This window comes from Asterias rubens, chromosome 7 (genome assembly GCF_902459465.1).
Source record: "Asterias rubens chromosome 7, eAstRub1.3, whole genome shotgun sequence".
Classification (NCBI taxonomy): Eukaryota; Metazoa; Echinodermata; class Asteroidea; order Forcipulatida; family Asteriidae; genus Asterias; species Asterias rubens.
Window position 1 is genome coordinate 17869203 of NC_047068.1, and position 135742 is coordinate 18004944.

The following is a 135742-nucleotide window of genomic DNA, read 5'->3' on the forward strand; positions in this document are numbered from 1 at the left end:
TTTAAAATAAAGCATTAGAAAATACACATTTTCTTACGAGAAAAGACGTCGTTGATCCATGGTTGATCAAGTACTAGTATTGCAACGACTGACGACGTCGTGTGTAGCGTGTGTTGGGAGGTCGCAAACATTGAAACAAGTGTTTGTATGAGAGAGATGGCTGTTGCCAGCTTGGTATTTATATCCCCTTGTGTAAGTTTGCCGAGTTCCCTCAACAACAAATCATCTAAACAAATAAAAACCTACCTTTGTTTTCCAGTGTGCTTTTCAAATTCAGCATCTGCTTCCCCATCCAGAGCCTTTGAGGGGCGATAGAAACCCACCCTGGGGTACTTTGACGAAAGGCGGCCCATTACACTTGGTATGGAGCCGAGGGAGAATGCATGCTCCGAGCCATGAACGAAGACGTTCTTCAATGACGGGTGATTGTCAAGTAGCGTGCTGGCATTCGCTACCAACTCTGACAAACTGAAAATGAACATTTTAAGTTGGTTTAAAACAACAACTTTTATAGGGTTTGGGTACTTTTTGTACGATACAAAACACAAACAAACACAGATTTACATAAAACTAACTCGGTTTAAAGATAATGATGAGGCCAGTAGAAAGCTTCCCTTAAAATATTACTTGCTGAGGTGTTGTAGTTTTAGAGAATTGAGTTAAACAGTTTCAAGAAAATAGTTTTCGTCTCAGTGAGACAAAAATTGTTTTAGCATGTACAACGGATTTACGCGACCCTCTCCTGAAAACTTGTAAACTAATGAGACTGAAACTGCTGCAGGTAAATTCACAAAATGATGAGCAACATTATTTAAAGTTAAGGGTGGGTACTTCAAACTTCAACATGTTCCACACGACACTTACCCTTCCTGAGAGATGACCCGGACAGTTGTCTTGCGGCCCACGTCTAGTTCGTACCCAACGGTTGGTGCTGAATTCAACCTGAACACGCATTCAGCTTCGTCAATTTCATCGCCTCTTCTGGAGTGGGTGATGTGACCTGGAAAGGAAACATAAGGACACATTTTTATTTGCGAGTTTTGACAGGGGTGCATTCCACTCTTGGAAATGCTCGCAACCATTTAAACAAATGAACAAAAAGGCACTGTATTAAAAGTTACTTCAGGCCTAGAATTGCTCGGAGGCAATGGTCATTTTTGATCTTGGTATTGGCCTTCAAAAGTTTCCATAGAGTTCCAATGGAAGTGCCTTCTCAAAGATGAAATTGCAGGCCTGCTATTCACATCAATTTGTTCCAGTTTCTTTAAAGGCAAAGTGCAGTTTTTTTTTTTTTAACCGTATGACTGTTTTAATCCTAGATGTAAATATGCAGATACACAAAAAAACTAAACTGTGGTAATTAATTTCAAAAGGTTGTAGTGTTTTTCTTGAGAGTTTATTTTGAGGCAGTTATCGGTTATTGGAATACACAATTCGAGAAACATTTCATGCACAAACATTTTTCAGATTGAAATGTTGTTCAATCCCTCAATCTAAAACCACATTCCTCCTTTCAAAGGAATATTTCCCATTTGAATACACAGTAAATTTGTACCTGAATTGGAAACAAGAGCGCAGGTCCCACAGCTTAGAAACTCCTCTCCGCTGGTCTGTCTTCCCAACGGGATATACCGCTTGGATCCAGCAGGCGACTCAGTCATTGTTGAAGATGGGTTCCGATACTCTTCGATAATCTCCCGACGAGATACCAGTCTCGGCCGGTTGCTCTCCACTAGGAGTCTTCGGCTCTCGTACGCCTCCCTCATGGACACTGACATTGGGTCGACCTTGTGGACGTGATACGTCGGGCCGCGGATATCTTTGGTTGTAGCATGGCGAGGTATGAGCTTGTGTTTTTGGTTTGGGGCTGTAGACTGGGCGAAAACATAGAAGAGGATCATGTACTGGAAGCAGAATGCGATGAAGAACATACCGCCCAACTTCTTAACTCTTGCGACTGACAACATCTTGGTCCCTGCAAAACACGCAGAAAAAATACAGTAAATACACAAGAAAATAAGGTTTAGTGAACCATTTCTATCCCTTTAAGTGTACACATGAACAGACCTGATATTTCATGGAGGCAACGCAGAGGATTGCCTTGATGCCCCTGGTCATTGCCTTGGTGCCCATGAAATGCTCCAGTAGAAATTTACAATTTCTTTATAGTCATATGGTGCCCTTTACCAAAGAGAAAAAGCCTTGCAGCCCTTGCCCTTTCAAAAACAAAGCATACAGGCATGTAGGAACATAGTTTTGGTGGTCAATTTCTACTTACCTGATGCACACAGGAATACAACTAAATTTCTCAGGAAGTTTAACTACATGACTTTGCGAATACCATTTTCTGTCTGTCAACTACGTGCAGCTTTGCAAGCACACAGTACAAGAGCACTTCAGTTTCACACAGATACAGAGTGCATGGTCTCTGCTAAAACACACACAATGTGCAATGACCAACAGTGACCCAGAAAGATCCTGAACACATGGATTGCACAACTACCTTCTTAACCAATCAATGAGGCAGACAGGATTACCCTTATTTGCATATAACTCTCAGTGTGTTAAACCATTGACTGAGAGCAAGGACCCCTATTCTCAATACATGCTCTTGCCAGCAATTAAAGGGCTCACAGACACAGCATTTATGATATTACATGACGGTGGGTTGCCTGCATGCTCTTTATGCTTAAAAAATGAATGGTGCCAGCACATTACGTAATGAAACTTCCTTGTGGTTGAAAAAAAAAATAGTAAAAAATACTTCTGCTCAGGCTTGCCTGTTCAAGTTGCCATGCAACAACCAAGCACGGTTTAAATTTGGATGTACATTATACCTAAAGATGACTTGGACTTGAAACAATTTTCTCAAGAATGTCGGTAATGTGACTGGTGGACCTATTTCTCATAAGTGACTGGCCAGTGGCCAGTGCACCAATCAGGCCTCCAAGTTTACATGTACACTGGACTGCAGGCCACTCGACTGGACTGCAGGCCACTGGACCGCAGGCCAAAGGCCAGTGACTTTATTTTTAGGGTTGGACCAGTAAACTTATGACCAGACAAGTCCAGCGGTCCCGTGTCTCTCTAATCAATGTGTCAGTGTGCAGGCCCCTACTAACACAGTTTAAACAATTGCTTGGAGCGTGAGATGTGAGGTCCTGTGGATTTACCCACCAAATTTGAGTCCTGCAATTAGGCTTTCACTCCAGATTTAAAAATTTATTTTAGTTTCATGATGTAAAAACCAAAATTAGAACAAAATTCCTTTGGCTTTTGAGAGAACCCTTTAAAATGGTGTATACTTTGTGAAAGTGGAGAAGAAAATGTGTACTAGACGGGCAGCAGTTTCTCTTTAGTCTGGTTTACCAATAAGCAAGGGAAAGTGTCACTGCTGACATTACAAAACAGTCTCAAACTCGGATCCAAGTTTTAGGCGATAAGGTTGAAATGATGGCATTTCCACCTATTGGTAATTGCCGGGGTTCCGATTTCACAGAGATATCCAGTGTCCTCAGCACTAGGGAAGTTGATCAAAGGGCAATTTGTTTTTATGTGGGAAAACCGCTGATTTTCTTTACCAGACTGTCTGAAAGTTTTAAGAAACATGCAAGTCAAAAATTACCATCCCTGAAATTTGTATACCGTTTTGAAAACTTGAGCAATTTAAAGCCTATTGGTAGACTTGTAAAACTACCTTTTGAGTTGTTTGCACATTGCAAGCACTTTAAAAGCATGTTTTTATTGATAACCAACCAAATTACCATGTCAGACTGTTTAAGAATGGTTACCAGCTTATCTGAAATTGATAAGCCATAATGTCTGCTTTTAAAGCTCTGTGAAATTGGGCCCATATTTTTTTTCCAGAAAGTTCTACAAGATAAATTACTGATAATAGATTATAAAGGTATCACACTAAACAAAATTGATGATCTAAACCAAAATTGACCTGCGTCTACTGTATAATTAATTTTCCTGGAAATGTAGCTGCGCCTTTGTATGTTAGTGGTGATAATAAGCCACACAATCCGTGTAAGAACAAGTTCATAACAAGTTCATAACAACTGTTTTTATACAATTGCGAGAACTTGTGACCTTGCCTAAATTCTATTGAATAGGTCAGGTTAATGCTAATTGATGCAGAGAAAGTTTCGCCTTTAATGTGTTTTACCTTCTGCATAATTCATACTTTGGCAAATATATGCTGCAAAGTTCAAGAAATAAATCATAAAGCTGACATTTCAAAGGTGATGGTTAAAAAAAAAACGATGGTCACTTTGTGAAATTCATACCAAATTTGAAGACTTACTTTTTTTTTATTTAAAAGTTTTACAATACTTATAAAACACAATGTGTAAAACCAACAGCTCTCCATTTAAGTTATTATGCTTAGAACCATTATTTTGAGTAATTACCAATAGTGTCCAGTACCTTTAACAATAAGAAAAATGCAATATGGCTTTACACAAACCAATCATAAAACCAAAGCATGAAGGTAGAATGTTTAGAGGCCTACAAAACCAGTCCACAAACCAGTTGGCCACAATTATGCACAAACCAAGGCCCTGTTCATACAATGCTAAAAACATCTGTTACCCAGACTGAAGTGTGATTTCATCATCCTGACTGAGCAAGGAAGGACTTATAATAATATAGACCCTGAATGAAAGTTCGTTCACCCGCTGATAATTCTACAATGTGCACACACCCAGCCAGGTGCAGGGAGGACAAGTCTTGCCGAAAAGACTTGTGTCTATGGTATAATATAGGCTGAAAAGAGGACAAAAAAAAGGCTTTCAGGAGTGCCCCTTTCACAGAAAAAGTCTGGCTGGTAGAGTTGTATATGATGCAATACCCAAACAATAAAAAGACTGGATGTGTGATAAACAGCAAGCAGTACAACTGGAGTTGGCTGGAGTCTATGGTATTATAAGTAATAGTTGTACAAGGCAATAAAAAAAAGGACAACACTTGCTGTTACTAACCATAGACCAAGGACTATTCAAGCAATTTCCATGGTGTGAAATTAAGGGAAAAGAGCACATGTACAGTCCTTGGAATAGGTTTTGAACACAACAACTACTGCCACTACTTAGTACCAGTAGCTTTCTCTAGTGCCAATGTACATTATTATAAATAGTATTAGAATCCGCTCATTATTCCTCAGCTTATTTTACTGTTATAAATATAACAGTACGCTTATTGAGAGCATGTATACAGTTATATGTGAGAAACTTGTTGAGCCTCCAGTAAACTTGGTTCAAATCAGGAAGTTGAAACATGAGAGTGATCCTCAGTTCATTATAGAAAATGTCCCCCAGAAAAAAAGGAAATCCTGCTTTACTTTTCCTTCTGCTGGAGTCCTGGTAGTAACTATTGCAAAGGTAATTGAAGCTGGACAAGGATGCAACCCTGGACATCCTAATTCAACTTCCTGCAGATTAATTTTTAATAGGACTTTATAGGAGGAGTTAAGTTCAGTGACCATAGATGTTAGGACGCCCTAAGTTAACTCAAGATAGGATCCTAGTGTTTCGTGAAATTGGCTGCTGGACTCCTAAGAAAAGAAGGCTGGCTTGCCAGGTAGTAAGTAGCCTAGCAGGTACGCCTAGTAGAATTATGATGTTCCACGATATTTCTACTAGGAAGGACTACCAAGAAGAAGGTACATGTAGCATCATATGCCAGTCTCCGTTTTACTTCTACTGGGATTTTGTAATAACATAAAATTACATGGGTTCATGAAGAATTTAATTTTAAGCCGAGAGCACAAAAACAAACCTACCCCATTTTTTCTTATTAATTACTAGGCCTAAGCCCAAAATAGAATTGAAAGACCCCCAAGCCGAGAGCACAAAAACAAACTACCCTATTTTTTCTTATTAATTACTAGGCCTAAGCCCAAAATAGAATTGAAAGACCCCCCCCCCCCCACCAAAAAAAAGTCATCATTTAACTTGTTTTATTATCAATTATAAATGATAATAAGTTACAAACAATAATATGACCAGCCGTCGATTTCACAAAGAGTTAGGACTCATCTTATCTCGAGTTTAATCTTAAGGTCTGCATGCTACAGTGTAGGGTTGTGACTCGTCCTTAATAGTCCTAAGATTAGTCTTAACCCTTTCAATACCATTGTCGAGTTTACTCGACTGCGCAATGCAAGCGCTTCCTTACCATTGTCGAGAAAACTCGACCGTGCGTTGTGTAGTCGCTCCGTCCCAATGTCGAGAAAACTCGACAGAAAAAAGCATTGCCTTTGAGAGATTGTATTTAATTTGTTTTGATTTAATTTGCTTGTTTACCAAGCATTGCAATGGTATGTATTGTATAGGGGGTCGCCATTAATATGATTTTCTGAGAAAAGTACACCTCAAGATTTCACGCTTCTGTTTTTTTTCGTCAAAAATCACAATCATGTCTGCTCATTGCACGGAGGTTTTGGCTTAAATGTTTGCCTATAGTGACTCTATAAAAAGACTTTGGGAAGTTCTATCAAAGTATCTAGTGAACATTTTGCATCAAATCGTGGTATTTCGTCACCAGACATGCAGTCAGATGATGACAAAACCGGACTATACCAACGGTAGCTAACTGGACCGAGCACGTAACCCGTTCAACGCCGTGGGCTTGGGCGTGCATGGCGGGCGGGCCTGGACCCACTCGTGCTGGTCGAAGTGACCGTGGTAGCTGAACACTTTCAAAACAGATAAGATTTTTCAGCAAAATAGGTTCCGATTATGGTACAAATGGAAATAGAAGCCTATAATGAAAACGTTTATATTTTCTGAGAAGTTTTTACAAACTTTTCTTGAGGAAAAATAGGTTGAAAATTTTGTTGTTTTTCTTGAGACAGAAATCCCGAATAAAATAGTTTTACAAACTTTTCTTGAGGAAAAATAGGTTGAAAATTTTGTTGTTTTTCTTGAGACAGAAATCCCGAATAAAATAGAAGTATTTTTTTTCAGCCAGAAATCTTGCAAACAAAGATAAGATAATATATACAAATTTGACATCGTAGGAAAGGTCATTTCATATGCTACAAATTGCATGCACAAAGTTTTTCAAAAAAATAATGTCTTTCCACAGAAAAACAAGATTGAAAACAGTACACACTGCAAATTGCGATATATTTTTTTAGTGTGAAAAAATACGGTACACAGCATTGTGACCTTTGTCAACAATGCGGTATCCGGTTGGGCGCTTGCAATAAACAATGTGGTATTGAAAGGGTTAAGTTAGGAAGAGTTTTGTGAAATCGGCGGCAGCAGTATAAAGCAGTAGCTGCCTGAAAGGGTAAAAATAGTAAGCACATAATTATTATATAAAAGCGTAATAAAGAAGGGTAATAATGTGTTCATTCAAGATTACACAGTTTTAACATAGTGGAGGTGTAATGAAACACTAAATTACAAAAATTAATGAAGGCTAATTTGCTATCCTATTCCTATACATTTATACAAGGAAAATGTTTCACTTTTAATCACTGACTACTCAATAAAATTTTAATTGAAAAGCTTTCCATATCCTGCGCCTCTTAAAAAAGGAATACACATCTCATTTGAGAGATTTAATTCATAGAAAGAATGAAAAACTGGTGTCAAGAGGATATACGGAAACTTTTCTGGAACTAGCGAAAAGGTCGCAACAAATTGAATTGTTAATTCACTCACACAAAGTGGCCAATTATTATAACAGGGAAGTGTTTACTTGAACCATATAAAAATGTATTGTTTATTTGTTCAATAAATAGTAATACAGTATTGTTACAACAAAAATGTATCGTTTTTTGGTTAACCAGAGAAAAATGGCGGACAAACCCCCCCCCTACTTTTTCATTCGTATGAACCAAGAGAAAAGACAGTATCTATTCTTAGGATGTTTTTATCATTAAATTTGGTGTTGAAGTCACTGAACCCAACACCGGGTCTCACATCACAGTCGGATTTGGCATCTTTTTGTGTAAAAAAATGCGAAATCCGTACACAAAAGTTGAAGTCCAAGTTAATTACAAAAAAAATTCTCAATCTCTGACTGAGTCGTTGCATAGAAAGAATGATGGAGGAAGGATCGTTGCAAATTCTTACCTCAAATTTCTAGTCGACTTTCTTGAAGAAAACAGTCAATATATCCCACAAAAACGTCTATAAATCACACAAGTTACTTGTCCGTGTTTACATCCAAAGCTCGTAGCAAAAACTCAGTGGTAAATGTAAGCGAATTCCGTTAAAAATAACCGCACAACAATGGAAATAAAAAGGACACAGCTACACAATTCAAGAAGAGAGCGCGCACATGGTATTTATCAGTATCACAACAAAATACACGGCGGGCACGAACTGCAAAGCAACCGGCACGCTGCCAAGTCATGCTCGCTAACCACGCACGCGCTTCATGCATTTTTTTGGCGCATGGGGGGGGACTAGACTGCGGGCAATTTCGTCATTTTTCTTCCCGCCGTCCGCACTATTCATTGTATTATGGGTGTTATTTAACACTCAATTAAACTCCTCCTCAAATAAAAGGCCAGCTAGACCAGTATCTTAATCAGATTAAACACTATCGTGCTTGTTCGTACTCATATCAATTACTTTATTGGTTTTGGATAGCTGTGTTGATGATAACAAAACCCTGAAAGACGGTTAAATTGGTGTTGTTTACACTTGCCCCTCTCATTCATTAAAAGGAACACCCCTAAATCAGTTAATAGATTAGTCTTAGTTCCTGACGCAATCACAGTGTACACGTGCGTACTTGAACTCAACTTGTTTATACTCGTGCTTTTATGATAATCATGGATGTGTGGGAATTTCGCGGGAAAAATGCGGGGAAACAATAATAATAACAATAGTATTTTTTGTTTCAGAGCTAGCGCTGTGTACATAGCCCAACCACAGAACAAGCTCCATTCGGCACCTTACACACGTCAATACACAGGCCAACCCCATCCATAACACAGTAAAATAAATACACCACCAAATAAATAGTAAATAAAAGAAATAATTAAATCAATCAATCAACCTTTCAATCAATTAGTAGAACAGTCAATCAGTCAATCAGTCACTCATTCAACTTAACTAAAAAGCAATAAGCAAGATAAAAAGGAGTTACTATGGGCCAGGCGTTTGCAAAATTGCATATGAAGGACAATGGCCTACAACTTGTCAAAATGAAAAATCATGGGAAATTCAATATGTCAATTTCATCATAATTATTCTCTTATTGAGATTTTTGTAGATATTTACATGTGGACGGCGGCCCCGGTATTTGTTTTCAACACATTGGATAGTCATACTAGCCTGCGAATGGTGGCATCATGATACAGAAAAATGTAACAAGATTTTACTTTTCATCTAAAATTAAATTATTATATTCTTGATTGGACAAATTGACCTAACTACAGAGAAATGAGTAAATATGGTTTGCTTTTATTTGTTAATTAAATTTTGTTGTACTATCCTTGAAAACTAGAAGAGGTCAAAAGCCAATTGTGAATGATGCGCTTTATCCGCACTTGACTTTGAGTGCATCGACGTTTTCAGTGCATTCCCTTATGGCCCCTCTGCCAAATGACCCAGCTGGCCCTTGCATGATGTCTCAAACCAAAGTTTGTATGAGAGAGAATGGAAGTTGCCAGCTTTGCGTTAATATTATATCTTTGTGAGAGTTTGTTGCGCTCCCTTGATGGGAAGATTATCTAAACAAATAATAACCAAACACCCCAACAAACAAACAACCCCACAAACAACCCCACAAACAGACAGCCAGCCAGACAGACAGACGGACGGACGGACGGACGGACGGACGGACGGACGGACGGACGGACGGACGGACGGACGGACGGACGGACGGACGGACGGACGGACGGACGGACGGACAGACAGACAGACAGACAGACAGACAGACAGACAGACAAAAACACACAAAGACAGACAGACACACAAACAAGCAAACAAACATTAAAACAATAAAACCCTGCAAATATAAATATATTCCACAACTGGAGTGGAAACTGTGGACAATTCAGATAAAGATGTCAACCAGTAAGTTTTTATTCAAAATGTAGTCCATTTCAGAAAGTTTACCTAAATTTTTCAAACAAGGTTCAATCAAAAAACATTTTGATTATGTTTAATTTTGTTCAAAAAGGTATTCAACTTTATAACGAACCTTTTTTTGTAAAATAACACTTCAAATATCTATGCATTAAGTAATAAATTAAATAAACCATGCATAAAGAATGAAACTTAGACGAAACACACTAAAAATCAAATTCAAAATTGGTTTAGATTTGATTCATGCACGATTTAAGAAGCTAAGAGACTTTGAAATATGTTTCGTCTTAGAGTTTTTAAAATTTATTGGTTGATACAAACTCAATGACTTTGCAAACAAAAATATCACACAAATAAAGCCTCAAACCTTTAAGGTGCATGAACAGGCTTTGATGATAAGAGCTTTATAAAAACACAAACATGAAAGATAATTGCAAATTCATGAAAGCAAACATTGAAAGACAAATATTGCAGCTAAATGAAGTGGCTTAAGGGAAATTGCAGTGCATACACATTGCATGAAATTTAAAACTTGTATCAATCTATAATTATGCTGAGATAAAGCCTCTACGGACCAATGGCTTAATCATACAGCTGACCAAAGAGCAAGGAACAGGGCTGAAATATGCTTGGCACAAAATGAATATGCAATGTGTATGCTCTATTCAGTGTGGGTGATTTTCAACTGCACACAATTTCTTGTTTTGAAGACCCTGGACACTATTGGTAAATTGTCAAAGACCAGTCTTTTCACTTGGTGTTCTCAACATTTGCATAAAATAACAAACCTGTGAAAATTTCAGCTCAATTGGTCGTCGAAGTTGCGAGATAATAATGAAAGAAAAAACACCCTTGTCACACGAAGTTGTGTGCTTTCAGATGCTTGATTTCGAGACCTCAAAATCTAAATTTGAGGTCTCGAAATCAAATTCGTCGAAAACTACTTCTTTCTCAAAAACTAGTTCACTTCAGAGGGAGCAGTTTCTCACCATGCTTTATACCATCAACCTCTCCCCATTACTTGTTACCAAGTAATGTTTTATGCTAATAATTATTTTGAGTAATTACCAATAGTGTCCACTGCCTTTAAAAGGATTGTAAGCACATGCAAACAACAATGCAAAACGACACACACATTAATTTTTTGATTCACAATCTTATCAAAATCTTTAAATTGCACATTAACTTTTTTATAGAATACAAAACGCTAACTACCGGTAATACAAAATTGCTCAGCAGAAAAATTGCTTGTACTTTCACACTTAATACAACACACATAATAAAATGAACTAGTAAATTTTGAAAATTTGTTGGGCAAGCATGTATTAAATGTTATAAAATGCCTGTGTGAGAAGTAAAATGATTCAAGTTATTTTTTCAACAATATAAGTTTGAGTGTTGTGTGATTCACACCACAACACAATGTCCAATCTACTTTCATGGATAGATTATGACGGTGAAAATAGGATAATCAAAATCTACATAGAAATTGCTATACAACAGTTACCCGTTGTATGGCTTCTGACTGGGATTGCGAACGGAGATATTGACAAAATAGGGAGACTGCCAACATTAGGGCTAAATAGCTCTGTTGGTAGAGTGCTGGCACGTTAATCTAGAGGTTGCAGGTTCAAGTCCTGCTCTAGGGAATTTTTCTTTGTTAAACCCCAAATCATTTCAACATTTATCCAGTCAGTTTCCCCTGTGGTTTATAACTTGAGGTGTTAGCAAAAAGTCAAATCTGACTAAAGTGATCTCTCTGCTGCAGCTTCAAATTTCAAGAATGTATCGTAAACTTTGATGTGATCGGCAGTTACAGGTTGTATGTCTTCTAAATGGCACCCCCTGAACAAAGGTTTTGAAAAAATGGGAAGACTGCCAACATTAGAGATAGATAGCTCTACTGGTGGAGCGCTGGCATGTTAATACAGAGGTCGCAGGTTCAAGTCCTGCTCTAGTCAATTTTTCGCTGTTAAACCTAAAATCATCTAAAATCTACCCAGTCAGTTTCGCTGGTGGTTCATTATGATACCAATATTGTTGGTAAACTACATAACAACGTGTCAGGGAGAATAAATTTAAAACCAAAGTGCTTGCAGTGTGATATTTAGAGCTTCCTAAACTCCAGTGTAGTGGACTATATTTGTGTTGCGTAAGGAGTGCCAAAAGGGGAACCAATTTTTTAATTTCAGGCTACTTTCTGAACTCAGGAGTCTTTCGCTGGGTTTTCTTTGTGGATGGGTTGGCAATGGGGTACAGTGATCTCCTCACTCCTTTTGTCTTGACCGTCACTGGTGATCGCGGTTTTGTTGATCTATAACCCTGTGTAGTGCTGCCTGGTACCCTCTGGGATGTGACCTTTGATCTGGTGGGTTCATGGGTTAATTTCTTGGGATCATTCAGTTTGGGCTGATGTTGTTCGTTGCTGATGACAATTCCATATTTGGATGGTCTATGAACAAAAAAAAGTAGGTTTTAAGATCATGAGTGATTTGAAGAACAAAATGCGTTGTGGCCAAGCAGTCCAGTACAACAGACTCAAATTCTGGTGGACAAGTCATCGGGTATGGAATCAAATCCCAGTCGTGACACTTGAGCAAGAAACTGTAATTGTTTCTCTTCACCCAGGAGCAACAGGATACATGTGATTAACAATAGGGCAAGATAGCTCATGTGGTACAGCGTCGGCACGTTAATCCAGAGGTGGCAGGTAAAATATAAATGTTTCTTCATTCAACCCTAAGTTAGAACTATACATGGTTTTAAAAGCCAATCCGACTTATGTGAACTACTTACCTGTAGGTGTTGGCACTTGCTGGTCTTGCAGGTGACACTTGGCTCAGGAGTGGTTTCAAAATTCTACGAGAAAACAAAAAAGGGGGTGCTGATATGAACATCAAGGCATGCTGTGGACCACAGCATAATAATGAGGGGAGCAATATAAGAAAAACTGTGAAATTTGATTGGTCAAGAACCAATCACTTGACGTGCAACAAAAACACATGTTACATGGCTCGGGGTCGGGTAACATAAAAAGTGATGTACACCGGTGTACATCACCTTGATCGTTCCCAAGGTTGGTACGAAACAACCATTGGTTAGAGGGAACAGTCAGGAATTGTTTCTTGTTCGTCGTGATAATGTTTGAAGATAACAACAGAACTTTGAGAAGAGGAATATTAATGTTACCAAGGTATAACAAAACAATTGTTGCACGCTGTGATTGGGGTCCATGGGTTTAGTACACCCTTGGGGGAAAATGGCACCCGAGGCGAGGGTGACAAGCGTGCAACAATTGTATAATGTACAGGTTTGTAGTTTTATTTCACAAGTAAATTTCAGTCAAAGCAACATCAGACAAATTCACAAATTTACACTCGCCTTCCTTCGGCAACGCTTCTAGGCCTACCCCTAGACATGTTAGAGAGTCCTCCAGCTGTAACTTTCTTGTCTCCAAACACCCTGGCTTCAGCTACTTTGGCTTTCTTCTTCCTCTCCAGGGCTTTGACTGTAGCGGCTGACAGCGGTCGCATGGGGGCAACATCCTGCTGATGCAGTACCTAAAATATGTTGTGTAGCAAGTGTTACACATAGACCTGAATAATAGTTCGTGGAGGCAACAAAGACAATTACCTGCATGGCCCCTGGTCATTGCCTTGGTGCCTTTGAGAAATAAGTAGAAATTTACAATTTCCTAAAAAGGTGCCCTTATCGAGGAGAAAATACAAAGTTGCCCTTGCCCTTTCAAAAACGAAGCATACAGGCCTGGTTATAATTTTTTAAAGAAAACTGTCTGTATATCTTCTACTCTAAATCACATTTTGGAAAACTAGTTTGGGATTTTTTAAACAAATGACTTTAAGAAGCAACTCTAACTAGTAAATTAAAGGGGGAACTATGTGTAAATCTTTACAGTCCAAAGTTTTAATGAAAACAAGTTTACCCTGCTCTTCCTTCCTTCTTTTTTATCCAGTTTTCTAGACTGTGTGATGATGTCCATCCTCTGGGATGCAGTCATGGTGAAGAAGATGTCATACAGATCATATTGAGCTGCACGTACCTACAAGCAAGATTTGCAAATCAATTTAGGAAGAGTACACCTATGCAACTAGCTTGAACAAAACAAAAAAGATTGACCCAAAACAATGCATGACAATGCAACACCTAAAAGTTAAAGACCAAGTACGAGAACACGACTCAAAGGTGCAAGACCTGGGCCCAATTTTATAGAGCTGCTTAAGCACAAAATTTTGCTGAAGCGAAAAAATCCTTCCTTATTAAAATCAGACTACGGCCAAGACTCCACTTAATTGTTATGCTAAGTAGACAACAACTAAATACCAGTCACAAGCATTGTATATGACATGAAATTTTGGCCAGTGACATGTGTAAAATAAGCGAGCTATTTTCGTGCTTAAGCACCCCAGGTCAAAATTCCAGTTGAACCTAGTTAACTGGTGTCAACTGGTTCAACTGGATAGTGACCAAACTCGTCCATTTTCCATATTAACCAACTGGTTTGGACTAGGTTTAACTGAGTTCAACTAGGTTGAAATTATAAACCATTAAGTTTCTGTCCATTTTCCGTATTAAACCAACTGGTATTAACTGTGTTTAACTAGTTTATCAACTGGTTTTCAACTAGTTCCAGTTAAACCCAGTTTAATTAGGTTCAACTGGAATTTTGACCTGGGACAAAAAGCAGCAAACACAGCAAAACTATGCTCAAAATAATAAGGTTACCAGCCAAACTACCATGTCGTATGAACAATTCGTGGCTGGTATCCTGCTCATTTCTGCTTAGCAGAAGTATATCAAGCAATAATTTCTGATTAAGCAGCAATTTCATGAAGCTTGTAAGCAGATATTTCCTGTGTTATGATTTATGAGTTGGCTCTTCATACATTTTGATGTAACTGATCAAAGCCATCCTGAATGTCTGTCAAGTCCTGCTGTAGTCAATATTTCTTTATTTAAGCGAAAATTATTAAAATGGTTAAAACATATTTATATGTCAAAAACAGATGTTGGATAATTACCTGAGCAAGCACTCTCTCAGCTAGTACCATATCCTGCATTGACATCACGCCCTGCTTGATAGGAGTCTCAGAGATAAACTTGTCTGCAAAAGCAACGCTGTCCTGAAATAATTTAAACAAATGCAGAAAGGTCAATATATAACAGGCATAGAACTTCATGGGCATCATAGAAACATTCTCAGCTCAGAAATGCTCACATTATTGATTTGATTTACTAAGGGATGTGTACTTTTAGGTGAGGGGAAAAAGGGGGCATTGCCTCAGTATGACTGATATTCTCAGTGATCAACATGTATGTGTTGAACATATTTAAAGCCATTGGACCCTTTCGGTACAGAAAAACAAAACAAAAGTTAACAGATTTACAAATAACTTACAGGGTTTACAGAAGGTAGTGGTGAAAGACTTCTCTTGAAATATTATTCAATGAAATGCTTTCCTTTTTGAGAAAACAGTAAAAAAAAACTCAATTCTCGATAGCGAGAATTACAGATTTATTTTAAACACATGTCATGACACGGCGAAACGCGCGGATACAAGGGTGGGTTTTCCCGATATTTTCTCCCGACTCCGATGACCATTGAGCCTAAATTTTCACAGGTTTGTTGTTTTATATATAAGTTGTGATACACGAAGTGTGGGCCATGGACAATACTGTTTACCGAAAATGTCCAATGGCTTTAACCCTCGATCAAGATATTCTCAAAATAGGGAGACCACCAACAAAGGGCTGGAAAGCTCAGTTGGTAGAGCGCAGGCACCTTAAACCAGAGGTAGTTGGTTCAATTCCCCCTCTCTTAAATTTGTTTTTGTTCAACCCCAAATCATTGAAAATATTCAGGTGCACATTTCCTACATTAGCCTATTAGTTAACCCCCAAAGGGCCATGTTTCAGCCAACCAGAATGCAGACAGAACCAGCAAAAGTTGTGCGAACAAAACAAACAATACTTTTATTAAATAAGAGCAAAGTTTTATCCAGGATACAATATATCTTAAGTGCCTTACTTTGATGGTTTTGATGGTGTCTTGAACTTTGTTGGTCTGGAAGATTCTCCTGGTAAGATAACCCTTTGAAACAGCTGAGACCCGGTCAAACTTTGCCTTCATTGTGGGTGAGTTTACAATCTACAAAAAAAAGCAGGAAGAGCAAAACAATTTTATATTCAGAATAGGCAAACCATACATTTAAATTTTAAAGTTGTTTTAAAACTTGTTTTTAAAAACTACATTTGTTATTGCTGTGTTGAACATTACTAATAACACAATGGTTTGCACATGGAACTTTGTCAGAAGACCAGTTGCTTAAAAAAACAAGACAAATACCTAAAAAGTCAAAGCAAAGAAAGTAAAGTGTCTTGCTCAATGACACAAGTGCCAAGACAGGGACTCTAACCCACAATCTGCTGATCAGAAACACGAGAGTCCGGTGTTCTTAACCGCTCGGCCACAACACCCAACGAAAGACTTTGATTTATGTGAGGTCGTTATGTCTTTTTACCTTGCTGTATGGACTTCTGATCATCACTGGTGAACTGACGCTCTCTTCAGCAGCAGGTGACCTAGCTGTAACAGGACTATTAGCCCCTCCGATAACGAGTCTACTGTGATCCCCTCCTAGGTAGAATGGTTCCACCGCTCCTCCACTACCCACTGTACTGGTTAATGTTACAATAGGGGAGGTCTTCGTGATGACAGAGGGGCTTGTGTGCTTGGATGGAATATTTGGTGATGAAGTACGATGTGAGGTGCTTTGGTCAGGGGAAGGCCTTGCTGATTTTACACTAGATGGTGATGACTGTTTCACAAGTTGAGCTGTGAACAAAAGTTTTGCAAGTTGAATTGTATTCAACAGTAAACCTCTTGATCTATCAAACAAATTTTCTCTGACATCAAAGTGATCAGATTTCATGGCTTTGCTAACTGTCAAATTATGCGCTTATATCACCATTCAACGCTAACTGTGTAAGTGCCAAATATCTGCACTAGCTGTGTAAGCTTAGAATGCCTACTTTCATGTGCACAAGCAAACAATTTATTGATAACCCAGTATGAAGGCAAGGAAAGATACCAATGCCCCAACTTGACCAATCTCTAATGAGTCTCTCGAGTCCTTCAATTAAATTAAATTCAATTCAATACAATTCAAATAAAAATAATTTCCATATTGGTGAACACAGGAGAAAAATTAACAATTTTAGGACAATAATTTAAGACAAAGACAGTCAAAAACTGGTTGAGAAAAGTAATGAATGAAAAAAAAAATTAATAATGAAATGAAGATAAGATAATGTAATTGATACGGAGCAAACCAATGGTGGGCATTTATAGAAGCCAAAAAGGCTTGTTTGAAATGCCCACTGACAAATACAAGACAAAATTTGTACAATAGAAGTTTCTCGGTTGCAGCCCCCACCTGTGGAATGGCTTGCCTCTCACCCTTAGTCACAACCTGACATATCTTCATTCAAATCCAATCTCAAAACTTACCTCTTCAGTCAAGCCTACCATTCATTTTTCTAGTGGTCTTATTTAAAGCGCAGTGAATAGTTTTTCTAGATGCCAGCGCTTTATAAGATTTATTATTATTTATTATTATTATTATTAATACTCACATTCGCTAACATCTTTCTCTCCTCGATCAACCGTTTCCCGCAAGACCTCTTTGCTCAACCCTTTCCCATCATCTTTGTTCCCCGCCATCAATCCCTGTTTCTGACGAAACTGTTTCTCCAGCTCTGCCATCTCTAGTTGCAGCGTCATCTGGGCCTGCTGCTGCTCGATCAGCAACTGCTGCAGTTGCTGTCGCTGCTGCTCTTCCATGTGCTTCCTCATCTCCTCAAAATAGCCCAGCTGCAGATGCAAGAGGTTCTCTTCTGTCAGCTCTAGACGTAAAAAAAATAGTGTTTTCAATGTACATTTTTTCTCATCTTTTGTAGAGACTGAAGTAGTGGATGTAATATTTTTGTACATATGTATGACTTTGAAACAAAATGGAAAAACGAACAAAGATACTAACAAAATATAGAGTCCACCAACATAGGGCTGAAATAGCTCATTTTGTAGAGCACTGGCACTTAAAACTAGAGGTCGCAGGTTCAAATCTTTCCGTTGTAATTTTTTATCTGATTACCCAAAGTTGGTTTATTAAATTATGTGCACCAAGTTTGTTTTCAATTTCCATTGTGGTATACAGCATTACTTTTTGGCAAAGGGTTATTTGCAAGAGTTGGCAATCAATATACACACAAAACATTATAAACGTTAGACATAAACTGTTGTAGTTCGTTTCAAGCATTTCCAAGCAAGATACGCCTAGAAAAAAACTGCATTACATAAACTCAATGTGTTTTAGGTGGTAATCATGCATTGGCCCTTATGCGACCGTATCTACACACAACTCTGTGCACTATGAAAGCCTATTTGAAAAGGGGGGTGGCTTGTATGTGTGGTTGTCAAAACATTGCTGGGTTTTTAATGTAAAATATACAAAATTTACATCGAAAAAAAGTAGGCCTAATTGATCAAGAATGCAGTTTAAAGATTTTGCACAAAATTGGAAAGAGTTGTACCTTTATTTTGATGTACATTTTCTGCTTCTGATTCAGTCGTCACATTTTCTTTTGGTTCTATGGATGAAGTGTCAGCATCTGCACCAAGTTCAAGACTCCTTCTAGCAGGGGGTTGTCCTTCACTTTGTCCAAGACTTGCATGAGGTGCTTCATTCCTTGCCTGGGCATCAAGCAAGGCCGGTGATGGGTGCTCTAGGGTGTACGAGTTTCTCCTGACGCGCTTCTCAGGAGATGAGAAGTCATTCTCACTGCTGCTCTTAGCAGATTCCTGTTTTGGAGACAACTTGGAGTGCTGGCTTGATTTAGTGGCAAAAGTGGGATTACGCTCACTATCTTCTTGACCTACAGGGGTCCCTCTAACTGTATCATTGAGAACATCCCCATTTGGTTGTGGGGTCTCAACAAGGGTGTTCCAAGGGTCTTCAATATCTTGCAGAGTGGATGCAGCACTAACGGTCCTTAGGGTGGAAGGCAACGTACACGACTGACCCAAGGTGTTTGTGTACAATGTTGATCCTGTTGAGATGAACATGGATAAGTCTCGATCTGTTTGGGATAAGTTGCTATTTGGGCTTCTCTCATCAGGACTTCTCTCATTATCACCCAACGTGTTTTCATTAACAGTGGGGCTTGGGTTCTCAAGAGGTGTTGATGAAGGAACTCCTGATACGTCTGAGAAGAAGTGGGATCCTGAAGGCGTTGGTAGCAAGGAGTACTCACCTAAAAGGCTCAGGTAAGAGTCTTTTTCACCAAATGATTCTATATCATCATCATTATCATTGTGGAAATCCTTAAGAGGAGGCATTAAGTGTACACCTGTCACAGGTGGAATCTGTTCTGAATCTGGTGTTTTAGCTTTGTCAGAGTCTTTGCTCCAAGAGCAAGCTAACTTGACACCAGCTGTAGAGCCTGACAGCATTGAACTTGATCCCGAAGCATTTACAGATCCAGATGTTATATCTTGGTCACTCTTGTGCAGAACTGTTGATGTAGAAGATGTTGCAGGCGATAAAGTCCAGGCATTTGATTCAGATGATTCAATTCTATGAAGTGAAGGACTTCCTGAAGCAGTCACGTCAAGGGCTTTAGCCTCTCCTTTGCTAGAAGATTCGGAACTGTGCCCAGAGACAGTTTTTTTTGCTTTGGACACTGTATCTAATGTAGCTTTAACTGCACTGTTAGAATCATCTAAGCTGGTGGGACTTTTACTAAAGTCGGACACGGCTATTACTGTCTGATTAAGCAGGCTTGCATCACTGCTGCTGCTTGTTGATCCCTGGGCACTCAGTACCTCCCCAATGGGGTTTGTGCGCGGAGGAACTACATTAGCATCCGGTTTAGATGTGGGTGATTCTGGCAATCCTACATGTAGGTCAACACTAGGAATGTGTGATTCTACTCCTGTTTGATTCTCATTTGCTTCTGTAGATGTGTTTGGGAGTCTTGTCAAACCCTTTGATTGGTCTAGATGACGGGCTTGACTTCTTGATGAAGTATCAATAACTTCTGACGAGTTGATGTAGTCTACATTACTATTTTGACTTGATGATCGTCTCTCCTGGAATATAAACCACAAATAAAGGGAAAGTTTCAAGAGTCATTGTGTTTCATAGTCTTTAGGAGACATAAACTCACAATAGTTTTTTTTAGCTCAGTGGATTATTTTGGAAATCTAAGACAAACACTGCTAGTATCTCTACATTTCTTGTTAGACACGTAAAAAGCACTGGATGTATTCTAATATATTTAAATTTAGCATTAACTTGTGACCGAACATGGCATTGTTCCAATCATTAATTAAATTTGTAACTCCCGAACATGCTTATTATTAGTAGGATTTGAAACTGCTTGGTGGAAATACTATATCTGGAAAGGTTTGCGAAAACACCATATGTACGTAATGACTATCTCTAATGAGTGAACCACCCCAACTCATTAGAGATAGTCATTACATGGTCTTACCGCAAACCTTTCTATGTGCGTATGCACGTTGAAATGGCAATATCAGTCTTCCTTGCCTCCTAGTTGACCAAAGCTATGATACTATGCTGTCTCTTTTACCTCCATATTATTGACGATTGCCTGCACTTTATCCAGCAGTCTCAGTCGTTTTTTACTTGTTAGCTCCTGCTCTTTTTTCATAGCTGCAATCCTGAACTGCCTCATCTCATGTCGTCGCTGCTCTGTCATCTAGTAAACAGAGAAAATCACACATTAAAAATATTACAGGGATAACTGTGCCACCAATCAGCTAGTGGAGGCTCAAACAGGCCTAGAATTAAGCAGGGGCCACGGAGGTCATGGCTTTCATTAACCGGGTTTCAGCCTTGATGCCTCAATTGTTTCCCAGAGAGTTTAAGATTCTGCAATGGGAGCGCCCCTTAGAAAATGAAAATGGCATTTCCCTCTCAAAGATGAAGTTCAAGGCCTGTGCAGAAAACTGACGCCAAAACCATGCAATATGGTAGAACAATTCTCTTAACGATGGATATGGGTTCTTTTACGTGCATTACACAACACATGGGATCAACAGCTTCATATCCAACCTGAAGGACGAAGCAATTTAATGGTTAGGTGTCTTCATGCTTTTGGACAAAAATGTCAAGACCAGAACCTGAACCCACACTCTGTTAAATGAGAAACACCAGATCCTGACTCAAGAGTGTTGACAGCTCAGACATGACACGCCACCTTTACAGAAATAACTTACAACTGGGGGAGGGATAGGCTTTCCATTCAATCTGATCAACGACACAAAAGAAGATGAGGCAGTAGCTGAGGAGTCATCTGGTTGTTCCTGTTTGTCATCATCCAGGAGTTTATAAGCAGAAATCTGACGCTCAATTGCAGCTAAAAGCTCTTCCATCTTGAACTATGTTATATGTAATTCCTGTAAACAAAAATATTATCAAGCAAATATTGAAATAGTTGCAATAATGTACCCCTCCCTCCGACAGCCGTGGGAGGAGGGCTATTTCGGGACAAAGTCTTTATCGCAAAGATTGAAATACACAACTTTTTATTCAATGAAGTAGATAATGTACAAAACAACATTTCTCCATCCTCCCAATGAAAGTCTACGCCCGTCGTGAGAGGTTTATGATTAAATCATGGCAACAAAAACAAACAACCCCAAAGTAAAAATTAATACTTATATAATACTAATAGGGGCCTACTAGTTACTACATGTACTACTAAACTACTAAGTACTTGTATTTTTTTTAAGTACTACAAATTATGGTTTGTTTTTGTGATTCATAGATAGCCTAGATGTAGTTGCGATAACGTAACCCTCCTGCCGACGGCGTAGCCAGCAGGAGGGTTACGTTATCGCAACTAGCCTAGATGCAATTTCATTTGAACACATACAACTGGTATGCCTAGCCCTATATTGTAAAAATAAACAAGATAAAATTAATTATTAAATATTGGTTGCTAATCAATCAAAATAATTTATTAAAAATAAACAAAATAAAAATTTGTATTAATATTTTGTTTTGAGATGAATATTTCAATAAACCAACAAAACGTGCTTATTTTATGCCATGCTGCTGTACAATATGACTGTAATGGATTTATGAGTAAAGATACATATTATAGATTAATTTTGAGTTGAGTTGTCCAGAAATTGACAACATTCCTAAACAATCTGATTCTGTATTCAACCACGTTCACAACAACACAAACTAACAAAATCATTGTGTATATTATTGTACATGTATTACAAAAATTATATTATTTGTTTTTAATTTAAAATAAAAAGGGAACCTTTGTTAACTTGCTTGTCATCTTGTTGAGACACAAACTAACAAAACACGTTCCACAGCCAAATCCTTGTTCACTTATAATCAGCAGAAAGAAACAAATACAATTTTACCGATCTTTTTATGACAGAATGAATTAACCTACTTTACCTTTTTTAGAAGTTTGAAATATTTTCGTCGGTCGCGCTGTTTTGGAATTCGGCAACTAATATTATCTTGGTAGGACAAATCTGATTGATCTATGTGTTAAATTCTTTCATGTATCAACCAATCAAAAAGCGCTTGATATAACGTCACGGACATTTTCCTAAACTTGACAAAAGTCGCTCATGCTGGGATTGATTTACTTCCGGATGTCACTCTCACGTGCTCAAAGTCACATGACACATTGTAAATTGTGATCATCACAAACAGAATTTTCTGCACACAGAGATCTGCAAATTAACCTTGAAATGCACGATAAAACGATCGTTATATTTACCAACACAATCCATGCAATAGATGGGTAAGTATTTTCATTTTTCCCTCAGACTAATTTAGTGTGTGATCGTATTTGAACAATCGTTCATGGCAAAAAACCCACTATTTTGACTGTTGGTGTTGCATTCAGTTCAGTTCAGTTCTCAGTAATCAGAGTGTTTCGAAAAAAATATACTTATTGTGTATGGTGACTGGTCTGTTTACTTGTCAATGAATGATATCCTGTCAGTCAACCCCCTTTGATAAATAAACTTCACTTCAATCAGCTTCTGTATGATGTAATAAAAGGCGAATTCGGGTGGTTTAATGAGTGGTCTTCAACATCAACTTCAAGTTCAGCAGTAATACTCAAAAAGAGTTTTTGAGAATTGTTTGTACTTCTTAAAAAAAGGTCAAGCTTTTGTCTTTGCCTAGTATTGCTACATGAACTCATTTGATCTGTCGAATGAATGTGTTGTTTAGGTCACTGTTTTTTTTAAACAGATTGTTAATCTGTTTTTATTGTTAAATGTTTTGTTGTGAAAGATTTGCTTATAATAATCTGATGAAGAATTATGACATACATTCTCTTTGTTTTACACAACAAACAGGAGGTCAAATGTGATATGAGAAAAACAGAATTCCTGTTCCTTGCTTGAATGTGTGGATGAATAGTGAATAGTGTGGATGAATGTTGATACGGGGATTCAAGTATTACAGTTTGTGGAGAAGAATTATGACCACCCCTTCTCTTCCTTCTCTGAGGACTGCATATAAAGTGATGACACTGGATCCTGCATACCACCATATTCAAAGTTCAACAGTTTGAGTGTTGAGTTACTTTATGTGTTGGATTTGAGTGAGGAAGGATCCCACTCCAGTGAGTCACCCAAGAGTGTTACAGTTTCAAAGAATTCTTTGTGAAAGTTTTTGCATCACTAGAACTCGCTGCCCGGGATCGGTAACAATTTTGTTGAAAGTCACGACAAGAAGTTCTCCAGAGAATTTCTTTGTTCTTTGACATCATTCAACCATGAATGCAGTAATATCTTTGTGTCATTTCTGCGAGCTTCACGGACCAAGCATTCTCTTCTGCACCCAATCCTTTCATACTGGGGACCATCATCAGCAGACGTTAGATGGGAAGACAGAGCAAGGGGCCTCTGGTCATCCATTGTTCCGTCGGTCACGGTCATCTGAGTCAGGTTCATCAGCGGCAGGCGGTGATCAAAAGGCGGGCAGTGCCTCGCATGCATCCAAAACAGAACTGTGTGAGGTGAATACAAAAAAAATTAATCTTTCTTTCCAGCATCAGCACTTTAACTTTTGGGGCATAAAATCTAGTTTTATTTTTTACCTATAACCACTTTACTTTCCAGTGAAATGTTTCTCAAAATGTTTTATATTTTCAAACTCCGCTGTAAGTTTCTCACCAAAGGTTTTTTATTGCCATATTTTAAGAGCAATTACCAAACCTATACCTTCCCTTTACGACATTTTAATCATCTGTTGTTATAGTTGTCTTACAGTTGGGTTGAGTACTAGTAGAGTCTCATATTTATAATAGTTTATGTTCAGGTTTTAGTAAATGCAGGTATTTTACATTAAGTAAACCTCGTTACTAGTTTCACTATTTAGTCACAATTCTTGTTTTGAAATTACTACTGTTTTAGGCATGCAGGTCCTTCCAGCCCGGCCAGCCAAACTTCATCAGCCATGACCATGAAGTGGATATCAGTTACATCAGCACCCAGCATCCACACAACCCACAGATCTTCGCTATGGTCAGACAAGCCTGTATTAGGAGTCTTAGCTGTGAGGTGAGGCAAACACTGTGCCCGTCTGACTCTGTGCCCCTTTCTATAGTCCCATTAGAGCACAAACCCTGTGTAATCCATTGCCTGGTTCTGCCTAAATTTGATGGATTTGAAGTTGCCAAGCTTGTCGTTGAGTCAGCAAAAACATTAATCATTGTTTTGTTATATAAGTAGTGTATGCATTGAGTACAAGAATCACAAAGTGAAATCTTGACTGTTTCGCGTTTCATGAGACGAAGCATGTTTTTTTTTAATTGAAGTTGCCAAGCAAAACCAACCACTTTTGCATGGAGTGAGGAAAATCAAGTAAACAAAGATCATTGTTGACAAGACAAATTGTCATTGACTGTTTACAGATGAAGGTTATCAATTTTGTTTTTAATTCCTCATTTAGGTCTGCCAGGGTCGCGAGGGACCTATTTTCTTCGGTGATGAACACCATGGTTATGTTCTGAGCTACACCTTCTTCATTAAAGACAGCCACGCCCGAGGCTTCCAGCGATGGTACAGCATTATCGTAGTCATGATGGACCGCATCTTTCTCCTCAACTCCTGGCCCTTCCTCGTCTCCAACCTTCGCTCCCTGATCGACGAGCTTCAAGCGAAAGCGGTTGTCGTTTACGAGCAGGAGCAGTCGGACAGACCCCAACGTGCCGAGCGAATCAACAATCAAGTCTTTCTCGCCCCGGGGGATATCCGGCGGCGATGTGGGGGAAGCAAGACTTTTAGGTCTCTGCTGGAATTAACAAGTGATAAGAACCTTTTTAGATATCTGCACATGGTGCTTGCATGGATTCTTAAAGCTGGCGGGAGGAGGTTGACGGAGAAAGTTCTAGAAGGACCTCCAAAGGAAGAGGCTCTCATAGATCTGGATAATGAAGAAGGTTGGTTGTATTTTGAAAAAGCTTAAAATCCAGTTTTAAACTCGGTATCAAGAGCTTCAAGTTGTTTATGCATGAGGTACCCGGTGCTTACACATAGTACTCAAACTGCCTCTAGCCACTGGGCTAGCTTGGTGGTCAAGTGATAAGACATCTGAGTATTGAATGTACAGTGCTTAGTGTAAGTGTAAAAACAAATAATTATGCATGAGGTGTCCAATAAATAGAACTACTAAATAACCACACTTGTATGGTAAGTTGACCACTTTCAAATTGCTTGTTAGGCTCTGTGCACAAAATCCCATTTGGGCATCTTTCTTTATAATTTCCACACAGAGAAACTCTGAGGTTTTTTCAGGTTTCCATAAGGTGCTGATTAGCTATGGGGGCACACGCTCCTTGTACATTTATCCTCAGTATCACTATGTTTTAACACATTCAATCTATTCTATTCTACAACAGAAACTGAGGAAGGCTTCATCAAGGTATCGACCATGACAATGGATCCTGATCCAGCAGGAGGGGTAATGGATGGTCCAACAGCCGAGCAGGACAGCCGAGAGGAGTGGCAAGATGGCGGTCCCGTTTTTACTTCACTTCACCATCTGCGAAATGTGAGCTTACGTATTCTACAGTATAATATGAGGATCAGGTGGGCTCAGTGGTTTCTTTCCCTGCCTTTCACATCTGTGGACCCCGGTCCTATTCACACCTCAGACTGGAGCCTTGCAATGCATGTACATTGGGTTTTCAGTCCCTATCTGATTGCATGGGTTTTTCCTGTTGGGGTTACTACTCCTACATCTCAAACTGAACATTTCTTCTTGAAATTCCTAGTCATCCTTTTGATTGGCTCCAATTGTGCTAGTGGAAAACAAAATAAATAAAAAATGTAGGCTCATATTGAAATAGGGCTCATTACCACAAATATAAACTGTCCAGTCAACTCTTGGTAGCCGCTGTATTTAACATACATGTACTTGACAACAAAATCAGGAACACATTTCATAGAGCACAACAAAATCTTGCTCAGCAAAAATAGTTTACCAGCCGGAAAACCATATTGCTGCCACTAGTACCCTACTAATGAAAGTAGGCCCTGTTCATAGTGTTAGGAGAGAGCCATTGTGACATGTACATTTCTTTCTATATCAGGTACTCGGCAGTCTGAACTTCCATGATTTGGCACACCATGCTCTTATAGGCAACCAGATTATTGTCCGATGTCACTTCAAGAGCACACTACGCTCATTCTTTGAAGTCCTCAAGGTAATCAAGAAAGGGAAGTTGGGAAAAAGAGTGACCAGCATTCCCAACAGAAAGATAAATTTAACAGGAAACGAGAGAGATAGAGAAAGGGGGCAGGGAAGGGCAAAATATTTGACGCCAACTTGGGAGTATATGGCCTGTGCTGCCAAATATGTAGTGCACTTAGCTGAATCAAGAACAATCGTTGTATACCCATTTACTCCTTGTTAAAGGCAGTGGACACTATTGGTAATTGCCAAAGACTAGCCTTCACAGTTGGTGTATCTTAACATATGCATAAAATAACAAAGCTGTGAAAATTGGAGCTCAATCGGTCATCGAACTTGCAAGATAGTAATGAAAGAAAAAACACCCTTGTCACACGAAGTTGTGTGCGTTTAGATGGTTGATTTCGAGACCTCAAGTTCTAAATCTGAGGTCTCAAAATCAAATTCATAGAAAATTACTTCTTTCTCGAATACTATGGCACTTCAGAGGGTGCCGTTTCTCACAATGTTTTTTTACCATCAACCTCTCCCCATTTCTCGTCGCCAATAATTATTTTGAGTAATTACCAATAGTGTCCACTGCCTTTAAAAAGAAGCAGTTACAGTTGAAACGCTTGTAAACATTCTTTTCTTGTGAACCCGAGCATTATAGTGTTGTGAGGAAATTTTCTCAAGTGTTTTTGAGGATGTGTTTTATGAAGAAAACTACAGGGTAAAGATATAAAAGGGAAATCTGGGTTGAATACAAGTGGTTCATCATTCATCAATCTTTAAGCTGAAGTAGTAGTCTCGTCTAGTTCCTACCATCTGCCCATGTAGTAGTTCATAAGCAGTTCATAAGTACATGTGTAGTCTCCAAAATTAAAAAATCTACTCCAAATTTACAATTTGTTGAACAAATTTACACAACAGAAAAATATAAACATATGGTTTTACTACAAAATTAAACATAATGAATATACAATCGGCAAACTCTTCAGTTGTTTCTTACTTTATCGCCTCTTCCTGTTCTTATACCTAGACTCTCCTACCAGTCGGCTGTTGTCACATCATCACACACAGCGACCACTACGAAGAATCCTTCAAATGTAACTTCCTGGGCCTCTCCCCAAACACGTCCCTACCGGGTCACGTCAAGTTATCCGAGTACTACATCCTCCTTGACATCATCATTCCCAGCCAGTCGCCCAAAGATAGAGAGAAGGTGATTGTGGAAGAGTCCGATCCGTTCTATGGCTATGGGATTTTGATGAGTAGCACTGGATCGCTACCAGACATAGGTAAGAGTTGTAGACTAAGAAATAAAATACATGGGTTACTTGGGTGATACTCAAAAACCTGATTCGCCCTTGGATTTGTGAAGTCCAAACAGAAGCAAGGATTCAACACTAGCTGGAAGATAATTAGCTTGGATGTAGAACTAAACAAGGTACTCGTAGTAATAATAATAATGCATAGTCTTATAGCACATATCAGGTAGTCAATTCTTTCTTCTGCCACGGAATTAAATGAGACCATGCTAAATTAATCCTTCTATGCTGTCTACTGCAGGACCCACGATCCTGACCAAGATTCAAAACGTCCTGGACAACGAGAACTTCACTCAGGAGGTTATCAACGCCTTCCTTGTGGCTCTGAAAGAGGAGTGGATGAAGTAAGTTAGTTTAGATTTTGGGAAGGAAGGGCTTACCAATATGGGTAATGGAAGTCTTTACCACATGTACAGTTAGGTTAGCATGAACATCTGACGTCACACTTCGAGGCTCGTGAATTACGCTAGAGGTCTGCCTTAAGCCTACGTCAATCCCTATCCATAATCACCTTTGACCTTGCACTCATTTCACATAGGGATTCGCAGTCAAATCCTACCTACATGTATTTGTATACATATTTAAAAAGAAAGCATGTTGCTGCATGCAGATGACTGAAAGTGCAGCTGCCAAACATCCACTCGAACCAATCAAAACATTGAACGTTTCCGTCAGTGCACGTTTATCCATTGAAATCATTGTATCCAATGAAATCACTAGTTCTGTAAAACCAACAACTGTCTTTATCTCTGCGGATAAAGACAGGCAGAGACCAATCTACATGTAGGTCAGCTCTTGTACAATAAAATATTCCTACTTTGTTTTCCAAAGGGCCAAATATCAAGCCTGCATGTATACTAACATTAACATGAGTCCTTTATTTCCACACACAGTAAAGTCAAGCTACTGTTCAAGTTCACCCGTGCTGGTTCCCACACAGACGAGGAAACAGAAAGACTTCTGCTGATCCTTAAAGCTAAACCAGAGGACAAGAGTTTGTTGAAGTTCTGGATTACCGGCCTGAGCTCCCAGTATAGATCCCACTTACTGACGACGTCAAGTATGGGTGCTTTAACTACGCTACCTTAACAATAAGACTAATTTAATATACTCTCACTACACTACCATAAGACTGCATTTCATAAAGAAAATTGTACATGTAATATGGAGTTGTGGGTTTATCTCATGCTGGCCTTGAGATAACCCATGACATCCACAGCTATTGCCTTGGTGCCCTGTGGTTTTGCTGCGGTGCCCTTTTGCGTATTTCATATTATACACATTGACATTTTCATCTTGGGGTGCCCCTTAGGGTAGGGTAGCAGAGGAAATGTGCCGTGCCTTTTCAAGACCGAAGTTCAAGGGCTGCCATGACCACTTCTTTGAATTAAAATAATCTTCCAGTCTTCAGTAATGGAAACAAAGAAATCGGATTTGCCACTTTTCTATTGATGAAGTCGGCAGCTTAATCTGTTGGACAAGCATTTTGCAAGATAGGTTTTGAATGTCTGGTACAATGACTTAATTGGTGTACAAAAAAAACAAATGGAATCCCCCAACTGTAAAGATGTAAAACTGTGAAGGTATGTAACGTTTTTGGGATCAGCTTTTGTATAGCAATATCTTAATAGGCAAAGCTTGGTCCCAGTGTGCCTGATACACATTCTTTCAGAATCGAAATCTGTGTCTTACGTATTGCAAAAACCTTGCTCCTATAGCCATGCGACATAGCAACTGTCTTTGAGTTCAAAGAATTGTACATAAAAGAAGTACCTGCTCATGGACACTCAAAAAATTAAATAAAAAGTTATACCTTTTTCAGTGTAATATTTATTTTTAAGCAGAATTGAAATTTACTTAATCAGATTACTTAAAATTATTTTAATGTTTATGTTGGACATAAATTTAAAAAATCAATAAAATATTGCATTTATACAAGTCCGACTGTTTTCTTGTCTTTTTAAAGCTTTGTTGTGGGACAAACACAAGTTAGAAAGAAAATTAGTAAGTACTGTTTACATTATTAAGCACAAGTACCTAACAAGGGCTGTAGAAGAAGTTAGCGCACACACATCTACTCAACCCATATCTACCTAACTATAGGATTTCCCATTTAAAACACACAAACACTGTTCACCAAAAATTGACCCATTCCCACATAATAAGAATGTTTTTTTTCCCAAAAACAGAAGTTGAAGTATTTTATAAAAATAAATTTTTCAGTGATACAATTGCCAATTCAAATCGCCTCTGACTGACTTCCACATACTCTTTGACAAAACATAAACTGCTTCGCTTTTCTCAAAAATGTATTTTAAACCATATTTTTGCCCACGATTTGTTTACATATAGTTGAACTTTTTTGTGGTTATTGAAAACTAGATTTAAATGGATGCTTTTCCAAAAGTATATCAAGGTTATACCTTCAACTTTAAGGTATAACCTTGATATACTTTTGGAAAAGCATCCATCCCTTCAAAAAATCAAATGATTAACAATGAAATAATTGCACCACAGAAAAACATTGATCTTTATTTCTAATAGTAAGTACACAAAAATTGTTCCCTCTTTTGAATCAAGCCAAGGAGCAGCTTTACTTCTTCAAGAAATACTACCACTAATTGACACAATAGCAAATATGCACTGGACATTTCCACCTTTCTATTTGAAAGATCTTGTAAAAATGTACACATTCAGTATAAAAAAAATTTAAAAAAACATCATAGTGTAGTTTTGAAACACAATGAAACGATGATGACAACTCTTCCTTTCAAAGTCAATCCTGACATTAACTGTGCTCTGGCTGTACTATTCAATGGATTACATTGGTCAAGTTGGTACTGTAAGCATACATATATCCATTTCATGTACCGCTAAACACTGAAATGTACCACTGGGGGTCAAAGTTGAAAGATTCTAAATTTAGATGCCAGTACATGTACCTGGGTTTTTTTTAAGAGTCTCAAATCGTTACATCAAATCTCCTGACTAGTGGGACAAACTGTACCACAGGAAGTATTTTCACAAGTTCAGTTTGAGAACCTACATTGGGGAATCAAGGGTACAAGACACTTTGCTCCTTGTCTCCAATTCAACACTGCTTTACATTTACCCCAACACCACCAAATGGTCATCAACTATATGCAGTTTTGATAAATTTTGGTGAACAAAGAGCCCAAATAGCTGCATGGTCTCACAAGTTTAACAGCTAACAATTCCTGCAGCAGGTGACAGCCTGCAGGAAACATTCACATTTTGCTGGTAATGAGTCAAAGCATGTTGGCTGGAAACCAAATACAAGCTCTCCTATATCCCATGCAGGATTCAATGAAGCGGACACAGAATACATGTATATGTTGTTCTTTGTCTAGGTTACCACATCAACGTTGTGTTATACATAGTAGAATCTTGCAACTTCATCAATGCCTTTGCCCTTTGGAAGGCCCATGAAGCAGTAGGTCATGTGTGACATTTTTCAGTATTGCACACTCGGACCCTGGAAACAAGTTCACGATTTCCAGACTGACAGCAATATGCTGCTGAAACTCAAAGTCCATAATGACAGCTGTAGTATTTGCTCGATGTTGATCAGCAGTGAAAAGGCAGCCAATCTCCAACACAGGGTACTTCAGCAAATCAGTACAAGTGTTTCAGTGCGTGAGAACAAAATGCAGTTGTACACACATGGCATCGAGCCTCATGTTAGCTGACGCGTCTGTGTAAAATCCATGTCGGAATGACATAGTCCTAAGGCGCTAGACCGAAAAGGTGAATGGTATCACCAGGATCAACACTAGCATGGACAGCGCCCTCTTCAGTTGGAGCTTAACAAGACTCCATCATCGGACAGGTTCTCAGACCTAGTGCCCTGCTACGAAATGCAGTTGTACACATAGCATGGAGCATACTGTTGGCTGACGGGCCTGTGTTAATCAATGTCATAATGACCATTGCACTAGACCGAATAGGCCAACGGCATCGCATTGATGGCACTAGAGCACGGACAGCGAATCCACAGTTGGAGCTTAACAAGAATCCATCATCAGGTTCTCAGACATGGCACCATGTTACCTTCTCCAGCGTGTTGATGTAAGTATCTTCCATACCAAAACAACACTCATCAAGACACCATACATGGCGTAGCGATAGAGCTGTTTGAAACGGGAAGGTAGAACCAGGAGAGTGAAGTGTATCTTTCCATCGGGATCTGGGCGAAAAAAGTGAAGAAATCAGTTGAAATGAGCAAATCAACCTCGATCCGACACCAGATCCACTTTTCTGTACTTGAGAAAAGTTCTCAAAATTGCAGTCTATAGTTCGTGCTTTGTCCTGGGTGCCCAGATTTTTAATATCGTTTGCGACGGGGAAAAGCAATGAACATCCATATTGTGACAATGCCAGCAAAAACTCCAAACATGGCATATCTATAGAGTTGCTCGTAGCGGGGTGGGAGTGGTAGTAAAGCAAAATGAAGCTTCCCCACTGGATCTGTGTAAAGCAGAAACCCAGTGTTTGTTAGTTGTTAGTAAGTGTGAGTGAATTAGTTATTAGGGTTAGGATTAATATTAGGGGTTGTTACTTGTTAATACACATCGGTGTAAAGGTAAAATTCTCTAATGAGCTCCTGAGATTCCAAGCACACAATAGAGGGTACCACCATGCCCCATATTGAGCACCAAATGATAGAAAGGCCCATATTTTGATAAAAACAGCTGCTGCCCTACTGGGGGCCAGCAAAGACTAGGGCTAAATTTCATAGAGCTGTTTAAACAGAAAATATTGCTTCACAAATTCCTGCATAGCAGTTTATGGCAGGATAATAGTCTGAAGTGGTACATGTTCATTCTGGTCAGCATAATTTTGTTGTGCTTACCTAGTTTTTGTGCTATCAGTTCTCTGCAGGGCCCAATTTCATAAAGCTGTTAAGCAAACAATTCTGCTTAGCAAATTTCTTGGCTTAGCAAGAATTGACCATGGTACTAGTCACAGCAATGGTAAGTGGATGGTGTTCTGTCTGGTAAACTATTTTTTTGCTGAGCAAATGTTTTTTGTGCTAAGCAATTTTTTGTGCTAGGAGGCTTTATGAAATTGGGCCCTGGTCAGACATTGTTATTCCTCAAAAGTGATTATAACTTACCAATAACTGCTGCGGCATATGCCATATGTTGAACACCCATCCTGTAACTACACGTTGGTATCCTGTACTCCTCAGTGACAAACTGTTCCTCGTCCGCCGTCAAATCCGCCATCCCTTTATTATCATTCTTATAGATACCTCTATACATCTCTGTGAGTTTGGCGAGACTGTGCTGTAGGAAACCCGAATGGTGAGTGTGGGCACTGAAGGCATACTGAGGTTTAAGGGTGCGGAGTAAGTTGATGTGTCTGTTTAACATAGCTTCGGCCATGGCGTTGTGAGACAAAACAATACGGACTGTCGATTCCTTAGATGAATCTGCCATTGTGAGCAACTGTTGCTCAAATACACGGTCCTTGTCATTTTGACCCATGTGTAAAAAGGGCAAGAAATTTATCTGCAGGATAGAAAAAAATTAAGGAACTTTAACTTAAGTCAAAGAATACTGTACTACCAAAACCAATACTAAATAAATCATGCATGGTTCATACATCAGATTTCTGAGGGTTGGCATGATCTGCAAATGCTATGGCCAGAGATCCGATTGCTAGCCGCTGTTACTTCGCTACAGGTGGCATGAATTTAAGGTATTGTGAAAATCTTCTGACAGTTTATTGTTGTATTCATTAGAAACTTTCACATGTTAATTATATTGTACCTTTCTATTGCCCATAAAACTGCCAATCCAAATGTGTGACCCTACCTTTATGATATTACCTTGCTATAATTGATTATACAATTTTCAGAAAAAATAATCCATTTCCATGAAGACAAACTTTTAAATACCATACAACCTCAGATTAGTGTCCTGACTCGATAATATAGGGTGCATTCGATTAGCTTCCCCGGGTCGACTCCGCGGTGCTCATCCGGGTGAGCCCCTGATAAGAACTAATCGAACGATCACTCGCCCTCTCGTGGTGACATCATGCACCTCGGGCCAGCCCCAAGTGACGCGTTCCACAAGCAGGCACTGGTGGCCGACCCAGGTGAGCACCTGGAATGACGTCGAGGCTATTCGAACGTACCGAGGTAGACCGGGGAAGCTAATCGAACGAACCCATAAGAAAGTCATATACATTTCTCCTAATTTCTGAGTATTTTTCAGAGTTTTGAGCAGTCTCACCTTGAAGAACGCAACATGTTTGTAATGAATTGCCTCCGTTACTGGCCCAAAATGTTTCTCGAAGCGTTGTATCTTGGCGTCTGTTAATGGATCCGAACCCTCACCACCGATGTCATTGTCTCCTGACAGGTGAACAACAACAGCCTACAAAATAACAATTGTTCTATTTGAGTCACAAAGTTTTCAAATAATTGAGTTTATGATAAAAAAACTAGTATACAATGCATTATAAAGTTATGTTAATAATCCAGTTATGTAAATAATCCTGATGTTTTAACTGACAATGGTGTTTATTGTGCGAGTATAACTTTTCATTTTTTAATTTACTCACTTAAAGTTGATGTTTTTTTCCAAAACCCATCCTCAGAGCAAGGTCATAATTTAATTGAGTATAGACAATTTAAGAAGCTGAATGAACAGCATTTGCTTTATGATCTTATGTGCCTTGGATATCCGATTATTTCTGCGACAATGTAGGTTATGGCACAAAGATCTGGAGGTTCCAGACGGTTCGTTGGAAACCTGTCTGTTATGTGGTTTAGCTCCAGTCAATATATTTCTGTCATTAAGTTTGACTAATCATTCATTACCTTGACATCATTTGGGATCTCAAAGAGTCTCTTAAACCTCTCTGCGTAGATTTCAAACTCAGTCTCAGTGGATATACTGCCCTCATCCAGCAGGTCACCCATTGTGATGACAACGTCGGGTTTGATGTAACGCAATGCCTCGTGGAAATACTTCTTCAGATATAGGTCTGCATCCCACCTATGTGAGCCAAGAAATCAAATGTTAGTTTTGATTGAATACTATACATGAAGGATTGAAACAATCAAGCGGTTCCAGAAAACCAAAGGTATACTTTGCTTTTATTTTAAGGGCTGATCTATTTTTTTCCATGAACAATAAACAGGGCCCAATTTGGCTATGGTAGTTTGGCTGGTAACCCTACTTGAAGTAAGGGTAAATTGTAATGCTTAGCTACATTTGTGCTTAAGCAGCTTCATGAAATTAGGCCCAGTTGATATACAAACCTTGTGATATATCCCAAGATTGGAGGTTCATCTCTGTACCCCTGAATCTGCGGATCAGCAACAAACAGTATTCTTACAGGATCATGCTGGGGAATCCCCTTATTGCTCGTTGCACTCTCTGTGGGATACTGAATGGCTTCCCTGGCCTGGTTCCATTGATTCTGCTTTAAGATGAAGAATTCCAGATACTCATTGTAGATGATCAGCATGAGTGCACTGACCATGAGCATGGTGTAACAAGACGGAGGAGAGAACTTGGACATGATGCTTGGCTATCTCTCACCATTCAGATACTTGGAGAAAACAAAATTAATCAAGTGAAGTAAGTTCAGGGCTTAAACTTTACAATCTGGTACGCAGACCCAAGGCCACTACTTTTAGGGTTATGGGCCAGTAAACTTATGATTGGATAAGTACAGCAGTCTTCGGATGCTGGACTGGAGGGTAGTTTTGCGATAACGTAACCTTCCTCCCGACAGCGAGGTCTCCGTTTGAGGGTTACGTTATCGCAACTAGACCTGAGGGTTGATTACAACAATTTATAGTACGACTAGGCCTATGGCTATATGGGAGGACCTACCACTCCCTAGAACTATGTTGAAGTCAGTTCCGCTATATGGAGGTAATCGCGGAACGAACCTCACACTCACACTCACAGTTCTATCACTCAGTAGGCTCGGGAGGAACTGCTCCTACCTACCTAGGTAGAACTATGATAAGATGTTTGTTTTGCTCACATAGGGAGGACCAGTCAACATTTAAATACACACCAGACAAACTTTGGCAGTTTGTCTACGGATGGAAAGACTGAGTCAGTGATTTACCAGTAAACAATCTGGAAAAAATCTAACAAAAGTAATAGGCCAAGGAAATCAAATAAAAATACACAAATTACCATTTTTGTTGTGATTGTGAAAACCTGAAATGAAGTAAAAAAAGTCAACCTAGGCTACATGTAGTGTACGTCTACGACATAAAAATATTTTTTACTCTAGACTAGTTTGTAGGCCTACTCTGAATGTGAATATGATTGACATGATCATGATGATCATCATGATGATCAAGATGATTGAGTGGAAAAGTTTCCGTATGGGCTTATGGGATGGGGCCACCACTTTTTCATTTGATTAGAGCCATATAAATTATAATATATTGATATAAATAGATAGATATAGTACACTACTAATAGTAATAGGCGTATCTCATTATTTATTTTACCTCAATGAGAATTGAGATATCTTTTTTTGTAAAAATGAGTGAACAAGTGGTGGCACAATACAGAATGTTATCCTATTGATTTTATTGATTATAGAATGATTATTGATGAATATGATTTAGCTAGAAATAGAATTGATCTAATTTTTTATAAAACTCAAATTTAATTTAAAACAATAAATCTAAATGATATTATCATTTAGATTTATTGTTTTAATTTTAAGCAGATCAATTTAATTAATAAAATACCTACCTCAGCTCACCTACTAGGCCTGCTTGAACTTTCCAAAATTTCCGATCAAGGAAATAGCTTCAATCGTCTTGTTAAACTTTAAGAAGTATCAGTGGTTTGGAAAATGTGCATGGTTGTGGCGCGGAATCGGGGAATCTTTCTCGCATTTTGACATCTTTTTTTAGTGCAAAACTACTGCATACTAGTATTGATCAGTACCCAGACTTCCTATTTTTGGACTGCATTGAGCGGATCAGTCGATATGTCTGAACAACAAGTAGATGGCGCCCGACTATAACGAGCGCCACCAACGTTGTCAATTATACTCGCATATTTTCTGGTTGCAAGATTTGTGTCTCGAGCAAGCTGGAATTGTTATAAAAATTTCTGCGAAATCCAGCAACGAACGAGCCCGATCGTTGAGTCCAAATGCTTCAATGACACCGAAGCATTTTTGGGGCTCGTGCAAACTGATATTTGGAGTAGATTTCTAGCTTCATCGGTCTAAAAATGGTAGGTTTTTTGCTACTTAGCAACAGACGCTGAGTTTCGTATACCGAAAACTGTATGCAAGCAATGGGGCCGCCGGTCGGCTACGATTTTAATAATAATAGGCCTACAAACTTTACTTTTCAATTTAAAAGAAGGTCTGGTTACCAGAATGTTTGTACAGTAAACCACTAGGATTTATGAATTACTCTTTCTCGAAAAATCTAACTTGTCTTTTTCATCATCAATTAAATTAATAAAGTAAACACAAATATTAAATTTAGGCGTAGTAGGCCTACTTACTACGTACTACCTAGTTAATTAAAATTAAATTTAAACAAATGTAAAAAATTAACTGTTTAGTGTTTATTTTGTATGTTTATCGTTTTTGTTTATTGATGTGAATTGTCCAATACTGGCCTAATGACTTATGTATTAAACAATATGGAATTTTACGCTTAATTCACAACCATCGATTATTATAAATTATTTGATAAAAATCATACATAAAACACTATTTTTTTAATACATTTTTTCAATTTTCGGAACTGATGACACTATTATCTAAATATTATTGCATGTTGGCATGATTTTAAATTAATTTATTGCAATTGTTACAGTACTTTATTTGCAAACCTTGATGAAAGCTTAGATTTTGTTTACTTTTGTCTACTTTGGTTAAAAATAAAGACTATTATTAATATTAAGATTGAATGTAAGAAGAGTGGTCAAGTGGTCTTGTAAATTAAGGACAAATGTCCACACGATCATAGCACAGGTCTCCCATCTTATTTATAATATAGTTTTCACTTGACCAGAAAGGAACTCGCAAAGATATCTTTCTCTTGTGGACAAATATTTGCATTTCGGAAGATGAATGAATTTGAAAAACAAAAGCCCATTAATTAGCAAATCTTAAAAAGTACACTTTAAAATTCTTTGAAAACTCTAAGATGGACCCGTCTTCTAAGTTCTTGCTCAGGGGGCTACATCAGTTGTTATACATCATACTACAGGTTCTTGGATAATTTTGTGCATAGTTTTTGAACCTTTGAACAGTTTTTTTAAATTTTTTACATGATCTTCCTGTCAAGGGAACTCCACATTCTCCGGCAATAGAAAGTCTCTCTCATACAAACATTGCTTTAATGTCTAATAAATGAATTGCACAAATAAAGAAATTGAGATTCAGTAACTAGACGACACTACATCTAGTCATTGTGAAATCAGCTGTGAGATTGGTAGGATTTGAAATCACAACCTTGTGATTGCATGTCATGCAGCCTAAACACTGACCATGGTTAATATAATTCAGTAATTGAGACATAATGATTTCTTTTTTGATTGCAGATGCTTTCAAGGCAGAAGCCGGCCACAGGGCCGGGCTCAAGCACTCCTGCTCAGGAGAGCAAGAAGAAGAAGCAGCTTCCTAAGTTAGAGGAGTATCTAGATGCAAGAGATTACACTGGAGCTATCACACTCTTAGAGGTTGGTCAGGAAACAAATAAATCCATTCAGTGCTCGACTGCCATAGAGAAGTAACATTGGCCCAATATCATAGAGCTGCTTAAGCAGAAACTTAGCATTTGAAACTTAGCATGGTGGGAGTACAATCAGGTGAAGTTTGCAGTGACACCAAGTGCCTCAATCTCCTTTGATATTTGATGGTTCTGAGAAGAACAGGGTCCTTATTTCATCAAAGTCTGTGGGAATTCATAAATTCAAGGGGACATTTTTGAAGGGGCACCAAGGCAACAACTGGGCACAACATAGGCTCTGTCGTCCATGCCCGCCTTGCAACATTAGGCCTGATAACACCATTTGAAGTATATTGAAGAGAAAAAAAACATTAGATGAAGGATCAATTTTCCTCTGGGAAAGGGGCACATTTATGAGGAAAATGTAAATTTGTATTGTAACTTTGCAAAGGGCACCTCAGCAAAAGCACAGGGCACCATAAGGCAATCGCTGTGGGTGCTGTGGGTTATTTATAGGCCTGGGTACAGTGTTTCTTGTACTGCATTTCTTATTAAATAAAGAGTCAATTTAACTTACAAAAAAATCAATATATTCTCCTTATATCTTTAAGTTTACAAGGAACAGTGGCAAGGGTAGTGATGAGACTGACATGTGGTTAGCCTACTGTACCTTCCATCTTGGCGACTACAAGACGTCCATGGATGAATATGAGAAGATGTCCAAGAGGGATGTGGTTAATCCAGATGTCTGGGCCAACCTCGGCTGCTGTTACTTCTTCTTAGGGATGTACCCTGAAGCTGAGGCTGCAGCACGGAAGGGTAGGTGGAAATAGGAGTTACTAATTTACCATTTTGTAATGCACTAAGGCCATTGTAGAACAACAGCTTAGGCTCTATGCCCAATTTCATAAAGCATGTAATAATAACTTGTAAGCACAAAGAATAAATAAATTCTTGTATGGGACTAGACTTGAAGCAGTCAGGACATGAGACTAAGGCATAACAAAAAATGTTATGTTGGCATAACCCGACCTACCCTAAAGGCCGACCCTGGGTATTTTTATTTTTTCAAGTGAAGAAATTGAATGATTAAACTTCATTAAAGACATGAGAATACAATAAGTGTCATCAAGAGTTTAAAAATATCCTATTTGTTGTGTGTAGCCGTGTTTCATTTGTTATTGTTTATACTACCGGCCAAGTTGCTACCGGCTTAAACAAATAGAAAACATGTCATTTTTCGTGGCTGGCAAGAAACAAAAAAATCCCTACCTACCTACCCTATTTTTATGGGCCCGTTACGCCAACATAACAATTTTTTTTGTTATGCCTAACTATACATGCCATCATGATCATTTCTGGAATTCTTTTATAACATTAAGTATTTTTAGGCTTTCGGCTAATATTTAAAGATCTCATTGGTTTTCAATCAAGAAAAGGCTAATATCAAAGGGTCTCCCAACCAAGGCCTTCATGAAGATGCATTCAATTCCATTAAACCCCCTCAGAACTAACCAACCCTTAAAGAGGGGCTCTTAAAGTCAAATCAGTTTTATGACGCACTCTTTATCCAATAGCTAGAGTCCTCATGAAATTGGGTGAAAAGTTACAAGTCTCTTAAAATGTCTTACCTTAAATATTTAAAACATGTTGTGAATTGCCATTTTATTTGATACTCTTTCATAGCCAAATTTGAAGCATGGCACATTATTGAACATCAAAAACAAATGGGTCTTTGATTGTACATTCCAAAGAGAAATTCAATGTCTTTTGGATTATATACATGTATCAACGTCATCAAATGTTTTGGAATTTTGACGTTCACCTAAAGGGTATCAAACACAGTGGTATTTTTCACCGTTTTCAACTGAGGTTCGAGACCTGAAAGCTTGTTTTTATCTTTATATGGACTCTATGTTTGGAAAATGAGTGGATCACGTCTGAATTTGACCTTGGAGCCATTCTTTAACACTTCATGTTAGCTTGCATTTCAATAATGTGTTTTATCCTCAATACCTTAATACAGGCCTGGACAAAACTGGTCACCAGCCTGATGCAGATTGTAAGTTGACTCTTGTTGTGGCTAAAATTATTTATCCATGTACAAAGGAATCTTGTTATTAGAGCTGAGTGTCAAATGGACCTACTATGTAGTTCAAATTTTCATTTTCTTCACTGCTTTAATCTGGCTGTGGTCCAAATTTGTATTTTGTCCTGGCCTGTTGTGTGATGAGTTCATTAACACTGTTTTCTGATTAATCTCCATTTCTACTGATTGTGAGTAATTTTTTCTTTTATGCAGTGCGTAGTAATCGTAGTAATGTGCAAAACTGTTCCTAGCGAGAGAAGCACAAATTGCATGACTGCTTAAAGGCACTGGACACTATTGGTTTTTATTCAAAATAATTATATGGAAAGGTTTGCGGTAACACCATGTAATAACTATCTCTAATGAGTTGGGGTGGTTCTGAAAAGAAAAAGAACGACGTATGCTCTGATCGTCTTGACAAAGCTTTCTCCAGAAGACAATCAGAGCATACTGATCGCAACATCGAGTTGAAATCAACGGTTCTTTTCAGAACCACCCCAACTCATTAGAGATACAATGTAGTCATTACATGGTGTTACTGCAAACCTTTCCATATTGTATTTCCACCATGCAAAGTTTCAAATCCTATTCAAAATAATTGTTAGCATGAAAACTTACTTGCTTACAAGCAATGGAGAGCTGTTGATAGTATAAAACATTGTGAAAAACTGCTCTCTCTGAAGTAACATAATTTTTTAGAAGGAAATAATTTCTCACTAAAATATTTGAATTGAATGCGAGACCTCAGCTGAGGTCGCAAATTCAAGGCATCTGAAAGCACACAACTTGTGTGACGACCAATTGAGTTCAAAATTTCACAGGTTTGTTAATGCATTATATGTTGAGATACACCAAGAGAGAAGACTGGTCTTTGACAACTACCAAAGGTGTCCAGTGTCTTTAAGTTAAGGTTAACCTGTGTTTAAAGAGCTCATTGTTTTTATTTGAGGCTCATAGCTCATAACCAGAAACACACAAATCATTATTGTGCACACCTCTGGGCTAAAACTGAATGTTTTGATTTTGGTTTCACTGCGACAAAAAAAAGCACATCGCCTTTGAAATACTTAACATTTGTTGTCAATGTTTGTGTTGGGTCGCTTGAAAATAGCTGTACCTTGTGTTGTAATTATTTTTCTGTTTCAATTTTAATACAAGTAACAATTAGTTGTGTTAATGTCGTTCTAGAAGTACATTTTACTTCTTGTTTTTAACTTCTGTTTTTTTTATTAATCTGTTCAGTTTGTACCTTGGTTGGCGGTCAATGTGATGTGTTCCATATAGAGCTTTCTATTCATTGTTTTTATTGTCAGATTTTCAGGGGTTGATTTCACAAAAAGAACTAAGATTGATCTTAACTGCTAACCAAAGCGTGATGTCACAACACAAATCACTGTTGAAAACTCATTTAAAATAAATCTCAGTGCTTTTGTGAAATCCACCCCAGGCTTGATTCTTGTAAGGGCAAGGCAGTGTGCATAGTTTATGTTTACATGAAGACCAACAAATACCATAGCTAAATATACGTACGACTTTCTTTTGTTTCAGCTCCAAAGAGTACACTTCAGAACAGGTTACTGTTTCATCTTTCCCAAAAGGTAAGAATCCAACAAACAAACTTATTCCTAGTGGTTTTTCTTTTTTATCCACTAATAGAATATTCCATTACAAATTATCCCCAAATCAGAACTGTTCATAACACTGGTGTTGCCGAAATAAAAATTGTCCTAAAAGTGTGTGACCAACCTTTTGTCTCCAGACATGCCAGAGATGGATTGGATTGGTGACAAAGGAAAATATTATAACAGTTTAAGATTCTTTATACTTTGAGTTTTTATTTATTATCATTATTATTATTTGTCTTCATTTAGTTCAATGATGAGAAGAAGCTGATGTCACATCATCAGAACTTACAGGACATTATTCAAGATCAGCTAAGCCTGGCCTCCATACACTATCTGCGCAGCCACTATCAGGAAGCCATAGACATCTACAAGAGAATCCTGCTTGATAACAGGTATGCCAGGCTAGCAAGGGATGTAAACTACCCACACTTAAAATAGCACGTACATGTATGTTACCAGAGAATTTAAAATTGTCAAAACGTATCTAGCTTAAAATAACCATGTTGTACACAAAACAAGTACACATTGAGATGCAACGTTTTTTATGCATGGATTCTTCAAGATATTTTTTTGCAAAACCCAGATACAAAGTTTTTGCACTGACCCGACTTGTTGCTTTATTTTATGAAAGTCCTTCACAACTTTTTTCAATCATCTTCCTCTGTAGGGATTACCTGGCACTGAACGTCTATGTTGCACTGTGTTACTACAAACTAGACTATTACGACGTATCACAGGAAGTCTTAGCTGTGTATCTACAACATTATAGTGACAGCGCTATCGCACTGAATCTCAAGGCTTGTAACCACTTCAGATTATACAACGGCAAGGCAGCGGAGGTAGGCTATGACCTGGCTTGGTATTCTATAGAGGCTGGGGGTTAATTTTACTGAACTAATCTTGGCAATAGTACCCAATGATAGTTTTTTTTCTTTGAAAGGGCCGTGTCGTCATGATCAAAGCAGACCTGTGGCTGTACATGGAACTATGAACTCTCACCCTGTTTATACTGCACAGGCGCACACTTTTCACAGAAGATACAAGGACATTGGTTCAACTTCCTAAGTGCCTTCCAAAGGAGAAAACGCCTTTTTTTTTTAAGAAAAAAGGGCATGCATACTGCAGGCTATATAATATAGCTTATCTATCATTTCAACCCGTAATGGATGATAATGAATGGTCCAATAGTAAGAGGGTTGACTGTATAGTTTGTACATGTATATTTATTCACCACACGGCATCATAATAGCAGGCTTTTAAATCTCATCTATCATTCAAAACCGCATCAGTGGATGATATTAAATGATTGTTCGAGCGTAGGAAGGTTCATTCAAGGTTGTAAGCTATACAATTTAATTTCTTACCATTCAGGCTGAACTGAAGAATCTTCAAGACTTGGCCTCACCGTCCTTCACATTTGCCCAAGATCTGATCAAACATAACCTGGTAAGAAAAAATAGAATTGTCATTGAATGAAGAAGCGAGGGACTGAAAGTTGTGGCAACCAAGATTTATCAAAAAGCCTGTCTAAACTACCATTGCATTGCATGTTAAATATTTTTATACAATATGTCCGTATTTCTCCTCTTTGTGTAGTGCCACAAAATCTTGACCAATGATTAATTTACAAACGAGTCATTTTTTGATCATAACTGTTCGATTTCTTGTTTCACTATAAAAGGTTGTCTTCAGAGGTGGTGAGGGCGCCCTTCAGGTCTTAAACCCATTAATAGATGTCATCCCTGAGGCAAGGCTCAATCTAGTCATCTACTACCTCAAACAAGGTGAGGTTTTCCATCTATTTATTTCATTCACTGTAGAAATCATAGTCTCTAAGACTGTTTAACTTCAAATTCAGATTCAATATAATACTTTTAAGTTTCTTGGATATGTGATGTGTCATAGCTGAGCAGACTCAAGTTCTGGTGGTTAGGTTATCAGGAAGCAGGTTCAAATCCCAGTCATGACACTTGTGTCGTTGAGCAACAAATTATAATTGCTTCTCATCACCCAGGTGTAAATGAGTCTGAATCTTTAAGGGCAGATATTGTTTTTGAGATTGATTGATAGCTAAGTGCGCTTCATATTTGGCATCACAGGCTGTATACTCCCAAGAAAGCTGAGATGGTTTGAGGAATGAAATAAATTGCCCAGTAACCAAGGGTAATAAGAGTACCATGGGCATCACTAAGTGATAGATTTGAGCGCTATATAACCAGCCACTATTTTTATTATGTACTCGGATGGTAGTATTGATTAATGATTTGACCATACTGTTATTCTTTCAGATGATGTGAATGAGGCATACAACTTGATCAAAGATCTTGAGCCAACCACACCACAGGAGTACATACTGAAGGGTGTGGTCAACTCAGCGCTCGGGCAGGAGCAGGGCTCGGTAAGTATAATAAAACTGTGTGTTTTTACTATTTATTGCTAATTACTTATTGTGAATCACATCAACTTGGCCTGTGATGTTAATGAAATGAAATGAAAAAAAATACCATTTGGAAGTTTGCTTAATGTTTTAAAGGTAGAATGAATCAAGAGGTAATTCGTTATGCAACGAAAAACGTCGTTCTTAAATGTTTTTTCTCGCAACTGCGACTTCTTATTAGGAGAGATTAGTATTACATGATTGTGACATATAAACACCTTTTTTACTTGGAAAATATTATACACATATTGACTGACAGTTAGGTCTCGAGTGCCATCTAAATGTATGCAACTCCAAGGGACTAAGTGACGAGAAGAATATGCATGCACAAGATTGGGAAATATTGCAAGAATCAAATGTTCAAATCATGGGTGGCTACTATATGAAACCAAAATCAAGAGTGTTTGTTTATTTATATTTTTCTTTAAATTGCAGAGAGAGCATCTGAAAATTGCTCAACAATATTTCCAGTTGGTTGGGGGCTCGGCAAGTGAATGTGGTAAGGATTTTGTTCTTTATAATGAACAGCGATTTGTTTATCTAATACAGTAGAGTGAGATTGAGGGAGTACAATAGGCTGTCAAAGTTTGAAGCATTTCTTTCTTTGGAAGACAATTTGAAACAAACTGAATTGTTCTTGTAATTGAGCTTTAATGGTTCTTATGAAAATAGTTTTTGGCTTGAATGGGAGTAGCAGAAGTTGTTTCAAAGCAGTTCTTTCAAATCATCTTCTTTGAGTTGTACTCTTCCTTAACCATTTTAACAGGTTCATGTTCTGGCATTGATTGTTTTCCTTTGCTGTTTTTGTTCTTGTATTTTGTTTTGGATGTAAATAAATTCACTTTTCTGAAAATCAATTATACTCTTCCAATTAATAGACAACCTGAAAATGACACACTGTCTTGTTTTTATTTTTAGATACCATACCTGGTAGGCAGTGTATGGCAGCGTGCTTCTTTCTACTGAAGCAGTTTGAAGATGTGTTGATTTATCTCAACTCAGTCAAGGTTAGTACTTCTGTTTGAATTCTATGGAAAGTGGACTATCATTATTGATAAACTCTGTATTTGTGTATGTTCAGATTGACTCCATTTGACTCTGTGAAAAGAGAATCATTGAATCATTTGAAATGCATCATTTGGCTTCAGACCAACAAACAAGTGTGGTTGTCAAGTAGTTTATTTAGGTTAAATGTTTTAGAATGCTGTATGTGATGGGTTTCGATTCCCACTTGTGTCACCAGGAATTCTTTGATTTAGAACTCAGATGGTCCTTCATAACATTCCAGAGAGGGGCAAGAACTATCTAGTCTTGAATGGTTAATGTTTCCAATGCTATTTACAAATAATTTGAATAAGTGTATGAGTGGAAAAAATGTTACGGAGCACATTCTTAATTTGGTTGCTTCCTTTAGTCCTAAGTCGCTCTACCTATCTTGAGTTTTGCGCATATGATTGGAATGCACCAGACAGCCAGAGATAGAGCACGATATCAAGATTACCCTGCTTTAAAAATATCATAGGGTCCCCATCCCCATTTCTACTTCTAAATGTTCAAAGTTCTTTCACCGACACACACACCCACATGTACGACACAACGCATAGTTTTGATGTGTGTGTGCAGACCATATTGTGTTTACAATGTATTTAACACTGTTTAAAACCTTTTATTTGACAGAGTTATTTCTACAATGATGACAGATTCAACTATAACTACGCTCAGGCCAAAGCAACTGCAGGAAACTTCAAAGAAGCTGAGGAGGTAAGGCTTTTTAAAACAATCTTCTCTGATAGAATATACATCAACAAATTATTTGTTTGCAGATAGCCATTTGCTAGGATCGGGATACAACTTGACCTTTGAAACTACAATCCCGGCCATATGTCGTTGGGGCCCCTTGCCCCCTTTCAATGTTGGTTCCAATTGGCAGTCTTCTTCTGTGTTGTTACAGTCAACATTGAGCGGGGGGAGCGGGGGATAAATTGTTATTTCCAATTGGCAAGTGGACAGGGAATGGTTTTAAATAACGTTAGGTGGCCCGAAGCATTTTGGCTGGGATTGTAGTCTTGCTTCAGGTCACAATCTTGAAGGCAGGGGACCATTTCTTTTCAATTCTAAACCCTGGTGGAACTCTCTATCAACTTCTTGTCAGGTATCTCAATATTTTTATGGGGAAAATTAAAAAATACAGCTCCTGTCGTCCCCCTTTTATAAACCCCAACTCCCCAGCCGTCGATTTCACAAAGAGTTAGGACTCGTCTTATCTCGAGTTAGGACGAGTAACTCGTCTGAACTTAGAATTAATCTTAAGGTCTGCATGCTACAGTGCAGGGTTGGGACTCGTCCTAAAGTCCTAAGATTAGTCTTAAGTTAGGAAGAGTTTTGTGAAATCGACAGCAGGTATTCAAAGACACAAGTCTTCTGTTTGGACATAAATTTGACGATCCAAGTCATTGTACTTTGGTAAAGCTGTGACTGAGTTCCTGTTTTGTTACAGATTTTCTTATTAATCCAGAGTGAGAAAATTAAGAATGATTACACGTACCTCAGCTGGCTTGCAAGATGCTGTAAGTAGTGAACCTGTTTGTCTTTAATCCTTAGCGCTAGATGTGAAAGAAATATGAAAATATCAATGTAATGTAATACTGTATTGAACTTGAAAATTCAAACTAACCAAAGAACTGGCAGATCATCAAAACAGTGGCAATGTCAAGGGGATCATCATAAGACCAACTCGCAAGAGCTAAAGCCAGTATATATTCCATGTGAAATTTACTGGAAATCAAATTTCTGTTTCATTTTATAAAGCATTGATGCAACTAATTTTACCCTAATGTTATTTTTATACTGAAATGGTGTATCCAAATGCTGTTTATTTACTGCTAAATGATGTCACTGTTCACTTTATACCATACAAAACCTCAGATTACTTCTATTAGTGTTAATTTTGTTTTGGTTGTGATGTTTTTATGAATAGATATCATGAATCGTAAGGCAAGACTTGCATGGGAGCTGTACTTGAAGATGGAAACATCTGGTGAATCATTCAGTTTACTACAGCTCATTGCTAACGACTGCTACAAGGTAAATCAATTATATCTGATTCAGTGAGTTTGAATTTGAATTATTAGATGTGTGAATTTGAATTATCAGTTAACTAATAACAAATAAAGTATTTATTGACCACTCTTTGCCAAAGTATGCAAAATGGCCTGTTATAGACACTAAGAGTGTTGACCCTTGGGTATTTCATTTATATCCTTTTTTTGATTTCAGATGGGTCAATTCTACTATGCTGCAAAGGCGTTTGACGTCTTAGAGAGGTTGGATCCAAACCCTGAATACTGGGAGGGAAAGAGAGGAGGATGTGTTGGAGTCTTTCAACAGATCATTGCTGGACATGAACCAAGGTACATAGACCAGATAACCCCATCCCCCCCCCCACCCTCCCATTGTTGGCAGTTTCCGTATTCAGTCTCCGTATTTTGTTCGAAGTGCTATTGTGCAATTGTGACTTATAGTTAGCGCGATTTGGGGTTGAGCAAAGACAAATTTACTGGAGCAAGATTTGAACCAACTACCTCCAAATTAACATGCCAGCGCCCTACCAGCTGAGCTATCTACTTATGTTTCCGCTCTCCCTATTTTGGCAATATCGTTGTTCGGGGTGCCAGCCAGTGCCATGTTTACCATTAACTATAGTGTAAGCCGGGGATCATGCAAGTTTACGATACAACCTGGGAAGTGGCAGCTAGGGATCACTTTAAGGGGATGCATCTGTTTTTATTAAAATATCAAAAATGTTATTAACCTCGGGAAACTGACAGGTACATTTTTATATGATTTGGGGTTGATCAAAGAAAAAATTACTAGTGATCCCCTGGCTGCTACATCGTAGGTTGGATTATGTGGATTATGTTTTTGAAAAAAAAATATGATTTTTGTTCTTGTTTCACAGGGAAACATTGAGAGACATTCTCCAGATCCTTCGAAACACTGGTAACCCTCAGGTGGAGTACATTATTCGCATCATGAAGAAGTGGGCCAAGGACAACAGGGTACCAGTCTCATGAGGTCATCAGGAATGACCCAAAACACAATTCTGTCATCACAAAACATTCCACACCTATGGTTGGGAGGGTCATATGCAAGTGAATACATTTTTGAGAAAGGGGTTGATTATGGCCTGCTTGAAAAAAAAGTTGTATTTGTTTTGCTTGTGGGTACTTATGCAACCAATTTATGCTTAGTATTAACTGACTTGTGAATGGTTTACTTCAACAAAAGGCAATATTGACTTAATGCTGATGGGTTTGCATACCTTGAAAGGATTAAATTCAGACCTTGTAACTTTCCGAAAAGAGAAAAGTTGGATCTTGGTAATAGATAAATTTATCATTCTGACAACCTCTCTGATACAAAACTTTATGGTGCAAGGTAAATAAAAACCATCCTAAAAATATTCACACACATATCTGTGTAGGGAGTATCCATAAACAAATTAATTGTCATAGGAGCAAAACATTTGTTCTTTTTTTTTTAACTGAAGTGGGTATTGTTGATAATTGGGAAATATCTTTGAATACAATCAGCATTGTAAATATCAACTTGTGTATTTTGTAAGGTGTACCTTTCATTTTATGGGAAACAAGTATTGTCAACTTTGAGCCATACTGTCTATGAAAACAAAATCTGATTTTTAATATTTCAGAACTGAAAAACAATATTGAACAAAACTATGTGTTCATAATTTGTTGTATGTTTTTTTTAATATAAGTTATGACAGGGCAACTTTCTATGAAGTTCCTTATTTTATAAGATTTGTACTGGAAATAATATCAATAGTCAAAATAAGTGAAACCCCAAATTTCAAGATTGTGGTCTGTTTCATGCAGGCTTTTTCTTGGCACAAATTTGCTATTTAGTGCGAATTTAAAAGCAAATGCAGCTCAAAAGCTAAAATAAATTTTTCTTTGGATTTTCTTTGGAAGTTTGCGGTACTTAGAAAGAATATCTGTATGAGTTGTGGTGGCTCCGACTTATAAAAGAGTTTACTTGCAGGAGCTCAACACTTTTAAAAACAGAGATTATTTTAGTGGGGTTGATGTAACTGTATATTGTTTGCTTGGCCGTCTAACCATTCTATAGCCCCATCATCCAAGACAGATGTAAGCAACATTTCGGTCACCAATTAATAATTATCTCAAATTGAATCAAGTTGTTAAACACATTCTTAGCTAAGCACACTTCATACTCTTGCTTAGCAAAAAAAAAAGAGTTGTCAGTCAACATGTCTTGTGTCTTTATGAGCAATTATTTATGCTTCAACTTCTTTGCTGATAAAATGTACATTATGTGAATTTGTTATTATGAAAAGTGTACTTAAAATGTTTTCATGTAAAAAGGGAATGCTGTGTATACAAAGTTCTTAAAATAAAAGTATTTAGTTGATATAATATATATGTTCAGTATTTGACTACTGTTTATTTTGTTTTAACTTTGTGGTGAAATTTAGCAAAGATTTTTTCAAATTTTACTCCAATTCTGACATGGAATAGACCAGGGTGTATTTTAGAGCCCTAAATGTGTCCTTCTCGAATAGCATTACAATATTTGTGTGTTGCTTCAAAAACAGTAAGAGTTTCTTTTATCGAACAAAACTTGTTTATAAGTAAGTTTGACTGGTCCCCTGTCTTTGTCCATCAGAAGAATGCAGACGGGCACCGTCTGATAAATCCAATGATTTCCTTGGATGACATGCGTGACGTAAGCTTTCATATCTGTATTATGATTGGTCGGAAGTACAATGCCGCTTGCGAGCATGAAATTTCATTGACCCACTGATTGTCGTCTGCACAGTACATGAAAGAATATTAACGTCAATGTCATATATTTTAGGCTAACGTATCCCACATCATTTTTAGCCCAGTTCTTAAAAGTTAGACTTTGGTTAATCTATCAATCATAAACAACATGGCATTTTGATATTAAAGTGAGTTTTACGTTTAATTAACTTACTCCGCCAGCAGCCGATTTCACCGTGGTGCGAAACTTGCGTCAGACTTACATCTATTTTCCGTCCTGTTTCCCTGCCGAATTAAGTCGTACAAATTGACACGTCTATCGAGCAAAGACACCAACAACAAATGACAGTGCTGCATACAAACACAGCAAACACCATGCAAAACATAGGTTTGCTGTTCCAACAAAATGTTGGTAAAAACTTCAGACACGACACGACAAGTGGTAGAACTTGTTTTGCTTGACCAATAATTAATTGAATAGGCAAATGCAAATAGAGGGCGCTGTTTCAATTGCGTGGAACATTATATTGGAACCTCGTGCTCACATTTTTACATCGTTCGCTGTTGAAGTAAAGCGCAATGCCATGATGCCCGGTGCAACACCCCGGGGACGAGTACGCACGCGAAAAGAAAACAATGATCAGACGAAATGAACTCGCGTTTTTTTATCAGAGCTATTAATCTTACTTGTTCCTGCGATCATGTGTGAACCTGGTGAGCAGGTTCTATCAGATGTTCATGTAGATGTACCAATCTCGTCTAAGCTCTCAAACAAAGGGAAAGGTAAGCGTTCAAGTTGCAAGGTTTTTCAGTGATTCTAAGCTTTTTTTCTCGCACTTCGTCTTCAGCACTAGCTAGCAGACGACGTCAAAACATAATGGGGTCTCTAGGAGTCCAGCTACTTCTAGAAACTAAGGCTCCCCCGTGAGAGTTTCTAGAAGTAGAAGTAGAGTCTATCTAGCTCGCGATAGTGTGCATGCTGGTTGGGCTAGAAACGTGAATGTTCATGAAACTGTTCATCAAAGACAACAGTTGCAAGAAAATAATTATTACAAAAAACACCCTGTTGGGGTTGCACAAATATATCAGTTAAGTTCAGGCCTGGATATACATATTTTAGTTTGTGAGAAATTACCTCTTTCTAAAAAAACATGTTTTAATTAACTCTACCAACAGCTCTCAATTGCTCGTAAAACCAAAACTAAGATTGTATGCTAATTATAATAATTTTTATACCAAAAGTCCAGCTAAGCGTTTTTTCGTCATCTTTTCAAAGCCACTACACGGTTTTACTTCAGAATTCCTGTAGAGTGTTCAGATAGAGTAGATCGATCTTCTCTTTCTGCAAGTCCTTTGACAGCTGAAGATCACAACCTGAAGTTTGAGCAACCTTCATCAGTTAAAGATGGTACATCGATTACCGAAGCAACTTTAGACGAAGATGGAGATCTGGTGGTTCTGAGGAAGGACAGAAGACAGCAAATAGTTGTCATTGGTAAAATGCAGTAATTCAAGACTTAAATTAAACTAAATTCAAATAGAAATTGTTCTCACGACAAATGTTCTTCAAAATATGAAAGCATATAACAAACAATTTTTTTTAAATATTTGTTTTGAAATAAGGAAGGTGTGGTCTTCAATCGCTTCATTACTCCAAGAATAATGTTTGATCCACTATCCTATGGTAGTAGTAGAAGGAATATCAAGTTGGTCCCCATAATAATTTACTCATTAATATAAGATAGTAAGTAATTTTGTTTTAAATGTTTGTTTACAGAACATGCCATGGCAACCACAATAAATGAAGTTGGATTACAGGCAAGTAGAGCAGAAAATGTATAAACTTGTAATTGCCCACATCCTTGCTGTCATATTTGAGACTTTACTTCAATGTTTATATGAGTTTTTTAGAAAAGAGTCAAATCCAAGGCCAAAGATATATGCACACTGCACACATATTGCCCAAGAAAATTTGACTAGATATTCTTCTGTCACTTCAATTCATCTATCACCTCAGTCCTAAATTGTTCCGTAATTAGACATTCACATAAATTTCACAGGCTGTTTGGCGATGTTTATTGATATTGACGATGTTTGACGATATTTCTACAGGTGTGGCAAGGGTGCTTACTTCTCTGTGATTTCATGTTGAGTAATCAAGCGATATTCCGAGGTCAGGTTGCCCTAGAGCTTGGTGCGGGGGTCGGTCTCGGAAGCATCGTCATGGCAACAATGGCATCAACTGTTTTCTGCACAGGTATACTGAAAGTCATTTTATAGAAATCCTTGGATTTTAAAGATATTCTTAGAAAAGACCTGGAAAATGTCAGTAACAGTACGGGTTTGTGAGTAACTATCCATGAAAGAAGAGAAAAAGAAAACCGTCATGAAAAAAAGAGGAAAAGATAATATTCCTATACTTTTGTACCAGAAAGTGAAGCAAAAAAAGAGGAAAATCAAAACCCAAAAAGAGGAAATATGTTAAAAGAAAAAGTCTCAAATGTCTGCGTTTAGTTCAAAATATAATATTGTAGCATCGTCTTGGGTATCATGACAAACAGCTCTTCCAAAAAGAATGAATCAACATTTGGCTTTAACTTGTAGTCAAAGAACAATAATTAAATAGATGACAATGCTTTTGTTGATAAGTGGGGACATAGGATCTTATATGAACAAATGGTGTTTTATATACAAGTGTGAGATACAAGGTAAATATACTGAGAAAAGCTAGTAGAATCAGAGGCCTATAGATACATTATTTCGTTTTTGTTTCAGATATTGGTCTGGACGTCTTGAAGTTATGCCAGAGGAACGTAACAAACAATTGCAAGTTTTCCATGAACAATGACCCACAGGAGGATCATGATGTTAAAGTTAGAGAGTTAGACTGGTTTCAGTTCTCTAACACTACCATGACAAGTAAGTGACAATCACAAGTTCATCTGGCTAGGCATCAGAGCAATGGCATCAAAATACTATGGACCCCATTTCAGCACAAGCACCCTAACCTAATCAGTTATCGGTATGAGGTATTTCTATTGTTAGTTTTTTTTATTCCCTTTTCTGTAGAAATCATCTGTGAGTTACCACTAGAGGAATTACAAACCTTTTAGGGTTGCATTGTTCCATTTTGTAGTGTACATTTAATATGCGTGTCTAAACCTAAGCCCATATAGTGGGTTGTGGATAACCAAAAGTGAGAATTCTGACAAAACCTCATGCTGCCATTTTACCTCAGTATCGGGTACATGTTTTAAACACCAGCATAAATTGTTTATCATCTGGCACAACGCTGAAATATGGCAACATTACCTGAAAAACATTATCATTCTCAATAAAAATACATCAGGTACCAAGTCAATGTTCCTCCCTTTATGTGATGTAGGACAAGTATAAAGTTATTAAAGTTTACTTCTTTTAACTGTTTTAATTTGACAGATTGTTCCAGTGTATTTCAGTGGGGCGAGGAAGACAAGGTTCTTCTCCAAGAAGTTATGGTCATAATTGCTGCTGACGGTAGGTTTTATACCCTAAACATTTCTGTGTTACTTCTAGTATGGGATTCATTTCTCAAGCAGTAAAGTCGCATTCCATTACTTTCTGTTTCGTTTGTGGGGCCTTTTTAAGTCTATGACCAAACCAATGTTGGCTATACTCCACACCCACTCTAGCCACAGCGCTAGCTAGCTCAGTAGGCTGGTGGCAAGACATCTGCTCCTGCATTGCAGAGGTTGGGGGTTTGAATCCCACAGAGTGATATGCCAATGGAATTTGGTTCACAGAACGTAGGCAAAGTACCGAGTATACAACACATTGGTGCAAGGGCAAAACCAAAAAATAAAACCAGACATACTCCGAGGAATGCAATATTGACTCAACTAACATAAAGAAATTTGACCTGTTTGATTATCTTAAAGGATACTCATCCAACTTCCTCAGCAACTGTTGATGTAGCGCTGGTTGTGTCAAAGGTCAATGCGCACAACAGTCCAGGGCTTCGCTGAGAGTGGCAAAGTTCTGCGACCTCAAAACTCTAAAACGAGACCATATCTAAGACCATCAGAACATACCTGGGCCAAATTTCATAGAGCTGCTTAAGCACAAAAAGTAGCTGAGCACAACAAAATTATGCTTACCAGAATAAGGCTACCAGCCAAAAAACCATGTACAATTTGTGACTGGTATCCTGATCATTTTTACCAAGCAGAAAATTTGCAAGCAATATTTTTTGCTTAAGCAGCTCTATGAAATCATTGGCCCAACGGTTGTACACCATTGCCTCTGATCAGAACTGCCACACATCCTTGCTATTAAGAAAACAGCAATTTCTGTAAAACCAAGAAATGTTTTTTCTATGTGACAGTTATATATGATGATGAATTGACCGATGCATTCTTCAATACACTTCATCACCTCATGACTACTGGAAAGGAGAAGATGGCATTCATTGCAATAGAGAAAAGGTAATGATGTGAACCAACCAATCTGTTATAGACCTTATGTATTGACGTCATCCAGTCGCCATCTTAGAGGTAAAATGGTGACGAAACAATCAAAACGCACAGATTTGTACGCGAGGCACAGGATTGGCCAATAAACAACCTAATTTTGACCTCTAGGTGAGGGCGCCCTACTGAAATGACGTCATGTGCTTAAGATCTATTCCAGAGAGGTCCTTTGTTAGAGGACATTGCCCAATAGTCTCCACACCTTAAAGGTATTGGACATGTTTGGTCCTGAACATAATTGTCAAAGACCAGTATTCTCACTTGGTGTATCCCAACATACGCATACAATAACAAACCTGTGGAAATTTTGGCTCAATTGGTCATCAAAGTTGCAAGAGAATAAGGAAAGAAAAACACCCATTTTCATAAACTCTATGTGTGTTTTTTTCCAGATGCATAATAAAAAGCTTAAGATGAAGTCTTTTATTATTTGAGTGAGAAATTACCTGTTTTTCAAAAACTATGTTACTTCAGGGGGAGCCGTTTCTCACAATGTTTGTATACTACCATCAGCTCTCCGTTGGTCGTTAACCAAGTAAGCTTTTATGCCAACAATTATTTTGAGTAAAAGAGCCGTCAAAGTTCACCCACATTGACCTTTTATAGATTCAACTTCACTGTGGATGACCTGAAGGTGACCTGTAAAGCCTATGACCACTTCCTCAAGCACATCACTAGGCTAGTCTCCTCTCCAGCAGTCAAAGTGAAATACTATGCTGAGAAACTACGTACAGACTTCATGGAGTGTTCTCAATACACAAGGACTAAACAGATGGTGAGAGGATAGTGTACCCTTGACAAATAATTCCATTTTTGAATAAATCTGATTTTATCAGGGGTGGTATTAAGTCCTTTGGAGAAAACAAATATCAGGATTTTTACAAGAGCTAACAAACAAGAAATCGGACCAAGTAGATAGAAAGAATATAATGCCTGCATACCCTCCTTGAGAAATAATTCCCTTGAAACACTCACAACAAATGCATTTGATTGTCAACACTATCAAATATACCAAGTTTAAAAAGCTGTATTGAAATTCAACTGATATTTCACACCTGGAATTCCCTCTTTGAGAAGGCAAGGCCATTTTCATTTTACAAAGGGTATGTCTATTGGTAAATATTCAAGTCTATGGGGAAACTTTAAAAGGGACAGCGAGGCCAAGACCAGGGCAACATGAGGTCATGGCCGTTGTGTAATTCCAGGCGTGCAAGAATACACCTAAACCAGTGCTACTTTATTATACATGCAAGCAAATGCACATTGTCAGCTTGAATGAACTGTGCTTGTTGACCCCTTGCACCAACAGAAAAGAATAATTTTGAATAATAAAAACTTCTGTCCTCCGTTAGGAACTGTGGGAGATTAGAGCAGTGAGGAGTGGATTGGACCCAGACTGAACTTATGTGCAAGAGTCTCAGAAACTGCATACTTTACATCAGAAGCTCAGGATATGGAATGGATGCAGGTCGGCATCGAGGGAAAGGATTAGTGACACTGTGAGGCTCATCAACAAAGTTGATACACCCCTCTGAAGTTTCCAATATTATTTCACAATTATATGTGTTAAGTAAGCACGGAATACTCCACATGATAAAAGGAATCACAGATATTAGTTACCTGAATGGGATTTGAATCTACGACCATTGCGGACTTTTTGTCTGCCTGGTGAAACAAAATTGTCTCTGGTTTCTTTTGATAGCCATAGACCTGATCTCCTTCTCTAGTTCTGAGGATACTGGTCAAAGAAGCTTCTTAAAATCTTTAACTCCAGGGTTACCAAAAGGTGGAAATGCCATGATAGTTTCAGACCTTTTTGTCAGCAACAAGTCTCACCCCTGTTCAGATTTTATGAGACTCAATGCTGCAAATTGGTGGTAAATTATTTATAAAATGTGAAATAAAAAGATCTGTACTTGACTTCCAATGCTTAAGGTCAATATGTTTGAGTTCACATATATAGTTATCAAATACATTGCTCCGTAGCATGGAAAGCCATATGATTTAAGGTTTACAACAAAAACAGTTATACTATCTGGTTGAACCCTTACACCGGAATGTGTAAGCACTGTATTTTCAGGACTTTCCCTGAGTTCTGTGGAAACAATCTCAGGAATATTTTTTGAGTCAGATAGTTTTATTTAAAACAAAGCAAATTTTTTTTTTTTTTAATAATGAAAAATCATCAAGTATTTAAAGACACTGGACACTATTGGTAATTGTCAAAGACCACCAGCCTTCTCACTTGGTGTATCTCAACATATGCATAAAATGCATAAAAACCTGTGAAAATTTGAGCTCAATTGGGCTTCGAATTTGCATAATAACAATGAAAGAGAAAACACCCTTGATTGCTTGATTTTGAAACCTCTAATTGTTAATCTGAGGTCTCAAAATCAAATTCGTTGAAAATTACTTCTTTCTCGAAAACTACATTACTTCAGAGGGAGCCGTTTCTCACCATGCTTTATACCATCAACCTCTCCCCATTATTTGTTACCAAGTAAGGTTTTATGCTAATAATTATTTTGAGTAATTACCAATAGTGTCCACTGCCTTTAAAGCTACTATGATGAATTGCAAACTTACATTTGTATTTGATTGTTATGGTTGTAAACATGAGACACAAATAAATACAATTTTATTGCAAACAGAATTTATTATTGTTCATCATTTTGTCTCTACCTAGATACAAGAAAATACAAATTTTCAGTCCTGTTTAACAAAATCAGAAATGGTTCACAAAATCAGAAAATGAAAAAAAAATTGTTTGACATTTAATTCATACAAGCAATGCCATTGGAGAAGTACAAAATATTACAAGTAGAAGTACAGCAATGATATAAATATACAAATACGAGTGGCATTGCATAAGACTGCATACCAGGACCCAATTTCATAGAGCTGCTTTAGCACAAAATATTGCTTAAATAATTTCTGCTAAGCAAAAAAAGGCAGGATACCAGTCTAAAAGTGTACATGTGAGATATTATTAGAGAGGTTTTGCAAGTCTACGAATACACATACAGATACTGATACATAGACACTTTTTGTGTTCACGTGACACGTATCCGCAACGAGCATATTTTGCACACGCGTTAGCCACAGAAACAGGAGCTCATACACTTCATAGAAAAACAGATACTGTTTTGCAGCCTTTAAGCTCTCTTTTTGTCCAAGATTTAAAGAAACATTTCCCACGGAATTGCTTTCATTGGAATCGTGCTTGATATAGATAGAAAACTGTTAGTCATTTGCAAGCAAAACGATGAGAAAATGCAGTGTATAAAAAAACAGTGTTTGGCTGGTAACCTAAATCTGGTACGCATAATTTTGTTGTTCTTAGCTACTTTTTGTTCTTAAACGTTTCTATGAAACTGGGGTGGGGTTTGGGTAAAGGAGGGGTTGTAAACTTTGCACCAGGGCTTCAACTTTGAGAAAACAAGGTTATTTCTTTAATTCTTTTAAAGAACAATGCTAACTTATGTGCATTGAATCCCTGGAAACAAAGTGTTTTAATTTAAATAGGGTCAAATTCCTCAATTATAAACGGTGAGTTAATTAGAATGGTAAACATATTTACAATTTCTCATGGTTTTCAAAAGAGAGTTCTACCCCATTGAACAGTAAAGGAATAATTTTATACATTTTACTTCAAGCACAATTCTTAAACAGTTCCTTTCATCAGTTAATACTCCAAGGTTTTACACAAAGTTTCAAGTACAATTTTGCAGTGACTGATAATGACGCCATGTTCCTTTCAAACGCATCAACTTCCTTTGCACCCTGGGCCCAATTTCATTAAGCTAGTAGAGACACTTGACACCTTTGGTAATTGTCAAAGACCAGTACCAAATCCACCAACTTCAAGTAAATGGAAACAATGGATTGTGGAGGAATCAGAAGTAATTGGGGTATTTGGAAACACTAGTAGTGCCAAAGTTACTGTTAACATTTTATAACTTCTCCCTGTCTTGTTCCCTGTACACATATAAACAATAATTCACAATATTTAAAAAGAGGGGTATAACTATTCTGTTCTTTCCAGTCTCGTCTTTGTTTTCTTCTTTTTCTTGTGCAATGTCTCAAGACAATTCTGGCAGCATACTGAGGAAGAAGTAACACTACACAAGACAGGCGCAACACTGCGCAATGAATAAACCAACACAAATAAACACATTAACCCAATATTGTCATCACAACCCACTTTAACATCTGATGAAGAAAACTTTAAGGCACTTGTTTTTTTGTTTTCCTGTTGATGAATACCGACTGGTCCAGGCAACTGGTCCAGTCAGCTAAGCAGCAAGATATGATGTATTCAAACATATATTTGCCAGCCCCTCCCAGAAATGATAACACAAAATTCTCCATCAAAATAGGATTTTAAAACCTTGCTTGCATACAAAAGCAAACTACAACCCAGCATTTATTTTCTGATTTCCGACAGCAGGCAAAACCAGAAGGCACAGCATGAAGTGTAAGCTCTAATGGGCTAACCCTACTGTAAAAAGCATGTTTGAAGTCAACACTACAACAATGATTAAAGCACCCAGTATCCATAAAATCTCCCCCACCCCGAAACAAACAAAAAACAACAACAACAACAACCTGTCTGCTTAGAAGTACATGAAGAAATATGCGTCGACTCTGCATTGCCTGCAAGATGCCAAGAAGTCTCATTGTCAAGTCACATCAAATGTCTGCCGTAACAGCCTAGTCTCCTGGACTAGTCTTTCCTCCAGTCTGAAAGTTCATTTTGCATGTTAGTAACTGGTTAACCAACCATTTGCTATGCATGGCGAGTGACTGTTAGCTCTCAAGTAGCATTAACATAAGAATAAAGCAGTCCGGCGTCAGTCAAAAAGAGATTTACACATATAAGCACAAATCCTGCACCATTACGTGTTCAATAAATGCATGTCCGTCATTCACTTAAACAGCTTATATTGACCCAATTCACCTGACGTCATCATCAGAATAATCTTGGATGCGCCATTTTAGTGGTCAATGTCAATGTGTGTTATTCAGAAAAATTCACATTTTAGGTGATGCGGCGTTAACACGTAAACCTATTGACCACCAACATGGTGAGCGTGGCGTCAGTCGCCGAGCGTGCCGCGCGTGCAAGGGGTCAATAGGTCTCCATATGACCCGAAATCTGTCTGAATTGTATGTTTGAGAAAAAAATGTTGCAATCTTCTGAGATGGACAGTGCTGAAATGACGCTTCTGATTGGTTAACAACTGTCACAACCAGCTGCTGATTAGTCGACCAACCAATTAGCACTTATGAATGCTGCCCAATCACAGTGTTGATAACACCTCATATGTCTGCCTGATTGCAGACTGCCATCAACTCATCATTGAATAGGTATAAAACAAACAATCTGGGTTCATAATAATATTAACGAAAAGTTATTTTTCTTTACGTTGCTGATGACACATTGGCATGAAAAACATAAATCAATGCTCCCGTAAAATTGTTCAGGAGCACTGCTCAGGATGTCTCTGGAAAATATATATTACAGTTTCCGATGCGTCCCTCTGATGTTGTTGAGAAATATTACATAAACATGTAATAATACTCTGCATACCGCATTCAAGCTGTCCTCAAGAGCATAGCTCAAGTCCCAATTAGGGATGGTTCAATTGGTACTTTATCTTACAACAGCCGTCTCTTTAGTCATGGGATCTACGATCTCAATATGAGCTTCAGTTTCCTCCAACATCATAGAACATTGCATAAGTCCTAATAAGTAGGGATGCCTTAATCTTACAATATAAGCAAATTGCTGTCTCTAAACCTTTGATCGGCAACTTCAGCTCTCTCCTACCCCCTCTGTGGTGTCTTGGACCAATCCAGCAACCTCCGCATCCTCCTCCGATGTTCCTACTCCTCCAACCATGTCAACTTTCTCTTCCTTCATCACCTCCTTGGCTCCTTCCCGGGCCATGGAGTCGTTAAGGCGATCCAGCTGCAGCAGCGTTCGAACAACGACAGACGGAGAGATGAGACTGAAGTCGTACATGTTGATCACGTGAAGCATGAAGTTGCGGTAGAGGTTGAGCTCTAACAGCTGTCGGCCGCGTTCCTCGATGAACAGTTGGCAGGCAAGTGGGATGTGACTGTCCGCTATAAAGCTACAAGAAGAGGAGATAACAAACCTTTTGTAATCATTAAAATTTCTCTCATTCAACGAGTTGCTATCCAAACAAACCAGATTTATAACTTGTGTACCAGTACAGGCCAAAGCATAACCCACAGCACCAAGCAACAGCAATTGCCGTGGTGCCCGTGCCCTCTGCAAGGTTCCAATACCAAGTTACATTTTCCCCATGGAAGTGCCTTTTAGCTGGGGAAAATGGACCGATCCGGCCTGTCAATCAAACTGTGCGCGTTCACCCATTTAACCAATCACAGCAATGATTGTGATCGGAAAAACTCGGTCATGCGTGCGCGTATATTTGGAACGCGCGGCAGAATCGTGCAGAATGTCATTGGGAGTGCTCGTACACGTGTCTTGCTCACGTGCGCTGTGGGCGGAGCTTAGTGGAAAGCCGGAACGGTACATTGCTGTGCCCCTACAAGAGTGAACTTCAAGGCCTGTCAGTAGGTGATTACACTCTTTTAATCGCTGTTTTTTCCACCAAAATTTGAATCTGAGAAGGGTTACCATGCTCAGATTGTGTATTCCTATGGAATTATTTGTCCTGCATGGACATTTTTAGACGTTCGTTTCGTTGGGTACATATGCTACATTTAAATAGGATCAAAACAACCGAACGGTTCTACATTGCCTATAAAGACAAGGTATGTATTTGGTAATCATTTTGAGAATCCTTACACTTTGAAGTATATCATGATAATAATAATAATTTGGGGGCTAACCATCCTTACTCGCAGCTTAGAGCTGAATTGCATTTGAGAAGCAGGCATGCAAGGGCGCCTTTGGCTGCCAGCCACATCAACCCCTTATGACCACGGAGCACAGCCAAGATTGAAAGTGCTTGGTTTGCAGTTTTGGAAAAAAAAAGTTAAATGAGCCATTATCCTAACACAAGTACTATTAACAAACCAATGAGGTGTACCCTTCGCTATTACCAGAATAGTTAAAGGAGCATTCTCTTAAAGGAACATTACAGAATTGGTAAGAATAAAAATTGTCTAAGATCACAGATTTACATGAAACTAATACACGGTCTGATGATGATGATGAATAGTAGAAAACATCCCTTGAAATATTTGTCTGAAATGTCATATTTGTTGAGAAATATATAAAACCTATTTCCTGTTTGGATTTTATCGCTGAGTGGGCGCTTTTTTATTCATTCATGCAAAATGTGTTTTCGATTTTCAGTATTTTTTTGCGACCCAGATGGCTGATCGATCTCAAACTGTCAGTTTATGTAAAGTGATTACATAAGGCGCTTACACTGCCAGCAACTGTTTTGTTTTAAGTAAAAACAAATTCTGTAAAGTGTCTTTAAAGGAGCCTTTCTCTTAACACAAGCACCATTAATAAACCAATGAGGTTACCTTTGGCTCTTGCAAGCATTGTTAAGTGCTATTGTGTATAGGGCAAGCATAATCAGAATGCATAATTTAGTACTCTGATCATATATATAGCTTTGTTGCGATGCCTTTTGGCATATTCGGTAAAGCTGTGATCATGTATACTCCGCAGGGACTTATTTTAGCGCTTGTTGCACCTGTTAGTTTAGTAATGGGGTTGTTGTGTGTGCCAGTTGTTGCGAACATGTGTAGTGCATTCACTGCAAGTGATAGACATGGTCAACCAACTGTGCTTAGAGACAAACTCATCACAGCCTTCAAAACAAATTGCAGACCAACAATAAAAAGTAAGTTTGTTAGTTTACATTTCAACATTTTTATAAGTAAACATATTATTTTTAGACGAGTCTTAAGCGGGACTCATGGCCTTATTAAAGTTAAGATGCTCAAGCAGCTCGTCTCAAGTCATGGTTTAGGATTGAATCCCAGTCATAACTTGTGTCTTATGCATCACACTAAACCATAAATTGCTTCTCTTCACCCGGGTGTTTAAATGGGAACCTAATAGGGCTGATACGGTATTATGTTGGTTTACCTCTTTAGCATTAAATTGATTGACGTTATATGCTCTTTGAGAAAGTTGGTGCCTTGATTAAAATTGTTGCAAAGCATCTTGATCTAACCAGGATTTTACTGCTATTAGAATTCAATTCAACTGTTTATTGTCACACATAAATACAGTGAAATTCACTTCGGCTTACATGTATTTATATTATAACTCTTAAAACTTGAAAATCTAATTTAATTGCCATGTTGGTAATCCCGCATTTCACCTCTATGGACCCCTGACCCCAATTTCATAGAGCTTATTAAGCAGGAAATATTATCCAACAACTGTCTGCTAAGCGGAAATGAGCAGAATACCAGTCACAAATCGTGAATGCAACATAGTTTGGCTGGGAACCTTCCTCTGGTAAGCATAATTTTGTTATGCTTAGCTACTTTTGTGCTTTGCAGGTCTATGAAATTGGGCCTAGTTTGCATCCCTCATCAGAGATTCTCTTTTACGCTGGTCTCTTCATGCGTACAGTTTACATTGCTCAGCGCTTTTGTGTGTTACTCTTAAAAACAAATTACAGATACTTGTTATCGGTAGGCTTTGATTAAAGGCAGTGGACACTATTGGTAATTACTCAAAATAATTATTAGCATAAAACCTTACTTGGTATCGAGTAATAGAGAGAGGTTGGTAGTTTAAAAAATTGTGAGAAACTGCTCCCTTTGAAGTGGAGTAGTTGATTTCAGGACCTCAAGTTTAGAACTTGAGGTCTCAAAATCAAGCATATGAAAGCACACAACTCAAGGGTATTTTTTCTTTCATTATTATTTCACAACTTCGACAACCGATTGAGCTCAAATTTTCACAGGTTTGTTATTTTATGCATATGATGTGAAACACCAAGTGAGAAGACTGGTCTTTGATAATTACCAATAGTGTCCACTGTCTTTAATATACATTTGGTTTGCCGCAACACCATGTGTGTTTCTACTTGCTTGGGTATATTAGATGTTCTTTGGAGAACTTTCTGGAGAACCATGCAATGCTGAAATCCAAAAGGGTTTTATTACTTTTTGACTTAATAAGTAGGATTCTTCCGGTGTGATGTTAACAGTAAAGCATTCATTCAAAGGCGAAACCCTTCAGCCCCAGCTGCATGTTTACATCAGCCATCAAGAGTCCAAATTATATTTAAAAGACCCTGTTTTTAACGACACTGACCACAGAAAAAGTCTGACACTATCTTTCTTTTTTGTTAGTCTGCAGTTTTGATACAGCACCTTCAGACCCGATTCGCTACAAAGTCCTCAAGGATGCCTTCAGAATGCCATTCACAGTGAATTTCAGTGTGAAGGCGAGTCAAAATGCTAAAATTGCACTTTCTGGAAACAGGACTGATGCCTCAATCTTCACAGCAATTTGTAAGTACTAACTTTTAATCATCAAAATCAGTGTTGTAGCCACAGTGGGCAGTGAAGGCAGGCATGCCCAGAACTAACAAACTTAGTTTGTTAGCAAAACACACTGTGCTGCACTTCAGCAATGATGGTCCCATATCTTCACATGACAAATTTTGTTTTTAGAGACCACCACTTAAATTGGTCGAGCTATAACACTGATCAAATCAGACTTTGGGTGCGAGTCCAGCCGTTGATTTCACCAATCTCTTCCTAACTTCGGATTAATCTTAGAACTTAAGATGAGTTAAGTTCTGTACATAGATGTTAGGACGCATTGAACCTATCCTAAGTTAAGACGAGTTACTCATCCTAACTCAAGCGTTTCGTGAAATCGTTTGCAGCCAGCATGAACCCTGGCTGATTTCACAAAGCACTAAGATTCATCTTAAAGGCAAAGTATGTTCCTTTGGTTTTTTTGAACCGTTCGATTGAAAACTGTAAACATTTTGTGGTGGTACCCGCTGCTAAAATATAGGTTCGCAGTCTCTACCGAGTTGCTACTAAGCAACCTCAGTGGTTTAGTTGGTAAGACACTGCTCTAGATTGGGTTCAAGTCCCACCCGAGTAATATTTCTGTGAAATATGGGCAATAAATTATTCAGTTCAAACAAGGCTACTACCGATAAGGTCAACGATTCTTTGAATAAAATATCTCAAACTAAAGTACTCTGTCATGGTTCAAGCAAAGGGCGAGTTAATCAGAGAGGATAATTAATTGGTTAATTATGCAGCAGTTGGAAGGTACAGCAGTATTTGAAGATTTTAAACTAGTCCCTTGTCTTAAGGTATTAATCGAAGGATGCAATAGGCTGACCTGGTGCCCTTGTTTTAGGGGAGTTCGGCCAGGATCGATTTAAAAAAGAGCCAAGACTGATTTAAAGACCCTGGACACGTTTGGTAATTACTCAAAATATAAACACTGAATTGGTACAACTTAAAAGCAAAGGAGAGCTGCTGACTGAAAGTATAAAACATTGTGAGAAACTTCTCCCTCTGGAGTAATGTAGTTTTGAAAAAGAGGTACTTTCTCACTAAAATATTTCAGGCCTGAAAGCCTTTTATTAGGCATCTGAAAGGATACGCAATTGTGCAACAAGGATGTTTTTTCTTTCATTGTTCTTTAGCAACTTTGATGACCAATTAATCCCATATTTAATTAAGCAGCTTTAGATAGTAAAATGCATTTTGAGAATCATTTCACTTCAATGTACGATTTAATGGAAAAAGATATCACTGTAACCCCTTTAAATTTGAATCTAAGAAATTATTGAGGTAAAGCTTCTGAGATTGTGTATTCCTCAATGTAATATTCTTCAGTCTGTGTAGACATATTCGCTCCAAAGTTTTGGCGATATCTCCAAACGCAACCACCTTTTGAATTTTCACAGGTTAATTCTATTGTATACAACTACGTTTGTATAGGATTAAGAACTTGGAACGGATAAGGTATACTTTGCCTTTTAGATGAATCTTAGTACTTTTTGACCTCAACTCCCGCCCCAAGTTACACTTAATTAGTTTTGCCTTACATAGATGTGTATATTACACTGTGTACTTGGTACTTTCCAGAGTCTGGGAAATGTAATGTTTACAATATGCATTTAAGTGAATAAATATCAGGAAACTGCAGGATCATCAAGTCCCTATCCCGATACGCGGCACAGGTTGGGGGATGCCGGCCACGCAAAAGTTGGGCTATAGGACTGAAAATAAAAGGACTTGTGTTGAGTGTGGCTGAATGCTCTCAGATGTCGCCAACAGATAAAGCGATCAAAGTGGATACATTTATTTATTTACATCCACCACGATGACACACCAAATTCAGTATAAATAAATTAATCCAGACTCCCATTGTACATCTTACATGTAAATTGTAAATAAATGATAAAACTTGCAATTAAAAACTCACAAGGCATTAGATACAAGGTCGAAAAATTTAAGGAACATCATATAGTTGGTTTTGCTAACAAAACAGCTGCTGGCAGTGTAAGCACTTTAGGTAATCCACCAAAAGACAAACCTGTAGAAGTTTAAGAGCGATCAGCCATATGGGTCACAGGAAAATAGTGCAAAGTCGATTACATATTTTTCATTACATCAATTAAAATAAATAACATTGAATAAAACTCTCACTGAACGATAAACTCCCAACAGGAAGTTAGTTTTATTTATTTCTCATCTGACGTTTCAGACAGAAATATTTCAAGTGATGTTTTCTACAAATATAATCATTATTAGACCGTGTTGTTTTATGAAAATTTGTGACCTTAGACAATTGTTTTTTGTACCAATTCTGTAATGTTCCTTTAACTGAGAGAGGTTTGCGGTAGCACTACATGTATGTCATCTCTCTTTGAGTAGTGTTGGTTCTGATAAGAACTGATGGTCAATGTATCGATAAATATGCTCCAATTAGCAGAATGCTGGACTAAAATCTAGGAATGAGTGGATTTAACCAAAGTTATTTACTCAAACCAAAAAAGTCGATCTAAAATTGCAAATTTTCTTTACAGGCCTGTATTTGAAAGGGCACAAAGGCATTTTCTCCTTGGTAAAGGGCACCCTACGGAGAAATGGTAAATTTCTACATTTCAAGGGCACTAAGGCAATGACAAGAGGGCATGGAGGCAATTGCCTTTGTTGCCCCCTGTAAAGCAGGGTTCGAATTTCACGCTGGACCGCAGGCCCGAGGCCAGTGATTTTAGCTTCGGTCCAGTAAACTTTATGCCAAACAAGTCCAGCGGTCTTGTGGTTTTTTGTATGCATACTAATATAGTTACTATTACAAATAATTATATGAAATATATTATCTTTCATTAAAAAATGTATTTCAATCTCATTTAGAATAAAAGTTTTTGTTTTACTTGTCGTCAAATCAGTGTTCTGAGCACGCTTGCGGAACGTCAATCCGTCCTTTTTTCACGTGCATCAGGCTGCATACAAGTTTTCTATTCAGTTTACTCATGCCCACACCTTGTACATCTAGTCTCAAACTATTTATGTTTATGCACCCGGGGAGTGAGCGAGCGGGGGACGAGACAGTGATGTGTTGGTACCCGGCGTGGCGGCACACCTTAGTACAGCGATGTTTGTTTACCACTGACCATGTGTAAAGTCTGTTACCTTACAAAGGAGTTGAATTTGCATTAAGAAGGTCTGGTTTCAATACCACACATCCCTGTGTTGCATGGATTAAAAGTAAGGTCTTGTTGCCAAACGTCTTGCTTAGTATGGCTACCAACAGTGATGAGCTTCTGACTACTGCTGTCAAATTTTGGTCAATCTTTTTTTATGATGATCTTTTTATGAATGCTGCACGTTGCAGTGTTTTGTTGGTGATTTGCCTGTCAAATCGGGAAATTTTTGTTTGAGGTGGCGAGAATGACGTGAAGTAGGTATATGGAACTTTATTGATTGGGTTTCACAGCAAAACAAAGGCCTCCTAAGGGATGAAAAAGGCCTGCTGTTCTATCGTGTTAACTTTTTTTTTTCCTAATAACATTTTGGTCTTGTAAAAAATCTTCCGGTCCATTAAAAATTCTGAGGAACAAGCCCTGCGGTCTTGTGGATTTTTTCCCCAAATTCGAGCCCTGTAAAGTATCAGGCCTAAATTGATATTGTATGGTGTTTAATTGTAAGTTGTAAGAGCTATGTTCACTTTTCATCCTAGGTATTGGTTGTGGGTTGGGCGATGAAACATTCATAAGAGCGTGCCATCCTTATACCTGCTACACCCGTTTAGAGGTCTACGACGAGGCCGGAATCCTCGATCCCTACGAATATCGCTCCTTCTGGATCGAGTATGATAATGGTAAAGTGAGGATTGGCAAGGGCGGAGTTACCAAGGCCATCTTGGAATGGAATGCCGAAGCCTACCATGGTAGGGTACCCACTCAAGTATATGTAGGTGTATCTACTGCAAGCTATGAGGGATCGTGGAAATTCTGTTAATGCGATCAAACAAGTTTGACCGCGAAATCGTGTGATTAACAAGTCAACCACACTATAAACACAGTATAGTATAAAGTTGTGTTGATAGCTGTTTTGGAGCAAGTTGCGTCTAATGGCTCATATAGAAGGCTCTAGTTATTTTAAAGTTTAACATATATTACTCTTCATTCTACTCTGCTTGAAATGTTTGAATTAGTTTGTTGTACTGCGATTGCGATTGTATTATTTTTACTATAACTTTAAATTATTTACCTGTAAAGTGTATCATATTTTGAAACATTTATTACTCATTGGGTGAAAATTCTTAATGATGTGGAAAATTTATTGCAAAAGCTACAATGCTTTGTCAACACACAGAATTTGTTTGGGTGATAACACTGTTATTTTGAGGACTGAAATGCAGAGGAAGAAAACAAAAGAGTTTCATAACTGTACTTTGTACATCACCAAAATGCCATTTGTTATATTTTAATAATGTCTGGCACATTTACTCAGTCATTAAAAGCAAAGTATACCTTCGATTTGACTGTTTTAATCCTTCATGCATGTAGATGTATACAATACATCTAGCAGTGAAAATTTCATTTCATTTTCGAGATATCGCTGAAAATCCGGAGCGGTTATGTCCACCCTGGAAGAATAATTCGCAATAGCAATACACAATCGGACAGATGTTACTGCACATGTCAGTTACGCTTCTCATATTGTGGGATATCTTTATAAATATCTGTGCTAAGCAAGAATTAAGTGGAGTACCAGTTCAGGCCTCGACCTCTACAGCGGCAACCAGCGGCCATTGCCGCGATGCTCCAGCCAATTGCCATGAAGCCCTTTAAAAAATCACGTACCTTACGGCCACTTGGCCGTCGTGCCCTTTTCCATTGATTCCATAACATTATTTATTCGAAAAAGTTATTTAATGTTAACATTGTGACCCATTTAATTTATATGGAGGTAAAATTCGGAACGTACGATCTCGCACACTAGTTTTTCACAATGCTGCTTCTGTGCAATAAAAAATGTGTCGAGAATGTGGCATGGTAACCATATCAAACGTAGTTGAGCTGTTTACTAATAAAAATGCAGCACCAGACTACTCCAATGTATAAACTCGCTACAAGTCCCTACATTAAATTACGCATTTTCGCACTGATTTTGTCCATTGAGATCTGTATTTGTAGCGGATGGGTGGGGGAGGCGCGCGGCCGGGGGCTGGATACAGTCTTTGTTTTTCCCCTGGCTATTTCGATGGTGTCCAAGGCTTGTACTGGATTAATGTTTGTGACCCACCACTACCAGTGATCTGCCTGCCTTGCAACTTTGTTTTTCATTGCCAAACACATGTTTGTGTACACACAAGCGTGGAATTGTAAAACGTCAAACGGCAGAGCCCTAATTTGGCAATCATCATACTCCATCAAGTTCATTATTGATTAATCAGCATGCCATCCCCACAAAAGATGCAAAAATAAGCATGAAGGCGAAAGGGCTAGAGTGGTAGCAAAGTGCCAACTTTAGAAGCATTTTATAATTAGGTGCGTTTGTTTACTTTTAGTAATTATTTAGCGCAGTCTAGCATGGCATAAACGCCAGCATGCAAAATACACATTACAAGTTTAGCTAAATGCTAGGCCAATTATTTTGTGCTAAGGGGTTGGGGGTTCGTTTTTAATTTTCTTAATCATATTTATATAAAAAAAGAAGGGAAAAAAAAAGAAATAAATATTTTTCCAAATCATCGGATTTAGCTGAGCCTCCGGGTTGTTGGTGTATGATGGGGGTTGTCGGCGTGGGGTGGGTTGGGCTCGTTGGTCTCGCAGAGTTGGGGTAGTGGTGAGCCAGAGACTTATTGATCTTTTTTCTTCAGATTAGCACGCAGGGAATTATTTTTCTTAATATTTTTTCTGTATGATTTTTTCAACAATTCTTTGTTCTGGAGCAACAATTTGTTTCCAGATGACCAGAAGGGAGTTTAATTAAGTCGATGAATAAGGGTTAGGGGGTAAGTTAATTAATTACTGGGGTAATCATTTGCAATTCGAGCGCTGCAAAAAAACTGTAAATAATTCAGAAACAAATATTTTTAAACTTTTATTCAATTTCAGCGACAATGAAATAAATATGGGTTGGAAAGTTGACCACCATCTTGAAATCAGTGGAAAGTATTTTGACATAATCATCAACAAATAAAGGTTTGAAAATGGCCTTGGTGCCCTTTCAGTTGGCCTTGGTGCCCCTTTCTTTTTGAGAGCTTTTGAGGCCAAGTGGCCTTGCCCCTCTGAAGCTAAAGGTTGAGGCCTGCCAGTTGCAGCATTTTAAACTGTATGGTATTATGGCTGGTTAACTATTTCTGCTAAGCAATATATTTCTGTGCTAAGCTAGTTTTTGTGCTTAAGCAGCTCTATGATGACATTGGCCCCTTGCAACTAGCTTTACTGTCAAGAAGCCGAGCAGTGCTTCTTCCCCAAAGGTTGAAGGTTAAAGGTCAAGAGTTTACGATGTAGGTCATAACCTACTGATGATGGATACAATGTTAATTCATGAATGGACAAAGGTTGGTTACTTACTTATGTTGCATACAATGTAGATTCCAAAGCTTCATGAGTTCCTTCTCCCCTTCATTGACATCAGTAAACTCATCAATCATCTGCAACCAAAACAGACAATGCAACAGACTAAATAATGGCAACAGATAATTGTGATATGGAAAGGTTTGCGGTAACACCATGTAATGACTATCTCTAATGAGTTGGGGTGGTTCTGAAAAAAATGTTTCGATCAGTATGCTCTGATCGTCTTCTGGAAAAAGATAATTGTGAATTGAGTATTACACCAGCGCATGAACTATTCAGTTTTTTTAGTGAATTAAGGAGACTTTTTTAGTCTTCAGATAACACTGCAGCCATGTCGGGACATTATGGACACCTCATGTATTTTTGGTCCCTCGACCAGAAACAAGTTTCCATTCACCAAGCGATTATTTCAAGGGGCACCAAGGCAATGACCAGGGGCAACCAAGGCAATTGCCTATGTGAAGTATCAGGTCTGGTTTTTCTTCCACTTGTGGTCATCGCAAGCGTACAAGTCCCACCCACTATTGAGGAAGGAGAGTTCCTGCAATTTGCAGCTGCCGGCCACATGCACTCTGGTTTTACCCACTTCCTGATACTGTGATTTTTCATTTTTATCTTTTTTGGGGGTTCAGCGAGTTCACTGAAACAAGGCTAAAAGCCACTCTTGGTAAGGGGCTACAAGAAGAAGACGAAGACACAAGAATTGTGATTAAAACTGACCATTCTCGTTCTCTGTTGAAGCCACAAAGGGTCGATCTCATCTTCACTGTCCACTTCCATTTCTTGAGGTCTGATTGGTTGCAGTGAATGGGTGTGGTAGTACATTCTATAAAGCACACAATACATTGTCATTAAGCTAAAAGGTGAATACGTTTAAGATCATGGCCCAATTTCAAAGAGCCCCTTAAGCAGAACATACTGCTTAAAAATCCCACTGAACAATAATGAGCAGAAGATCAACTATAAATATAAATATTAATAGTAAACTTGCAGGTACCACCATGGGTAAAAACTCTTTTGAAGGAGTGTTGGCTCTGAAAAGAGCCGGTTTGGTCTCGATGTTTCGAACAGAATACCAGTCACAAATTGTACTTGTGACATGGTTTTTTACTTGGCATAATTTCATTTAGCTTATTAGCTTTTGTGCTTAAGCAGCTCTATGAAATTCGGACGTTATGTATTGAGATTATCAAGTCTGTGAGAATACTGTGGTTCGTCCTAGCATCTTTTAGTAATTGATAACATATTTTGCAGCAAATAATTTTTCCTGGTAAATCTGATAAAAATGTTGCACAAAGTGTATCAGTTGCAACACAAAAAAAAACACAATTTGCTGCTCAGTATTGGCATTTAGTGTGTAACTTCAGTCTAAATATTTTAAATTGTACCCTGTTTTGTAAGTACGTTTGATAAGCTAATTGGTTGATTGAACATTACTTGTTTCTTTTATTTTATTTATTTCCGAAAATTGTATATAAATACAGTTATATCTATGTTTAACTATTGAAATGACTCTGCAATGGGAGACTTTCTGGGACGATAGAGGGCAGCAGACTTACCGGGTAAATCCATTGTTCTCAGAATTATGCGCATGTTCAGAACTACGTAAACAATGGAAATTTACCCGGTATGTCTGCTGCCACCTAGCGTTGGAAAGTCTCCTATTTGACCTCCTTTGGGTCATAAAAATTAAAATATAAAACAGCTGATTGATTGATAGATTGGATGAATGATTTGCTTTTTTTTACATGAATACAGTTTGTTTTAATAACTTGACTCATTTTCGGCTCAGGTAAACTCTGTAATGTAAATAATAACAATAATAAAGCGCAACATGTTGATATAGATATTTTATTATTTGGAGTTATATTGACCCTCAATACTACTTTTAACAGTCCAAGATTGTACACTCCCAATTGCATATTGGCTTGTTACTTTATTCTGGTGAGCATAATTTTTGTTGTGCTTAGCTATATGAAATTGAGCCCAGCTAATAGTAAGTATTACTTGTCCTTTTACCTGTTATGTCCTGAGATTTGAGGTCTGACACTGAGGTAGTCTTTATTCTCCCCCTCCTGGAATTCAGTCAAGGTGCCGAGAGGTCGTTTGGTATGTCTGAAATCAAACGCATCACAGACATGCTGTACTAAACGATCATCCAAAATACACCCTTACAATCAAATATGTCAATTGCAAATCACAGTATTGCCTGACACCGATTTACTCATTCAAAATCAGGGAACACTTTTACATGGTTGAGCCAGGATTTTGTATAAGGTGACAAAAATTTGCTGCAAACTAAAAAAAACAAAAAACTGTGCGTCCAAATTGTTCACATTAAGTTCAATTCAATGCAATATTATGTGTAAATGACAGATGAAACAGGGTGTCTAAGTTTAAAACAGGGTGTCCAAATAATACCCACACACCCATCTGGCATAACCTATGGCATGACAATATGTGGATGTGTGTCTTCTTAGTGCACAACTCTGTGCACAAACTTGGTGCCCTTACCCTTTCAAAAATGAAGCATAAATGGCAGCATTGCATCACATCAAACTTTTGCATTTTTTCTTTTGAGAGGAGATCTTAGACTCAGTTTAATTCCAGTTAATTACAGTGTACAACATTTATCCATAAGTTGAGCCCTTTCTAGTGCATTTGGCAACAGACATCAATGGGGTAGGAGTGGTTTTGATTGATTGGAAAGCAGACTTACTTAATGACCAGTATCTGTGTGACTGGGCTGCGTCTACACGGCCCGTTCCTGTGGAATGCATAGCCAGTGTGTGATGTAAGGTTCTGAGGATTGCCGGCATAGGAACCATCGTAGTGTTCGTTTATTGTCACATCTATTCTGGCTCCATTTGGACAAGGCTGGAGAAATAAACAATCATGAAGAATGGGTAGCACAAAACTTTGCCAAAGGCTGGAGAAATAAACAATCATGAAGAATGGGTAGCACAAAACTTTGCCAGAGGGTACCAACTACATTTTGGGAAGTGCACGGTCACTACAGATCTCTGGGCCCACTTCCATAGCGCTGCTTAAACAAAATATTGATTAACAATATTCTGCTAAGCAGAAATTTGCAGGATACCAGAAACAAATTGCACATGTGACATGGCAGTTTGGCTGGTAACCTGATTCTGGTAATTAAAATTTTGTTGGGCTTAGCTACTTTTTATACTTAAAAGCTGTATGAAACTGGGAAAAATTAAATAAGTGTACTGTACAGAACATCTGGGCCTAATTTCATAGAGCTGCTTAAGCAAAACTGTGCTTACCAGAACAAGGTTACCAGCCAAAATATCATATCACATGTACAATTTGCGACTAGTATCCTGCTCCTTTCTGCTTAGCATAAAAATTGTTAAGCACTATTCTCTGCTTAAGCAGCACTATGAAATCGAGCCAAGGATAAATGAATTGATTGTATAAAACATTTCAGCTTACCACATAGGTGAAGTTAAATCTACTGTGGCACGTGGTGAGATGCTTGAGAAGGCTGTACAGCTCCAGGCAGTTGACGGAGCACCACGGGCAGAGCATGTTGTCCCTGGCCTCCGTCTGCTGCCTGGTGTTGTTGTTATACAGGAACTGGTAGAAGACATGCGGTGGGGGGATAGCGGTGGCAGGAGTGGGATCCCTCTTGGAGGCGTTGATACGAACGGACGACTTGTGCGGAATGTTTTCTTCGGAGCTTGGAACGCCGTTGGTGTCTGAAAAGAGAAAGAAGCAAGGTTTTAAAGTAATGAATATCTTGTGGAGTTGAGGCGAGTAAAAGGCATAGGTTTATTCTTTTACAGAGGGAGTGAGAAAAGTGACTTTTGCAAATTGTTGCGTCACTGCTACATAGCAGTTCACCTTTGCAGCGGGGACTTATCTTCAACACTTCAATAATTGAAACTTTGGGTGCAGGTCGTTTAATGTACCTCACCCCATTTGTTTTGGACGAAGATTTATAAGGATTGTTGATTATTGATAACATTTTGCTGAAGTCGTGAAAATTTGGAGTCCGTCTATAAGCGCGAAACAGAGTCCATTTTAAAAATCCTATTGCAGCAACTGTATATTCTAAAAGCACATTAATACATCCCATTGTAAAACAAAATTAAACAAGTTGCTAAAATTATAGGATAGCAGCATTGTGCATTGTGCAACTTGATTATTGCGAGGTAGAGATGTAAAAGCCCATATGTGAACACCTTGCCATGGAGTTGCTATAGTGGGTGGGTCTTAACAGATCCGTCTATCTCACTGACAGGAAAATCATGAAACAATTTTCCCTCACCTTCTAATATTGATACACCATTGCTGCTACCGCTCTGCTCAGGTGACTGGCTGTTTGAATTATTAAGGAGGGTCCCTGAGCTTGTGAACAACGTCCTGTGATTGCTACTCGATGACATCGTCGGTTGGAGATGATTGGAAGACCGTAGAGCTGTCTCGCTCCACTTGAGATGGAACTTTAAAGTTGGTTGGTCTTTGAAGGACTCGAACGGTGCCACAGGCTGAAGACAGCAAGATAAAAACATATCTCTGATAAAAAACATATCTCTTGAAATCCAGATCCCAAATATTTATGGATATTTCAGGCCTGGAATTTCAAAGGGCAAGGCCACTTTCATTTTGCAAAGAGCACCTCCATTGGAAAATTATAAACTCGGTTGAAAACTTTTGAAGGGGCACCAATACCAAGACCAGGGGCAACAGAGGCCATGGCGTCTGTGGCTTCTGTGTAATTCCAGGCCCGATACTGGATTTGGATTTCTAGAAAATCTTAGGGGCACTAGGGTAAGCTTGGGCAGTTCCTTCGGTTACCCGGTTCTACCCGGTTCCAAATTGAAAACCGGACCGGCAGTTCCACTCTTCTGTGGAACCGGGTACCCGCTTTTGTCGGTTCCGATTTTAAAAGACCGAGTCCCAACTATAAAAGGCTCTGTGAAGCCGATCCTGCGACGAACCGGCTCTAGAAATTGAGGCTTGATGTTGAAAGCGGTGACCGCAGATACAGTGTGCAAAGGCTTCAAGCCGACATGAGTATCAACTATCACATGTGGCTGCATACACAGTGCACAGCCCCCTCCAATGCATAGGCATCTATACATGTATATCTCATGCATATACATGTACATGTACAGAGTCCAAAGTCCAAATAGACAGCACGTTGTGATTGGCTGCCGATATATCCATATTCATAAAAGCTTGCCCCATCCATGCACAAAACACACAGTACTGTATGCATGTACAGGCATGTACAGGCATGTACACTGGTATGTACAGAGACGACACACTGCATGCACTACGGACGTACTGCACTACGGACGTACTGCACTACGGACGTACTGCACTACGGACGTACTGCACTACGGACGTACTGCTACACAACGGACGTACTGCCGGCTAAATCAAAGACTTGGTTAAATGCAGGGAGAATAGGTGCTCGGTGGCACGATGTCTGATTGACTTGGGGTGGGTATTCTGGTATTTTCGTTAAAAATAGATCGGCTCCAATTGTGTGTGTGTGAGCTCGGGAACGATGTCTGATTAACTTGGTTATTTTGAGTTAAAATAGATCGGCTCAATTGTGTGTGTGTGAGCTCGGGACGGGGGGCTTATGTTTTATATTGAATTGGAACCGGGTATGTCTCAGAACCGAGCTTTTTTTCGGAACCGGAACCGAGCCCCAAATTTCTGGAACCGCCCAAGCTTACACTAGGGTTGACAGCGTAATGGTATCTTTCCTCGGCTTCTAACGCTAAGAACCTGGGGCATTGTGTGGATTGTGTGGTCTTTCCTACTAAAAAACTTACATGTTTGCAAGTTTTTTTTGTTTACCGAAGCAGTAACCATCCCTCCAGATCTTAGGAGATATGTGGAAAAGATAACATTCCACCTTTTGATAACCCCTGGAGAATTGATAGACTCCAAGAAGCTTCTGGGAAAAGTATCCTCAGTGGTAGAGAAAAAGATGGAAGAGTATGACTTGGTTTTTGTTTGTGAAAAAAACCAAAAAAAAACCACCATAATTTGTCGTTACAAGGCTGATTAAATAGTCTAAATTCAGATAAAACTCTGAGATTTTTAAAGCAACACCCAGTAGACAATTCACTCCTACCTTGCCATCCATCAGCATTTCCCACGATGCATGCTTGCCGTTCATGACCTTTGGCCTGACCTCTTGCAAAGCAACTTCGTAATCGCCGTTGGTGAGTTGACAATTGTCCTTGTCCAGTACCACAAGTTCTGATGAGTAGGTGAAGGAATCATTTTGACTAGGTGAAGAGTTTCTACTGAGTCTGCGACGCTTGGATGGCTGCTCCTCTGAATCAAGTTACAAGAAGAGAACTTTTGTAAATTAGCATTTATTATTACTCTAAAAGTTACCTTCTTTATAAGAGAGTGAAAAATCCTGCAATATGAATTGCAGTAAGCTTAAGCCTTTGAAGATTTAACGGTCAATCAACAGATCACCCGGTTACACGTTTACATTTTTAAGGTTCGGATAAAGGTAATCAAATTCACGAAGGTGCTACGAAACGCTGACCTCATTGCAATCAAACAATACACAACGCACGATCACATAGTACACAACATTTTTCAACTTCTAGTTTACCTATGTCCAGCTTGGACTAGGGCGAGTCTAGGAGTGGGTGGTTGCCTGGTGGTGTGTGATGAGTGGGTGGTTGGTAGTAGGCTTTGCAACCAATCACAGTGTATTGAGGAAGGGTTGTCCAGAGGTCAATGACCACACCCAAAAAAGTGTTTTGGCAGCTGGCCACTGGAGACCGACAGAGGAAAATTGTAAGATTTAATCCTCCAAGTTTCTTCAGTTTATCCATCAGACATCTGCGTTGGATTGTGCCAGCCAATCTTTATCAAAACCCTAATTGCAATTTCATCCCTTTACATAGCATCAAAGGAAGAGTCCAAAGGTTCAGTTGAATACGTAGTTTTAGAAAACTTCACATTTAAGGTTTCCAAGAGAATCACAGTTCAAGCACTAACCCTGATCTTCACTAACATCTCCGTTGCATAGATTATCACTTCCAGGCGACCAGTCTTTGGACTGAGACCTTTCCCCATGAACCTTGAGTAGCAATATGAAGGATTTGGCCGTCTGGCCATTGGATTGGCTGAAAGTACTGCTGGGTACTGAGATGTGACGTAGTTGATCGTCACTGGTTGTCATGGAGTCACTGTTCACTGGCACTTTTTGTTTACCGAGAAACATTTGTTTAATTGGTGATGATATATCCTTTAAAAAAGTGACAGAAAAAGAAAAAAAATTAATTAGCTATCAGAAGAATTTCATACTCCTATTGAGTCAAACTACGAGGCATCCGTGGTCTAAAATGAAAATGTTACAATCCACATCCTAACACGATAATTTGTTTAGATATTTAAACATCACATATTACCTACAAAAGCAAATAACAATGACATTGACTAAAAGTTTATCATAATAAATTGTTCCAATACAAGAGAAGTGATTGTAAAACAAATATAAAAAAATCTGAAAAATGAGTAGTTGGTCTAGAAGTAAAAGCCCCCGTACTTTGGTGTTACGGTATTGGATTTACAGTTTCCTAACAGAGGCTTGGACATAAGCTCACAAAGGAAGACTCATTACAAAATTCTTAACAAAAAAGGAACAATCCTGGAAATACACAAACCAGCAGTACACAATTCTACCTTATAACACACCAATCAATTAAAGTTAAGTCCATATCAAAACCTCAGTCTAACAATCTTCTTTACCCAAAATTTATTAATGACAAAGAAATTTATACATACCTTTCTCCTCTTGTGACAAACTTTTAAAAGCACAGCCTCGACAGTAACTGTGCTCTCACTGGTCAACTCTAGAGAAAAAGAAAAAAAGATTAATCAACGACTGAGAAACGGAACCTTTAGTACACTTTCTAAAAAGTCATTTGCACATGAATTTATCTTTGCACAACATCAGGCTGTGTATAGGATGCCACTAATGCTTTCTGTTGCTTTGACAGGTGACACAACATCTCAATGTGTTTGCTACTTGAGTTGAATGCAATTTTCCAAAGCTAGTTTAGAAAGAACCTTGCGGGCACACCTTTGTACTAAACTTTTTCAGGAAGAGTGATGGTTCTGTTGAATCTTGTGGACTCGCTGTTTTAAACAGTATACTCTGCTCTCCTTCAGAAGGTTTTTTTAATAGTTTTTATCCCCTTAAAGACCTACAGTGTTTTTTTAACATCGAGACCACACAGTTCTTCTCAGAACCAACCCATAACTCTTTTGGGAGATATCTCCCAAAAGAGTTTAATACACAGTTGTACCCACAAGTTTCCTGCTACAGTTTTTTTATTCACAATACAGCTAGCTCTTTTTTCAAATGCACTTATAAAAAATTTGTTTGTAAAGATGTCAATAAGGTTATTACAAAATGGTTAAATACAAAATTCCCACTCACCTCTGGTTTGATGAAATTCCTTGAAAAATAAATTCATGTACTCTCCTTGCGTCCTAAAGAAATATATTTCAAGAGGTCATAACGACTGGAAAAAAGTTACTTTAAACTTTTAACTAAATCACTTCCATGTTACTGAATTACAATTTTTTCTTGGGTTGACTTTAAGTGGGAGTTGAAAATGCAACCTCAGGATTAACGTGCAAGTGCTCTACAAACTGAGCTACGTGTATCATAGATAGATAAAATGGTTTACTTAAAAACTGCCCTCGCAGCACAAAGGCTGAATTACAACAATTCAGTATCTAGCCATTATGTTGGCAGTCTCCCTATTTTGTGAATATTTTTGTTTGGGGTGCCAGTCAGAAGCTATTTTTATTATCAGTCTCATTATTTGAGACGGTATAGCCTGCTTTTGCATCCCATCACAAAGATCTTAGTTCAACTGCACTCTGTATCCAAAACCCAATTTCAAAGACCCAATTTCATTCAGCACAACTATGCTAACCAGAATAAGGTTACCAGCCAAAATACCATGTTACGTGTACAATATGTGACTGGCATCCTGCTTTCTTTGCTTAGCAGAAAATTGTTAAAGCGAGTATGGATAGCAATAGACACCCATTGAGTTTTCAACAAGTAAATCTTTACTCACCTTTCCGTCATTGCATCTCGTTTGAGTTTCGTCTCAACTTTTTCCAGCAAACCAATTGTCTCAAAAGATTTCCTTCAATGAGAGAAAACAAATTCCATAATTATTCACAAAAAGTCCGTAATTGGAATACACAACTTGAGAGATGTTACTGCTAGTAACGGTTCTCAGACTCAAATTGATTTTCCTGTACATACAATCTCTATATTACTTCAAAGTGAGATGATTTTCAAAATGCTTTCTACTTCCGAAAGCCACCAATTAAGTTGCGATTGCCATTAATTTTAAGAGAGATTACCAAGCCTACTTATATCTTTCCTTTGGGTCATAAATTTCTGAAAGTTGACTGACCTGTTATTATTAGTCCTTTGGCACCGCTGTGGCATATAACTCAATGTTCTATGTAGGAAAATAGGCTGTAAACAAAGAAAATAACTTACAAAAGTTAATCTGGCTATACAACTTTCAAATACTACAATGTTGTTAACTATAATTTGTAAAATCTGTATACAAACTTCAAGCATTTATAAGAAACATGTTACAGTTCAGTGATAACAAATAATCCCCTTAGGGTTAGTAAATTGTACAAACAATTAATTTGCAGGTTGTTGCGATGAACCACTTGGATGAATGTTGCTGTTATGAACATCAAGACAAGCTTTGTTTATTTTCTTAAATAGAAGTATAACAAAAATATAAAAATATAAAAAAAAAGTTGAAAAAAAAAAGTTTGGCATAGGCCTACTACTACCGGTACTAGAACGCCTCATTTTAACTCAGCAGGGCCTCATAAAGTCTTTATGTTATACTTATATAGCCTCTAGGCCTAGATTTATTTTTTATTTTTACCAATCATCAAATTTTACAAACATCAAATTTATACTATCGGAAAATATAATATTTGTAAATGCAAGTTAGAATGTGGGTCAGCGTCTATGGTAATAGTAATACTAATACTACCAACAATAGATCATCGGTCACATTTACATTTTTTTTACTAAGTTGAATGAAGAGCTAATGTTAGACAACATTTCAGGGAAAAGTTTCCGTATGGCGCCACCACTTTTTCATTCGATATGAAATAATATAGTATCTAATTTATCTCAACGAGATATCCCCTTTTGTAAAAATTAGTGAAAAAGTGGAGGCGAGGTGTGGAAAGTTATCCCATTTCAAATTCAAGGTCATACTTTTTATTTCAATTTTTTTTAAATCGGATAACTTTCCGTATGGCGCGACCACATTTTCACTCATTTGTACAAAGAAAAAGGGATATCTCATTGAAGTAAATTAGATACTATATTATTTCAAATCGAATGAAAAAGTGGTGGCGCCATACGGAAACTTTTCCTTTAAATCTATATTATTATTTAATAGCCTAATAAATTCATTGTTTGTGTAAATATTTCCATCATCATCAAGAACACACCCCAAATAAACTTACTGCAATTTGGTTCCTGGTTCGAAGGAATCTGTAAATCTGTGTTGGTTCTGATAGGAATACAATTACAAATTATTTAAAACAACGGTTTGTTTACAAAATAAAATACAATTCAATGTAAATTTTAATACAAAACAGCAGTCAACTCAATCAAATGAAATGTCAAACAAAATTATGAATAGAACTATAGTATAGTATTCACAAATAGAGAGTCGTATGCACACACAAAGAAGACACGAACTAAGCCTTGCATCTCCATTCCAATTGTAACTGAAAATGTCAGCGGGTCACAACATTGAACATGTGCACGTAAAACTCCATCCCATTCACCATGTGTGTATTCTTTTAATTTCACTCGAGATAAAAATACTCACTTTCAAAAGCTTGAAGAAAAAGCTCATGGTCGGCCTGCAATTGCTCAAATTTGGGGTTCCGCTGGACGGACCTGCTGTTCGGGTGCCTGTGGGGTGCCATCTTTCTTCATCCACTTCGCTCTATTGATTTTAAATTCAAAGAATTTGAAATTAAAATCATTAACCATTCCCTTCACACACTCTCATCATTTACCGCGGGAACACACAAAAGGCATTGTGGGTATGTACACGGAGCGCAGCTAACAGTCTAGTATCGACTACCAGTAACCGGAATGGAATAGATGGTCTACATTGTATCGAATTACTGCGCGTCTCACTGAATCAGCAGCTATTGAATATTCATGATTCCAAAACTTAATTGGTGTTTTGCCGTGAGAGACTTTCCAAGATTTACAGTTTTCGGAAAAAATATCTGATCAGTGTTATGCTCAAGACTCAGTTGGCCACACTATTCGATCGTGGATGACAATTAATGTTTGTGTGCTAAGCAAAACTTAAAGACACTGCAGCCGATTTCACAAAAAGCAAGGATTAATCCTATCTCGAGTTAAGACGACACGAATATCTCTTAACTTAGGATGGGTTCAATGCTTCCTAACGTCTTTGGATACGGAACTGAACTCGTCCTAAGTCCCAAAGATTAATCCTAAGTTAGGTTTGGTGAAATCGACGGCCGGCAGGACACTATTGGTAATGTCAAAGCTCCCGATCACTTGGTGTATCTCAACATAGCTTATGCATAAAATAACAAACCTGTGAAAAATTTAACACAATTTATTAATGCATATCGCTTAGTAGAAACATGAAGGAATAAATTCTAATTTAATTCCTCCATGGTAAACAACACAAATTACAGTTACGTTTGCGTTGATGTGGCTGCAGTCGACGGCGGCAGCGGCGGTGGCGGCGACGACGATGACAACGACAACTACGTCGACGAAAATGACAACGACAACAAACAACAACAACAACAACAACAACAACAACAACAACAACAACAACAACAACAACAGCAGCAGCAGCAGCAGCAGCAGCAGCAGCAGCAGCAACAGCAACAACAACAACAGCAACAACAGCAACAACAACAATAACAACAGCAACAACAGCAACAACAGCAACAACAGTAACAACAGCAGCAGCAACAGCAACAACAGCAGCAGCAACAACAGCAGCAGCAACAACAGCAACAAAAACAACAACAACAACAGCAACAAAAACAACAACAACAACAGCAACAACAACAACAACAGCAGCAGTGCGCCTTGACTGAAGGCTACACCTGACACAGCAGTGTGACGTTATCTTTACCAGATAGAATAGATTCATGGTTGTGTTTGCTCAAGGATGGAGCTTTTTGTGTTGTTATATAATAGGATGGGTATACATGTAACAGGAATATGCACCCACAGCCTATACAGAAAAACACTGCTGTACAAGAAAGGGCAATGCATTGTTTGACCAACATTCTCCATGTTGGCAAATGTTGAAGAACAACTTCCGTCATCCCAGGATGAAAAGTGGACATAACAAAGTCACGTCATCAATTTCAGTCCGTTACTTTTCGTTTCGTATTCAGGCAGTGCTGTAATCATATTGAATAAAGTCGATCAGCAGTTACTGCATGAATGAAGAACTACCGTAAAAGGGGGTAAGTTAATTAAATATCTGATATTGTTAACGGTTTACCACAATCATAACGGTGCCCATGGATAAGGACAGAGCAAACAGCTGATACCCAATTCCATAGGCCGAATTGAGAGTGTTTACGTGTGTATAGCAGGCATATCTGATTGGTGATGCTTTTCTGATCACTGAGCATTAGGCATGAGTTCAAATCCATCCTGCTCCCATGGTCCATTTCAAAGGAAAACTGATGACTACAGTAGACACGCTCCGAGTCCGTTGCTGTCATCTGCAAGCATCTGGGCCCAATTTCATAGAGCTGCTTAAGCACAAAAAGTAGCTAAGCATAAGGCTTACCAGAGTAAAGTTACCAGCTGAGTCACGTGTACAATTTGTGTGTGGTATCCAACTCAAAAGTTCTGCTAAGCAGACAACTTACTGTTTAAGCAATTCAGCTTATAAGCAGCTCTGTGAAATTGGGCCATGCTGATGAGACAGTCAATCAATTAATTATTGTATAAATGTGACATAACCTTGGCCCAGTCAGGCCCTTAAGCACAACAACTAGCAACAAAGGTGTATAATAAGAAACGGAATAAGGTATTGTAACCCCTGCCCTTGGCTGGTTTGCGGCATAATGTTAACTTCTTTAGCATCGATCTCTGCTTATAAAGCCGCTGTATGAAATTGACATTGACAGTGGCTTTAATGTTGCTGACTGTGCATAACTGTTGTTTTAAGAAGATTCAAAAACACATTTTCCACCGTCCAAAGGGAGCTATTTTTGGTATGCATGTTGTTATTGGCTATAGTTAATGCAATAACTTGTGTTTATATCCGCTACGGGTGTGTCCATGTTTGTTTACAAATACCAGATCCATGTTGGCCTACAATAAAAGTTTATAATAGATATTAAATTTGCATCGGGGATAAGACTATTGGTTTTGTATTTACCCATTATACACCGATGTGTGTGTAAGTACGTATCCCGAGTCACAGGAATTCATTACTCGGGAATCCCATGCAATTCTATAGAGCAATGTCTTACCAACTAGACCACCGAGATTGCCGGTAATATAGCTAGAGGCAGTTCCAATCCTATGTTTTTAGCAGCGGGTACCGCAACGATCTAACATAATGTGTAAAATTTGCATCGGGATAAAAACTTAATAACCAAAAATTGCCTTCTGTGTCTCAAGCAGAGCCCAACAAACAAAAATGTCAACTAGTTTCATCAAAGTACATGTATTGTTGGTTCTCGTCAGTAGGTTGATGTAGAGCAAACAACACAGGGACATGTTGTGTTGTTTGTAGAGATTTGAATTGCGGCGCGAATTTGTATTTGCACAAGTAGATTTCAATTGAGGCAAGTATAAAACCATTTGGGATTTGTGTCGGAGTTCAAACATTTTTTCCGACCATGACAGTTTCAGAAACATTTTTATGGAGGATCGGTTCATATTGTGTATTCGTTGCATAATTAATATCGACGGTTTATGTGCGAGTGCGTGTGTAATTTTCGTTAGGCTTTAAAATTAGATTATATTATAAGATTATATTAGAATGGTTTATTAGCCAATGATTAAAAACAATCAAAGAGTTTGAAGTATTGGTCTCACATCATAAATAAACTATAGTTATCCTCAAACACAATACAATAATATAATTTGTTTTCCTTCCTTTCTGTAGGAACAAAGTGCAGCTTGCTAAAGCCATCTGACTTTTGTATTCTCTTCGTACTATTTGTTAGTGACTACTATGGTGGGCTACATTGACGACTGAACTTTTTTTTTAAGCTTAAATTTGCGAACGAGAAGTAGGAGCATGGGGGTAGGTACAAGACGCCGCGCTGCCCGGAGGCGGCGAGTTCAACAACGGCGTCGCAATCACCAAGTACACCGTCGACGTCGCAATCATCACCACCGTACTCGCCACGTCACGACTACCGTGGGGCTGGCTGGGCTGTTCGGTGGTCAGCGACATCATGCAAATCATGTTAATCATGCAAATCATGGAAATCAATCTACAGTGGTAACCATCAGCACAACCACTTCATCGTCATCAACAGAAAGAACTACCCCCCGGCTACCAGCGTGGTGTGGGTGCGCAGTGGTAACCGTCGTCTTACTGACAATTTCTATCGTAGGGTTTGCAGTTCCGGCAGTCCCTGTACCAGTCGGGATTACAACCATGTTTTTGTTTTTCATGATAATTGTTCTTCCTTTTGTGACGAACTTACGGAGCCGCCAGGCAGCTAGGAGAGCTGGTATGGCCAGCGACCTTGATCTTCAAGCGCAAGCACCATCTGCAGTCACAGGTGGAGTGGTCATTACTGAACTGTCATCAGTTGAGGAAGCAAGTCCAGCAAATGGGTAAGTCACTTCTGCCATGTTTGAGTCCATCATTTGGTGACAAAAGTTATAACTTAATAATAACATTGGGGCATTTCAACGAGTCTATGCTCAGCACTCAGCAGAGTGTGGTTTGAGTCCCCGTCGTGACACTTGTGTCCTTAAGCAAGACACCTAACCATGAGTGCATGCTTCGTCCTTCGGATGGGCCGTAAAACTGTTGGTCCCGTATGTTGTGTTGTGTAATTAACGTAAAAGAATTTAGTGCACTATCGAAAAGAGAAGGGTTCACCCCGATGTTACTGGTTTGATCGGTTGCACATTGCGCCTCAAACCCTTGATACACATTATAAAAGGAGTAGGTATCATACATCAAACAATAGCCCCACATTGCAGGGAAATACTGAATGTTCACGCGCCTTGAGCGTTACTGAGTGACGGATAAGAAGCCACTATTATTACAACTGCAAAGTTGAAAAATGCTGTGAATTTATTTAAAACAGTTTGAGCGATTGAGAATGCAACGATTTATAGGCACAATACATTTTCTTCAAGTTGATTGGAATGAGTGTTTTTTCGCATTCGTTTTACTATTGATGAGTTTTTGTCTCCTTATTTTGCTGCAGTCCTGGTGGTATACCTGTCTTTAACTACGACCCACCTCCATCATTCAATGAAGCTATGGCAGACCCGGTATCCCCTTCTGCTCCTTGGATGACAGGGGTTCCATCACAAACACCTCCTGCGTACACAGCTACTATTGGAGGAACACTACAAGACCCTGTCTATCCACCGCCAATGGGGGCGCCCCTCAATGAAGAGGAACTACCACCACCGCCATCTTACGATGACGTTATAAGCGGAACGAATACATACACACCACAATAAGGGTGCACCCCACTTAATAAACTCCCATGGCATACAGTGCAAAGTGCTAAATATTCAGAAATACACAGATTTTACGGTAAAGGATTTGTTTTTTGACACTTGGTATATTTTTTACAGTGAAACTAAAATCCTCTGTCTAATATAGAATATTTTGAAGTCGCACCCATAAGGCCATACGCATAGCAGCTGCTACTTAACATGTGTGTATTAATTGATCACATATTTTATACGGCGTCTGTTGATTGATCAAACCCTAAATAAAATAATGATTAGGTCTAAATATGATTGTACCTTATACCTTTAAAATGATTTGTATATTGTTTTTTATAATGGAAACCGAGTGCTTAAAACCTTTCATAGTTATTGCTAATTATGCATATCAATTTTTAAACTGTTTTAACATTCAGAATGTTTATTAAACATTATGAAGACGTATAATAGTTTAATATAAACAGTATGTATATTTTGTTAATTTAATTGTGCATATATGTCAAACGCAATGTATTTATACAATTTTATTTTATTATACAAGATTGTTGTTTTGTAGTGATAGATAATAGTTCATCAAGCTCAAACCACAACAGTTCCTAATCTAATAATAGCAACAACACCACTTGCAAACCACGTGCGTCTCCACCCCTCGACCAATACAGAGGGGCAATTGTAGTCTGGTTCCCAGACCCCAAAATCTCCGACTAGGCTCTGTGGTCAGGAATCTTTGGTCAGGGGGACCAGACTAGGGCAATTGCAAACCTTTGGAAGCGCAGTTGCACATTTGATTGGTCAGGTGAATTAAGAGGCGTGGTTTCGATCCGTCGATCAACCAATTATTGGTTGTCGGACCGGTATTACATTTTATTCTATAATGTGGGACTTTGGAACATTAGGTGGCAGAAGACTTACTAAGTAAGTTTCCAATACTGAGAAAGATGGGTAAGTCTGCTGCCACCTAGCGTCACAAAGTCCCCGTTTGTCTAGGTAAAAATTTACTCTTCCAAAATAAGTACTTATATTTCGGAGTTGATGATGTAGCGACCATGTAAGACTGGCCAAAGATAAATTTGAACTGTACATATTTATTATTACTAACTGAACCAGCAGCATTTTGCTGTTTTCATAATTTTTTACACGATACCTTTTATATCTTATTTCCGGTTTATTTACATTAAATTACTTGATTGTTAAGTGATTGAACCGAAATTATAAACAATTAAAAGAAATAACGGATAAATGAAACAGATATCTGTTTCCCTAAAACCTCTTGTTTGATAACTTCTTTTGTATTACAAATTATAGAACCTTTGCATCTTTTGCTTCATAGATTTTTTCAGGAGATACGAGGTCCGGAGATTCAGTCCCCGATAAATATCAGATTTATTCTGTTGAGTAATTAGAATAAATCAAAAGGAAAATTAACATGGGCTTGTGATGAGGAGGAGGAATTAAAAGAGGGCGCTGTCGGAAGTAGTTTGTTCATATTATTCGCCATGGTGTGGGGGATCTCTCCTGCCACAGCGATCCAGATGCAATCTTGAATGGAAAGGGACAAAGCTGTGGAGTGTGAGGATGTCACACGCCCTCTGTGGATTGTCCAAACTAAATACATGCAACTTCATATGGCCCGATTTCGAGAGTCGCTAACGTATAACACACACCTACAAATCATTATCAGAATCAGTTGCTTACACGAATCGATCTGAAATCGTTACCATACGAAAAAGTGATTGAATGTAAGCATTGGGTTCCGACCTTTGACCCGCTACGAGAGGCTTGAATTACTAATCCAGTTCTGAACTCAATGTTTCATAAGGCTGGCGCATTCAATATTGATTGTTTTAAAGAACCAGTGGAAATAAATCATGGGCACATTAAATGTCACATTATATGGCATTTCGGCTTCGGCGAAGCAAGATTTATGCGGATCAAACAAGTCCTGTCCTGTATGTTATCTTGATGGGGGTGATGACTGGCAAGTACCTGCTCATTAGATGGGTGTGAGTAAGATCAAAGGAAAACCTAGAAATGTCAATACAGAAATGTAAAAAAGAAAAGTCAATCAGAAGAAAAGATGGAGAGAAGAAATCCAGACACACATCCACGACAACTTGGACCAGATAAAATTGCATGAGGAGGGCTCCATCCAACCAAGGAGGTAGAATTCTACCTCCATGATCCACCAAGGGACGAACATCAGTCTAATGATGAATGGCAAAGTGAGAGGAGAGGCCACCTTTATGTAGCGTAGGCCTACTCGTAGAAAAATCTTTGCAACAAGTGTCCACTTCCTACATTACTGTACTCTACATGTAGCTTCCTTGCCTCATTACCGTATTCAAGACACGTTATATCTCGCAACCTGTCTATCCCTCACCACCCTGCGGGGAAATCGAAGCGCGGCGACGGTATGAATTCACGCCCCTGTACGTAGCTAGACGGTATCGTCACCCGTGAAACCAAGTCTTGTGAAAATAATATGGGGTCGATTATCAACTCGTCATTGCCGGCTGCGTAATGGTGTAATTATTGGAAGGGGAGGGAGAAAGTTGTGGTGTAAGTTTAAATCACTCACTTAGATGATCATTAGACGACGATTTTAGGTTATAACTTTTATTACTAAGGAGGACAGCTTCGTTACAGGTCACAAACAGTGGAGTATCCAAACATTTTAATTTTTAGAGGGGAGCTTTTCACGTAATAAGCATGCATGCGAAACCAGTTAAAATGCAAGAGGTGAAAAAATCACTGTACTGAACCGTGTACATTATGCATAATTCCAGACATTCCTCTATGACTTGCAGAGGTTATAAGCACAACATATATATTAATTAAGAAAACAACTTCCTTTGTTGATCTTCTTATCATAGTATCTATTTTCATCTCTGTCTCTTGTCATAAGCGTGTTTAATGCAGACGTGTGATATTTATGCAACTTTATAATCTTCATATAAACACAATAATGAATTGGGGGAAAATTAAGGTTTGTTGTCAAAAGGTGGTAATTATGTGCATAAATTAACGAAATAAGTTTTATTATTATAGAAATATATAATGGAAATAATGCATCTTAGAGAACAGTTAATGAGCGCATCAGTGTATCATCTGCGAAAAAAAGTAAAGCAGACGAACCAGAAATAATGTACAGTACCAATCTCTATGTCAGCAGACATAAATACATATTCATAAGTAGACTTTAGTCTTGCATATTCATAGCTCGTGCCGAAGCGGTGAGGGAATAGCATGTATAACACAGTCAATGTTCACAGTCGCGGCTCACTTGCATCGCAAAGCCTTTCTAGCCATGTTTGAGGTTGAACGTGTAAGTTGATACATAAAAAGTGACCGAAAACAGCACAGCCGAAGTGGTGATTTTTATCACTTCACTATTTGGTAAACTCAGGTGGTTTTTTTTTTATCGTGTTTTCTGGCAAGATGGACCACATTTTGATGAGTATTTGTGCGATTGGAAACCTAAGCTGACAGATTGTTTATTCCCTGACTGGTTATCATGGTCAAGGTCTTGTTAACGACAGTGAGATGCTTTCAGAGTGTGCTTCTGCCTTGACTTGCTCGTGTGATAAGAACAGGTAGGTTGTCAACTGTTTCACACATTAGCCTTTATAATATTATAAAGGTGTTTAACAATAACGCGATTGCAAAATTACTAAATATAAATAACAACGAAAACACTTCGCAGTTGTGTTTGTTGTTGTGTTCATTCACACAGAATTAAAACAAGTGCTTTCTTTTTCTATTTTGTGTTATGCGTTAAACAAGTTAACGACGGCCGAGTTTAAAATAATGCCACAAATTCCTCTGCTCATTTTTTGTCCGAAAATATTCTAATCCCGCATGGGTCGAATTTTACAGAATTGTGTATAGCACGCTGCAGGGAGCCATGCAGTTGCACCTTCAAAGTGACGAACAATTTTGTATAGTGCTTTACGACCGTTTTCTTGTTTTTTATAAGCAAGTTTATAACAAACTTGCCCTGGGCTGAACTATTAAGGTGGTGTGAAATATGCATAACAAGCTTTTGTATTAACTATGTGAAGTTTGCGGTAGCACCATGTGCAAATCTCTTGTGAGTATGTGTGCTGGTTCTGAAAAGAAACGGTGGTTGACAACTCAACGTTACGATCAGTATAATCTGAGTACAAACCCCATACATAAAAAACTACTGCTACGAAATATTGCAAACTATAGAAGATGGCCCGTGCTCGTGATTGAAGATGCCGTCGCGCAAGGCAAATGAAGAGCCAGACAGCTTGCCTCCATTCCAAGTGGTTAGATTAAGTTCCAAACTAAGTTTCAGAGAAGTTCAGAGAGAGAGACGATGCAATTCAAGAAGAGGTGCTCGACCTGATGTGAGTCAGTTCAAAGACGGAACCAAATTGGGCTTCAGCATGGGTCAGAGAGAAGGCGGGTAAAAACAACGTTGTTTGACTCGACCTGAGTCAGCTGAGAATCGAGACAGCAGAACCACATTAAAGTCGATGGTGCAGCTCACATAGAAGATGTGTAAACACGAGTTGCTTAACTCTATCTGAATCAACCGAGACAGATTATTAAAATTCAGTTTGATGGTGCAGGTCGAGAAGGCGGGTAAAGGAGAGTTGCTTGACAAGACTCTCATTAGAATCAACCGAGACAGCTGAACCAAATTTGTCTTGAGGGTGCAAGTCATACGTAGAAGACGGGTAAATAAAAGCTGATTGACTCTATCCGAGTCAACCGAGACAGCAGAACCAAAGTTTGAGGACGCATGTTAATGGAGAAGACGGGTAAAGAAAGGTTGATTGACTCTATCTGAGTCAACCAAGACGGCAGATCCAAATTTGGTTTGAGGATGAAGTCGAGGGCGACAGCAGGCAATGACGAATTGCCTGACCCGGTATGCGTCAAATGAGACATCTGAAACGAGGTCTGTGGATGCAGGTGTAGTGAGAAAGTATGTACTTGACACGATTTGAGGCAATTGGCCACGTCAGAAGTAGATTAAACCAACACATCACCCGTACATAAGTAGCTTTTAACGAACTCAACAAATGTAAAGGTATGTTCTCCAAATCCTTTCGAAGCAGATCATACCTTTAAACAGTATCCTTCCCTGTCGTGCTTCCTGAGCTAGCATGGACCGGAGATTTATTTGATAATTCTACCGTGAGCTACTTCTTCAAGACCCTTGTGAAAATGGCAAGCAGCCACGGTCTTCTTCTTTATTATATCTTTCAGGCCATGCCGAATATTGAAGTGAGTTTCCTTCATTAAAAGGAATCGAATTGCCATCTGGTATACTTTAATTTCCTGAGATTGTTTTTTAGATATGTGGCATAAAACACACGTGACGGAACTTGAAAAGAAGATAAAAAAGGAACGAAAAGTTAGCAACACCATCACTCCAACTTAAAGGCGGCTACATTTGGGAATTGTAAAACCAGTATGGGCACACTTAGTTAGGATACTGCAGTAATGCTTTCGGATGCCTGCGAAAGGCTTCATTCCTGAAACCTTTTAAATATTGGGTGAAATAACGGTTTCAATGGGGTCGTTTAGCTCATATTTAGCTCAAAGTAGTTTGCACGGTTTCGGCAGAAAGAATCTAATAAATAAAATAAATGTGTAATAAAATCATGGCATTACTGAAATTCTCTAAAGATAAAGTATTTCTATCAAACAAACAGTTTCAATTTCAAAACTGATACAAAATTAATGTGATTTCGATTCAATTGACTGAGACTACTGTGTGGGAGAATTCCGTTGTAGTAGAGGAAATGAATGAAGAAAAATGCTACATTTTATGTGAATTCATGTGTAATAGACGAACAAAGATTGGAATATCGCGACAGAATGATGTATAACAGGATGATGTTGTATTTTTAATGAGCAAGTTAAAATCCTTTATACACTTGAATAGATAACGGTGGCAAAGAACTTTGGTCTATAATATAAAGAATATGAATGAATAACAAGGCTGTGGTTTATATATTCATATGCTATAGATTACCACAGGTTGAACGCGACGGGAGGATTACACAAGATTATGTTGTATTATAAATGAGTAAATTAAATCCTATGGACAGACAAATGTTGAAAACAAGTTAACAATTCTCTGAAAATAATGTTCTGTATGAGTTTGTTATAGTAGGTTTCTGCACAGGAATCTGATGATGAATAATTAAATATTGTATTTTTTATTTCTGTCCAATTTTTAAGTAACATGGCCCAAAAATTTCGAAGATTTTTTTTTATCTGAATGAATTTCGAAAGATGATGCTGTTTCAAAACGAAAAACATAGCAGAAACTGCCAAGGACAATGCAAACTAAATCTCTAGAAGGTTCATCACTCATGTGTTTTGCTTTATATTCTGTATAATCCTTTTTGCTTGTTGTGTAACTTGTGTTAAGCGCAGTGTTACTTGCTCTGGTAGATTTTATAAAGCCTGTATTGAACACAAAACCATACTAAGCACCGAAAAGTATTGCTCATCAGAAAAAGGTTACCAAACAAAATTACATTAAGTTTACATTGTTTCAAGTGACTGATGCCCAACTAAATTTTTAGCTCAGCAAAGACAATTTTCAAGCAGAATTTTCCGCTAAACAGCTTAATATGACACACAAAGTAAGGCCATACACTTAACATCCACATTGTTTACTGGACGTGAGATAATTTCAGGATCCCCTAAGTGTTATGATCATGTTTAGTTTATAATGAAATTCCACTTTCATCAAGCCTTCAAGATGTGCTGGCTTCGCAAAACCCAAAACATCTCCTGGCAAGATAAAGGTGCGAAATGAAGAGTTGAGGTTGAAGAGATATCAGCTGCGCACATAGAAAACAATTACACAGGTCGTGTACAATTTTAAACAAATAATTTGCAATGTTGTACACGAACCTCCCAGTTTGGTAAAGTTTTACATAATGCAGGCTGGGTATGTTTTCATCATTATTTTGTAGATCTTTACTTCAAAAGTCAGTAAAGATATTTCCCGTTTTTTCTTTGTAAACATGAACTGAGTAAGTTCTACTGAATCGATAATGAAATACTGTTGGTTTGTGTATAACTATATAGACATTTACCAATTTCAATGTAATTTCTTTGGTTGTGTAAATTTTAGCCATTTAAAAAAAAAAAAAAAAAAAATACAGTTGCGGAGGGGTCGTAGCAAAATAAACGTAGTGTATGCCTACAACCATATTAGTTTGGGAAAAGGCAAGCCTTAACCAATTCAAAATGTTCCTCGAACTTAATAAAGAATGCCAAATTGTTGTATATTAATTGGCAAGCTGCTTGCGATAGAGACGTTCTTGATTTTTCTTAAATATTGTTGTTGAGGCGGTATCAATGTTGAAGTGCCGAAGGTAGTTTAAACGAGAGATAATTATTCAATAGCTTCTTTAAAGAGCCACTCTTTCTTTGGCCATCCATCTGTTAAATACAGTAAAACTTACAATTTCATATACAACTGCCAACTTTAAAGTTATAAAATTTCTAAAGGTTCAAAATTTACGAACTGAAACAAGTTATTATAAATATATATTATGTATATATATATTATGAATCTGATCAGTAATCCCAGTTAATTCTAAAGGAAATCCCCCTTCAAATCAGTTTGAAATGTCCTTCAATATTCAATATAAGAAATGATTATTGTATAAGGCTAAGACCTCGCTGCTGGCAGGTGCACGAATAAGTGTCTTCCGGCAAAATCCGTTTTTACGGCGTATAAGCGATTTTGTTTTGCAGCGTACTGCCAAGATTGGAGTAAGACCTAATCCGCATGATGGAACGGCGTTCACGTAGACGGACTTTAAGCTCACTAGTGTTTTGCTGACAGCGCAGAGAAAAAAACATCGCAGTGTTTTACTGACCGTGAGCAAATCGTTCCTCGAAGCGGCAAAAACATCACCCTTCAGGCGGGAGCACATCCCTTGAAATCAAAATTCAACCTCAATCAGTAAGGAAAAAGTTGTTTCTACAAGCATAACAATTTGAAGGCCTTTTGAATCAAACAATTTAATTATATTTTCGCGGTTGTTTGATTGCTATGGAGAGGTGCCGTTTCATGACCTCAGTTTTTCTTCATCTCTTTATTTCTGCGAAATATATGATATTTTGAGGATACTTGGATACTTGAGATTGTCCACGATCTTATAGCAAAACAATCCAATAATATAAGAAAGTATATGATATGAGGCATTGCATGATGAGGTATCAATATACATTTGGTTTGTGGTAATGCCATGTGTATATCTACTTGCCAGGTAGAGTTTGTTCTGTAGAGAACTGTCTTGCTATATATTCCACTACCGCGGACCAGATTTTTCGGATTTTTCGAAAGACTTCTCAGTTCTGAAAAAAAACGTCCTGCTTTTTAACCACCTTGGCGGAAGGTAACAAGTCGGCTGGGACTACTTACTAACGCGGAGTACGTTCTGAATTGGTCTCATTATTTCGACTAGCTTGCTCTAGTCATCGCCAGGAGACTGAAGAGATTTTAAGAGAAAAGTGGCCATATTTATAGGGGTTCAATTACAGTGCTGATTACACGCTGTGTGGAGCGAGGGTGAGCAAGATATAAGAGCAGAATTCCGCGGTAAGCAGTGCCAAGAAATCGGATTCAACCTCATACAAATTCATGACAAATTGTAAATAGAGTCTTTCCTATAACTGCTAAACATAATTAGTCTTTTAATGAACGCTAGACGTTCCCCATTTTTCTTCATTAATCTATTCACATCATCTTGGACCTGATGTTTTCTCAAGACGAAACCTCAGCACAATGTTGACAGTCAAGGAAATAATGTAGCAAGAGGAAATTAGTGTGAAATTGCCAGTCGCTTGTAAATAGGTTTAACTGCACAACATTGACATAAAAGCCACAGTGCTGAGAAAGAACACAATTGCCTGAGTGTATAGGCATACCCGTATAGAAGGTGAGCGTATAAAACTGACTCAATATAAAATAATCCGACCTTTCATTGTGTTGTTTTGAATGTGCTAGCAAACAAAAGAGAAACGAAAAGATGACTTTTTAAATCAACAAAATACAATTATAATTTCATGGATGTTTGATATTAGATCTAGCGTACCATTTCTCGGCCTCGTTTTTCTGATTACTGCGAGATGTTGACATTTTGAGGACACTTTTCACGTCATCTTATTTGTGCCAAGCAATCAAAGCAAATCAAAACCTCGCTCGTAAAAATCTCGTGGCGACCTTAGATGATGTTCATGTTATTTTATAATGTAGGCAACATAAATCAATACAAAAGTGTGATAACATTGCTCTTTTAAAAATACATGTACACTGTAACTTGTAAAAAATGAAGAAGAAAAAAAAAAGCAAATACTCTTCCCTATGAAGACAAAAACAAAAGAACGCATTCAAGGAAAAAGATACCGATAAAGGATAAAAAACATGAGTTGCACTCATGCAGGCGGTAAGGAATTGTGTGATTTACCCCAAGCTTTTAACTTGTGTTCCTTCTTGTTCCTTTTAAAGGACTGGATACAATAGACCAGCTTTTTTCCCCATAAAGGTCTATTCAGAATGTAAAGTCAGTTTCGTTAAATATTTTTCCGAACGTCCATTAGGAGTATTCCACTGTGGATATCTGTCTAATTCGTATTCAGGTTTATTCAGTTTAGAATATCCGCTTTGAAGTTAACCGGTATCTGGTTGGATGATATCTCCTTCATCAGAATAAAGTCACGTCTTCTGTAGCTTGATATATAGATCAAGCAATTATTGATGGGAGAGTTGTGTTACAAGGAGCCGCCCTACCTTCTGGACATGTTTATATGATTATGTTTTTGGGTCATTACATCATCACAAGGGGCTTCTCTTATTGGCTGTTAACCACCCACGGGGTCGATCATTATTATTGAAAGGCACTATGGACACTATTGGTATTTACTCAACATAATTTTCAAAGGTACTTAGGCTTTGTAATTTGACCTTTGATCGTAATTTTGTGTCACTTTCACATTAGTTCATAAATATATAGAAGGTATGTTTAAAGGCACTGATTTGCCATATTATTGGTTGTTACTCAAAACAATTGTTAGCATAAATAGTTGGTAACGAGCAATGGAAAGCCGTTGTTAGTTTAAAAGATTGTGAGAAACGGCTCCATCTGAAGTAACGTAGTTTTTGAGAAAGAGGTAATTTCTCACTCAAATAGCCACAGACTTCAGCTGAAATCTTATATGCTTCTGAAAGCACACAAATGTGTGCAACAAGGGTGTTTTTTTTTCGTTCGTTATTCTCGCGCAACGTCGATGACATTTGAGCCCAAATTTTCACAGGTATGCATATTATGTTTGGATACTCCACGTGAGAATACGGGTCTTTGGCAATTACCAAAGGTGTCTGGTGCCTTTAAAGCTGGATACTTAATTCACGGGCCATGGGAGAGGTCCAGTTTTTTGGAAAAGACCTTCCCAGGGCGGCTTTCATGCACAAAACCATATCCTGGCAAAATATTTGTATAGTCCTCCGTGCTATCAGTTTTCATATTCATCCCCACGTACCCAGGTTTAATGTTGATGTTGACAGAAAACATCAGACAACGACTGTTTTATGTAGTATTAATTTTCACAAGAAAATCACACATGAATTACTTTCCAATGAAGGTTACACACTTCAGTACATACAAAGCTTTGCCTGACGGGCGGAAACGTGTATTTATTTGTTTCTGGCCATGGTGTCATGAATCAGGCTTCGGATATCACTGTGTTGTGAGAAACTATAATCACATTCAATACTGCGTATTCATTTTACCATTTCCCCGACAGTTACTCAGTGTTAAGAAATGAGAATACGTGCGAATCAACATGAAACAGCAATGAATTTTGAACTACATTATGCTGGATACCAAAATGAGATCCATCTACGAACGGGGAATATTAAAGGTATGTGCGCGAGGGGGTAAGCACGTCCACGTGAGTTATTCTATTTTTAAAAAACATTATTTTATAACTCTTTAAACGGTAACAAAAATAGCAAAACAAATTGACTCTTGTTCAATAAACGAATCTTATTTACTTTTTAATTGGTTTGTTAGCTTGCTGTTTTGTGCTTTTTGTCGTCGTCGTCGTCGTCGTCGTCGTCGTCGTCGTCGTCGTCGTCGTCGTCGTCGTCGTCGTCGTTGTGTGTTGGTGAAGGAGGGAGGGACGGAGATGTCTACAGTAGACACAAATATCCTGAAATCGCTGATCACGTATAAGTGCTCTAAAAAGCATCATCGTGAAAGACAACTCCAAAGTATATTTGTTTTCACGATGCTGATTATGTCAAGACTTCCACGCCTGTTTCATTGCTATAAAATTGGCAGCTTTGCGAGCCTAATCCGCCCATAGTCACCGTTATCGTGCGCTGAAGCATAATCGATAAGCCGTGTAAAGAACTAGGATTTGAGAGATGAAAAATAGTCTAAACACAAGGCTAATCTGATCGGGATCGACTGACTGGAATCGGTCGGCACCTGGGGATGTCAAATTGCCATATTAATCGTCTGCTTACAAAGTGAAACCTCATTCCCATGATTGTCTCTTCGTCCCATCTGGACCCTGGGTGATGTGATTAGGTAATGTTGTAGATATCGCTCGAATTGATTGTGGGCAGCTGTCACATTGCATCCAATCACACTCTTCAAAAGAATGGATAGCCTTCGAGCAAATTGAACTTTCTGAAACCGACTCTAATTTCAATTCAAAATTGCCCGTGAAGATCATTCTGATGTGCAGCCATACTTGGATATTAAGGCCGTGATGTCTTAATGCTCCTTCACAGTGTGTAATCATTACCCAAACTTATTGACTAAGCTTATACATTAATCCGATCTGGCACTTCACGGAGGGGACAACAATTATCAATTTGTACTATGAGTCGGTCACTGGCAAAGTGGGCGACTGCAGTGGTTTTTTTGGGTTTGCACAACGCATGCAACTCATCAGTTACTATGTTTCAGCATAATTATGCTCGACACAAGAATGATTACATTATGGATGGTGTTAGGATTACATTCCATATTATAGAATATACTTATCAACATCACTCGCACGGTCAATCCAACATTCATTGTTGGACTTGACTAGAACCCTGTCCAATCCATTTTATTTACTCTACATGACATTTAATTTTAAAAGAACTAGCGAGTATACCGACGTAGAACTTTTTACCAACCTATCCTATACCACTATACATTTAAAGGTAATGTCTGCGTTTGGTAAGCACTTTTCAAATTCAATGGCAACAAAAACTGTTGATTCGAAGCCTACACCCATGATGGGCGTCAATCAGAGGAAGGACAGGATGTCCCCCCATCTTTTGAAGGGTGGGGACACCATATCAAAATAAACGTGTCCCCCCACCCCCCATATTATTTGTGACCACCTTTATAATGAAGACCAATTTTTGCATTTTGTAATGAACAGCGTTTGGTCTTAGACCAAACGCCGTTAATTGTTCGCCCCCCCCCCCCATCTTTCAAGAAGGATTGACGCCCCTGCCTACACCAGCTTCTGATAGTATAAAACATATTGAAAATTATTTCACTTCGAAGTAATGCGGTCATGTATAAAGGTACAGTTTGTATGCCCCAAAATTGTAGTTTTAAAAAGCATTACTAACAGTATTCGCTTATCAGATTGTGTATTCCTAGGGATTATTCTTCCTATGCGGACATATTCGCTCCTGATTTTCAGCGATATCTTAAAAAACGCGACTACCTTTTGAACTTTCACATGTTTAAGTCAACACGTTATATACACATTAATCAAAACATTGCATGTTGCATTATTGGTATCTCTAGTTTTGTACCCTGGGAACGAGGTGTCTATATCGTCCCCCCTCGTTCTCGCCGTGGATGTTCATCAGCGTGGGTGTGAGTAGGATTTGAAACTTTGCATGGTGGAAATAAGATATAGAAGAGTTTGCTGTAACATGACTATTCTCTAAATGAGTTGGGGTGGTTCGAAAAAAAGAACCGTTGGTGTGGGTGTGTCAACATGAACAAACTGCTCTTTCGTGTCTACATTCTGTACTCGACGTGATGCACGAGAATTGTGTTGGAAGCTTTGCATGGTGTGAAGAAGTAACCATATAAACACTAACAAGTACAGTTGCGAGTATCAACCATGTATATGATCTCTTTTCGAGGGAGTTTCGGCTCTGAAGGGGGCTGGTGTGGTCTCAACAGTTCTCCTGAAGACGAGCAGAGTATACTATTCGAAACGTCGAGACCACGCCGGCTCTTTCCAGAGCCAACACTCCCTCAAAAGAGATCATTATTCATGGTTGTACACGCAAGTTTACTGATTTAGTATGATATTTTTTAGTTACTTCGTGTGATGAAAGAGTTCGTCAACACGTTGCGGCGGCGGGACGGCCGTAAGCCTCCATGGGCCGGTAGCTTTGGGACGACGGGCGGTGCCTCTTATATGAGTGATACCTCGGAAAGGACCGGGAGAACAGTGTACACACTCCATCGCATCGCGGTCAACGTACACAAACAGCGATCAATTCCGTTTGACATGTTTGAATGTTTTATGGGTTAGTTTTATTAATAAAGAATGGCGTCTAGTTCTCGTTTTCCCCCTCGGGGTATGTATGTCAGAAGGTCTTAGAGCACTGTGGAATTCTCTCGACGTTGGTGAACGTTGTCTAAACAACAGGTTGCTGTACAAACACCGATATGCCGTATATCAGCGTGCATACTAGACAGTTTGCATCTTAATTTTCGTATCAACGAATCGGGCTGACATGAAGCAATTCGCCCTGTATACAAAAATACAAGATTTCAACCTGAAAGGTCACTGATTATAAAGTTTATCAGTATCCTCCAGAGAAATGATTTATACCCCTCTGAAATCTCACTTAGTTCACCAGTATACCAATCAATCCTCAGGAGAAATAGTTCCATCTGAAATTTCGCCCTTAGAAAGTGCATATAGGCCTACCAGTGTAAATCCTCAGGAGAAATATGTCCATCTGAACTCACTCATATTATTAAGTTCATACCAGTACCAATCCTCCAGAGAAATAATTCCATCTGAAATTTTGCTCATTATCAAGTTCATACCAGTACCAATCCTCCAGGGAAATAAGTGTTTCCTTAAAGTTCATACCAATCAGCTAGAGAAACATCTTCGTATGAACTATTGTAAAAGTTGAGGAAATATTTATTGAACTGCACAAGTCCAACGCTGCTTGTTCGGCTGTCGAAGCAATCAAAACTGCATCGGATTGTAAATCCCTATAACATGCATAACATAAAAGTAAGTTGCAAACATAAACCGCATGCAGCTCGAAATCGTGTTGACTTCATGAAATATAATGCATGTCTTAAGTATGCATGGGTTATTAAAAACTAAAGAGAGTTGGCATAATACGGGCTCTTTAAAAAAAACTTGATGTATGGTACCTTTAAACAGGTGAGATCTGAGTAAATGGTCGAAACAAAACAAGCAACTACCTTCCTCTTCGCATCTATTTCACATACACTATATAAAACCCACCATAACACACAATATAGCCAACAACATGCAATCCTATACCAAATTGATTGGAGACAAACATCAATTCGCAGACTGAGTATTAGAATCAGCAGCCCTAGGCTTCCTTTTAAAGGCGAGGAGAAACATTGCCCCATGCCAACCTTAAGCATAAAATTGAACCACATAGGCGCCTTGGTCCAAACAGTGGGTTTGGATATAGAGAGCCACAGCCTCCCAGGCCCCTGATGCACACACGGACGACTAAAATTACACCGTGAAATTGAATTTTTCTCCCTCTCTTCTCGTATAAGGATTTCATCCCACAAAGTTCAACTCTCTGAAGGGGATTTCCTCTGTGATGTGGGCCCGTAAGCAGTACTTTATTTGTCTAGATAATCTCCGTTGACATTGGATATTGATTTCGGATGGGAGGTGTAAGCTTCGATAAATCAAACGACAGACACTGTAATCACGGGGACCAGTGAGAATGCTAAAACAAAAAATCCTACAGGGGATATAAGGCCAAGTATAGACGGGAGAATTGGAGTCACGAGCAAGATGAAATAGACAGAATGAAAGCCCGATGTGAAATGAATACATGACACAACAACCCTGCCCTTTGCAATGATATCATACGATATGAAATGGGGAAACATGAAATAGTGGCTGGTTTATATATTATCATGTCCATCTTAGACGAGTTGACTCCATCAGATATTGTTCAATTTCGATAATGACCCTAGTAATCATTGTTTAATGCTTGTTACAATAAGAGTAATAAACCTGTTGGTAAAACACTGCTCTTAAAAGCAAAGGTCGTGGGTTCGAATCCTACCCGAGTAATTATGCCTGTGATTTGTTTTCACAGAGATCGGGAAGGTATCGAGTATAGTGCTGCCACACATCGATGTACCCATGTATAATATTGGTAAGAACCAGAGTCTGAGTTTTAGTATAATAAACCATTGTTGTACCTTTTTAAAAGCAAATTGTAAGAATGCATCGGTTTTTGGCTACGGGCTACGATTGGTATAGTTGTTTTAATAACTTCGAAATAAAATAATGGTCTATCGTACGATATGTTGAAAAAGTGTGAAACATGCAATAGTGGTTTGTATAATGTCCATATGCAGGGGTGGACCCCATGAGATAAAATGTTTAATTTTGTAAATGTACAATTTGTTGTGTGCCATGTCAGCAAAGCAAGCGTGCCTGATAGAAGGTCACAAGCATTTCGCATGCAAAATCATTTATTCCGAGAAAATTTAACTTTCGAAGTCTGCCTTTTCTCAAACATTGGTCTTTTTAGTAAATGTACAAAGTTTACATTTATTACATGGATGGGCTTCTTCTTCTTCCTTATAAGTGCATCCTTCAAATGATTGAAGAGGAACGTAAATCGGATAATCCTCACAGCATGTTTTACTTCAATGTATTCAAACTCTTTGTATCAAAGCCAGCCCTGCAGGTGGTCGTCATTTCCATCCCGCTGAGAAACATGAGACGGAAATAGAAAAAACAAATTAAAATATATCATTGTTTTTACAAGAGTTAAGTAAATCCAAATGACACATACGGTTACAGGCGCGGATTTAGGGTGGATACGAAAGGCAAGAAAATTCCTTCTTTTTTTACTAAAGGAATGCAAAACGTTTCTGAGTGAGATATGATTTCACCAAAACTAGTTCTTTCCGGTGCCCTGAAGCGGGCCAAACTAATAAGGGTTTCGCACTTCGCAATAAATTGATGATAAACATTGTGTCCGCTTCTGAGATGGGACTCTGACAAATAATTTGGAACCCGGGCTTGTTATGATTGCCTCTCGGTAACTCATTTATAGATTACTGTGAATTTGAAGTCTTAAAAATTAATGTGAAATAAGATGTGTTTTCCCGCATCTTTATAGTAGGGTACTGAAAAACACTTTATGATCAGCAAGCTGTACGACTGAAAACGATTTTTCCCTACGATTTTCTGCATGAACTATATTTTTTTTTGAGAAATTGGCCTATACTTGGCAACAATTTAATCATCTCCTGAAATGACTAGAGCACACAGTCTGTGTTGCAATTACAAACCATCACAGCCTTATTTCACGGCTATATAACTTGCCCCAGAATGCAGTAATTAAACTCACACCCACATACAGACTCAAGACAAAACACAGGTAATTGGAATGCAAATTGAACAGGTAAAAGAATACGTGTATCTTGGTCAATTATTCTCTCCGCCGTGGGATGGGGGATTAGGGGTGGCTGGCAAGCCTGTGGAGATAGTGACAGCAACACCATGAAAGGCAACTTGATTGGACAGAAACGAATCGAGTCATCAACAATTAATGCACATATCCTGCCCAAGAATGTTGATACATATTTTGTTAAGTAGAGAACAGTAGAGCTTTATTCAGACTGCTCCGAGCATATATGTTTCATGCAAGCAGCCATGCTGTTGAGGTGATGCATGCTTGGAAAATAGCATTATACTTGAGTCAATCTGCTATAGTCATATTGCTACACCTGCCATCTCTGTGGAGCTGAAGTCTGGACACGTAAAACAGGGGAAAATATGTCAACAGCACAGCACAACATGGGACATTATAGCATGACCCGATACAACCACGAAAAAGAAACAACTTGGACATTTTCAAAAGTAAACAATAGAAGTTGACTGGTCATGTCTGTTGTGGAACACGAAGAAAAAGAGAACGGAATATCGAAGAAAGAAGAAGAAGAGACATTAAGTAAAAACTAGCCTGAACATCTGACATCACACCTCGAGGCTCGTTGTAAACTAGACTAGAAATCAGCTGTTGAGCAATCACATTCGACCTTGCATTCATTTCACATGGCCTTCATGGTCCTGAAGATTTGCAGTTGAATCCGACGTATAGATCACTGTGTTTAATACAAAGCCAACACCTGTCCTTATATCCTTGCGGATAAGGACGAGGGACCATTCTACAATCTTTCTAGAAATACAGTATAGGTTTACACCCTACAATGGGTCAATGACGATGGACACCACGCACGCAGTTCTCGCTGCTCACACAGAAAGAGCCAACTTTAGTAGCAACGTGAACGCCAAGACACGCGCACAAGAAAAAATGCCTTCACCTGCAATCTTCATTAAGAACAGATTTGTTTCTGTCGCCGTAAACGCCGATTCGCGTGATATAATCAGAGTCATGAAAAGGACATGAAATAACTTCCTGATAGGACCTATCTTGTAGAGCCTCAAATCCTACATCGTTTTGATCAATACTTTATTCCCGCGAGGCCATCAGGGCAGGTGTATACTCGTGGATGTCTTCACCACGATGGTATAAAACACAACCGTTGCTTTAAAGTGTTGAAGAGACCATACTTTTGTATACGAATGTTGACAGTGTAATTAGTTTTGTTTGGCTGTTCGCGCATGTTATGTACACCCACACATTTGCCATGTTTCAATCCAAGTATACCGTGCTCAGTCTGATCTTCACATAAGTCCACTTGACAATGTTGTTTCCTTTTCTTTCAGACACCATTTATAGCCGCATAGAGAAAGAGAGATTCTGTAGTCCATTCTATGACGGGGGTGTTACAAGATGTCACGAGGGTCCAACAGACATGTTCACTATGACGAGGACGTCATTGCCAAGAAGCTCCATCGCAGCAGCAGGCGACAACGACGACGACGTCGTGTCAGCCGTCGTGCCAAGATCTACGGCGCTGCTTTCCTGCTGGCACTCACCGGATTCTTCTGCCTAGTTCCAGGGACAAGTCTTACGGTTGTCGCCTTCACAAACGGGACAAACTCACGGGAGAGCATTTTGAAACTCTTGGGCCCAGTCTTCGGCGGGGTGGGTGTGTGCTTAGTAGGCATAAGCATCGGTTTGGTGTGCTATGCGGTCATCCAAAAACGCAGATCACGCAAGAATAAGGAACTCCGCCATCTTGGATACCATCAGGACGTTGATGATAACGGGTACCAAGGAAGTTCCACCAAGGATGTTACGTTGACTGCCGAGGTCCGCCTCCTTGATGCAGATAAAGAGAACAGCACTCTGAAACTTCAGCACAAGTTGGTTCCGAATCACATTAGTACCGGGAGTCTTCGTAAGGACGCACCTCACGGCGGGGATGTGGTATCTCCTTCATCAACGGTCACTGTGGATATCATACAACCACCGCCTTTAGTGACTGTCAGTATGGCAGGGAAAGGGGAAACCGCGTCTGCTGTTGCTTTAGGCTCCCCTGATGTTACGAAAGAAAGGTTTGTGTTTTCTTTTATCAAAAAGAGAGATACGAAACGTAAAACATTATCATAAATGGGCAAACTTTCAGTGTTGTTTATGTAAGCAGCGGTGGCAATAACATCGAGATATACAAACTCCTTGCATTTTCAAACTAATATATGGCAAAAACATAATAATAGTGTACTTTATAATGGTTTGAGAAAGCCCAAAATGTATTGTATATAGAGACTATGGTTTTCACACTAACGTAAGTATGTTGTCATTCTTCTTCGCTGCGCTCACGCATGGATAACAGTTCCACATTATTCTGGTCTGTCTCTTCCTTTCGGCAATCAAGTCTTCTGCCTCCTGCACTGCTTCGATTACCGAGTCGGTATCACATTTGCTGATTAGGGCGAGTTTGACTCCGTCCAACGCTACTTCTCTAGATTCGCTTCCCACAAAATTAGAGATTGAGCAACATGCCCAACTTAATAAGACCTTTTGTATTCATCTTGTTTTTCAGCTCCTCCGCCGAAATTGAGTCCTTCTCAGGTGTGGCAATGAGGTTAAATTTCTTCTCTAAAGTCTTTTTTTTCCTCGAAAATATCGAATCATCAGAAGTCGACATTTTGATGTACCAGAATGAAACAATTAAGGAGAAGACCGTACAACATCATGCGAGAGCCTGATGGACAAAGCTTTAGACAAAGAAACTCTTAAATACGGTTGTTCAAGAATGCTTAGTTATTTCCTCAGCATGCAGGAATATAGCATATTATTGCAAAATGGTAAAGGGGTTATATAATCGGCGTAGCTTAAAGGTCTCCCTGCCAAATACAACCAAGTTTGAGATGCGGCGGTAAGAAAAGTATTACATAATAAATTATTACAGCAAAATTAATAGTAGTTTGTGTTTCCTTATGTATACAAACTTCCAAGACGCGTATAAACACGTACAGTACCAGCAGAGCAGCCGATACGCTGGGATTAATCATATCTCGGGTTAGGACGACTCGTCCTAATTTAGGATTGGTTCAATGCGTCCTAACATCTATGGTTACCGAACTTAACTCGCAATAAGTCCTAAGAATCTTAAGTTAGGAAGAGTCTGATGAATCGACGGTTGGACACTTCAACAGTCTCAGTGATATCGGTGTCAGGTCTCTGCTTGAAACGGATTTTTTTCTACCATAAGAAAATCAATACACCGCATCACTGACTGTACTTGTAACGGTCTGAACGGCTTGAGAGGGTAGCCTCAAGCCCAGCCTGAAATAAGCTTCTGACATTGAGTACGGTGTCAGTGGGTGAAGTGTCCACGCTAGTCCACATTGTGATGGGACGTGGACTCGAGACCGTATACTGTAAACGCGCCCCTGCGGCACCGACGGAATGGTTACCACAGAAACGGCACGGGCAAAGTCTATCTGTGGCAACGAAACAACTGTCATTAACCGTCGAATCGATCTGTGCTGGGGTATCCCATAGTGGAGGGGACGGTGCACTGTCACTGCATTCATCATAAGCTCATGCCATGACAATTCAACCTCTATTAATATCTGCAACCTTTCCAATTTGATACCCATTACTCTTTCACTATAGGCTGTAACGCGAAACTCCTACCTTTATACCTGAATGACATAAAAGCTCTTTATACGATCTCATGTTTCATTAGGTGTTTTACACCCTTTGATCAGCAGAGAGATGTATATTTAGTGCACAACGGTCTTTAATCATGTTTCAGCCATCTTGTATCGATGTCACACTAACTTGAAATGACTAGACACAACATTAACTATCCCTAAGTTGTGTAACGGAAACAACATAATTAATTCTTGTTGTGCGTAAAATGAACAAGAATTTCTGTAGACGATGATGGAAGTAACTTTGAGTGGGGTTTGATTCAAAGGTGACTCGATGTATGACACCCAGACCATACATCCAGATGTTTGTGTCTAGGTTATCACTCTTCCAATGAGTTCTTTATTCTTGTGAAAAGCTTCATCACCTTTTATATTTTTAACAATGGCGAAACCACGATATAAACACACGAGATATTAAAGGTCCGGAAGACATCCTCTGTGGCTGGGCGTGACATTTCGAGTCGACTGATCTTCATGGCTCGATCATCGGAGTAGGTTTGATTCACGGATACGGCACTTGTGTAGTTGTCCATGAGCAAGATGCTGAACCATGGTTGCTTCTCTTCACCCGTGTTGTGTATATAATGGGAACATGTAACAGCTTTGAGTTTGTGATGTAACCCCTGCATTCCACATGGAGTTTTAGGAATGGTCTGAGTATGGCTTGAACAGGAATTACAATGTTCAAAGTGCCTTGATCATCCCTAAAATAACAAGAACGCAATCGTGTACAAGTTATTTTTACATGAGAATTTACACTCTCTTAAAACATTGTGTTTATATGATTTATACATGGAGAAAACATATCAAGATGGCCGAACCAGCATACAAGGGCAGTTCAAAGTTCTCTAAGCTTTGCAAAGGAGTTTCTTTGTAGAGACATTACACGACGTAAAATCCCAAAGGCCTAAGCACTACACGCACTGTTAAAGGCAGTGGACACTATTGGTAATTGTCAAAGACTAGCCTTCACAGTTGGTGTATATCAACCTATGCATAAAATAACAAACCTGTGAAAATTTGAGCTCAATCGGTCTTCGAACTTGCAAGATAATAATGAAAGAAAAAACACCCATGTCACACGAAGTTGTGTGCGTTTAGATGGTTGATTTCGAGACCTCAAGTTCTAAATCTGAGGTCTCGAAATCAACTTCGTGGAAAATTACTTCTTTCTCGAAAACTATGGCACTTCAGAGGGAGCCGTTTCTCACAATGCTTTATACCATCAACCTATCCCCATTACTCGTCACCAAGAAAGGTTTTATGCTAAAAATTATTTTGAGTAATTACCAATAGTGTCCACTTCCTTTAAGTGTTGCTCGTTTGTAGTATACGAAGACACAACTCTCCCGAAGGAGCAACCGGGTATCCGATCTTGAATTCACTAATTCACTAAACCCAGTTCTGCGCCGTATAATGTAGGTTGAATCCACCGGGTGTATTGACGCCGAGTCTCTCCCTATAAATGCATGATTAATTGAACGGATTCATGGGGTGTCGTTGTATGACAAATAGATCAAAGTTATAGGAACCTGTAGGCACTGACTGTGCCTGTGAAGATCTTATTACCAGCAATTGTAAATAAATTTAAAGGAAAGGTATACGTTTGGTAACCACTCCTAAAATTAATGGAAATGAGAATTTACCCGGTGAAAAGATACGGCAGTTTTCAATCGTCTAAAGCATTTTAAAAACATGAAATTTAAAACCCTCTCATCAGTTAACGAATGAATTAATGGTTAAACGAACAATTTTGTTTCATGATCATCAGAGACTTCACCGTGGAAAAGAAAACAATTTCCCGCGAACATCCAGGCCATGGGAACTCCTAAAAAGCCTCTGCGCACTTTTAGTAAAAGGTCATTGAATGTGTTTACCCTTTAAGAGAAAGTTGAGCTCCATCAATGATGCTGCTAAACTAGTCCATCCTTGTCGACTGTCGACACCGTCCTCTGATTTGGGGGTTTATATTTCTAACAGTAGATCGTGTAAACTTAAAGATAGCACGTGTACACCACCTATTAAAGGTCACAGGATAACCATAGCACAATGGTACAACATTGCGTAGCAGCATTCAGCAAAAGGTCAATGAATACTTGAGAAACTATAGGAGTATAATGTTGTTTTGTTCTTCGAGGATTAGATGTACTTTTATCTGAGGGCTATGACTCAATACTGTACAAACAAAGTTCCAGGTCGAGTTGACTATCAGCCATTGAGAGGGGGTAGAGTTACATGACGTAAGCACGCCAGTTACATCAGTTCCATGTACGCCTGACGCATCATTCAAGTGCCGTCAAGTTGGTCTGGGTGCTCTCTTTTTAAGATCTACAAACAACTATTCTAGTCAGCTAGGTGACCATTCGCTCAAGGAAATATTTTAGTTAATATGACTAGTCTGTAAAAAGAACTAATGCATGCGTTCCTTGGGGTAAAATTGTTGTTATTCTAGAATCCCAAACGCTTGCATGATTTATATATCTACGCCTGTAACTCGTTTTACGTCAGTAAATTGTTTCCCCTGGACATGGGCGCAAATGTTGTTAAACCTCTCGGATAAAAATGGTGCCCTACTTTTTGATAATATAATTTCTACCCACTATAGCAATTATCTTCATTTGCTCCAGTTTTTTTCTGTGCTACAGAATTTCAATGTTGATGTTGCCCTAAAAATATAACCATTGTAATGTTTTCAGTTTTCAGACTGACTTGAGTTATGAGAATACAGCTGAAGTTTTCAGCATGGCTAACAGCGTGTCTGCCGGTGGTGAAAGAGGCGGTGCAGCGGCTGCACTAGCAATGTGAATGAAGGAACTCAAGGATCTGCCGAAAGAGAACACAACTTGTGTGCTTATCAGAGCTCGGACACCAGACTGACTTTGTGCATGGTGACATTAGTGGCACAACTGTAAAATATGGAGATCAACACGATTTATAAACCAATTATAACACAGCTTGGAAAGCGACTGACTTGAACTCAACGAACTGCGCCCATTGGCCAAAAACAAAATGGCGCCAAATGGTACCGTTAGCACATAGCGATATCAAAACATGATATTAAACTGCACTTATTCGTATTTGAAGGTGATGGTCGAAGGAGTAGAGTTTACAAACTTGTAAGGAACTCTCAACATACTTGGTTGGTTGGATGTATTTATACTAGTTTATGCGCATACGTGTCACACAATCCACTACCCAACAAGGTATGAGTCTAAATATTTTCGAAACCTGACTATTCGTTCCTCCTTGCCTCGCGTTGGTGACAAACCGATCATGTACATGATACCAAAGACAGATCAGTACCTCAAAATGGCCGTCAAAATCTCGTCCTAGTTGCAGACTTACGCTGCCCTTTGATCTTCATCAGGCTACGTCCAATTAAACAATGATAACTCCATTATAACGACGTTAAGAGTGCGTTCGTCGTGGCAAAGCAGTGATGCAACTAATCTTGTCTTGAACGGTAGAGGCCGGCTGACCAAATACGCGTAATTCAATAGAGTACCCTCTCTACATTTTAGTTTAAAAAGGCCAGTTTGATGGAATCGAACTTATGCTCTTTTTTAGCTGTTTTCAAGTACGGGTTCCATGTTTGCATACGAACCACTGTACTAGCAAGGTACGGGTTGATGCATGTACACGATGTGGCTTTAAAAGTTGTTCTGCATGCTCTGATGAGAGTATGTTCCTTATTGCATTGACTGCATTTTATTTAATAATTTACACTATAATTTTACACTATCACAGAGATGTTTTCAAAATCAATACATATACGAAACTTTGGTTTACTTTGGTTTCCTATGTTTCAAGGTCAGGGGCAACGTTTCGGCACTGCCAATCAAAGATAAATTCATTATATATTTAACAACATGGAGTTTGTCAGTTATGTAAACTGAATTGGTAATATTCTCAACTTCACAACAGGTATGCCAGTCTGCCGTATTTCGTTTAGTATCTAGATGAAGAAAAAAACAACCATAATGTGAAGTGAAGCAAAAAGTGGGTTAAAATGCAAACCGTCAATTGATATCGGTAGATCGGTCCGTCTTCTCGAAACACAGTGGAATATGTTTTTCTCTTAGATCGCCCAAACGTTCATATTCATTTGTAGGATAACATTGTAATCCATTTTCACGCGATAAAAAGCAAGCCTCCCTTGAGAAACGTTATCGCGCCTGAGAGCAGCATAACTTAAATATGCTCCCTTTTCCTTTTGGCCCATCAAGATGATACATGCCCTGCACTCAAGCATTCTGGTAAAAATCTGTTGGATATTATCTGAAGTAAAAATACAGTGATACTCCCTGTGGGAGACGTTTGCGTAAAAGGGTCCCGTGAGCTAGCCGTGCATAGTGCGGATGGGTCTGTCCGTCCGCTGTGTACGGGCACGTGGAGGTGCGCACAGAGGTACATTGAAGCTAAGTTGGTAGATTGCCATGCACTAAAAAATTCTGGTCAAAACTGCCATATCTGGAATCGAAGGTAAAACAGTGACGTTTGCGTAAAAAAGAGTCACATGACCTGTGCACTGTGCGGATGGGCCTGTCCGTCCGCTGTGCGCGGTGCGGATGGGCCTGTCCGTCCGCTGTGCCCGGGAACGTGGAGGGTGCACAGATACCTTGAGAGTATTATTTTACCTGAACGATGATGATTATGGCGCAATTCAAACGCGTGTGTAAATTTACCCATCTGTTGCCCGCCTTCGCTCGCGGGCGAAGCAATAAATGTCACGCGAACGGTCGTGTTCGGAATTCAAGGTAGCGAATAGTGTTGGGGGGGGGGCAGGCTATCCAGATTTCCCTAAAACTGTGAACGTTTTTTTTACGATAGCCTGGCCGTTGTATGCTCAGGCTTAGACGCATGGTTAGTGAATGATATTGAAGAGGGACAGGCCGTCAAGAGTTCCCAACAAAATGTGCGCTTTTTCTACGATACCCTAGCCATTGTATGCTCAGGTTGAGATGGACGATGCATGTAATGTATTTACATTTAATCAAAGACGGAACACGAGAGGTGAAATGCCGCATGCATGCATTGGCCGATATAAAACTCAAGCCAACTCTCTGTAGAGGAGAGAACTGACTCGGGGTGAAATGCAAACAGATAAACGATCAGGGCCCAATTTCATGGCTCTGCTTACCGCCGAATTATGTGCTTACGATCACAATATTCACTGCTTACTGTGCAAGCGCCGAATTTCTGTGTAAGCGTAGAATGCATAACGTGGAGTTCGCACATGCACAACCCAAAATTTGCCGATAACCCGTGAAATACGCTTGATAATTTGGAAGAAAACATCCACTCAAACCGACAAAGTTTTTCAAATACATCCCTAAGTATCGCACGCTTATTAACTGGAACCGTGTACAAAAGATAATTGTTTATTGTACTATGATATGCCCTCGATGCTTCAATGCTAGAATTAAATTATATATTCAGCAAAACAAATAATAATTATGTCCACTCAAATATTTATATTATCATCATACGCATATGGATACAAATTAACAAGGCCTAGTTTCATAAATCTGTTAAATGTTTAGCAGAAAATACTTCTTCACAAATATCTTTGCTAAGCGAAAAATGAGTGGTGCACCGGTCACAACATTGTACACTATATGGAATGTTGACTAGTAGCTTGTTGCTATAAAACAAGCTTGCCCTGTGCTTAGCAGGTTTGTGTGCCTAACTGTACTGCTGCATGAAAATTAGGCCCATGTCGCTTTGCGCAGTATATGATAGGTTTACACTTTCAAATTAGAAGTAATCACTTCATTTTCTGCTCTTAAATCATTCGACAAATAGTTTTAGTCATAACATCTTCATCATCATTGACCTCAGGTGCATTTTCATAAATATTACAGTATCACTATAAAGAAACAACGTCATTTCAAAGTGATAAGTTATTCAAAAGCTCTGGTGATATTTACATGAAAAAACAAATTACAAACCATCATTAAATCAGTGCTTTATGATCTTTAGGAGGTGAATGCTAGAGATTTACTCATCATACTCTTTTATTTATGTTATTCAGTTTAAAAAGTGGAAATGCCTTCTCGTGACCCGGGCAAAAACCGGGGGGTTAAATTTACACAATGGAAGTTGTCATGCAAATCAACATTTTCATCACAGATTAGTTGTTTTTTGTGGGGGGTAACTTTTTACATGCTATCAGTACCAATTTGTCCTGCAAAACACTTAACGATGTGCAATGAAAAATTTTAGTTTTTATTTTATTATTACAAACTAATCGATAAGTTTTTAACAAGCCAAAGATGATCAGCACGATCACTTTTACTGAGTGTGATTTTTGTACAATTTGTTTGGTTCTTGAAAACTAGATGTTTGTCAAACCACCCTTCAAAGCAAAACCACACTGATGTACTTGCCCTTTATTCCTGTAATGCTAATATCAAATTGATCAGTGTATCTTCTGGCGTCGGCACTTCATCCAATATTGACACATCCGTGTCTGGAAGACGTAATGTGCGTATTTAATGTTACCGTACACGTTTTCAAAGCTACAACTTGCCGAACAATGTTTTTCCCAACTTGAAAACAAGTACTTGTACATCTTCATCGTTATGTCAACAAATATGCCTAGTCTGCCACTGAAAGTGTTATTTTACAACAAGGAAGATAATATTGCTGGTTTATTTGTTTATAGGAGATCGATAGTTTCAACCCAAGGGCCCAAGAAATAACACCTCCGATGCCTAATGCGCTGGTGCTTATTACCATACACAACTACAAATTCCAGCACAAAAACATTTTTTTTTTCCAAGTATGGTTTTTAATCGTGTGTACAATAATAACATCTGGAAATTTTGTCGCGTTTTTTAGATACCGTCGAAACTTCGAAGCAAATTATGTCCACGCAGGAAGAAATTGAATACACACTCAAAGCATGGCAGCGTTGCTGTGGAAGTAACGCTGCTTAGATTTTTTTTATTTTTTTTATTTCTTTCTTTTTTGGAAGGAGGGGGCATGACAACTGAAGTTGGTGTTAGGGTTGGGATAGGGTTTGGGTTGCGGTCCGGGTTGAGAGTATAATAGTCTAGCATGCAAGAAGCTTGCAAGTAGCTTGTTCAGAGCATTCAAAAGCCTTTACCGATATCGTCTTTTCAAAAGGAGTATACGTTCTTCAGTGTTTTAAAATGTGTATTTAGAAGATCATGTTAACGAGTGTTGATAAAACAAAAAGTGTCAACCTATTGCATCGGGTAATATAATTCACATTTAACTTTTCCCGTCCTGAAGCAACGTCCACACGCGTCTATTTGAAAAACCTCGGTGCTCTTTTTATGTGGCACAATATAATTTCCAACCACGTGCAGTGTTTGCTTGTTTACCCGTTTCGCGCCATGGGCAAACAAAAGCATGCTCTCAATATCGGGGCACCGTGCATGTGTAGAATACTAACTAAAAACACTTAGGTATATCATCCAGGGTTTGTGATCGGGACAGACTAAAATCACCAACGTGAAAGATAGGCAGGTACTAACATCTTGAGAAATATCTCTTTAGATGAAATACTAAGTTACGCAGCACCATTCTTAATTTTGATTTGCCAAAGTCGTCGAAATAAGCACAAACTGTTTCGTTGTTTCCGACAATTCGTGACCACGTTAAGCTTGCATTGATACCGTTTTCACAAGTTGGTTGTATAAATCATTAAACAAACAAAAAAAAAGGAGAGAAAAGGGGATGCTCCTGTAAACAAAATGATGCTATGCACCTTAACAACCCAATACACAATACATTGCATCCAGTTAATTTTGATCTTTATGGAGTCACCTATAGCTTTTCGAAAGATGTAAAACACAAAGAACAAAGGAGGCACTGGGTTAAAATCCAATTTAAAATCATCATTCATGGACGATAAGTAGTAAGTTGTTCACATTCAACGCAAATGAATACCAAAATCAGCACTTGGATTGCCTGTTAATAACTCTATTATAACACTTTCCGATTAAATAAGCCCATTTCAGATGGGACCTACGGGGCGCCATACAAAGACCGAACATTATGATTCGTGAAAAACAACTCCAAATAAGGACACACTTTTCTAATAAAAATTGAACCGAAGATACATAAATATCTTAAAGGTCATTATTGGATCATTAATCATTTGAAAGCTTAATTGAGTTCATGCCACAGCAATTTTTTAGAGGAATGTTTCCGTCTGAATTTTGGTAAAAACAGGTTTGTGACATATTTACAGTCCGAATATATCAACGTTGCTTAAAGATGCTATGTCAGATTTTTGGCCCCAAACATAAAAAATAGGTTTTTTTGAGTGAATGGTATTTCAAAGAGTATCACCCGCTCTAACGAAAACAAGTTTTACTTTTACTTTTAATGGTCACAATAATGACAATAATTTAAAACGTTTCTTTTAAAACACATAAGAATTGGTCACGTGATATATTGTCGGGATCCCGACAAAAAAACTAATTTTGAGCACTTTATTTCACTGCTACTAATAATTGGCGGACCTTTTCGAGCAATGGCTCAAATGAAAGCTTGTAACTTTCTCGACCCCCATCAAAATACCTATTGAATTTTAAATCAAAATATTTGGGTCAAATCGACCAAAAATCTGACATAGCATCTTTTACATTCGACTGCAATATTGAAATAATTCTGGACATAACGAACATGCACGAAACCCCTGAAAGTGATGATTAGGATATAAAGTTGTTTTATATTTTATTTCATAAACCAGAATTTACTGAATTTGATGAAACATCTCAAGTTGTTTTATGGTGATTTTCTTATAAAAAAGGGATGTTTGCACTGGACAGCTTTGGTAATTGTCAAAGACCAGTCTTCTTACTTGGTGTATCTCAACATAGGCCCTGTGCATAAAATAAAAAATAAAACCTGTGAAATTTGAATTCAATTGGTCGTCGGAGTTGCAAAAGAATAGTTAAATAAAAAACACCCTTGTCGCATGTTGTGTGTTTTCACCTCAGCTGAGGTCTTGAATTCAAATCAAATAATTCAGTGAAAAATAACTTTTTTTCTCAAAAAGTACGTTACTTCAGAGGGAGCCGTTTCTTACAATGTTTTAAACTATCAACAGCTCTCCATAGCTCGTTACCAAGTAAGTTTTTTATGTCCAGTGTCCAGTGCCTTTAAGTATAGATATAAAATCTGACAAACAGACCTGGCATCTGTAGGCGCCTTCTGGTCTAGAGGTTGGAGCCCCCTGGACCCTCTATGTATAACGTGTTACGGTATGGTTGGAGGTTTTATATGCTCTCATTTTACCGGTACATCAAAACACATAAGCGAAAGGTGATGTTCTGCATACCCCCCCCCCCCACTCCCAGTGGCGACCGCTTTAAAGCAAGGGAAAGTTTGTGTTTGTTTAGATGTTCTCGCATCTAGAACAGCGTCTTGAGAAATCGGTCAAACTATACAAAAAATGTGCCGGAATAGATATGGCATTAAAATTATCTGTTTATATTTGATTTTTGGTTCTTCAGTCCTATACAGTCAGTGGGGTAAACGTAAACAAAATCAGTTGTTTTGTGCAGTAGGTTAGTTTTAAAATTAAAAGGGACAGGATCCGCCAATTTCTCATTCACGCATGATACTTGGTTCTTTCCAAAAAGCAGGAAAATGTTATTGGTACAAGTGCTGACCTGTATGTACATTATAAGTTATATTATATAGATTTTATTAATTGTTTTTAAACTTTACTTCATTACAATTTTTGGTGATTTTTCTGCGGGTCAGATCGAAAATCAGACTCAAGAAGGAAGAATATATTGCATGCTCATATCTTTGTGATGAGTAATGTTTACTCAAAATTTCTCATCAAACGCAGGGTGTATAGCTAACTCAAATGGTGCCCTTGATCCCTTCAAAGCATGGCAGCCCTCCTATCCCAACCCCGGAAATACCTGACCATTCCCATTTAGGCATGCCAATTTAGGGATCCGCAGGTGCATAATCATAATGGGCCCCTTTAATATAGAAGTCATACTCAAGAATGTACCTGAATATCTCACCTGACTTATAATGACTGAATGTCTGCCGAAAAGGATTAAAATATTCGCATGCAGGTGATTTTTTATCCACATTTTGGTGTTTTTTTAAGGGTGGGGGAGCTGAAGTATTTTTCGCCGAGTGTGTCAGGAATACTCCAACAGAGAAAATTGGGATGGTTCGGTGCATGACGGGGATGAGTCAAGGAAGGGGATTTATCTCAAATCTGAATTTTTTTGAGCCTTTTCAAATTATCAGGGTCGAATTTCATAATTTGACAAAATTCTTTGCTAAGCAAAAGTTGAGTTGGGCACCAACCTAAACAAAGCAAACCATGTAGTTTTGTGCTTGGCTTTGTGAAATTGGGCCCACAGTTTGTAATGGAACCTACTCACTAGACAATGTTAATGCAATAGCTTCAGTGTGTCAAATTGCATTGAGAATCTGTATTATTTGTAAATAATTGTATAAATTTAATGTGGGACTTTTGGGAGTGCTAGGTGGCAGCAGATTTACACTGTTCTCGGTAGTGTGCGTGCTCAGAACTATGTGGAACAGTGGAAATTATTTACCCGAATCAGATGTGACCTAGCATTTCAAAGTCTCCCACTGATGTTGAGTATGAAATGTACATGTTCAATATGTTTATTATTGCCTATTGTTAAATTGTCTTAATGTAAAAACAAAATCCATATTTTGATTGGAGTGTAATGTTTAACTTATTGTGAAAAAAGTTAAGTTTTATGTTTCTATATAAAGTATAAATAAAGTAATATAAATGTAATGTCTGATCTATATCATGTTGAATGGATGCCCTGTCGAAACTTGGTTTTGATAAAATATATTTAAATACACACATCAATAACATTAGTGTTATATTTAAATTGTTAATGTTAAACTATTGTTTCATACTTATCTCAAACCTGCATACTATTGGGAAATGTTAATATTCAAATATAATGTCAAAAAGGTGTATTTTTGACTTGCAAACGTGTCTTTGATTGCACACTTTTTAAGATTCAATTAAAGTTATACAACACAGTTGAGAAATTAGAACAAAATATGTAAATGTTGTCCATGTTTGCTATACTCTTGAAATTCGACATTGACACAAGTCCTTTCAGTTTGTGAATATCAGAAGATCGACGCATCCATATAAGGCAAAAGCAAATGTGTTTATTTTTCCTCATTCTGTCAGTCTTCGGACAATAAAATAAATCAGTCGTTAATTTGAAAGACACTTAAACGGATTTGTTTCATTTCATTCCCCAGCTACTTACGATTTATTTTACAAACGGATTGATTAAAGAAAATCTCCTTTTAGTGGCCCTTACATAAGGGCCATCCGAACCCCTTTAAACTTTCAAAAAAGAATTCCACCCTTGTATAAATTAATTTCGAGTTGTTTAAACATGAGTCTACAATAGACGCTTTACATCCAACAAACATCTGAAAACCTCTTCTTGACAAATTTATGTTTCTCAAGTCGGGAGATAGTATAGAACGATAACAGTAAAATATTTAAAGAACCTTTGAGTGTAATGGGATACAGCCACCACATCTGGCTCTTGCATGAAAAGATACGTTTTTATTGTATAAAGAGACTCAGTAATTTGATGAGCTTGAATTCCCAAGAATGAAGTGTGCTGATGTTATTGTAAGTCAACATCACTGAAAGTCCTTTCTTATTCTTCATTTTAATCAAAAATACTCCAATCCCGACGAACTAACACGGGTTATCGATGCGGTTTCTTATTTCATTAGTTTTGTTGCTACTCAGGGGAGAGGAGGGGCAAAGTAAAGGGTTTGTTCTTGCATCGGGGAAAGGAAATTCTGCGATCGTAATTATCTAAACAAGACTATATTGTTTGTTATCTAATCCAACTTTGCTTGTGTGTTGCACATTTTGAAGAGTTCGATATGAGCTTTGCATTACCCGGACACAAGAGCAAGTGACTGGAGTAAGGCTGGTTTCTAAGGCTGGAAGTACGGGTTATTATATAAATATAAAATTACAAACCTAATTATCTATGTTATTTATTATATGTTATCTAATCCCACTTTGCTTAATGTGTTGAACATTATTTGACGAGTTCGGTACGTGGGCATTGTCATTCTTCAGACATAAGAGCCAAGTATACATGACTGAAGAGGGATGGCTGGCCTCCAAAGAATACGGCTTGAAATATGATTGTTATATAAATATATAGATCCAATTACAAAAGTAATTATTGGTTTTGTAATGGGAAAGTTCAACGTGTTCACGTACATCTAATTATTTAAGAAAAGGGCATGCATTACATTCGATTCCAACCCCGCATAGACGTTCTACACTGCACATGATGTGGGGTGTTAATTTACACCATGGCCATGTGTGTTGTCAAATATTGATACCAAACAAGAAACAAAGTTTTTTATTAAAAAAAATAGGGTGTTGAAATAACACTAACTGCATTTTAAAGGCAGTGGACACTATTGGTAATTATTCAAAATAATTATTAGCGTATAAAACCTTTCTTGGTGACGAGTAATGGGGAGAGACTGATGGTATAAAACATTGTGAGAAATGGCTCCCTCTGAAGTGCCATAGTTTTGGAGAAAGAAGTAATTTTCCACGAATTTGATTTCGAGACCTCAAATGTAGAACTTGAGGTTTCGAAATTAACTACCTAAACGCACACAACTTCGTTTGACAAGGGTATTTTTTTTCTTTCATTATTATCTCGCAAGTTCGATGACCGATTGAGCTCAAATTTTCACAGGGTTGTTATTATATGCATATGTTGAGATACACCAACTGTGAAGACTAGTCTTTGACAATTACCAATAGAGTCCACTGTCTTTAACACCGTATAAATATGGTGTTAATTTGAATGTGTACTGGTGTCTTTGTTTTGTATTATTAATTTACGAAATATATACACAAGTCATGTGTGTTTTAAGATGCTGCAACTTAAACTTTAAAAAAATAACCAATGGCGCCAGAGTGGTTGAATGCTGTTTGTGCGGGTTATAGCATGGGCTAGACTCTTTCACTATACAGGTAATAGTTCGGCTTGCTTGATGTTTGATGGTTCTTACGTTGATAGAGGCTAAAAGGCTTTCTATTTAGATTGGGTTTTGCCATGTTCCCATGGTTGCTAATTAGTCTGTGCTCATTATAGATACCAATGTAGGTCATCATGTCACCTTTTGATTGTTAGACTTGGTTCAAGTCCCGTTCTCGTGCAAGAGGTCACCATATATAGCCATTAGTTTTCTTGCGCTGGCACGGGATTGGGACTTGAGACAAGTCTGCTATTGAGTTCACTCGTTGCGATCCCATTGTTTTCAGTGCCACTGGCGTGGAGGGAACTCTGTATGTGTAATTGAGAGGGATTTTGGAGGTGCTCCATTTTAGTTGTTCAATGTCAATTTAAAATGCATTATACAAGATCATATTCGGACGACCGGAACCCTGGCGTGGATCTTTGTCTTATGGACCAGCGTTTGCTAGGCTTTCTAATCATCGTTTTAACGAAGAGCAATACGATACATTAAAGGTACTGATTGCAACGCGTCTAGCTTCGGTTTGGAGCGTGGGTTTGTTTTGAAGAAAAACAAAAGACCTTCCATCAATTTAAATCTCTACTTGAAGATACAGGAATGCATGCATGCTCGACCATATTGCCTTCCGGACCAGCGCATAATGGACACTACGGTTTCTACCTAAAAGCGGATTTAGACCTAATTCTCCCAGGTGACCCATCTGCCGTCTATCCCCATGCTTATGAGGCAGTATTGGGGATTTCCCTTGTTGGGTGTGGACAGTGCAGAAACCCAAGGGATATTTAAACGATGACTTTAAAGATGTGGTATAAGCAGCTGCAGCATTTTGGTTGTCGGTTCAAATAACCAAAACATCTTAATTAAGTTAATTCATCCACTGTTAAAGATCAAGCATCGCAAGAGAAAGACAAAACTTACATATTATTATTTCCAGTGATGACCAAGGGCCATTTTCATTTTCATGTATAATTTGTGGCTGGTATCCTGCTCATTTCTGCTCACAAAGCACAACGATTCATCTTCACAAAACTTGTCAGTATAGTGATTTGTATTTTGACATCACACGTTGCTTAGCGTTTAAGATATATAATTGATACAAATCGTTAGTTGTTTGTGAGATCAGTCTGAACCTATTATTACTTGAATTAAAACGTCATGGGGATCCTATTTCAACGCATATAATGTTCATTTTAGTGTAGTTTTTAAAATAGTGTTTGAAACAAGCGTGTGATATTACCTTTGTATCTTCATGTACAAACAAAAATGTATAAGTGACCAAACATAAAAATAATCTAAAAACACGCATCAAGGGTTAATTGAACAATCATTAAACTTTGTATTATATTTAGGGTGAAGGTAATAAATTATTAAAGTGATATTATCTGAAACCAACAATTGAATATCTGTGCACATCAGGATCGTATGCACCTTTAATCTTATGGGCCTACGCCAATTTGTTTCTCTGTAAGAGATGGCAAAAAGCATCGTAGAGATAAAAGGACATCCCGATGTAGCTTGTGGACAACTCAAATCTACCGGGAAATGTAAAACTGAAGCTGTCACAATAAATCCTGCGGGTATCGGATCCCATCAGATGGACTCAACCTGAAAGCTTCTTTGGAGTTATGTGTGTTGAGTTTTTGGTCCAAGGGGAAATTATCACTTAATCGTTAGTCCAAATAGCAAGCATTTCATAAAAATTTGAAGATCGGTCTTCACTGATCATTATAAGAGAGGACAGCACTCTCTTTTACTTTAGCCCTGTTCCTGGTTTAAATGGCATGAAGTGAATTCAGTTTCTATTTTTGAAATAATGTTAAGAGATAAGCTTACATATAGCCATGGTTTTATTCGGGAATTATGCCTGTATATAAAGCCCATGGGCATCAATTTATTTTAATGCACTGTTAACCCGGTAGCATGGGTTCAATAACGGACAAGTATCGGGCGTTTAGTATTTTATTTTTTTGTAGGCCTATTATAATTGTGAGATGGCGAGAAGCATCGTACATAGATAATAGAACATCTCAGTGTATCTTGTGGAAAACTTAAACTACAAATTACTTCAACGCGCTTTAAGATAATTAAATTTACAACACTGTGGTATGGGTGTCATTAAAAGCCATTGGAAACTTTCGGTAAAAAGTATTGTCCAAAGGCCCACACTTCGTGTATCACAACTTATATATATAAAATAACAAACCTGTGAAAATTTATGCTCAATCGGTCATCAGAGTCGGAAGAAAATAACGGGAAAACCCATTCGTGTTTCCACACGTTTCGCCGTGTCATGACATGTTGTGTTTAAAATAAATCCGTAATTCTCGATATCGAGAATTGATAAAATGTTTAAATGTTTTCTCAAAAAGTAAAGCATTTCATGGAATAATATTTCAAGAGAAGTCTTTCACAAGTACCTTATGTAAACCCTGTAAGTTATTTGTTAATCTGTGAATTTTTGTTTTCTGTTCCGAAATTAGTGTCCAATGGCTTAAACTAACAACTATCGGAATTTCCGGATTAAATTAATGAGCAATGAGCAATGAGCAATGTACAAGTTCTACAACCATGCACACCATGCACACCATGCACAAAGCTTCCGATATGCATATTATAATAGGCATGTATACAGGCAAAATACTTTTATTGTTAATATCCTATAGTGCCTCTGCCGGGACGGGTTGTTGAAGTTCCAACTTTGAGCACTTGGGGAGGGGTAACAAAATTGCTAAAAGAAGTACCATTTTTTCATGAAAGAGTTAGCAAGCCTTTGTCCTGCCGGCGTGTGTTTCTATATGAGCCTCTCAAAAGTAAAACTGATCTACCCCAAATTTGAAAGACAAAATATTGGTGCACCAAACTGAATTATTTGGGGAAAACAGCGCGCGTGTATTCTATTATAAACATATTTAAAAGCCAAATAAACGGATACGGTGTGATAATTTTCTCCAAATCATGTGACCAGTGGTGTTGTTCTCCAACTTGGTGTTTTGGGGTGACAGTGTTGTCATATTATTAACTTTTGTTTAGGGGTGATGATCGATGCTCGGACCGTTTAAAAATACACCGGTGGGTGCTTTTATTTGGAGGGAGAATTACTCGACGGACCTTGGGACTTCCCGCACTCGAGCAGAGAATAAAGGCAATGAATACATTCCCATTACTGTTAAAAGGTGTAAGACTTCGAAGTACTTTTGTTTCCATTGAATGATTATTAGACATTTGCACTGATGCTGTGGGAGTTAAGATTTTAGGGACGGTGTGCACCGTTTGATGGTGGTAGCGCCCTCTATAGTCGGGTGGTCGGAGTACTAAAGCGTAACCCAGACGCGTCAAACGTTACATTAAATGGTTAACGGTACACATTGCAAGTAGAACCCGACTATTTCATTAAAAGTGACAGTTTTTGTAAAGTTTTGAAGTTGTTTGGACCCTTTTCTCACGCATAGATTGATTTTGAGCAGATAAAGCGTAATCAAATTAAGTTTTTGAAAGATATTATAATGACATCCCTACGAGTGGCTGTGGTAAGTAAAAATATTTGGTACTGAATGACTCACTGTCATGGAGGAAGAAATCTATTTCTTCCTCCATGCTGTCTGCAACACTCCTCGGGACCTCGGGTGGGTCGTTGATTTGTTTAAATAAACTTTGTGTGTCCTCTGCTTACCAGTTTTCACGCTATTATGCCTTTTTCTTTGAATTGGGAAAAAAATAATGATGCTATATATCAACCGATGCCCCAATTATCTTCATTTGTTAATATGAAGTATGCAAACATGTATTAAAACTTGATTGATGGACATTGAAATGTTCACACCACCTGACCACACACCGATCTTCAATGACTTCAACTGGCCCCATGTGAAGTTAGCCCAGGTGGGACTCCTCCGTTCAGGCTGAACTTCAGTGCAGTGGCACTGACTGACATCCTGTAAGGGCTAGCGTGAAGTGATATTTTTCATGGCAGGGGCAATGAAGGCGATTGCGCCCTGGTCATTGCCTTCTTGGTCTGGTGCCCATGAAATGCTCTTAGTCTTACTTAAGTTTAGTAGAAGTCAACAATTTCCTTCTTGCCCTTTCATCGACAGCGAAGCATACAGGCCTGGGCTTTAGCCTTCCCCTTACACTTTTAAATGTGGCCATGAGTTGATGGCTTACTTACTTGATCGAAGCAATCTTTAAAGTTTTAGGCCAGTTACTGCGACTGGGGATCTGTCGTACTCTTTTTCCCCCTTTTTTTTTCGATAACGATAAATTCTCGGGGGGAAAAATAGTACAGCAACAGCACCCCAGTAACTGGGGTCTATACTTAAGTAGGCCTTTAAGCATACTTAGGCATACTTAAGTATACTTACTTAGGACTACTTAAGTATACTTAGGCCTACTATAACAAATGTAGCCAGTTTTAAAAATGTGTTACATGGAGAGTGTTCAAAACCAAACTGCTTAAACAAATTCAACTAATTGCTTTTTTAGGTTACAGGAAGTAACAAGGGTATTGGTTTTGGCATCGTGCGAACACTATGCAAGCAGCTTGAGAACGGAATCGTCTACCTCACTGCAAGAGATGAAGGGAGGGGTAAGGAGGCCGTGGCTAAACTCAATCAAGAAGGACTCCAGCCTAAGTTTCACCAATTGGATATTAACGATGGAGAAAGCGTGGCTAGACTGCGAGAACACCTTAAGACAGTGTATGGAGGGGTGGATATTCTGGTGAATAATGCAGGGATTGCATTCAAGGTATTATGCTGTCTAGCCTATCTATCAATAGTGTCACCAAATCTTGAAACTAACAGTTAAAAAAGGCTACAGCTTTGGTTCAGATTAGGACAATCCGAAAGCTCTAAAAAAATTGTTTTCCATTGATGTGATGAATACTTTAGTCCTGAGCTCATGGAATTTTTTTCCAGAAACACAGTTCTTATTTGTTTTAGTTGGAATACACTGCTTTAAATCATTGGGGGAAAAAAAACGGGTTTTAAAAAGTTTTCTTGAAAAAGCCCAGAATGGGGAAAACCCACACAATTAGGTAGGACCTGAGAACCCAATCTGCAGATGGGATTCCAACAGGAACATTTATGAGCAAATGTTATCAATGTAATCAAATACCAATGACGTATATTTAAATTAAGAAACAAATAACAACAGTGTCCTTTACACTTGTACGCCTTGTAGAGCTTTTCATTAGACAAATTGTTGCTTTTGAAACCTGATCTGTTTCCTTGAAACTCAATCTTTTCACCATAGGGAATGAGATCTGTGTAGGAGTGTATCATTATTTACATTTTTTTTTCTATTTGTTGTCAGCGAGCCTCTACTGAGCCCTTTGGAAACCAAGCAGCTATTACTATGGCAACTGACTACAGGGGGACTCTGGATGTGTGTCATTCTTTTCATCCTATACTAAAACCCCATGGCAGGTATGTTTAGCAGGGCTCAACATTTACATTGGCCTTTAGCTACCGGGCAATCTCAGTGGTATAGATGGTAAGACGTTGATCTAGAATGGCAAAGGTTGTGGGTTTGAATCCCATATCCCTGAGTAATTTTGCCTGTGATATTTTTTCTACGAATTCAGGAAAGTACCAAGTTAACATTGCTTACACTCAATGGTGTCAGGGTAAGTTATGGGTTATTAAAGATGAGTTGTAAGAGTTGCAATGTGAATACAAGATAAGACCTTGGTTCTTTTATTGACATCTTGCATAGTAAATTGTCAACAGAGGGCGCTATATAGATGTTACGGTATGGAGAGTTGACCACATAATAAATTGAGGAAATACGTTTGAAGAAGCCTTTTATACCATGCAATAAATATTTGCAATAGACTGTTTACCCTGTTGGCCTTGGAGTTTATGCAGTTCAAAACACACAAACACATAATTAAGACAAGGAGCAATGTTCCCTCCGTCAATCCAGTGGTGTTTATGGACATTTCGTTTTTCATGTGGAAGGGATCATTGCCAATAATCAAGACAAAATGAAATTAACCAACAGACTGATTTAAGTGCACTTTCTTCTTATGCACACAAATGTTTCCCATACTTTATGATCCCTGATTCCCATTATTTTATTTACTACGATGAATTCCGTTCATAATTTTTTTGTTTACAGGATTGTAAATGTTTCCAGCATGAATGGAGTGAAAGCGTTTGATGAATTGAGCGAGGAGAACAAAGCTCATTTCAGAGCCATCAAAACAGAGGAGGACATCAACCTTTTGTTGAAAGATTTTATAGAGTGAGTATGTATTGACATTGACATTCAACTCTGTATGCATCCCACTCGGCTGAAGACAAAAACCAACATGCAGTACAGTAAATGCCCCAACCTTTCCTGGCCTGGAAAGTCATCTTTGAGATGGCAAGGCCATTTTAAATTTGCAAAGGGCACTTCCATCGGAAAATTTGAAAGTCTATCCGAAACATTTGAAGGGACACCAAGGCCAAGACCAGGGGCAACAGAGCCAAGGCCTCTGTGTAGTTCAAGGCCTGCCATACCCCGGAAATGCCACCATACTGGCACTCAAGAAAAATTACAAGACAACTTCATACTTTTACTGGAGAGGGAAAACAGTGACTCTTGTAAGGAACGTGCCAAAATCCAATCTCGCATTGGAGTCTTCCATTTCACTAATTTTACATTATTGAATTATAGCTCCTGAATAATGTGCTCAATATAAATTATTTCTGGATTTCACCAATGGAGGACGCTAGCGCGTTTACACAGTGTGAGTGAATGCATTACACAAAATGGGTATCTTAAGAAATTGCATAGCAGATGCATCATGGTGTATAGGCAAACATATTATATGCAAAGATAAAAGGGTAATTGTCACAAGAGAATTATATACTCTTGTCACACTCGAAGATGTTATAAAATTGAAACATAAATTGTGGAGATAACTTCCCAGGGATATGTGTTCATTTGGCATTGAAAATAACTAAGGTCTGTGATTTCTCCACCATTCTCTCCAGAGCTGCCAAAGAGGGTGACCACAAAAGTAAAGGTTGGCCCAGCTCGGCATATGGAACAGTTAAACTTGGATTAATCTGCGGAACTAAACTATTGGGAGAGGCTGTGCAGAAGGACAGGCCTCAAGATGATATACTCATTATGGCTGTAAGTGCTTGAGATTTGTCTCCATTAAAGGAGCAACATAATTAATGCAGGTGTGTTTTTAAAAAAGTGTTTCAAAAAAGTAGGGATCAATTCAGAACAAGGCTAAAGCTAAGTAGCTAGACTTTTTTAGTGGTGGGTGCTAATATGCAAAGTCATTCACGTTTACTAGGGCCAGCATTGTTGGAGTGACAGGTTTCCAAACTGTTCATGTAATGGAGCCATTCAATAAGTTAAATGGCCTTTTGACTATGTTCTTTCTCTGTGACATTTTATACACCTTATCATATCTTTACTGCGATAAATGCACAGTGGACAATAATTTGGGGTAAATCTATGCTGGGTGGCACAGTGGATTCTGCTCACTGTGCTGCTGGGCAAACATTTTGAGCTGTGTGCAGGCCCGCCTGGCGCCGTCCAGAGTGGCGGAAATAACTCGGACTACTAGTCTCTCTGGAACATTGCAGTGTTTCAGAGATGGATTGGCAGAACAAATAGTGGGAATTATGATCAATTATCCATATCGTCACCAGTTTTCAGTATAGTTAATAACAACCTATACATGCTATTGTAGAAGTCCCAGCTGATTTTCTACCTTCTGCCCAGGTACATGTAGCTGTTAAAAAGCAGGACAGTTCTTTGAGAATTGAGAATTGAGAAGTCTCCAGAAAATCTGAGCAATCTACTCCGCAGTTGGTAGAATATATAGCAAGACAGTTGTCAAAGAAACAAACTCTTCCTTGAAAGTAGACACACAAAATCATGGTTTTACCGCAAACTCATTGTTCAAGTTACTTTTCCACCACATTGAAATAGAAAAGGTTAATACAAATTGTGCCCTGTGGGGTTGAACAACATCTTCCCATTGAATTCAGTAGTGAATACTTCACAAGTTCCAGAGTCAATTTTTAGTCAGCTATTTAAACATGGATTGGCAACTATAGTTGGAAGAATATCCCCCTCTAGTGGTGATTACATTACATATGTATAACTTTCAAAAACTTTGTCTCATTGCAGTGCTGCCCTGGTCATGTTAGAACAGACATGAGCAGTCAACAGGGAGTGAAGACAATCGATGAAGGGGCTGATACGCCAGTCTACCTTGCCCTACTGTCGTCTGGTTCCACAGAGTTCAACGGAAAAATGTACTTCGATAGAGCACTGGTTGAATTCATGTGAGCAGGTTATCTGACTGATTTTCACTCAAGTTCTAGCCCATAAAGTATTATTCTGGTCTCTCAGATGGTTGATATTTTTTAAGTATTTAAATTCATTTTGGGATTTATTCAAGCTTATCAGCACATAAAGTATTATTCTCTCTGGTTGTTAGTATACTTATTTCTTTCAGTTCATGTTTGTAATAAACATTCATATCATTATTATTATTATTATTATTATTAAAGATGGAGTTTTGATTATCAAATAATAGCTTTCAACTCGTAGTGGGATTTTCAAGCAATAATTCAGTGAATTTTCAGATTTTCAGTTTGTTGACATTGCTGTTATATTTATGAAATATTTACACAACTGTTCAAGGAGAACTCACTGCTTCTTCAAGCCCTATGAAATTTTGGGGAACTTCACTTGCCTTTTTGTTCTTGTCGTTAAGTAAATGTGGGGGGAATAGGAACGTGAATTTTTATAGTTGTCAACAAGATAAAAATTCTAACATGGTATTTTCTTAAATATTTAGTATACAATTATTCGTAGAGAACTCCCACTGCCTCTTCCAGCCCAATGAAATTGGTGATATTTTTTAGCACTTGCCCTTTGTGTTCCTGTCATGAAATGATTGGGGGAATTGAACTAAGATCCCCACCCAGAGGTTAAAGGGACTCGACAATTTATTGAAAAAGCAACATTATATTTAATACACAATTATTTATAATATATAAATACATGTATAGCACACACCTTTAGAAGAAAGACTCTAAGTGCTAACAGAGAGTTTACCTCAGCCCAATGAAATTGGGTTGTTGGCTAGAGTTGGGGGGATAAATGGACAGTTTGCTGACCTGTGAGACCGAAACTAACACTTATGTGTAAACTTAAAAAGTTGAGAACAAAGATACAATTTGTTATTTGATTTTAAAACCAAAGTACATATATAAAGAGTGAAGGGAATAACTAAAGATACATCAACTCCTGCCATGTTTATTTTTTTATTGTAGCTGAATCTAAAGGGATCATGACGAAGGACTTACATAGTTCTTGTGAATTTTGTTTTTTTACAATTATTTTAAAATAAATTCTGACAGAAAAAAACATTAAGTTTAATTTCTTTGATTTATTTTATGTGCATTCATTCAAAGTAACACCAAAGGATGTTGTTAAATTCCTATGAACTTAAGTTATAATTTTGTCTCATATTTGGTGGAATAAATAAATTGTGATATTTATTGGGCCTAAAACTAAAAACAAGAAATCCTTACGGAATATTGTTTTATTGGTTCCATGTAACCTTTTGCTACTCCCGGTGCCACCCCCCCCCCCCCTCCCCCCACCGAGAAACCGTCCCTTATAGGGCATGGGCTGCATGAGGGGGCGTTATCAGGAAAAGAGGGTGCTGTCAGTGTGTACACATTCACCCAACTTGTAATAAACTCCCTTAGAATAGTGGAAAATGCTAAATATTCACGTAAGGCTGACTGCTGAGTATGCTTCGGTTTTTGTGTGAATATTTAGCATACTGACTCTTCGGAACTACTATCCTCTGCTACAGTTTATGTGTGAGGCCCTGAGCCCGTCGAGTTATTTCCCTCCAAATCAAATTACATAACAAGCGTCCGAGCAGCGAGCACCAATCTCATCAACCAGAATAATAATAATGTCCCTACACATCTCGACAAAATATGACCATTTTTATGTCAGGGCCAGTCAACCAAATACCTCGAATCAGAGTTCAACAACCGCATGTCACAATTTATTGAGCACAATATCCCATTGGGTGGGGGGGGGGGGCTCTCAAGTAGGTTCGAGACGTGGGGCCATTATACAATTGTTTTCTTTTTTCATTAAACGTGAAAATACTGCTTAGCAAATTTCTTTGTTAAGCAAACAATAAGTGGGACACCAGTTGCAACAATGCAAACTTTATGGAATTTTGGTTGATATAACCAGTCAAGTTATGTTATGCAAGATTTGTCTGTGCTTAGTAACAGGCTTTTTAAAAATTGGGTCAATGACCCGATTTCATTAAAATAATATTTTATTGTATGACTGGTAACCATTGTCCAGTGAGCAAGTAATATTTATATTATGCTTGGCGAAGCAAGTCCAGCTCTTGTCGCTGATATTGATAATAATGAGGATGACCCATTTAGTGGGACGCCGCTATATCGTCTCAAAAGTCTCCCATTGTTGCTATGCAGAGTATTGTTTCAAGGTTCAAGGTTCATTTTATTTCCACAGTATCAAAAGACAAAAAAACAATATCAAACAGCAGTCAAAAGAAATCATTACAACAATAAAAAATAATCGTTTCACAACATAGGTTTGAAGAAATAGATGCATAACAATGTTGACACTGCGGAGGGATCCATTTAAGAAGCAAAGCGTGTAGGCAATGGTCCCTTATGACATGCATATGCATTGAGATTATAAAATAATGTCAAGTGAACCGTAGAGGTCCGTGGACGAGTTGAGCCACCAATGAACAAAAAATAACAGCAGGTCTCAATGCATATGCATGTTGTTTCAGTAAATGGTAGGCCTATATAGGGGCATACTGACTTATTAAAGGCACTTACACTATAGGTGATTACTCAAAATAATTATTAGCATAAAACCTTACTTGGTAACAAGTAACGGGGAGGGGTTGATAGTATAAAACATTGTGAGAAACGGCTCCCTCTGAAGTAACGTTGTTTTCGATAAAGAAGTAATTTTCCCGGAATTAGATTTCGAGACACCGGATTTAGAATTTGAGGTCTCGAAATCAAGCATCTGAAACAACACAACTTCGTGCGACAAGGGTGTTTTTTATTTTATATTATCTCGCAACTTCGACGACCAATTCATAAGCTCAAATTTTGACAGGTTTGTTATTTAATGCATAAGTATGTTGAGATACACCAAGTGAGAAGACTGGTCTTTGAAAATTACTGTTTCTACCTTCATTAGGTCCCCTATCGACAGAATTTATGTTTTTATTGCCGCCGTAAGCGTTACAGTAATATTGGCGAGACATGTACAAACCTTAAAGGAAGTTTGCATCTATTTTTGTCCAGTCAGCCCCATTGACGAGACAAGTGTGACGTAACAATTATTGACGTTTCTATGTGATTGTGCGACAGCGCGTTAGCGTTGCTATTGGTAGCGTTGCTATAGATAGTGCATTATGCAGAAGCGGCCATGTTGGTACTCTTTTCACCACCCGACTGACATAAACGGCCTTAACAAAGGCATATTATATTAACGGTAAATGACTTGACGATTTTTAGCAGTCAGGAATTGCAGTGTTGGTGCGCAATGGAACTGAACAGACAGGCTGTGTATCACACTATTACCTAGACGAGCTGAAAGCAGAATAGGGCCTCACCACACATCGGCACAAATGAATTGCGATCGTTCAGATGAAAAAGGTGAAGGTATTCCTGTCTCAAGAATGGTTGATTTTCACCTGAGATTTTCCTCTTTTTTTTTCAACTGGTCATCATTAATCCTGTAATTAACGCGGTCATCTGGTTGTAAAAGAGATATCAATCCAGGTTGGACTCTTCCGTTGCAGACACCGACGTTCTACCAGGGACATGTGTATACTGGATACTTCTACCTGTTGCTCTACAAATCACTTGTGCAGAATGAAAGTGGGAACAACAATGAGCATTTTGTTTTTTATTTATTGACATATAATCGTCTACGCACGAGAGAAAACTAACGACAATTTTAGGCAGCAGACCTTTTGAAACTCGTCGTACCTTTTTTTTGTACATCTATACTATTACTAAGGAATTGCAGTGACTCACTGTGCGGCTAAAGAGTTGCAGTTTGTACTACCAAACACCAAACACTTAAGGAGGCAACTAACATCCTGAACTGTATGCCAGATAAGTATACCCATCGCGTTGGTTAGCAGCACTATTTTGACAATCTTGTAAAACGACTTTAGAGTCTACGTGCAATATGGGAGGACAAGGGGGACGCAGGGGAGGTGGGAGACGCCGGGCTCACCGTACTGGGGCCAGGCATCGTCATCGGGGTGGTGGAGGTCGAGGCTTGAACATATTTTTCCACGGGGGTGGAGGACCGCATCAAGCCCTCATCCAGCGCCGTCTGGTCTCCATTTTAATTAGTTTCGGATTCGGCATTGGGTTGATGCTTTATGGTATAACGGCGGTTCTCATCTACCCAACTTTTCCATGGCAAGGGTTTAGCTTCATTGGTATAGGGATTATGCTGATATTGATTTCAGTCGTTGGTATTTGGAAAGTCAAACAGCTTCGCCAACACCAACAACAACATCAGCAAGGGCAAGAAGGAACAGTGCACATTCCACCAGGAAACATTGGATCACAAGTAACAACACAACAGCAGCAACACATATGGACAACAGAGCAGAATATGACAGCAGCCCCACCTTACGGTGCAGGACAAGAACCCCCACCTGGGTATGCAGCAACAGTGGGTCCGATGGGACACTCTCAACCACCCTACCCCCAACCAGGAGGTACTGTACCGCCCTACACCCAACCAGCTGGACAGCCCTACCCACAACCAGGAGGTCCAGTGCCACCCTACCCACAACCAGGAGGTCCAGTGCCACCCTACCCCCAACCAGGAGGTCCAGTGCCACCCTATACCCAACCAGGGGGTGTGGCACCTTATCCTGAATACCCAGCACCACCTGGAGTTGTGCAATCCTCACCTCCACAAACCATCGCTAATCAGCCACAACTGTATCATGTGCAGCCGTACTCAGCATCAGATGGGTATGTACACGAGTATACATAGACATAGATAAAAACGAAATCGAAAATTTTGTACCCATCAGTGTTATGATATTAAACAAATCACATTAGATATTAGGCCTGTATTGAAAGGTTTTCGGTAACACCGTAAGATGACTATCTCTGAGTTGGGGTGGTTCTGAAAACAACCGTTGGTTTCAACTCGATATTTCGATCAGTATGCTCTGATTGTCTTCTGGAGAAAGCTGCCTTCCGTGATCTTTTTCTGGAGAAAGCTTTCTCCAGAAGACGATCAGAGCATACTGATCGAAACATCGAGTTAAGAAACCAACGGTACTTTTTAGAACCACCTAACTCATTAGAGATAGTCATTACATGGTGTTACCGCAAACTGTATTCCATATCGTATTTCCACCATGCAAAGTTACAAATCCTACATTAGATATTCATGTGTCATTGTTATAGTGAAAATAATTTCATCCAGAAATCAGAGATACCAACTTAACTGCAACCCTTTTAAAAGAGGAATGTCGGAAAATTCACCACTTCAAACACATGAAATGGCCGGGGAACACTTATGTTCTGAATAAGCAGGACACGGGTGTAATTTTAAGTGAATGAAAGCGTACAATTTGACTAAACTCTTGTTTATTTACGGAAAATGTTCCGAATGTATAAGCTTTTATTAATTTATACAAAAGTCCTAGGTTTAAAGAAGAAAAAGGGGGAAACTAAAATAATTCTGGCAAACGAAATCTACTGTTAAAATGCTACTCTGTTATAGTTTTATCAAAGTTAGCCTAACATTTAAAGTGGTTAGAGCGAGGTTGTACAACCTTTTGTGGCACTGATTTATTTGTATGTCTTTTTCCTGTGTTGTTATCCTTAAATTGACGACATCATTTTCCTTTCTCCACCATACAGAAACACACAGGCACCCTATCCACCCGGCGACCCTTCCCAGGGACCAGCACCAATTAACCCACCAGTGACGGAACCACCGCCACCATCTTACGAAGTGATTGTTATGAATGAGCAGAATAAGTGACAATATCATCAACCCCTACTTAGATTAAATATCCAATCTTAACTGCCTCGATTGTTTTCATTGTTGGACTTTATTATTATGGTAAAACTCAAATTTCAAAGGTGTGAAATATCCACGTTGTTTGAACATTTTAGTACAAAGCTGAATTCCGCTTGCAGTGGTCTATTTCCCACAAAAACACAATGAATTAATGAAAGTTAAGAAAGGTGTCATTATCCATGTCTTTTGTCTTCTCTAAAAAAAAATCGGGTCATCTTCAAAATGAATAATTTGTCAGCACCCCTGCGCAATTTATTATTTTCGTAACTCTGTTTTACTCATTTCCCAAAAACTACAGCACCTCAGCACGTAATTTTTCAGGGAAGCTTTCTACGTTCATTATTTTCAAACTGTAAGTTTAGTGTAAATAAGTGGACACTGTGTTTTTTGTCCTACAAAAGTTACATAGACTCTATAATAATAGTAGCAAAAAAATGTTTTTATTTTTAAAAAATCTAATAACAAGAATATTGATTTATTTGTTCCTTTTTGTATGTTTTTTCCACCACACTGCCTTTTAACATTGCTCAACGAGTATTTTGTTTTATTAAAGTAGTGTCTTTATATCTCATGTCATTGCTATCAAAGTGTCATTTATTTTATTGGTTGTTATTGTTAATTGTTTACAACCACAATGGTTGTCACAATACATGGTATTCTAAGTAGTAACAATGGGTCAGGTTTTTTCTCACACCCTGCCTCGTTTTCGTATTATTTTGAAGTACCAAGATAAGAGTTGACATTGTCACTAACAAAAAGTCGCTTCCACTTGATATGTAATTTTACCACTATGCACAAAGCTAGCTGCACTTTTCCTATCAATGTATCACATACAAACACACAGACTTTGTTTAGAAGTGATTCGAGGTTTGTATATGATCTTCTTCCTCCATGATCTACCAGAGTTATCACAACCAAATGGATTTTGTATGGTATATTCGCTGTTATCACACAAGAGCAATAGATAAACTGATAATAAGTACATGGTTACCGTAAGTTTCATAGAGCTGCTTAAGCGGAACATATTGCTTATACCAAT

The 135742-nt window shown here is 38.4% G+C and overlaps 11 protein-coding genes across 21 annotated transcripts in view; 7 read left to right on the forward strand and 4 right to left on the reverse strand.

The window, feature by feature from the left end:
* LOC117292783 (alpha-N-acetyl-neuraminyl-2,3-beta-galactosyl-1,3-N-acetyl-galactosaminide alpha-2,6-sialyltransferase-like) overlaps positions 1 to 8395 on the reverse strand; it is a 14819-nt gene extending 6424 nt beyond the window's left edge. The window contains exons 1-4 of one of the 2 annotated variants that reach the window (XM_033774935.1): positions 8091 to 8395; positions 1556 to 1975; positions 865 to 1000; positions 247 to 468 (exon numbers count right to left, since the gene is read on the reverse strand). In XM_033774935.1, coding sequence (XP_033630826.1) covers positions 247 to 468; positions 865 to 1000; positions 1556 to 1967 — 770 coding nt within the window. In that variant the 5' untranslated portion in view covers positions 1968 to 1975; positions 8091 to 8395. Of the gene's footprint in view, positions 1 to 246; positions 469 to 864; positions 1001 to 1555; positions 1976 to 2278; positions 2426 to 8090 lie in introns of those variants that run through there. The other variant, XM_033774936.1, reaches the window with a different exon arrangement.
* Positions 8396 to 11710: 3315 nt separating this feature from the next.
* On the reverse strand, positions 11711 to 22627 carry LOC117292784 (centriolar coiled-coil protein of 110 kDa-like). Of its 3 annotated transcripts, XM_033774940.1 has the most exons (13): positions 22583 to 22627; positions 21379 to 21558; positions 20730 to 20858; positions 19389 to 20226; positions 18669 to 19184; positions 17712 to 17981; positions 16598 to 16911; positions 16105 to 16224; positions 15098 to 15199; positions 14002 to 14118; positions 13440 to 13618; positions 12855 to 12917; positions 11711 to 12510 (listed from the first exon to the last, which is right to left on the reverse strand). In XM_033774940.1, the coding sequence occupies exons 2-13, from the start codon at positions 21532 to 21534 to the stop codon at positions 12252 to 12254; spliced, it is 3063 nt and encodes a 1020-aa protein (XP_033630831.1). In that variant the 5' UTR covers positions 21535 to 21558; positions 22583 to 22627; the 3' UTR covers positions 11711 to 12251. The 3 variants fall into 3 exon arrangements, with proteins under 3 accessions (XP_033630831.1, XP_033630828.1, XP_033630829.1); XM_033774937.1 differs by having other exon boundaries at positions 18669 to 20226; XM_033774938.1 differs by lacking the exon at positions 22583 to 22627 and adding an exon at positions 22437 to 22487 and having other exon boundaries at positions 18669 to 20226.
* A 205-nt stretch (positions 22628 to 22832) lies between these two features.
* LOC117292785 (folliculin-like) lies at positions 22833 to 32184 on the forward strand. Its single transcript, XM_033774941.1, has 9 exons — positions 22833 to 22937; positions 23503 to 24167; positions 24565 to 24711; positions 25103 to 25592; positions 26052 to 26203; positions 26745 to 26858; positions 27867 to 28125; positions 28397 to 28499; positions 29049 to 32184. The coding sequence occupies exons 2-9, from the start codon at positions 23925 to 23927 to the stop codon at positions 29242 to 29244; spliced, it is 1704 nt and encodes a 567-aa protein (XP_033630832.1). The 5' UTR covers positions 22833 to 22937; positions 23503 to 23924; the 3' UTR covers positions 29245 to 32184.
* Positions 32185 to 32206: 22 nt separating this feature from the next.
* Positions 32207 to 37106, reverse strand: LOC117292786 (uncharacterized protein C630.12-like). Of its 2 annotated transcripts, none has more exons than XM_033774943.1 (6): positions 36921 to 37106; positions 35453 to 35745; positions 35009 to 35186; positions 34419 to 34562; positions 33293 to 33689; positions 32207 to 32362 (listed from the first exon to the last, which is right to left on the reverse strand). In XM_033774943.1, the coding sequence occupies exons 2-6, from the start codon at positions 35713 to 35715 to the stop codon at positions 32223 to 32225; spliced, it is 1122 nt and encodes a 373-aa protein (XP_033630834.1). In that variant the 5' UTR covers positions 35716 to 35745; positions 36921 to 37106; the 3' UTR covers positions 32207 to 32222. The 2 variants fall into 2 exon arrangements, with proteins under 2 accessions (XP_033630834.1, XP_033630833.1); XM_033774942.1 differs by having other exon boundaries at positions 32273 to 32643.
* Positions 37107 to 37220: 114 nt separating this feature from the next.
* Positions 37221 to 50477, forward strand: LOC117292893 (intraflagellar transport protein 56-like). 2 transcript variants are annotated; one of them, XM_033775066.1, is made up of 17 exons: positions 37221 to 37412; positions 38739 to 38876; positions 39478 to 39685; positions 40893 to 40928; positions 42504 to 42553; positions 42827 to 42972; positions 43248 to 43419; positions 43952 to 44026; positions 44262 to 44364; positions 44869 to 44978; positions 45453 to 45516; positions 45936 to 46024; positions 46695 to 46778; positions 47515 to 47584; positions 47995 to 48101; positions 48294 to 48427; positions 48976 to 50477. In XM_033775066.1, the coding sequence occupies exons 1-17, from the start codon at positions 37410 to 37412 to the stop codon at positions 49088 to 49090; spliced, it is 1704 nt and encodes a 567-aa protein (XP_033630957.1). In that variant the 5' UTR covers positions 37221 to 37409; the 3' UTR covers positions 49091 to 50477. The 2 variants fall into 2 exon arrangements, with proteins under 2 accessions (XP_033630957.1, XP_033630958.1); XM_033775067.1 differs by lacking the exon at positions 40893 to 40928.
* Positions 50478 to 51468: 991 nt separating this feature from the next.
* On the forward strand, positions 51469 to 57534 carry LOC117292128 (methyltransferase-like protein 22). The gene is made up of 9 exons (XM_033774055.1): positions 51469 to 51604; positions 52098 to 52316; positions 52599 to 52639; positions 52934 to 53078; positions 53597 to 53740; positions 54260 to 54337; positions 55185 to 55284; positions 55936 to 56104; positions 56682 to 57534. The coding sequence occupies exons 1-9, from the start codon at positions 51523 to 51525 to the stop codon at positions 56727 to 56729; spliced, it is 1026 nt and encodes a 341-aa protein (XP_033629946.1). The 5' UTR covers positions 51469 to 51522; the 3' UTR covers positions 56730 to 57534.
* Positions 57535 to 57968: 434 nt separating this feature from the next.
* LOC117292495 (polycomb protein suz12-A-like) lies at positions 57969 to 84138 on the reverse strand. Of its 3 annotated transcripts, XM_033774560.1 has the most exons (16): positions 83996 to 84138; positions 82310 to 82429; positions 81939 to 81985; positions 80846 to 80910; positions 80498 to 80569; positions 79846 to 79898; positions 79188 to 79255; positions 78399 to 78648; positions 77509 to 77714; positions 75682 to 75901; positions 74844 to 75109; positions 74107 to 74264; positions 73407 to 73502; positions 72108 to 72213; positions 71382 to 71461; positions 57969 to 61472 (listed from the first exon to the last, which is right to left on the reverse strand). In XM_033774560.1, exons 2-16 carry the CDS (start codon positions 82407 to 82409, stop codon positions 61151 to 61153), a joined length of 2109 nt encoding a protein of 702 aa, XP_033630451.1. In that variant the 5' UTR covers positions 82410 to 82429; positions 83996 to 84138; the 3' UTR covers positions 57969 to 61150. The 3 variants fall into 3 exon arrangements, with proteins under 3 accessions (XP_033630451.1, XP_033630452.1, XP_033630448.1); XM_033774561.1 differs by lacking the exon at positions 81939 to 81985; XM_033774557.1 differs by lacking the exon at positions 83996 to 84138 and having other exon boundaries at positions 82310 to 82501.
* Positions 84139 to 85756: 1618 nt separating this feature from the next.
* Positions 85757 to 87506, forward strand: LOC117292496. The gene is made up of 2 exons (XM_033774562.1): positions 85757 to 86304; positions 86910 to 87506. The coding sequence occupies exons 1-2, from the start codon at positions 85757 to 85759 to the stop codon at positions 87169 to 87171; spliced, it is 810 nt and encodes a 269-aa protein (XP_033630453.1). The 3' UTR covers positions 87172 to 87506.
* A 2957-nt stretch (positions 87507 to 90463) lies between these two features.
* On the forward strand, positions 90464 to 115855 carry LOC117292777. Of its 4 annotated transcripts, none has more exons than XM_033774926.1 (3): positions 90464 to 90755; positions 105196 to 105930; positions 110235 to 115855. In XM_033774926.1, the coding sequence occupies exons 2-3, from the start codon at positions 105263 to 105265 to the stop codon at positions 110341 to 110343; spliced, it is 777 nt and encodes a 258-aa protein (XP_033630817.1). In that variant the 5' UTR covers positions 90464 to 90755; positions 105196 to 105262; the 3' UTR covers positions 110344 to 115855. The 4 variants fall into 4 exon arrangements, with proteins under 4 accessions (XP_033630817.1, XP_033630820.1, XP_033630819.1 ...); XM_033774929.1 differs by lacking the exon at positions 90464 to 90755 and adding an exon at positions 97952 to 98091; XM_033774928.1 differs by lacking the exon at positions 90464 to 90755 and adding an exon at positions 102549 to 102604.
* An 8102-nt stretch (positions 115856 to 123957) lies between these two features.
* Positions 123958 to 130102, forward strand: LOC117292096 (carbonyl reductase [NADPH] 3-like). Its single transcript, XM_033774020.1, has 6 exons — positions 123958 to 124112; positions 125065 to 125328; positions 125896 to 126008; positions 126703 to 126828; positions 127566 to 127710; positions 128725 to 130102. Exons 1-6 carry the CDS (start codon positions 124089 to 124091, stop codon positions 128884 to 128886), a joined length of 834 nt encoding a protein of 277 aa, XP_033629911.1. The 5' UTR covers positions 123958 to 124088; the 3' UTR covers positions 128887 to 130102.
* A 1990-nt stretch (positions 130103 to 132092) lies between these two features.
* LOC117292643 (cleavage and polyadenylation specificity factor subunit 6-like) lies at positions 132093 to 135044 on the forward strand. The gene is made up of 2 exons (XM_033774770.1): positions 132093 to 133637; positions 134541 to 135044. The coding sequence occupies exons 1-2, from the start codon at positions 132832 to 132834 to the stop codon at positions 134662 to 134664; spliced, it is 930 nt and encodes a 309-aa protein (XP_033630661.1). The 5' UTR covers positions 132093 to 132831; the 3' UTR covers positions 134665 to 135044.
* The last annotated feature ends 698 nt before the right edge of the window (positions 135045 to 135742 follow it).

Coding starts and splice junctions, on each gene's coding strand:
- LOC117292786 (XM_033774942.1), bottom strand. CDS start 35,715: ATGTCCAAGTTCTCTCCTCCGTCTTGTTACACCATGCTCATGGTCAGT. Junction 35,187..35,452: donor ATCTTGGGATATATCACAAG/GTTTGTATATCA, acceptor TGGCTCACATAG/GTGGGATGCAGACCTATATC. Junction 34,563..35,008: donor AGATCCCAAATGATGTCAAG/GTAATGAATGAT, acceptor GTTATTTTGTAG/GCTGTTGTTGTTCACCTGTC.
- LOC117292784 (XM_033774937.1), bottom strand. CDS start 21,534: ATGGAAGAGCTTTTAGCTGCAATTGAGCGTCAGATTTCTGCTTATAAA. Junction 14,119..15,097: donor CTGAGAGAGTGCTTGCTCAG/GTAATTATCCAA, acceptor TCTTGCTTGTAG/GTACGTGCAGCTCAATATGA. Junction 12,918..13,439: donor AGAAGCGTTGCCGAAGGAAG/GCGAGTGTAAAT, acceptor GTTTTCTCGTAG/AATTTTGAAACCACTCCTGA.
- LOC117292785 (XM_033774941.1), top strand. CDS start 23,925: ATGAATGCAGTAATATCTTTGTGTCATTTCTGCGAGCTTCACGGACCA. Junction 24,712..25,102: donor TTAGGAGTCTTAGCTGTGAG/GTGAGGCAAACA, acceptor TTCCTCATTTAG/GTCTGCCAGGGTCGCGAGGG. Junction 25,593..26,051: donor AGATCTGGATAATGAAGAAG/GTTGGTTGTATT, acceptor ATTCTACAACAG/AAACTGAGGAAGGCTTCATC.
- LOC117292496 (XM_033774562.1), top strand. CDS start 85,757: ATGGGGGTAGGTACAAGACGCCGCGCTGCCCGGAGGCGGCGAGTTCAA. Junction 86,305..86,909: donor GAAGCAAGTCCAGCAAATGG/GTAAGTCACTTC, acceptor ATTTTGCTGCAG/TCCTGGTGGTATACCTGTCT.
- LOC117292777 (XM_033774926.1), top strand. CDS start 105,263: ATGTCACGAGGGTCCAACAGACATGTTCACTATGACGAGGACGTCATT. Junction 105,931..110,234: donor CCTGATGTTACGAAAGAAAG/GTTTGTGTTTTC, acceptor TAATGTTTTCAG/TTTTCAGACTGACTTGAGTT.
- LOC117292128 (XM_033774055.1), top strand. CDS start 51,523: ATGTGTGAACCTGGTGAGCAGGTTCTATCAGATGTTCATGTAGATGTA. Junction 52,640..52,933: donor TAAATGAAGTTGGATTACAG/GCAAGTAGAGCA, acceptor ATATTTCTACAG/GTGTGGCAAGGGTGCTTACT. Junction 53,079..53,596: donor ATCAACTGTTTTCTGCACAG/GTATACTGAAAG, acceptor TTTTTGTTTCAG/ATATTGGTCTGGACGTCTTG.
- LOC117292893 (XM_033775066.1), top strand. Junction 38,877..39,477: donor GAGCTATCACACTCTTAGAG/GTTGGTCAGGAA, acceptor TATATCTTTAAG/TTTACAAGGAACAGTGGCAA. Junction 44,979..45,452: donor TCGGGCAGGAGCAGGGCTCG/GTAAGTATAATA, acceptor TTTAAATTGCAG/AGAGAGCATCTGAAAATTGC.
- LOC117292096 (XM_033774020.1), top strand. CDS start 124,089: ATGACATCCCTACGAGTGGCTGTG. Junction 126,009..126,702: donor ATACTAAAACCCCATGGCAG/GTATGTTTAGCA, acceptor TTTTGTTTACAG/GATTGTAAATGTTTCCAGCA. Junction 126,829..127,565: donor TTGTTGAAAGATTTTATAGA/GTGAGTATGTAT, acceptor CATTCTCTCCAG/AGCTGCCAAAGAGGGTGACC.
- LOC117292643 (XM_033774770.1), top strand. CDS start 132,832: ATGGGAGGACAAGGGGGACGCAGGGGAGGTGGGAGACGCCGGGCTCAC. Junction 133,638..134,540: donor CCGTACTCAGCATCAGATGG/GTATGTACACGA, acceptor TCCACCATACAG/AAACACACAGGCACCCTATC.
- LOC117292495 (XM_033774560.1), bottom strand. CDS start 82,409: ATGGCACCCCACAGGCACCCGAACAGCAGGTCCGTCCAGCGGAACCCC. Junction 81,986..82,309: donor TTTTCTTCAAGCTTTTGAAA/GTGAGTATTTTT, acceptor TATTCCTATCAG/AACCAACACAGATTTACAGA. Junction 75,902..77,508: donor AAATGCTGATGGATGGCAAG/GTAGGAGTGAAT, acceptor TGCTGTCTTCAG/CCTGTGGCACCGTTCGAGTC.